The sequence below is a fragment of the Lepus europaeus genome, chromosome 3 (assembly GCF_033115175.1).
Source record: "Lepus europaeus isolate LE1 chromosome 3, mLepTim1.pri, whole genome shotgun sequence".
NCBI lineage: Eukaryota > Metazoa > Chordata > Mammalia > Lagomorpha > Leporidae > Lepus > Lepus europaeus.
In genome coordinates, this window is record NC_084829.1 from 87,458,770 (window position 1) to 87,602,948 (window position 144,179).

At 39.7% G+C, this 144,179-nt stretch overlaps 1 protein-coding gene across 2 annotated transcripts; it reads right to left on the reverse strand.

The window, feature by feature from the left end:
• Nucleotides 1–33,536: 33,536 nt before the first annotated feature.
• Nucleotides 33,537–111,707, reverse strand: MAP3K7 (mitogen-activated protein kinase kinase kinase 7). 2 transcript variants are annotated; one of them, XM_062186513.1, is made up of 17 exons: nt 111,277–111,707; nt 93,996–94,106; nt 90,447–90,512; nt 89,897–89,942; nt 87,884–88,022; nt 84,129–84,253; nt 81,133–81,261; nt 78,260–78,390; nt 76,084–76,165; nt 71,377–71,507; nt 69,609–69,738; nt 66,970–67,050; nt 59,391–59,455; nt 44,574–44,679; nt 39,983–40,044; nt 39,209–39,324; nt 33,537–37,260 (listed from the first exon to the last, which is right to left on the reverse strand). In XM_062186513.1, the coding sequence occupies exons 1-17, from the start codon at nt 111,394–111,396 to the stop codon at nt 37,080–37,082; spliced, it is 1,821 nt and encodes a 606-aa protein (XP_062042497.1). In that variant the 5' UTR covers nt 111,397–111,707; the 3' UTR covers nt 33,537–37,079. The 2 variants fall into 2 exon arrangements, with proteins under 2 accessions (XP_062042497.1, XP_062042498.1); XM_062186514.1 differs by lacking the exon at nt 66,970–67,050 and having other exon boundaries at nt 111,277–111,702.
• Between the last annotated feature and the right edge of the window lie 32,472 nt (nt 111,708–144,179).

The following is a 144,179-nucleotide window of genomic DNA, read 5'->3' on the forward strand; positions in this document are numbered from 1 at the left end:
GATAGGGCCAAGGGGTAGCAGCCTAGGACAGTGAAGGTGCATTTGAGTCACTAACTCTGGAGTGTAATTTAGGGAAATGGCTTAAGTTTTCTCTTACAAAAATGTGACTCAGCAATACCCACCGTCCACCACTCAGAAGATGATTGCAAGGCCGGAAGATGGAGCCACTACCTCTCCCCTTTGTAAAACCTGCTCGCCTAGGCCCTACGCTCTCCAGCTTCTAAAACACAGTGTTTCTAATTCTTGCTGTCATGAAAAACCAATCTGTTATTTAATTTCTGAATTTTTTTGAGATTTATTTATTTATTTATTTGAATAGCAGAGTTATGGAGAGAGGGAGAGAGATCTTCCATCTGCTGGTTGACCCCCTCAATGATCTCAATGGCCAGGGCTGGGCCAGGTTGGAGCCAGTAACCAGGAGCTTCCTTTGGGTCTTCCACGTGGGTACAGGGATCCAAGGACTTAGGCCATCTTCTGCTACTTTCCCAGGCGTGTTAGCAGGAAACTAGATCAGAAGTGGAGCAGCCAGGACACAAATCTGCCCAAATGGGATGCCAGCACCACAGGCAGGAACAATGCCAGCCCCTACTTTGAATTTCAGAGAAATACACCTTTATGTCTGGAGACTCCTTGGTATGGGATGTGGGCTTGTCCCACTGACTCAGCGGCCCCAGGAATATCAGACAGTGCTCACCCAGCCTTGTTCTCTTTGGGTGATTTTCCCTGGGCACAGCCAGAGTTTTCTGTCCTGGAATATACCTTGCTCTTGAGACACAAAATTTAGGAGTTATGGGCAAGTGTTGGTACAGTGGTAAAGCTGTCACTGGGGTACCTGCAGTGTCATCAGAGTGTGTGGTTCTAATGTGCCTTCGCTCCAGCTTCCTATCACGGGCACCCTGGGAGGCAGCCGTGATGGCTCAAGTAGTTAGGTTCCTGCCACCCATGTGGGAGGCCTGGATAGAGTCCAGGCTCTTGGCTTTGGCCTGGTCCAGCCCTGGCCGTGGCTGGCATTTAGGGAGTGAACCAGTGAATGGAAGATCTCTGTCTCTGTCATTCAAATGAAATGGGGGAAAATGTCATCTTAAGGATGGAACTGCACATTTTTTAAAAAGTGGGGGGTGGAAGGGAGGAAGAAAATATGTTCTTAGAACTGTATCTGCAGGGGCCGGCACTGAGGTGCAGTGGGTTAACGCCCTGACCTGAAGCCCCGGCATCCCATATGGGCGCCGGTTCGAGTCCCGGCTGCTCCTCTTCCGATCCAGCTCTCTGCTGTGGCCTGGGAAAGCAGTAGAAGATGGCTCAAGTTCTTGGGCCCCTGCACCTGTGTGGGAGACCTGGAGGACGCTCCTGGCTCCTGGCTTCAGATGGGAGCAGCTTCGGCCATTGCGGCCAACTGGGGAGTGAACCAGCAGATGGAAGACCTCTCTCTCTCTGCCTCTCCTCTCTCTGTGTAACTCTGACTTTCAAATAAATAAATTAATTATAAAAAAGAACTGTATCTGCAAATCACATGTAAGTTACTACAAATGAATTAAAAACTAAAATGAAAATTACAGAAAAAGAGAACATAAAAAAATTGAAGTGTACTGAAGTGGTAGGTTCAAAATCCTAATTCTTAATAATCTGTAAACACACTTTCATGGAGCTTTCAAACCTACGCAGTGTTATTCATACATGCTCACAAGGGAATAGCCATAAATCAAAGCCTGTTTCTAAACCTCCCAGTAGCTTTACTGCCTCTCAATGGTAACATGGGTCAGTGAGTTCTTATTCCTTGGATGAAACCCCTGAAGGTCAGGGCCAGGTCTGGTTTAGTGCTGTGCCTGTGTGTTGAACTAAAGGGATCTCTGTTGCAGAACAGTTTGCAAGTTCCTTTAGTTGGTCCAGTGCTGGGCAGCTCAAAGGGAAGGCTGTTCACCAGAAGACATGCTCCCATGTAACTTGTACCTTGCAGGTGGCAGAAGTTAGAGGACAGCACCCAACCTTCACTGACAGGCAGCAGGAGGAAAGCACAGGGCCACTGGGGGGCTTTGGAGCTAAGTAGCTGCTGACTTGGGGTGTTTTCGCAGCAGTGTGCAGTGGGAACTGGCCAGCTACGGCATGAAGCTGGCCTTCCTGGGCCCTCTCTCCTTTGGAAATAGGGAAGGGTTCCTTCTACACCATCATCCACCTTCACAGCATGGGCTTATTCTCAATGCAGTCTCCGGGAGCCTAAGGTTTTCCATGTGGTTGGACATGAGGATCATTGCCAGATCCCAGCTACGCCCGCATCTGCCCCACTAACCTGCTAACGGTTCCCTCCTTCAGTTTTTTATTTTATTTTTTTATTTTTGACAGGAGAATGGATAGTGAGAGAGAGAGAGAGACAGAGAGAAAGGTCTTCCTTTACCGTTGGTTCACCCTCCAGTGGCCGCCGCGGCCGGTGTGCTGCTGCCAGCGCCCTGCGCTGATCCGAATCCAGGAGCCAGGTGCTTATCCTGGTCTCCCATGGGGTGCAGGGCCCAAGGACTTGGGCCATCCTCCACTGCCTTCCCGGGCCATAGCAGAGAGCTGGCCTGGAAGAGGGGCAACCAGGACAGAATCTGGCGCCCCGACCGGGACTAGAACCCGGTGTGCCGGCGCCGCTAGGCAGAGGATTAGCCTATTGAGCCATGGCGCCGGCCGGTTTTTTATTTTACATTGAACAGTAGTAATGAGAGAGACCTAAGATGTCATTTACCAGCTCTGTCCAATATAATAGCTATTAGGCCCACATGGCTATTTACATTTAAACTGTTTTAAATGAAATAAAGCCTGTAAAACTTGGTTCCTCAGATGCCTTCGGCATATTTCAAGAGCTTAATAGCCACATGTGGCCGCTAGAGCATTTCCATCATCATAGAAATATCTGTCAGATGGTGCTAAGACCAAAGCACTCATTTTAAAAACAAGGACGAGATCAGCCAGGTCCTTGGCAGAACACTGGGTAAACCCAGCTGTCCATACTGGAAATCTGTCCTCTCTGCACTGCCTTGGAGGAAGGCACCATTGGAAACAGGGGCAGAGGTTTCTCAACAGCTTGTTAGTACAGGCATTAGTCAGCTTCTCATTTATCCTTACAAAATACCGGAGGCAGCTAACTTTAGAAATAGAAAAGTTGTGTTGAGTTCACAGCTTTGGGGTTCAAGTCCAACATCAGGCAGCCCATTGGTTTGGCCTCTGGTGAGAGTGGCAGATGGCAATGGCAGAGCCCATGCAGAGGAAGGGCCCAATGCCAGACCAGGAAGCAGAGCAGGTCAGTGGGCCCAAACTGGGCTTTCATAGCAATCCTCCAGTGTGAACCACCTCTCTGGGCATGCCCCAAACCCCCTAAGGACCTCCCGCTAGGCTCTACTGGAAGTTTCCATCACCTACCAATAGCACCAATCTGGGGACCAAATCTTCAACACATGAGTCTTTGGGGGACATTTAACATCCAAAGGGTAGCGGTGCATCATTACCAGTTATTAGCTAGGATCTTCTGATCCTCCCAGGAAGAGGCCAGGTCAAGAGGGAAGGGAGCCACCATGGTTCAGGATGCTTCATCCATGACAGTATTCCCAGGCCTGGGCCAGAGCTGATTTCTACTGTGCCACAGGAAATGAGAGAAGCCAGCAAGAGCAAACGTTTCTAGGAACGAAGCAAAGGGATTTTTAGGGAAGACTGGAGAATTCTAAGATCGTTGATGAAAACAGATTATCTCTCTGCCAGCTTTTCACTCTGCCTTGTCCTGACCTTCCAAATTTATACTCCATTTCCTGAGATACTCACCTGACACTGTTCTGGGTGTATTAACCTTTGCCCTAGTTCATATCCTATGAGTCTGGGTAATGACTTTCAACCCATTGTGAAAACAGAGACCAGGCATCGGTTAGAAGTTTTGTTTTGTTTTAGCAGCTGGGGAACTGTAGCAGAGTGTAGGATAGGACTGCAGAAGATGTTGGTCTCACCTCCAGTTGCCTTTCCCCCTTGGGCATCTCACTTACATCAGTCTCCTCATCTGTGAAATGGGACTACAATAAGAACTTATTGTCAGGACCATGGAAGGGATCGAGTGAGGTAATATTCGAGACAGTCATGTGTGAAGCAGAGAGCTCTGTACCCATGCTAGTTATAATCTTAATTATTGAGTGGTCACCTGGCACCTCTCCCATAGCAACTATGGTACTGAATACTGGGTAGCCACCATCACCTTAGGTTTACCAGATGTATGTGTTGTGCTTCTACCCCCACCCCCCGCCCTAAGATTTATTGTCAATGGATCCAATGGATCTGCATTTGAAGATGATGTAGTCAAAGCCTACGTAGTTTTGTGAGCCAGCAAAGACTAGTGTAATGTTTCAATTAGCTCCTTGAGGAGATACATGGTGCTTGAGATATGCCAAATAAGCAGCATGCAACCTCTGTAGGAGAAAAGAAGTCAGCCAGCTTTGCGTGAAGACACAGCTTCCTGCAGAGCCAGATGTAGTTCGCGTTTTCCTCTTGCTTGTTCCCAATAGCAGTGCTCAGGGGGGATAAACTTTACTTAACCTAATTAATTTTAATCACAGCTTTCAAATCTCATACTGTGAAAAGAATTACAAATTGGAATACATTAATAGCAGCCATAGTTTGTGCTGCAAGCTAATCATGAATTGTGCATTTACATTTTCTGCATGAGCTTGCAATTACCATTAAAATAAATTCCGTTATGTCCTTTTAAATTACCAAAATGTGAACAGCAGATTGAGCCAGGCCCATTTTTGTGCTAGATGACTAGAAGAGCGTCTAAATTTCCAAGAATTCGACGGCTTCCTCCATCGGAACTGCAGTGAGGAATGACTTCCAGTCGTCCGCTCCAGGCAGTTTCCACTTTTAACTAATCTTTTAACTGATTGTGCAAATGTCTCACCTGCTTTACCGAGTAGTCTTCTGAGTGTAATACGGAGAAGGAGTAATATACACATGGAATTATGTACGCAGTTATATGTGCACATACATACTTACATACGTATGATGGATAGGTGTAATTTTCTGTTAGGTTTCACGTGGACTTTTATTTTAAGGGTGCATATATGTAAGTGGCTGCCAGCTGGCTCCTCGAAGGATCTGAAGCACTTTAGAGGGAACACAGAGGGTATAATAATGAAATTTTAATAAAGAACTGGCTCCCAAATTAGAATAGAGTGGTATAACATCTACAGAGCGGTAGCAGGGCATGTGTGAGAGTGGGACTTGGTAGGTGGTTTTCACGTCCTTTCACACATACCATCTTGCTCTGTCCTTACAGCAACAGTCCTGAGGAAGGCAGAGGGTGAGACAGAGATATGATTGCACCCATTTTACTGGTGAGAAGGAGACTGAGAAAGTATTAGTGAGGAGCAGACCAGGTCTCTCCACTCCAATCTGAGGGTCTTTCTGTTGGGAGATTTCGACACTAGAGACAGTTCTGGAACTCTAAACTGAGAAGAGCAGCTGTAAGCAGTGACCCTGTGCAAGTAGCTTCCTGATGTCCAGACATTAGCAGTGCAAAATACTATGGGGTAAATGCTCCTGCACATTGCCTCAGGCTGCTCTGTTTGTCCACCTGGCTGACCTCAGTTAGACTCCCGTTTCCCAGGAATCTTTCCCATCACGTTATGCCTGAGACTGTTCCTAGTGTGTTGCCGACTGGTGTTCCAGCAATGCACAGACACAGCCCTGAATAGCAACAGTGTTGGGAGAAAAGTTCCTTATACCTCCGGCACTCATCCCAAGGCTCATGTCTGAGACCCCGTAACAGAAGACAGATTAACAAGAAAACAACATACAAGTTTGTTTAATATAAATTTTATGGAAGACTTCTCACATGAAGACTCCAAGAAGCAGGGAAGGGGCCAGTGTTGCTCAAGTGCCGGTTTGAGTCCTGGCTTCTCCACTTTTCAACCAGCTTCTTGCTAATGGCCTGGAAAAGCAGCAGAAGATGGCTCAAGTGCAGAGCCCCTGCCACTCACGTAGGACAAGGATGGAGTTCCAGCCTCCCGGCTTCAGCCTGGCCCAGCCCTGGCTGTTGTAGCCATTTGGGGAGTGAATCAGCAGATGAAAGATATTTTCTCTCTCTCTCTCTCTCTCTCTCTCTCTCTCTCTCTCTGCCTCTCTTCCTCTCTCTGTCATTTTGCCTTTTGAATACAAAAATAAATCTTTTTTTTAAAGTCTTGCTCCTTTATTTAAAAAAGAGAGGGAAATAAACAAGGACATCTATGTATTTTTAGGCTTAGTTGTATGAGGGTGAACAAGTGTGCAGAAGCGTGACAGAGTGGTCACCAACTAGGCCTGCCCAGATTCGTCTGATGTCTCTGTCCTCAGGTCCTTTCCTGTGGGAAGGGGAGGCCCCGTCTGGCAGGAGGGCCTGACAACCTTCTTTAGAGGAGGTCAGGAAATTCCTTTATGCCCTATTTCAGGTGCGAATGGTGGGAGAAGCTGAGACGGAGCTTCTGCTTCTGTTTCCTCCAGTGTCAAGGGGCCTTACTCTGGGGCAGTGTGCCCTGAATCCTGTCGACAGCAGCAGCAGCAGCAACAGCACTCGGAAACAGCAGCTGTCAACTGATTGTTTACTGTGTTCTAGACACTTTATCAGATGATAGCCCCTCCCCTTTAGCACTCCCTCTTCTTCCTCAATATTCCATTTCCACCTAAATTCCTATTCCAAATGGCCTTAAGATGCCCGCCAACAGTTTGCCAACCTCTGAAATGCCAACCACATGATGGCACCATGGGCCCTAACCAGATCCTTTTCTGGGTCAGGAAGGCTAGGCCATCATGCCCAGAAATTGTCTAGTTCTAGATATCCGGGTCTTCATCAGATACTAGCTTTTCTTGGCCAAGCACTTTTTAAAAAAAGATTTAGTTATTTATCTGAAAGTCAGAGAGACATACACACACACACACACACAGAGAGAGAGAGAGAGAGAGAGAGAGAGAGAGATCTTCCATCTGCTGGTTCACTCTCCAAGTGGCTACAAAGGCCAGAGCTGGTCCAGTCTGAAGCCAGCAGCCAGGAACTTCATCCAGGTCCCCTACATGGGCACAAGGGCCCAAGCACTTGGGCCATCTTCTGCTGCTTTCCCCAGGCCATTAGCAGGAAGCTGGATCAGAAGTAGAGCAGCCAGGACACCAACTGGTGCCCAAATGGGATGCCGGTATCACATGTAGTGGCTTAACCTGCTATGTCACAATGCCAGCCCCACTGGGCAACACTCATGGATGATCTCACTTGCTTTTGGATTCAGAGTTATAAAGAGTCCACCTTGGGGCACCTTAGCCATGCACGGGGCAGTATCTCATCTATCTTTATGGGGGACAGCAGGCAGTCAGGGGCACCTGAAAGACCTGGGCTTTCAGATCCTGAAGACCTGGGTGTGACCTATGGCTCCACGGTAATGGCAGCAAGGAGATCAGGTGATTAACTGAATTGCTCTGTGCTTCCACTTCCTCATCTGTGAGCAAGAATTTAAAATCTGTTTTGCAAGAGTTTTGTGTGAAAATGAAATGTGGCGTCTACATGAAGCACGAATGCAGTCCTTAGCGCACAGTCACTGTTCAGTGCCATGACTCAGAGGCTCTGCTTGGCTCCTTGCCCAAGCTCCTTGTCCTTCCTCCCATGTCCCTTAATGTCCTACTTAACTCCTGGCATAGGGTGTATCTGGGGCCATTTTCTGGGCATGCACCAGCCACATCCCATAATTTCTATTTCATTCCTTCCCACATTCACTTCCTTAGGAGCAAGCAGGATCTGGGCTCAGCCCTTTGGTGACCTCTACACTGTTGTGTACTGAATTGAAAGCAGTGATTTACCTATGGCTTCTCTCAAGACTAGGAGGGTGGGGTGTAAGTGGATCAGAACTCGGTACTCAAAGTGTGCAGCATTTGTGTCATCCTGGAGCTTGTTAGGGATGAAGAATGTTGGCCACCGAACCAGAATGTGCATCTTAATGTTAAATAGGAAGGGAGACATTAACCTATGTGTGTGAGAGGGGTCACAGAAAAAAACCTGTGACTTTTTGAGCTTAAATAAGGAAAGAAACATAGATGCTTTAAAAGTCCTCCTTGGAAACAGCCTGGCACTTGCACATCAGAAGTCCGGTCTGTCTGGTAGCCTTATAGATGGGTCCCAGCCCTCTCCTGAGAATATCCCAGGGGAATCTTCCAGCCAGGCTCAAAGGCAGCTGTTCAGCCCAATAACAAAGTGCTGATAAAGCCTGGAGAGGAATTTCATGACTTCCATGCCCAGAAAACCCTCTGCCCAGCAGTATCCCAATAGAGGATGGAAAGGAGAGGAGATGCCTGTACCCATCAAAACTCCAGTCCAAATGCAGACTTGCAGTCCAGTTCTTTGCTGAGCAGCCCACCTGGCCTGTCAGGTGTATTCTCACCACCAAGCATTGCTAGCTTGCTCACTGCCAGTATCTGTCTCATGTCTGACATTCTTTTCCTTCTGGTAGACAAGCACTCCTGTTCTAGCTGTCTCAGGTAACACTGACAACATCTACAGTGATTCTGACAGATGTGAAAGCTTAAGAAGCCCTGAATTTGGTTCAGAGGTCAAGGGGTTCCCAAACCACACCCTCCCCCAAGCCCAGGAGAACTGTAGACAGCTCTTGCTTTTTCCTCCTGGGGTGAGCATGAGTGTCTTCAAATCCACCAGCAGGATGTGTTCAAAGCACAGATTAAAGGCAAATGTGTTCTGCAGAAATCTTTTTTTTCCCCTTTCTAGATGATTAAAGTAAACCTTAAAATCCTAGGATTCACGTGAAATATAGGACATTGCCTCCTTGCTTTAGGTTAGCTTGCCTGTTCCCCTGCCATTCAGTGAAGGCCCCCAAACCACACCCACTCATGGTTGCAGATTTTTCTTTCTGCTGAATTTTTTAAGTGTTACAGCTCTTTTATGTTTCAGTTCTTTCTCTCTGCTGGTCTCTTTGTCTCCAGACCACGAAGATTTAGGCAGGCAACAAGGAAGTGTAAGCAAGACAAAGGAAATTTATCAAATGAGAGAGCTCCTGGCACCTGGGAGAAGTCCCGAATGGGGTCCCTGAAGAAGAGATCATGAATAGGGGTTTTTATGTTTTTAAATGGGAAACTTTCCCTGACTGGTGGCTATATATGTTAATAAGGTGGAAATCTTTCTCTCTGTCTCTCCCTCTCAGCCACTAAGGGAGCAGCTGCTAGAGTCACCTTTTTTGCATAAATGTGCTAAGGAGGTGAAACCTAAATGCTCCTGGAGAGCCACTCAGAGGTCAGAGCCAGTCCGAAGTCAAAGCCCGAGTATCTTATTTTGCATGAAGAAGTGGACAGAGTGCTCAAACAGGTCCACAGTGGTCAGGATCTTTGGATGGTGTGACCTTGTCTGCTGCTTTTGGTGATTGTGATATTCTTCTTTGGGCTCCATTGTCCCTTTCCACTTGCCTGTATTAAGAATCTGTCTGTAGGGGTCAGCACTGTGGTGCAGTAGGCTAATCCTCTGCCTGCAGCACTGGCATCCCGTATGAGCACCACTTCCAGTTCTGGCTGTTCCTCTTCCAATCCAGCTCTCTGCTATGGCTTGGGAAAGTAGTGAAAGATGGCCCAAGTGCTTGGGCTCCTGCGCCAGTGTGGGAGACCAGAAGAAGCTCGTGGCTTCTGGCTTTGGATTGTCCCAGCTCTGACTTTTGTGGCTATTTGGAGAGTGAACCAGTGGATGGAAGACCTTTCTTTCTGTCTCTCCCTCTCAGTGTCTGTAACTCTACTTCTCAAATAAATAAAATCTTTTTTAAAAAAGAATCTGTTTTGTATCTCTATCAATATTGTTTGTTATTATGGAAACATAATTTCACACACACACACAGGGGTGGTGTCATTTTCTACCATTGGACCTGAGCTCATGTTCCATCTTTCTGTCCCTCTTGACATTTTTGGCAAAATTTTAGTCATCGTTTAAGTTTCACTGAATGTGTCAGCTCATCCAGAGCCTTCATGTGCTCCCACAATGCCCTGTATAAAATGCCATGTGAGAGCCTTTCTGTTGTCCCCATATTGCATGACAATGCTCTGTTTATATCTTGATCACCTCCTGGAAACACTGAACCAGAGAAGATAACAACTTTGTTGTATTATTCATCTTTGTTTCTTTATCATCCAACACAATGTCAGGCACATTGTAGATGCCCTGAAAATGCTTATTTTATAAGTCAAGTGAAAAAAGCTTGATTTGTTGTGATGGCTTTTAATTTTGTCCTTTGAAGTTTAATCAGAATGGAATAAAATTACCGCAGACTCAAAGCATTTGGGAAATTTCTGTAAAACCTTGCAACCCAAGTGGAAAAAAACAGATCAAAGAGAAATTAGATGGCAATTTGTTTTTAAAAAAATTAGTGGCATTTTAATTAGAGAATATTCTTCTCATTGAAATGAGGAACTCCCAGGGAAACATTTGATACAGTAGAGTATCCCTTCTCACATTTTTTTCCTCCAGCTATTACAGAACCTGCTGAGCAGCCTTTGTGAAGGAAAGCTCCTAGGAAGCCTTGCAATAAAACCACTCAGCACTTACACAGCTCTCTGCTCTTATAACAATTAAGCCTTTCACCCCTCCTCACACTGCAGGGGGTAAAAGCCTGCACTATTGACTGGATTTGCTGGCTGAGGGAAGAGGCTCTGAGAATAAATGGCTTGTTCAATTCCTCTGAACTGGACTGGCACATGCAGAATCCAGTTTTGGATCCATCTGTCACGTCAAGCAGTCTGTTGCTACCTGGGAGTTTAATGCCCTTTGACAAACACTGAAGGCTGTTTGGAAAGGGTCATTGTTTTCCAGACTTTGGGTTGTCCCAGTTAAAATTTTCGAAACTAAATTTAGTGGTGGTGGCCGTGAGAACACACTGCCCCTGAAAAGCCTGCAAATCATGCAAGAGAAACACCTACTGAGACCTATCTGAGGAGTGTCTGGACAGGGCTCTTAATCCTATCTACCAGGTCGATTTGACTAGGGTGTTGTGCACACGGGATCAGTTTTCTTAGCCATCTGGAGCAACCTTGTGCAATGCTTTGTTTTTCATGTGTACTTTCCCTATTTTTCCCAGAAGTGTCCTTAAAATTAATCAGTAGCCTTTTCAGAAACAGTACTGAAACTGAACCCCTATAAAGTAAAAGCAGGACCCAGCCTCTGGTCTGTCCCTCTTAGCCTAAGGTGTCCTTGCCTGTTCTTTTTCAGAAGGAATTCACTGACTTGAGGGAGTGATTCAGCTGGCCTGGTTCTAATCACTGAACTCAAGGAGTCATTTGCTCCTCTGATAAGAATCTTGATGGCCAGTATTGTCCTGGGGTGGTTTAAGTAGGGGAATTCTAGGCCCAGGCGGAATGTAACTGCCACCTTCATGCTACTTGGCCACCATAAAGTCCCTAAAAAGCACGGCATCCCTGACCAATCAAAGGAAGGTCATGAGTTCCACTGACCAACCAGGAACTTGGGCACAAGCTGATCATGCACCCCTCAGCCCCAATTTCAATCTATATGAACCTTCACCCCCAACTCCTAGGGAAGCCCAGGAATAAGCAATAGCTGCCCAGCTCCTTGTTCTTGCTTTGCAATAAATGCCTACATTCTTCCCCCACCCCAATGTCAGTGATTTGTATTCTGTGCATTGCATGAGCAGATCCAGTTTGGGGGATTCTACACCAGTGCCTCCAACTAGTTTGGGGTGTTGTTCAGTAGCAGTACCCTGGCCTTGAAGATGTTTGCAACCAATCATGTTCTAAAAAACATAATCTCCAACCTGTGAGAAATTCACCCCTGCTTACTAAAGTCAGCATTTCAGGCTGAGCCAATGTATGTTCACTGAAAAATTACTGTCAGGGAATACATAAATTCTGTTTTTCAAAAAAAGTCCTTTAAGCAATATTCAGTTATTGGTTTGAAAGGTAGAGTGTCAGAGAGAGGGAAAGACACAGAGAAAAGATCTCCCATATGCTGGTTCACTCCCCAAAGAGCTGCAAAGGCTGGAACTGGGCCAGGCTGAAGCCAGGAACCTAGAACTCCATCCAGGTCTCCCATGTGGGTGGCAGGAGCCCAAGTACTTGTGCCATTAGCTGCTGCCTTCCCAGGCACATTAGCAGGGAGCAGGATCAGAAGAGGAATAGCCAGGCCTGAAACTGGCACTCACATCTGGGATACTGGCATTGCAGGAAGCTTAGCCCACTGTGCCACAATGCCAGCCCTGAAATTGTCTATTGTGCTAAAATATCCATAATGTTTAGTTCTTAAACTGTTTTTAAGTACTCAGATTTGTACTGTTGAGTACATCCATGTTATTGTGCAATGACCACCATTCATCTTCAGAACATGTTCAGTTTTCTCAAACTGCAATTCTATATCCATTAAACAGCAACTCTCCAATCTTCCATCCCCACCATCCCTGGTGACTACCATTTTGCTTTCTATTTCTATCGATTTAACTACTCTAAGGACCTCAAATAAACGGAATCATGCAGTACTTGTCCTCTTGTGATGGGCTTACTTCACTCAGTCAAATGCTGTATAGGTTCATTCTTAACTATAGGTATTCATTCTTAACATTGTATAGGTAACATTCTTAGTATGTGTCAGAATTTCCTTCTTTTTTTTTTAAGATTTATTTATTTATTTATTTATTTGACAGGCAGAGTGGACAGTGAGAGAGAGAGACAGAGAGAAAGGTCTTCCTTTTGCCGTTGGTTCACCCTCCAATGGCTGCCGCGGCTGGCACACCGTGCTGATCTGAAGGCAGGAGCCAGGTGCTTCTCCTGGTCTCCCATGGGGTGCAGGGCCCAAGGACTTGGGCCATCCTCCACTGCACTCCCAGGCCACAGCAGAGAGCTGGCCTGGAAGAGGGGCAACTGGGACAGAATCCGGCGCCCCGTCTGGGACTAGAACCCGGGGTGCCAGCGCTGCTAGGTGGAGGATTAGCCTGTTGAGCCACGGCGCCGGCCCCAAGATTTATTTATTTTTTGAAAGGCAGAGTCACAGAGAGGCAGAGGGAGGGAGGGAGGGAGGGAGAGAGAGAGAGGACTTCCATCCACTGGTTCACGTCACAAATGGCTGCAATGGCCAGAGCTGGGCTGATCTGAAGCCAGGAGCCTGGAGCTTCTTCTAGGTCTCCCATGAGGGTGCAGGGGCCCAAGGACTTGGGCCATTTTCTGCTACTTTCCCAGGCCATAGCAGAGAGCTGGACCTGAAATGGAGCAGCCAGGACTCAAACTGGTGCCCATATGGGATGCCAGCACTCAGGTGGCTTCACCCACTACATCACAGCACCAGCCCCAGAATTTCCTTCTTTTTTAAGGCTGGAGGATATTTCCCTGTATCTATGGACCACATTTTATTTGTCCATTAATCCATCAATGACACTTGGGTTGCTTGCACCTTTTTGCTGTTGTGAATAGTGCTGCTATTAACATGTGTGAATAGATGGATGTTTGAGTCTCTGTTTGCAATGCTTTTGAAAATATCCACAGGTAGAATTACTGGGTCATGTGATAATTCTGTTTTTAATATTTTGCAGAACCATCACACTGTTTCCCGTAGTGTCTATACCATATAACATTCCCACCAGTGGTGCACAAGGGTTCCAACTTCTCAACTTCTCCAATACTTTTCAGTTTCTGTGTCTTTCTTTTCTTCTCATAATAACTACCTTAATGGGTATAAAGAGGTATCGCATTGTGATTACTCATTTTGATTTGCATTTTCCTAAGATTGGTGATGTTGAGCCATGTTCATGTGTTTGCTGGCCACTTGCATATCTTCCTAGGAGAAATGAATATTCAAGTCCTTTCTCTTGTTTTTAAATCGGGATTTCCCCCCCCCCCTTGAATATATTCTAAATGTATATATAAACAAAGCAGAGGTACAGAAAATGCAGGCTGTTGCCCCCAGAGGGTGTGTGTGTGTGATGGAAGAATGGCAAAAATAATTCCTCTTTGCCTTAGATGTCTTGGTACTGGAGGGTCTCACAGGTCACCTACATGTCGTTAACAGAATAAAGAAAAAAAATTTAAATTATCACTAAGATATCATTTTTCTGGAGTATCTCAAAATATCTAACTTGCGGTTTTGGAACAGGACAGCCACGAGAATGAAACAGTCTCAAGCTAAACCTTCATGCAGTTCCACAGGTAAAATTTTAATAAGAAAACTTCCCTTCATTGTTCTAATTGCACGGACTTGGCCTGCCTTTTCCTACCTCCCCACTGCCCGCTTCTTGGAACGAGCTAAGAGTAAGAGAGGAACCTGTCTCTCTTCAAAGAGATTATTTGTTTCCATGGTAACTTGCCTTCATGTTCAGAGTTGGAAACTGGGAAATTCTATTAAGGGATGTTGCTTTTGAAATGGTGCCTCCTATCAGCTGTTTGCTTCACTCACCTTTGCCTCCCAGTAATCTTTAGAACTCGGTGGTTTTCTTTCTATCACATGTAGGGAGTAAAATAAAACAATACGAAGCTGATTGTAAGCGGTTGTATTGGGCCCATGGTGGACTCATTAGGGCTTGTGCTGCAGCTGTCATTGTGCGGCCTCGTGGGTGTCTGTGTGATTCGGGCAGCCCTGCTCTACCACTGCACTGGCTTCTCAGAGCTCGGTGTGCGAAGCTGGGGTTTTGGAGATGCTGGTCAGCTGGAGAAGACAGAAACCTGTTCCATTGTCAAAAATGACTTTGTTAGTGAATTCCAAGTCTTATCTACGAGATTCTGATTTGGGCGTGCAGAGCTGACTCTATACTTGCTGTGAAAGCAGCTGTAGTTCAATAGGTACAATTAGGTACAAACAACCAAATGAACTGAGACTGACAACGTTATTTTTCCAGCAGCATCTATGCTTATAAAGCTGTACTTACCACCTACTGAAATACAAGGCTTGGGTTTTCTTTTTTATGGACCATCATGATTGATATGCATGAAATCTATATTGTTTTGTAGTATCTCCAGATCCTCAGATAAATGGCCCTTAAGTCAGTTTATAAATAGAGAAAATACCTGGAAAGTGCCTTTATTATTTAGGAAATTCAGCTACTTTATTCCTTTTGGAGCAAGTTCATTGGATTGTGTTGAAAGAACAATATTTTACTGGTTTTACTTCTTAATTGCTAATAAATAGCTTACGTCCCACTTTTGAAAAGACTTCCTTAGGTAAAATATCAATACTTAAAATAATATTCAGATTCGGTGATAGAAAGTTTTGGAGGTGGGTGGTGGTGACAGTTGTACAGCTAAGTCAATGTACACACATTCCTGAATCATACACTTAAAACTGTGAAAACGGTAAAATTGTGTGACATGCATTTTACCATACTGCTTCCTGTTTTAAAATTAGACACCTCCAGCCACAATGCTGGCCCCAGTGTTGATTTTTTTTTTTAAGATTTATTTTATTTATTTGAAAGACAGAGTTTATTCCCCAGGTGGCCGTCAACAGCCCGGGACTAGAACCGGGATACAGGCACTTCAGGCCAGGGCTTTAACCAGCTGTGCCACAGTGCCTTGCAACCTCTCCCCACCCCCCTCAACCAGTGTTGATTCTTTATGTGGTTTTACAGCTCTTCCCTTTTTCTGAGGCTGCCCAGTCCGGACTTCCCAGGGTCAGATGTTGAAACAGGTGAGACTCGCTGAGGTCAGGCACCAGGTGCTGGACAAACGGATCCTCAGAGATCACTCCCTTATGCTCTATTGGAAGGACAGCAGCTCTACACCGATTTTGCTGAGCCCTCGTAGTCCAAGAATTGATTTCAAGTTCTTTGCTTTCTTCTTCTCTGTCCTCTCACTCCACTCCATGTCCTCGTACAGAAAAGGCCAAAGGATCTAATAAAAATGACGTGTGTCACCACAGGGCAGCAAGAATTGCTTTATATGGTAGTAGGGCGGAGTCCTAAAAGCTGAAGACCTGTCTGCCCAGCCTAAAATGGTACCAACGCAGTTGAGCAAGAGGGCAGAGACTGTGCATCTTGGGGCAGAAAGAACCGAAAGGGCCCCTGGGCAGCTGGTGCGGCATAAACACTTGCAGACAGGAAGGGGATTCAAACTGTTCATGGAAAAAGAAGCCAAAAGATAGGCTTGTTTTGGTGCAAAAAATTTTTGAAATCCACACATAGTTTTCTTCATAATACACATTTTCCATGAACATTTGTAAGACTTCCCTCATGCAATGAATCCAGAGATTTACTTCATTTTTATCCCTTCTGAAAAAGTTGCTGAATGAAATCAGTGGAATGAGAGAGTAAACCAAGAAAAAGAAAGACATGAAATTAGGAAATAAGGATCCATCCCAAACAAAGAGCAACGGGGGGGTCACAGGATGATGGCTCTGCCTGGCAGGAGAGCAGGAGTCCGCACCACAGCTGCAGACATTGCATGGGGCAGTGTGGAATGATGTCTCTGAGGGAGGGAGGAAGGCGCAGTGGGTCTGAGGGCTGTTGGTACGGCACCACTCATGACAATATAAAAAATGCTTAGGTGTGCATCTATTGATCTGTTGGATTTTAAAAGGTGATAATTCTATAAACAAATGAACAAAGGTACTAGGTGAAACCAATAATTTTAAGAGAAAGGCAATATAAAGTATTGGCCTAATGTGTTCAAGTTGTTATAATAAAATACCATCGACTATGTGCCTTATCAACAACTAACATTTGTCCTTATAGTTCTGGCAGATTTGGCCCCTGGCAAGGGCTTGCTTGCTGGTTCACAAGCTGAAGGGGCAAGGGAACGCTCCAGGGTGGCTTATTACAAAGCCACTGATCCCATCTATGAGGACCTAATCATCTAAATCACCTCCCAAAGACCCCACCTCTAAGACTATCACTATGGGAGTGAGGATTTCAATACACAGACATTCAGACTACAGCCATTATAGTAATACAGTATGTTACTTGGATCAGCAGTGATCACTACTTATATGGTCATAATGATGCAACATCAATTGATTTGATATAAAACTGTGATATAACTGTACTGGAATGAAATGGTAGAGGAAATGGGAGAGGTGTGTGTGTAAACAATCTAAATCCATCAGCACTATGATAGTCAAAATTTTAGTATGCAAAATTGATAATCAAGAAATAGCAGGATGGGGGTTAGCATTGTGGTACAGCTGGTTTAGCCGCCATTTGCAATCCCAGTATCCTAGAGTGCCCATTCGAGTCCTGGCTACTCTGCTTTAGATCCAGCTCCCTGCTAATACACCTTGGAAGCAGCAGATGATGGCATAAGTACTTGTGTTTCTGCCTCCTGGCTTCAGCCTGACCCAGACTTGGCTGTTGTAGCCATTTGGGGATTGAACCAATGGATGGAAGATCTCTTCCTCTCTCTCTGTCACTCTGCTTTTCAAACAAATGTCTTTAGAAAAATAAAAGAAGAAATAGTTCCATGCATATTATTTACACATCTAGGATAAACAGAAGAAATCATTAGGAGCTGGGCATAGCACAATAGCCACTCCTGTAGAAGGCAAACTTGATTCAAAAACTATGTGGATGAATTACTTAAAAAATTAAAATTCGTCTTTAAAACACCTGCATAAAGTCCAAGAAATTGTTGATTTACTTGCTGAAATGCTCTGCTTCTCAGCTCCAAGCCTTCCCCCAACCTGTGGCCAGCCCACCACGGATGTGCCATAGAATCATGACCCTTAATGAGCTGACCCAGCAGGCTCCATTGGAGAAGCATGTCAGCATTTCAGGGCTGGTTCTGCCCTCGTGTTAAACAGGGTGGTGTTTTTAATGAAGCTCAAGTTGGGAATGAGAGAGGGGAGGGTTTGAGAGAAGAGATGAAAACCCTGTTCCTTATTACAGCACACTTTGACATACATTATTGCTTACACGGCAATGATTAGCTCTACTCAGCTACCATGGGGGAAATTACCATATGTAAATACGAAATCTGGGATTACAAAAGGTCCTTACATGCTCAAAGTGATTAGTGTTCAATTTAATCTTCAGGGATTAGTATTTATGCCAAGATAACTGAAAGGATATTCTGTAACTGACTCATTTAGTCATAGTATACATTTATGGTTTTACACAAATAATCACTACAATTTATGGCGATTAGAGTATTAAGTTCGATTTCCACTTTGGTTTGGAAGCAGTAGTTTTTTGCAGCATCCCTCAGCTTTAATACACCAAGACTTACAAGAGGCCCTACTTGTACCTGGGACTGTTACCCTGCGCTTTTATCTGAGAGACCTCGTCCATTGCGGTGGCCTCACAAATGCATCCTTCATTCACTCTCCCTACAGTCCTAGGTACCTTCTATGGACAGCTTGACCTTTATGTTTGCCTACAAGCTCATTTGCCGATTCTAAATCCAGGTAACATTTCAAAAGGACTGTGAAGAATCCACGTTGACACTGTTGTAACTGTGAGAAGATTTAGACTCTTCTTGAAAAGAGGAATCAACAGATCCACATCAATTTCATCTCCCCCACTCTCAACATCCTGATATAGTCTTACTGTTATGGGACTATGCTTCCCAGTTTTTATTCCAAGGCCTTGCCTCCATATGAGATAAGAATTTAGAGTAAAGGCATAAAACAGCAAAAATGAGAGCAGGATTTATTTATTTATTTAGAGAGTATACATTGACACATGAGTGTGGGCAATCTGACGAGTAGAGATCCCTGCTGTGGGAGGGCCAGAGAGATGCTTGAGAGAACATGGGAGAAGGGGAGGGGGCCAAAAGCAAGGGCAAGAAGCCAGGAGGGCTGCTCCCACACGCGGCAGGGAGTGGTTCTTTTTTGAGTATACAAACGAGATGGAGTTTGGGAGGAGTTCAGGGTTTGTGAGGTTTTCTGCGAGTTTAGCTTGCACAGGGCCATTATGGTGCCTCTTCCTTCCCAGTCCCCGATGAGATACAGGGGCACCATGGGAAAGTGGGAGTGTTGGCTTGGCACAGAAGGGGGTGGAGTTCCAGGTTCCAGTACAAGGCTGCAGAGACATTAGTTGTGGGAAAATCTCCCAGTTCACGTATTCCCATTTAACTGCCTGCCTAGTTACCCCCTTGTCATTATCAACAATATTTGATAACTATGTGACAGGAAATGAATCAGTCTTAGTGGAGGAGGAGGAAGGTATGAACAGTACTGAGATTACTGGCATTCTGAATGGAATCCAGGCTGCTCCTTACCTCATGAGGAAAGGGACCTGGGCTTGTGATAGAGTGCAGCCAGGGCCAGAATCAATCTGCCCGCAAAATCTTTGCTACTCTCTCAGGCCGTTAGCTACATGACTATTTTCAGCCCCCAAAGCAAACATCACTTGGCAACAACAGCTCCTTCCCTGCATCCTGCTGCAAGTTATTGAAAGGAGTATATCCATTTGTTCTCAGGGTCACCTTGAAGAGGACGATATTGCTGAGATGAAATGTGACACGTTAAGGGATAATAAAAAACCCTGTTCCCAATATCCAGCAGAGTAAGAGAATTTAACAGATGTATTTATTTTCATTTATTTGAAAGGTAGAGACAGAGGGATCTTCCATCCATCCACCGGCTCATTCCCTAAATGCCTTCAATAGCCGGGGCTAGATCAGGTCAAAGCTAGGAGCCTAGAACTCAACCTTGGTCTCCCATGTGGGTAACAGGAAACCTTGTACTTGAACCACGACTGCTGCTTCTCTGGCACATATTACAGGAAGCTGGACTTGTTGGAACTCAAACCCAGGCTTTCTGACATGAGGTGTGGTGTCCTAATTGGCATCTTAATCACTGTGCCAAATGCCTGCCCAAGGACATCTTTTAAGTAACAAGTGTTTAATTCTCCCAAGTTCCACTTAGCTTTTTTAAAAACTATAAAACAAGACATTTTCCCCCAAAGAGCCAAAGCATTGTCTCAGAGTGGGAGCAAATTTGACTGCTTCCTTTTGATGCAGCTGCCTCTTAGTTACCGGCTGAACTGCCTGCTAAAACACAGCCTGCCTGTATACTTTGCCTTTCGGACCAACCACCCCTGCATTTGTCACTGTGACAGGTTGTTATTTACAGGGAGTGGCACCTTATTCACATCCTAAGTGAAGCTCTAAGGAGCGATTATTGCAACAAAACTTAAAAATAAATGTATATTTCCTGTATTTTGATTTATTAACCTACCCAAAGAGTGTGTGATTTCTGTTATTTTAAGACAAAGCCACTTAAGATAGCAGCAGGCAGTTTTAACTACCTTAGTTGGCATAGCTACTACTGGAAAACATAGTTTTATCTGATGCATTCTTCATGTGGAAAGAAGCTAATCTGGCTTTAAGACTGAGGTATCTCTCTGCAGTATTTTTTCTAGGCTTTTGTCATGTGCCCAGGTGGTCGGCGAATATCATGTTGGCAGGGCCTGAACGGGAGGCAGCTGGACACTGTCCAGTATCTACTTGAATGAATGAGTAAGCAGAATTAAGGCCCTTACACTGCCTGGGAAGGTCTGTGAACACAGTGACGTCATGCATGTCCCATTGATCCCCAATTTCCATGTCTGGTCACTTAAAGGTGTGTTTGTCCACGCAGGTTTTCTGTCTACATGTATGTTCTGTTGATGGCTCCATTCACAGCTCTTGAAACTGAGTTTCTCAGGGGTGAACAGATATTGCCATTCGTTCCTCTTACCGACTTGAATTGGTAACCATTAGTTTTCCTCAGAAGAGACAACAGAACTTCCTTGTGTGCCTTTCCTTGTGTTCTCTGCTCAAGAGGACTATGGCTTATGTATTCCTGCTGCTGGGCGTTACTGGAGAATTCTGAACAGCCATCAGCCACAGTTAGTCCTCCCTAGGTTGTTAAAGACAGATTCACTATGCTGGGTCCTCATGTCTTCTCTCCTTCCTTCACAACTCCTCAAATATTGGGTGCTTTGCCACACTATTTACAGACTGGTGATCACAGGAAGTAAATTAAAAAGGACATTATTGATGGTATAAGAGCAACTATCTTTATAAGGCGTACGTTAGGGTAAGTTACATTATGTTTATGTTAAATAATTCAGAAACATGCATGAAAAAAGTAATAATCTATGCACCGCTATCTACTCTTTCCAGGATAAACACTGTTAAGAGGATCCTTCCTCCCCCACTGTCCCCTGTATTCATTCATATATGTGTCCTATTACACAATTTTTTTTGTTTTGCTTCTTAATTTTTTGACCAACATAGTCTATTTGTTCTTCATTTTCATGAACAAGATCATAGACATCCACACAGATCAATAGATATAGACCTAACTAATTTCTTTACAAAATGCACAATTTACTGCAATTCATTCAATCTTTCCCTATGGATAAACTTTTTTTTTTTTTTATTAAAAAAAGGTTTTGGTCATACCACAATTTCAAGTAACTTTTATTTTCTTTGAAAGGGTGAACTTTTTTTTTTTTTTAAATGCATCTATTTATTTGAAAGGCAGAGTTACAGAGAGGCAGAGGCAGAGAGAGATCTTACATTTGTTGGTTAACTCCCCTAGTGACTGCAATGGCTGGAGCTGGGCTGATCCGAAGCTGGGAGCCAGGAGCTTCTTCCATGCCTCTCATGTGGGTGCAAAGGCCCAAGGATTTGGACCATCTTTTGCTGCTTTCCCAGGCACTTTAGCAGGGAGCTGGACTGGAAGTGGAGCCGTTGGGACTTGAACTGTCGCCCATATGGAATGCTAAGCCACAGTGTCGGCCCATCAAGTAAGTTCTTGCTATCTATGTCTTTATATATAGGCACTCTTAACTCTGTAGATTCTTCAAAGTGGTAATGCTGCGCTCAAGGGCATCATTTTTTATGTTTCACAGATGTTTATTTTATTCTATTTATTACTTTGACATAAATATTAACAAGATAAGTCCAAGATTTCCACACTTAAAATAAGAAAGCACTGCTGGGAAAAATCAGAAAAGACTTAAATAAGAAAATTCCCACATTCATGGATTGGAAAATTCAAATGCTATCAACTCCCTCCAACTTTGTCTATGAATTTAAGGCAATCCCAGTCAAAATGCCAAGAGTGGTTTTTTTTTTTTTTTTTCCAGAAATTAAGCTGATACTAAAGTTTATAAAGAAATTGCTAAAACAATGTTAAAAAGAACATTGGACAACTTACATTAATGATTTCAAGCCTTGCTATGAAGATACAACTAAGTATAGATCAATGGAAATGAACAGTGAATGTCCCAATAGACTCACAAATATACAGCCCATTGATTTCAACAAAAGTACGAAGGCAATTCAGTGGAGAAATGAAAGGTCTTGTGAATGAATAATGCTGCAACACAACTGCATAGCTGTATGGAAAAACAAACAAACAAAAGAACATTGATCCTGACCTTACATCAAACATCAAGTGGATCACAGACCTAATTGCAAAAACTGATCTAGGTAATTTCTAGAAAAAACAGTGGGAAACATTACTTTGTGGGTAAGCAAAGTTTTTGAAACAGAACTCAGAAAGCATGAAACACAAAACAAGAAAATTGATAAACTGGACTTCATCAAAATTAAATGCTTTTGTCTTTTGAAAAGCATTATGAAAAAAGCAATGCAAGTGAAAGACAGGAAGAAAATATTCACAGCACATATAATCAGACAAAGAACTGTATCAAGAATATACATAAGTCTTACTATCTGGTATTGTGAAGAAAACCCAATTAAACAAAGATTTTAAGACACTTCACAAAAGTAATTACAAAAAAGCCAATAAGGCCATGACAAAATACTCAGGAAAATGCAAATTAAAATCACAGTAAGATACTACATGTCTATTAGAATGGTTAAAATTAAAAATCTGACCATATCAAGTGTTGGCAAGGATGGGTACAAAAGGAACACTCATATACTGACAGTGAGAACAAAACATACTATTCAGAAAAGTTTGGCAACTTCTTGAAATGTTAAAACATATATCTATCATAGAACTCCGCTCTTCTATTCAACTATTCACCTGAAGTCTTTATAGACATAGCAGCTTTATTTGTAAGAGTCAAACCCAGGAAACAATGCAAAATACTCATCAATAGGTGAGTGGCTACAACCGATTGTTACAACTACACAATAGAATACTGTTCAAAAATAATATAAAGAACAGACTATTAAAACACGCAACATCTTGTGTGGATATCAAACCATGGTGAGTGAAATATAGCAAAAAGACTATATTCTTTAGGATTAAATTGTCAAAAACACAAAATAATTAGTTATAGAAAACAGGTCAGTGGTTGCCTAGGGATGAGGGTGGAGAGGGGGTGGATTACTAACTGGGCCAAGAAATTTTTTAGGGATTGGGGAACCTCGCCAAATTAGGTGTTTTTTTTTTACTGTGGTGGTGTTACGTGTTTACAACTTGTCAAAATTTACCAATCTGTATGCTTTAAATAGGTGCAGTCTGTGTGTAAATTTTACCTATTGTTGTAACATAAGTTTTTTTAAATGTTGAACATTTAAAATCATTTTGTCCAGTTCAAAACAAACCCATTGCTACTCTTTTGGCTATGCAGTGAAAATTACTCTAATAATCTAAATGTATATGTAATATACATACACAAAATTTTTGCTATTTTTTTTTGCAAATGCAAGAGGCGGCTTTATTTACATTTTGCGCAAAACGGACCCCTCCCTCCTGAGAGAGTGAGGTACTGGACAAGGGTTACAGGCAGTATTTAAAGGCAAAAAACCACAAAGTTATCTTAAGCAAGTGAATACAAAGGGGAAGGGGGTTTTTGTTTACAGTAATTTCACTTATCTTAGTATACAGCATTCCTGCTTATCTCAGTACACATCAGTTTTACTTATCTTAACCATTGCACAAGGGGGGTTTCCAAACTGCTATTCCCTGTTATCTGCTAAGTTGCAGTTTCCAGAAACTAACTGACCTTTCTTGAAACTTCCTAGTTTTTTAGCAGGTAAATTTTCAGAAGTCCTTCATTCCCCCCTTTTTGTTTTTGTACAAATTTTAATCCTAAAATTTACAGGCTAGATTCCGCAGTTTTTAGCGCTCTGAGCCTGAACGGTTGAAAGGCGTTCACGAACAAATCACATCAGCTTATTAAAAAGACAAGGACCACAGATAGTGTAACAAGCAAACCAGCAATGGGGCCTAGAAGTGGTAGCAAGTAAGGAAGCAGTCCATTGAATCCTGTCACACAGGGGGTTTTTAGCCATGGCATGGCAGCGACGCTCCATCCAGATCGTTGCAAACTATGCCGGACTTGTTAGCATAAAACAGCACTTTTCCTACAAAGCCAAACAAATACCTCCTTGGGAAGCCATTGTAACCATAAGCTGTACTTTGGAAATTTATATTCATTAAATAAAAGTTTAATTTAAAAAAAAGAATTAAAAAGGAGAGAATGATCCAATATGGGAAGCGGGATACACAGCAGACTCATAGAATGGCAGAAGTCCTAAACAGCACTCTGGCCTCAGAATCAGCCCTTAAGGCATTTGGATATGGCTGAAGAGCCCATAAGAGTATTATAGGCATGGAAAGCCAAGACACTCTGGAAAAAAAAAAAAAAACCTAAATGAAAGATCTTTGTGAGTGAGATCCCAGTGGAAAGAACGGGCCATCAAAGAAGGAGGCACCTTTCTCTGAAGGAGGAGAGAACTTCCACTTTGACTACGACCTTGTCTAAATAAGATCAGAGTTGGTAAACTCAAAAGGCTTCCATAGCTTTGGTAACTCATGACAAGAGCCTCGGGTGATTTCTGACTACATAAACAAGAGTGTCAAATTGTTAAGTCAACAAAAGGAGTCACTGAGCACTTAATCCCATGTAGGATCTCTGTCCTTAATGTGTTGTACAATGTGAATTAATGCTATAACTAGTACTCAAACAGTACTTTACACTTTGTGTTTCTGTGTGGGTGCAAACTGTTGAAATCTTTACTTAATATATACTAGATTGATCTTCTGTATATAAAGATAATTGAAAATGAATCGATATGAATTGAATGGGAGAGGGATGGGAGATGGGATGGTTGTGGGTGGGAGGGAAATTATGGGAGGAAAAGCCACTGTAATCCAAAAGCTGTACTTTGGAAATTTATATTTATTAAATAAAAGTTAAAAGATAAAATAAAATAAAAGAAGGTCATAAGTTTGAAAGAAAATATGAAGAAAAAAAGATACAAATAAATTCTTCATTATATCCTAAAAAAATTTTTTTTTGCTATTTTTTCACATTTTGGAAAATGTTAAATTCAGGTCTTGTTTTATATTAGCAAGACTCCATAATTTTCTTCAACACTTTCTATTTCTTGTTAAATGTTTTTCTTGGCAATTTATAATTTTGTTATTGCTAGTAATATTTTAAAAATGTTCATTGTGAGAGAAAAGCTACTGATTTTGATATGTGTTAGATAGCCACTTTATAAAATTTTCTCATTAATTCTAATAGTACTTAAAAGTCTTGTGGACTTTCTATATAATTTTACATCCTGAAAACAAAGAAATACTAATTTCTAACATTACACTGTATCAATTTTGGAAGTTTCTTATTTAGCTAAAACTTTAAAGTAATTTTGAATGGTACAAAGTACATATCTGCTTTTTATCAGATATTAATAAAGTCATATTTAATTAAAGACATTAGTCAATTATCCTAATGTTGACTTTGTTGAGTGGTCTTTTTAAAAACAGCATTTATTTTTACTTACATTCTTAATTAATTTGAACAGGGAGACATCTCCCATTTGTTGGTTCATTCCCCAGATTCCAAAAACAGCCAAGGGTGGGCCAGACTAAAGTCAGGAGCTCAGAACTCAATCTGGGTCTCCCAAGTGGTAGCAGGTACACAACCACTTGAGCCTGTTGCCTCCCAGGCTACGTATTAGCAAGATGTTGGAATCAATAGCAGAGCTGGCTAGGAACTGAACCAAGCCAATCCAATTTGGCATGTGGGTGTCCCAAGTGACATCTTAACTGCTATGTCTAAAGCCTGTCTCCTTGGAAGGTGGGCTATCAAGTTTGGGCAATTCCCTTTTAATCCTTCTATTTTTTTCATGAGTATTATCAAATATCTTTGGCTATCTATTGATATAACTGCATAGTACTTCTTTCAATTGTTGACATAATGAATTGCAGATAGATTTTTTTTTTAAATGTCTCATTCTATTATATACCCTTACTCCTTGGAGTGTCAATTTTAATATTTTGAAGGATTCAATGTGGGCAATTTTACACAATTATAGAACTCTATCATATCTTTCAATGGCTACGTAGTAATACATGGTGTAGCCCTACTATATTTACCTGATCAGTGACTATTTAGGTTGTCCTGTTTTTTTTTTTTTTTTTTTTTTTTTTTTGGCAGGCAGTTAGAGAGTGAGACAGAGAGAAAGGTCTTCTTTCTGTTGGTTCACCCCCTAAATGGCTGCTATGGCTGGCACGCTGCGCCGATCCAAAGCCAGGAGCCAGGTGCTTCCTCCTGGTCTCCCATGAGGGTGCAGGTTCCAAGCACTTGGGCCATCCTCCACTGCCTTCCCAGGCCACAGCAGAGAGCTGGACTTAAAGAAGAGCAATCAGGACAGAATCCGGTGCCCCAACTGGGACTAGAACTCGGGGTGCTGGTGCCACAGGCGGAGGATTAGCCTAGTGAGTTGCGGGTGCCGGCAGATTGTCCTGTTTTAACTCAACATTGTGATAAACACAGATGTAGTGTAGTGCACCTCTAAAATAATTTCCAATTTTACTTTTACTTTGTAAGCTTCTCCACAGGGAAGGGAGTGGTGGAAAAGACTAAGTTGGTATTTGTCAGGTTCCTAGTTATCTAAAAACATTGGTTTTCCATTATTTTTGAAAGCTCTTTCCATTTCCCCTAATTTCAGCTTTATCTCCATGGTCTTCTTTTGTGGATCTGATTTCACTTCTGTCTGATACATCCTCTCATAATGGATGGGCTGGGATGCAGAAAACATGGGTAATTCTCAATTTATTTGTGCAACAGAATCACTTGGGAGCTGGAAAACCAAATTGTGTCTCTGGGTCCTACCCTTGCATTCTTAAGTTCAATTTCCCTGGAATGTGTACTGTTTTCCTTTTTCCTTTGAAAGCCACTAGCAGAGCTCTCCTTTACCTCCTCATAATGCTGCAAACTTGCCACATCCACAGGAGCACATTTGGAATCCCCTCCCACAACACCCACCCCTTTCTGCAGGGATCCAGATTGGGGCCAGGGGTGGGAGGGACAGTTCCCATCCTTGTAGGCTCCAGCTTGCCCACGACAAAGTGCCCCAAATTCCTGGCCTACTGAAAAATGGTCAGAATGCTGTCTAACATTCCTCCTCGTCCCCAGTCCCCAGGTTTTTATTTTCACTGCACAATAAGGAAAGAGGTAAAGAATCACAATGCCAAGATCTGAAGACATCAATTGCTTCGTTTTCCTGTTTTCTCTCTGTTGGAATTGTTCAATTCAATGACATCAGTATTACCAGTATTCATTTCCATTAAAGACCAAGTAGACTTTTGTAAATGGGCTTAGGAACCTGGCACTCTGCCCCTCTTATTAAACAGACAAGAAAATACTTTCCAAGTTTCCAACTAATTAAAACAATGAGCTTTTGGTAAGTCCCAAAGACATAGACCTACTAATTTTTGTGAAAACCCCTCTGAACTAAGTTTTCAACTAAGGAGTTCCAACTTGAAACATATTCTGAGTTTCATTTTACTTTTCCCAATTGCATTACTTTCATAAATCAGAAAAGCATCAAATAAATGAGCTATCAAAGCATTACAAGGATATAGAAAAACAACAAACCAAATCCAAAATTAGTAGGAGGAAATAATTAAAATTAGAGAATAAACAAAGTTGAAACCAGAAAAACAAAAGATCAGTGAAATGAAGATATTTAAAAAAAACAAAAAACAAAACAAAACTGATAAACCATTGGCCCAAATAACCAAAAATAAGGGAGTGTGAGTGTGAGAAGACCCAAATTAATAAAATCAGAGACGAAAAAGGAAATGTAATAACAGACACCATAAAAATCGAAAGAATCATCAGGAATTACTACAAACAGCTACATGTCAACAAATTGGAATTTGAGAAGAAATGGACAGATCCCTGGACACATACAATCTACCCAAATTGAGCCATAAAGACAGAAAACATAAACAGACAAATAACCAAGATGGACACTGAATCAGAATAAAGACCATCCCAAAAAAGAAAAGCCTAGGACTGGATGGCTACAATGTTAAATTCTACCAGACATTTTTTTTTTTTTTTTAATATTTTATGTATTTGAGAGGCAGAGTTTCAGACAGTGAAACGGGTAGAAAGAGAAAGGTATCCATCCCCTGGTTCACTCTCAAACAGCCCCAAAAGCCAGAGCTAGATCAATTCGAAGCCAGGAGCCTCCTCCAGGTCTCCCATGCAGGTGCAGGGGCCCAAGCGCTTGGGCCATCTTCCACTGCTTTCCTAGGCCATAGCAGAGAGCTGGATCTGAAGGAGCAGCCGGTGGGATGCTGGCACTACAGGTAGAGGATTAAACTACTGTGCCACAGTGCAGCCCCCCTACCAGACTTTTAAAGAAAAGCTAATTCCAATTTTTCTCAAGCTATTCAAAACAAATGAAAGGGATGGAATCCTCCCAAACTCCTTCCATGAAGTCAGCATCACCTTAATTCCTAAACCACAAAATGACACAACAGAGAAAGAGAACTATAGACCAGTATCCCTGATGAATATAGATGCAAAATCCTCAACAAAATACAAGTGAATGGAATCCAACAACACATCAGAAAGATCATTCTACTGCACCAAGTGGAATTTATCCCTGGTATGCAGTGATGGTTCAACATCCACAAATAAATAAGTGTGACATATTACATCAACAAAATGAAGAATAAAAACCTTATGATTATCTCAATAGATGCAGAGAAATCACTTGATAAAATAAAACATCATTTCATCATGATGGAAACCTTAAGTAAATTGGGTATAGAAGGAACAATCCTCAACACAATCAAGGCAATTTATGACAAACTCACAGTCACTAACGCACTGTTGGTGGGAATGCAAACTGGTTAAGCCACTATGGAAGTCAGTCTGGAGATTCCTCAGAAACCTGAATATAACCCTACCATACAACCCAGCCATCCCACTCCTTGGAATTTACCCAAAGGAAATTAATTTGGCAAACAAAAAATCTGTCTGCACATTAATGTTTATTGCAGCTCAATTCACAATAGCTAAGACCTGGAACCAACCCAAATGCCCATCAACAGTAGACTGGATAAAGAAATTATGGGATATGTACTCTATAGAATACTATACAGCAGTCAAAAACAATGAAACCCGGTCATTTGCAACAAGATGGAGGAATCTGGAAAACATCATGCTGAGTGAATTAAGCCAGTCCCAAAGGGACAAATATGTTTTCCCTGATCGGTGACAACTAACTGAGCACCAAAGGGGAAACCTGTTGAAGTGAAATGGACACTATGAGAAACAGTGACTTGATCAGCTCCTGTCCTGACTGTTGATGTACAATGTAATACTTTATCCATTTCAGTATTTTTTTTTTTTGTTCTAGTACTATTGGTTGAACTCTGTAATTAACACACAATTATTCTTAGGAGTTTAAATTTTAACTGAAAAATGATCCCTGTTAAGAATTTGGAAAACATTATGCTGAGTGAAATAAGCCAGTCCCAATGGGACAAATATCATATGTTCTCCCTGATCGGTGACAACTAACTGAGCACCAAAAAGGAAACCTGTTAAAGTGAAATGAACACTATGAGAAACGGTGACCTGATCAGCCCTTACCCTGACTGTTGATGAACAACTTAATATGTTATCCCTCTTAGTATTTTTTTGTTTGTTCTTCTTAATACTTTTGGTTGAATACTGTAATCAATACACAGTTATTATTAAGTGTTGAAACTTAACTAAAAAGTGATCGCTGTTAAATATAAGAGTGGGAATGAGAGGGAAGAGATATGCAATTTGGAACATGCTCAAGCTGACTTGCCCCAAACGGTAGAGTTAGAAACATACCAGGGGATTCCAATTCAATCCCATCAAGGTGGCATGTACCAATGCCACCTCACTAGTCCAAGTGATCAATTTCTGTTCACAATTGATCATAATGATAAGACTAAGAGCCAAAGGGATCACATAAACAAGACTAGTGGCTGCAAATACTAACGGATAGAATAAAAAAGGGAGAGAACAATCCAACATGGCAAGCGAGATACACAGCAGACTCATAGAATGGCAGATGTCCTAAACAGCACTCTGGCCTCAGAAACAGCCCTTAAGGCATGTGGATCCAGCTGAAAAGCCCATGAGAGTATTTCAGGCATGGAAAGCCAAGACACTATGGAAAAAAAAAAAATGACCTAAATGAAAGATCTCCACGAGAGAGATCCCAGTAGAAAGAATAGGTCATCAAAGAAGGAGGCACCTTTCTCTGAAGGGAGGAGAGAACTTCCACTTTGACTACGACCTTGTCTAAATATGATCAGAGTCAGTGAACTCAAAAGGCTTCCATAGCCTTGGCAACTCGTGATAAGAGCCTAGGGGGGATTACTGATGCCATAAACAAGAGTGTCAGTTTGTTAAGTCAACAACAGGAGTCACTGAGCACTTAATCCCCATGTAGGATCTCTGTCCTTAATGTGCTGTACATTGTGATTTAATGCTATAACTAGTACTCAAACAGTATTTTTCACTTTGTGTTTCTATGTGGGTACAAACTGTTGAAATCTTTACTTAATATATACTAAACTGATCTTCTGTATATAAAGAGAATTGAAAATGAATCTTGATGTGAATGGAAGGGGAGAGGGAGCAGGAGAGGGGAGGGTTGCGGGTGGGAGGGAAGTTATGGGGGGAGGGAAGCCATTGTAGTTCATAAGCTGTATTTTGGAAATTTATATTCATTAAGTAAAAGCTAAAAAAAAATTTGGGAAAAGTTGGCAGCATTTCCACTAAGATCTGGAACTAAACAAGAATATGCCCTTAGTGGGAGAGGGGAGGGGTGTGGGTGGGAGGGAAGGCATGGGGGGGAAAAAGCCATTGTAATCCATAAACTGTACTTTGGAAATTTATATTTATTAAAAGTTAAAAAAAAAAAAAGAATATGCCTTTACCACTGTGATTCAACATATTCCTGGAAGTTTTAGCCAGAGCCATTAGGCAAGAAAAAGAAATCAAAGGGATGCAAACTGAGATGGAGGAAGTCAAACTATCCCTATTTTCAGATAACATGATTCTATATATAGGAGATGCAAAAGATTCCACTAAGAGACTACTGGAACTCAGAAGAGTTTGGTAAAGAGGCAGGATATAAAAAAAAAAAATACACAAAAATCAACAGCCTTTGTATACACAGACAATGCCACAGCTGAGAAAGAACTTGTAAGATCAATCCCATTCACAATAGCCACATACACACACACACACACACACAAAACAAATACCTTAGAATAAACTTAATCAGGATGTCAAAGATCTCTATGATTAAGATTATAAAACATTAAAGAAGGAAATAGAAAACACAAAAAAATGGAAAAATCTTTCATGTTCATGGATTGGAAGAATTAATATCAAAATGACCATATTTCCAAAAGTAATTTACAGATTCAGTGTGAAACCAATCAAAATACCAAAGATATTCTTCTCAGATATGTAAAAAAATGCTGAAATTCATATGGAAAAACAGGAGACCCCAAATAGCTAAAGCAATCTTATACAACAAAACAAAGCCAGAGGCATCATAATACCAGATTTCAAGACATACTACAGGGCAATTATAATCAGTCTGATACAGTTACAATTAATGGTACAAAAATAGATGAATAGACAATGGAACAGATTAGAAATGCCAGAAATCAACCCATGCACCTACAACCAATGTTTGACAAAGGGGTTAAAATCATTCCCAAGAGCAAGGACAGTCTCTTCAACAAATGGTGCTGAGAAAACTGGATCTCCATATGCAGAAGCATGAAGTAAGACCCCTACCTTACATCTTACACAAGAATCCACTCAAAATTGATTAAAGACCTAACCTAAATCTATGGTATGATACCATCAAATTATTAGAGAACATTGGGTAAACCCTGTAAGACACTGGCATAGGCAAAGAGTTCTTGGAAAAGACCCCGCAGGCATAGGCAATCAAAGTCAAAACTGACAAATGGGATTCCATCAAACTGAGAAGCTTCTGCATTGCAAAAGAAAACTCAGCAAAGTGAAGAGGCTACCAACAATGGGAGAAAATATTTGTACATTATGCAACTGGTAAAGAAATAATAACAGAAACTATAGAGATCAAGACACTCAACAACAAAGCAAACACCCAGTGAAGAAACGGGCAAAGGAATATAAACAGGCATTTTCCAAGAGGAAATCCAAATGGCCAATAGTCACATGAAAAAATGCAAGATCACTGGCTGTCAGGGAAATGCAAATCAAAACCACAATGAGGTTTCACCTCACTCCTGTTAGAATGGCTTTCATATGGAAATCACCAAAAACAAATGCTGGTGAAGATGTGGGAAAAAGGTACCCTAATCCACAGTTGGTGGGAATGTAAACCTGCACAGCCACTGTGGAAGACAGTATGGAGATACCTCTGAAATCTGAATATAGACCTACCATATGACCCAGCCATTCCACTCCTGGGAATTTACCCAAGGGAAATAAAATCAGCATAATAGTTACCTGTACCCCCATGTTTATTACAGCTCAATTCACTATAGCTAAGATACAGAATCAACCTAAATGCCCTCATCTGAAGACTGGAATAAGAAATTACGGGATATATACATCATGGAATACTACACAGCAACAAAAAATGAAATCTTGTCATTTTCAACAAAATGGATGAAACTGGAAAACATCATACTTAGTGAAATAAGCCAGCCTCAAAAGTGCAAATATCATATGTTCTCCCTTATTTGTGATAACTAACAGAGCATCTAAAAGGTAATCTATAGAAGTGAAATTAACACTTCAAGATGCAGTGATTTTGAACAGCCCTTGTCTTGACTGTTAAGGAACATTTTTTTTTTTCATACAATTTGTTGAACTCTTTACTTGTATAAAGTTAATTGAAAATGGATTTTAGTAAAAAATATGAATGGGAATAGGAGAGGGAGGATGAGGGGTAGGGGTAGGGGTGGGAGTGTGGGTGCAGTGGGAAGAATCAATATATTCCTGAAGTTATATTTATGAAAAGCATGAAGTTTGTATTCCTCTAAAAAAGTTTCTGGGGAAAAACATAAAAATAACTATAAAAAAATTAGGACCCATGACATTGAGAGGAATACTCATGTATTCCCAAACTTTGAAGTGGAGGAGAAGATGTGTTAACTGATCCATTATCCAGCCTCTGAAGTCAAGATTATGGTAGGTGAGTACTGAGTAGTGTTAAGAATCCTGACATTTTGCTTTATTAGTTTCTGTGTAAGGTAAAAATGCTGCTAGTGCAGAGCTCTTCAATTCTCACATGCTGACATAAATCACTCACCATTTTTTCATATCAATTTAGAATAACAATTTTATTAAAAACAAAAATAAATCTAAAAAGCTTCCTTCAGTTACACAGTATACACAAGAATTTCAGCATCGCATCCTTTTACATGAAATGTTCTGAATGATGGAAGTCGAAGTAGAATTTACTACTCCTTGAAGAGAGGAGGTGAGTGCTGACGGAAGGACACCAAAGTTTCACAGGCAAGACCTGTGGCCTTTGGCTACAGGCAGGGGCTGAAATTAGGAAACACGAAAGAAATCTGAAGAAAAACAGATATTCAATACTCTAAAATACTTCAGCAGAAAGAGCCAGTCACTTGTAAACAACTTTTTAAAGAGATCTCCTCAATATGCCCTGTTGCCATAAGGTAAATATTGTTAACTGACTTTTATTCAACTCAAAAAAGCCATTTTTATGGCTGAGGAGTGTTTCCCTTTAGATTAGACAAAAGCTTTGCTTTCTTAACCTGGAGGCAAGAATAAAATGTAATTAGGCCTTCTTCAGGAATTGTGAATTTCTCTCTCTCTCTTTTTTTTTTTTTGATTTACTTATTTATTTGAAAGTCAGAGTTACAAAGTAAGAGGGAGACAGCTATCTTCCATCTGCTGGTTTACTCACCAGATGGCCACAGTGGCTGGGTCAGGCAGAAGCCAGGGACTCTTCTGGTTGTCCCACATTGGTGCAGGGCCCAAGCACTTGGGCCATCTTCCGCTGCTTTCCCAGCACTTTAGCAGGGAATCTGATTGGAAGTAGAGCAGCTGGGACATGAAACGGCGCCCTTATGGGATGCTGATGTCGCTGGTGCTGGCTTTGCCTGATTCAGCATTAAGCCAGCACTTGTGAATTTCTTAGACTAGGACATTTTAGCCCCTTGCTTTTCTGTTTCTCTATTTTTACCCAAATAAGAGGGTTAGAATAAATCAGCAAAACAGAATTAACTGGCTGGTGCTGTGGCTCACTAGGCTAATCCACCGCCTGTGGCAAAGGCACCCCGGGTTCTAGTCCTGGTTAGGGCGCCGGATTCTGTCCCGGTTGCTCCTCTTCCAGGCCAGCTCTCTGCTGTGGCCCAGGAAGGCAGTGGAGGATGGCCCAAGTGCTTGGAACCTGCACCACATAGGAGACCAGGAGGAAGCACCTGGCTCCTGGCTTCGGATTGGCGCAGCACCGGCTGTAGCAGCCATCTGGGGGGTGAACCAGCAGAAGGAAGACCTTTCTCTCTGTTTTTCTCTCTCTCTCTCACTGTCTAACTCTGCCTGTCAAAAAAAAAAAAAAAAAAAAAAAAAAAACAAAAACAAAAAAAAACCAAACCAAACCAAACCAAACCAAACAAAAAAACAAAAAAAACCCAGAATTAATTGTTTGGCTCCTGGAAGGTTTGATGGGTGAAGATACCAAGGAAACTGTCTATGGATCCTAATTATCCTTGGTGTACATCTCCAGGTATAACGAGGACTTAAAAGTGTGAGATTGGCAACACAACTACTTAAAAAACAGAGTAAGGCTGAACTGCACTCAATGTCCAGGACATCTATGACACTGCAATGCAACTTACTATAAACAAACAAGCAGCTGTTCAACAGCTTTTTGCATTTGGTACCATAACTACAATCTACTCTCTTCCATTTACCTATTTGGATATTTTTATGATTACATGTAATATTAACAATACATTTTCCCTTTAAGTGTGTTATAATACAGCAGAGCATATGAGTGACTAAAAATAAAACCTGAAATCTCCAATGCTAAATGCTATGGCAATGTCAAGCCTTAGCATTCATGCCTGCACGTCTCATGCTCTGAGATAACTGGTGACTAGGTCCCTTTTGGTGGAGTTGACAGAGGTACACTCAAGCAGCAATGCTGGGTCATGCTTCTCAACAGGTCTGTTCTCCAGGTATTTTTTGTGTCAACTGTAGTTTACTATTGGTAATATGCTGACGTCAATAAGAGTTTCAGGAAGGTAATTCAATTATTTGGAAATGACAATTCCTTCCTTTTATGGAAATTAAGTGATAGAAAACATTTAGTTCCCAGAAGCTCTCTAATAATAGTCTCGGAATAAGCTAAAAATGACACAATTTAGTACAAACTGTCCTTTACTTTTATTGCTTGTATACATAAAGATTCATTATAAAACTCAGGGGGACGAGGAAGAAATAATGGAAGAAAAAGTTACCTGCTTTAGCATTTTTAAGAATAGTTTTGATAACTTCTTAGATCAACTTGCTTATCTGAAATAGAGCAAAATCTACAATACAATCATGATAGAATTCTAACAATTGGAGTAGTTATGTTTTTATTTTTTCTCTTCATATAACGTTAATGCTACAAAATGAGATTGATGATACTCTTATTTAAAAGACATTTTGTACAGTATCAAAATGTGACTTAATACCAACTGAAAAAATAGAGCTTGTGTGGTCTATTATTTTAATAATGTTTTATTATTACTTTTAAGTTTTGAAGGTTGGTAGCAAAGTTAATGTTAACAATATAAATATTCTCTTTATATGTGCTGAAATTTCTCTTAAAAGTGTTGATAGGCAGCAAGCATTCTAGAATGGGCTTGCAAGGAAAATCAATTATTCCAATATCTAGCATAAATAAGATACATGATGAATTTACATTTACTTCTTTAACTTCCTTGTTATTCCTCATTTTCCTGGTTTATTCTTCATTTGATGTAAAAAGTAATCTAAGCCCAAGGCTTTTAGCTGGAGCAATTATTTCCATTTTCCATAATTTCTTTTTAGTTTTTCAAATATATGATAAAATGATCCAATAATCATTGCAGGAAGGAATGATCATTTAAGCTGGATCATGTTTTTTTTTTGTCCTTTAATTTAAGAGATATTAATACTAGAGTCATAAAAGCTTTACAGTTTCAACACACACATATACACAATCACAGAATTAAAAATCTTTATGCCTAAAAAAAAGATCCATTTTGTTCAGCGTATCAAACAAATTTTAGTCTAATGAAATCTGGAAAAATTGCTTTCATTAAATTCAGCAGCCTCTACTTACCTTTAAATATTTTACAGATGGAGCTAAGTTCAGTACTGATCCAAGGATGATGGCATCAAAGCCATGTAACCCCAAATGATCTGTATTTCTGTAATGTACCACCAATTATTCTAGATTAATAATACCCTGTCTTTAACTTGGCATATACCATCTTTTGGAAAAATATTAGTTTTTTGAGATGAGATACAAGAACAAAATCATTCTTGAGGTTCCACCTCTAATATGCAGAAAGGACGATGTTTGCACATAGCAGCTAGTTTGACACCCATGTTCTGTTAGGCTAGCCTTCACACAATGAGCATGCATGTACAGCCACAGTTCACTGCAGCTGTTCTGAAGTTGAGAACTGCTGCTAATTCAAGTCACAGATGCCAACACATTATGCAACAAGACAGTGGAATTGTGTGTCCACCATGAGAAAAGGAAAATAAACGATGAAACAAATGCAGCAAATATAGGCAGCTGGCATTCAGAACATGCCAAAAAGCTAACACTCATGAACTGTCTTTATAAGGGTTTTTCTTTCCTTAAAAAAAAAGTCTTTGCATATTTGAAAATGTTACGGTCCCAGAGAATCATGAAGTGCCTTGTCGTTTTTGCTGCTGACTTCTGATGACCTCTAGCTGTTTTTTGCATTGCTGGTAGTAAGTAGAAAGGCTTTTGTTTTCATCTAAAAGCTTTTTATGTTCCTGTACCAGTCGAGATGTATTTTGCTGGTCCTTTTCATCCTGGTCCAATTCTGCAACTAGTTCCTGCCTAAAAAAAATAACCACATAATAAAATATTACAAATGATGGAAAAAGTCACTCCTTGCTAGCTGATGATAGAAGCTCAATTTGTGAGGACTTCTATTCTGAGTCTATCATTCTGTGTCTTAGGTATATTACTCCAATATAATTGCGGGCTGGAATGGAAGCCATCACCCACCCGTCTCGTGTAAACTATACAAACATCATGATCCTTTCAGTAAGTCACTGGGCTTAGACAATTACTGAAAAAGACAAAATGGTAAAATAAGAATTTTAAAAATTTCACTTAGTATCTTCTTTTTTGTAGAGAAAGGAAGGAAAAAAAAGTTAGGGAAGGTTGTTTATGGTTACAAGAAAATAAATAATATGAGATCTTCATCATTTACATTCTACTTTTGTACTCGAACACTCATACTCTGAAGTCACAATTCTATTTAACTACAGTGCTGAGGGGTAACCAATAGAACACTTACAAACTCATTAAAATAGATGCTATCCAACCTTCAGTTCTTTCTGATTTTAAAACAGTGAGAATATAAGATATCAGTTTAAACCATTTAAATTTGCCAATGTTTTCAGGGAAGACCCTCAGAATCTTTTACAGTCTGATAAACTTCTTAAAGTGAGGCTATTGGATAAAATGAGTAACTAATAAAAAGCCCTTGAACAAATAGCTTCCTAATATTTCTCATTTAAAATATTTGTTAACTTTAATTTTTTATATTTTAATATTTATTTTATCTAGTTATTTATTTTCATTTAATTAGAAAGGCAGAGAGAGAGACAGAGATCTTCCACGTGTTCTCCCCAAATGCCCTCAACTGCCAGGGCAGGGCCAGGTTGAAGCCAGAAACCTAGAACTCAACCAAGTTCTCCCATTTAGGTAGCAAGAATCCCAGTTGTTTCAGCCATCATCTGTTGCCTCCCTAAGCATGTTAGCAGGGCTGGAATTGGGAGCAAACCTGGGCATTCTGATATGGGATGCTGGCATCCTAAGGGTTTCTTAACCATTGCACCAAACACCTAAAGCAGGGATGGGAAACAACCAGCCCATGGCTGTATAAGGCCTAAGAAATCATTTGGTCTGGCCCTGCCAAGGCAACTGCAGGCAGGACTCAAAACTCCCTAAGTCTACAACAGGCTCATTTTCAAGTTGATAATTTTGTTTGGCCTGTAAATGATGTTCTAAATATCCAAATGGCCCTACCAGAAAAAAATACTTACCTTACTGACCTAAAGTATTTAATATTCAGACATACATATAGTTGCCATGATTTTTTCCTGCAGCAATTCATTTTAGTTACTACTTATAAACCAGATTAATAGGTATAAAGTTTCACGAAGAATATATTTAAGAAAAATTGAAGATTTTTTTTCTTAAGAACTGTACATACAGTAAGTAGTAGTGTGGAACCTGGAATAGATTTCTTAAAAATCAGAGGAAGACAGTTTCTGTAACACTCAGAAAAACATGTATAGATATAAAATTCACTAGAAAAACACTCATGGGTATGAAATATGCCCCTCTAATAAGCAATTTTACCCTCCTAAACATATTCTTTGAAAAAAAAATCCACATAAATGTTTCAAACTTGCAACTGAATGTTAGCAACTAAAATTATTTTACCTATGTCCAAGGAAACAATAAACTTTATAATAGTAAACTTATATAGTTTGACTTTAAAACTCTTTAGAATGTAAAATATATAGATACACACTACCAGTTTATTTTCCTTAGTACTAATATGATGCAGTCAAAGTCAAGTTTTACATGGAAAATAGTAAATGGCCCTTAAAACTTAAAATATGAACATAAATCTGCAAGTTGGAAATGTGCTGAATGACTGATGCTAATAAAAATGATAAAGTTTCATGTCTTGAAACAATATTGTATCTTAACACATTTTAAGCTCAGGATAATAAATCATCATTTCTATTCATAAAAGAGGACTTACTTTCTCTGTAATAACAACGCAATTTCTGTTTGAACTTTCATATATTCTTGTGCCATTTTACAATGCTGTTCAAACACTGCCATAGATTCTTTGGAGTTTGGGCATGGTGCTAGAGGCTGAAAATAAGACAGGAAAGTTAAAGCATAATTAAATCAAATCTCAGTATCTAGCTAAGACAGAAGTTAAGACAGAGAATGTGATATATTTTTATAGTATGAAAGCAGCAATCTTTTCAAGTGAGTGTTAAACCATGCTCTAGAAAGTCTCAGTGTCCTTTGGTCAGACTTAACTCAGAACTTAAATTTGCACTTGCTGTTTTAATACTTTTGCAGTTACACAAAAGCAGGTCTAGAATACACACATGCAGTCTCTAGTATGACGCTGCAGGTTGTCCAACTGTATTATACCAAAGACGTCCATGGCTCTCAGAATCATGAGGGTGCACTGAAGACTATAACTTCTGCTTTCAGTCACTATGAATATGAGAATGAATCCCAAAAGGTATCAAATAGGAATCAACTTACATGAATTTTAATGCATTAAAATTGAAGAGTGAAAATGCTATGCTTGGCAGTCTTCACCACAGAGGAGTATTTTAAGAGGACTGTCAGGGTGAGTCTGTCAATCTTAAATTTCATTAACTAAAATAATTATTTATTTGAACTTGATTTCAGGACATTTTATAGAAGGCCATATATAAAAGTAGAGATGAATGAATATAAAACGATGGATAGGAACACAACTGTCAGCTTGAAAGATAAAGTTCCCCTTTACCTGTAGTTGGTGATCCAGTGTAAGATAGGCCATAGGGATGGAGTTATCTGATCCATTGGTATCTGAAATTCAAGCATATATTTTATTTATTTCTGTCATACACAGTCATAAACAACAAGCAAGAAATCATTCATGACGTATTGGTTTTCTCTGCTAGAGTAAATGACATGGAAAAGTTACTGCTATTGGAAATCAAGAATCTAATTTTCAATTGTAAAGGTAGAAAGAGGACAATAATCAGATACTTAGAATGTAATTATATTCTCTTACCTGCAATGTAAGTTGGCTATACGTTGAACAGAATACAATATTAGACTGTAAGCACTTGTTTGATTAAAAACAGTGATATAGGCCCTTTCTATTCCAAATTCAGTCTCATTTGACCCTACCTAATAAAACCCTAATCTTTCTTTATCCTGCTAAATTTACTAAAAGGCTCTGTGAACTCTGTCAACAGGTATTCCTTAATAAAGAAGGGGAGAAAGCAAGATACACACTCTTTTCCAATTTATACAGATTCTAAAGTGAACTTCCATTTCCCCCATCAGTAAGACTCACTATAGAAAATGAGAGACACTGTGAGTATATTACACGTACGAACAAGTCGGAAACAAAAAGGTTTGAAACTGTGACCAACCCTCTCCCCACTTCCAAAAGTCATTTCAAACCATGCTCTCCTGTGCTTTTCACAAAAGTAAAATGGAATAAAAAAGTCCCCTGACTTAATAGGAAAAATTAACATCTCCACTTCTATTATTCTTTCTTAAATCACTGACACCTTATATCTCATTATATTAACACCTTGTTTCTGATGTGTATTTTATTCACATATATTTTAAAAAATGTTTATTTATTTTCATCTACTTGAAAGGTACCGCACAACAGACAGAAAGAAACAGGGATCTTTCATCCACTGTTCCACTCCTCAAATGGCTGCAACAGCCAGGGCTGGGACAGGCTGAAGCCAGGAACCCAGAACTCTATCCAGGTCTCCCATGTGATTGGCCAGAACCCAATTACTGTACCATCATCTGTTGCCTCCTAGGATGCATTAGCAGGAAGTTGGATCAGAAGTGGAGCAACCCGTACTTGAACTAGCACTCTGGTATGGGAATGTGGGTTTCCCAAGTGTTGCTTAACCTGCTATACCACAATAACTGTTCCTAGTATGTATTTTAGAATGAATACATACATGTTTCACAGTATATTATGAACGGGCAAAAAGTCCAGGAATGGGGCAGGTGTAGGGCACAGTGGTTACATGCTTCTTAGAATACACACATCCAATCATGGGGTGCCTGGTTTGAGTCTTGGCTACTCTGCTTCTGATCCAGCTTCTTGCTAATGTGTACCATATGAGGCAGTAGGTGATGCATCATGTACTAGGGTCAATGCCACCTACATGGGAGACTAGTACAGAGTTCTGGGCTGTTGACTTTGCCCTGGTCCAGCACTGGCTATGGAGGGCATTTGTGGAGTGAACCAATGATAGATGGACGATCTCTCTTGGTCTCTTTCTCTCTTTGCCTTGCAATTAAATGAAGAAACAAAACAAAAAACCCCAAAACCCCAAAGCTGAACTCTTATCAGCAAATACCTTCTTAAAAGAGGAAAAAACCCAAAAACTCCCCAAAATTGTGCTATTCAAATAATTAAAATCTTTACACAGAAGGATTTTAATTATTGAATTTCATGTTTTCTCTAAGTGGGGTTTCACTTCTCACTTTTACCTAAGTTGAAACCAAGCTTCCAATTAGTAAGAACAGTAGTTGGTCACAAAATGGCAAAGTTATTCCATGAAAGCTTTTAAAAATGTTTCAATTGGTAATCAAGCTCAACCTCTTTTTATTAAAAAAAAAAAAAAAAAAAGATTTATTTATTTGAAAGTCAGAATTACAGAGAAAGAAGGAGAGACAAGATCTTCCATTTGGCTAGTTTACTCCCCAGATGGCTATGATGGCCAGGGCTAGGCCAGGCTGAAGCCAAGAGCTTCATCTGGGTCTCGTGCATGAGTGGTAGATGCCCAAACACCTAGGCCATCCTCTGCTGCTTTTTCTAGACCGTCATTAGCAGGGAGCTGGACTGGAAGTGGGGGAGACAGGACACAAACTGGTGCCCATGTGAGACCGGTTATGCCACAACACCAGCCCCAAAACCAACCTCTTGTAAATGTCAAGACTCACATTGGTTTGGTTAAATTCGGCAAAATCTCTTTTCAGGTCCCTCCCAACATTACACCTGTTTCACCTTTTATTCCTTAAGTATACCTTCACTTTACATGAAATACTGCTTTCTCCTTTTTGCTTTATGACTTCACACTAACCCTCACCTTTTAATGAAAAAGTTACGGACTATGCCAGGTTTTATTTGATTTTTCTTTTTAACTATTAGAACCCTCAGCCTTTAGTACAAGTATAGTAGTTTATGATGCTTATTTTTAATGTGTCAGTGTAGTAATTCTATTCCTGAATGCAAGGGATGGGCCAGGTCACACAGGTGTATCTTTGCACAGTAGCAAGCACAGCAGGAACTGCGTCTCCTCTCCTGGGTCTAGGTACGGATGTCATTCTTTATATCCCATTATATTGTAAATAGAGACTGAGAAGCACTATCTGCTATGATTATTATCATTATGCTGTTTATCTGGAAATACACGGAAACTTTTGTTCTAAATTTAAAAAAAATCTAATTAATCAGGGTGTTTTAACTTATGCTTAGATTCTTAATTTTTTCCCAAGTCACAGAAATCTGTTCCCAGAACATATTCAGCTTGGTTATCAGTACTTCTTAGAAATCCTGTAAGGGGGCCAGCATGGTGGTACAGTGAATTCAGCTGCCACTTACAGTGCTGGCATCCTGTATTGGAGGGCTGATTTGAGTCCCAGCTGCTGTTATTCTGATTCAGCTTCCTGTGAATGCACCTGGGAAAGCCAGAAGCCAGGCGCTTCTTCCAGGTCTTCCAAGTGGGTGCAGAGGTCCAAATACTTGGGCCATTTTCTATTGCTTTCCCAGGCCATAGCAGAGAGCTGGATTGGAAGTGGAACAGCCAGAACTTGAACTGGCGCCCACATGGCATGCTGGTGCTGCAGGCAGCAGCTTTACCTGCTAAGCCACAGTGCTGGCCCCCAAACTGAGTTATTGTTAACTTAAACCAGAGTCTCAGTTTTAAAATGTATTTAAAATTACTTCAAGGCAAAGAAAAAATTAAGTTGATAATTCAATGTAGGCTCAAGTAAGATTTCTAGTTAAGTGAGAGATACTTAAAAGATTTTTGATTTTACCCCTGTGAACTGACAATCTGTCACACCGTTGACTGGTGTGTGTAGCTAAGTCTAGGCTGCAACGAGGAGCCTCTGTCAAGTTGAGCATAGACCTGGGCAAATGCTGCCGTAATGTCAGGGAGAGTATTCAGGAAACAAATCTCATGAGTGCTAATGATAAAGTCTGGTGAGAGTATTTTCCTATCTACAGACGGGAGGACCCCATCTGTGATGGACTTTGCACATATGCTGAGCACTGGTGAAGGTCTAAGACAATTTCAGGCTGTGATGTGCTGGGAGCAAAACCTAGAGGAGGTTTTGCCACTACTAAATTTAAACTTACTAAAACTAAAGAGTACAGCCCTGGCTAAACATAGCCCTATCTTACATGACACAGAGAAAAGTCACTCCGTTAATTTTTTTAAATTAAATTATAATTGACTAAACTGTGCCAAATAGCTATTAATACTTGAGTCATGTTTTAGTTTGTAAACACAGAAAGCTGACTTTTTAATTTCAATTTAATTGCCACTATTAATAACATAGTTGATGCAATATAAAAATCTCAAATGGTTTAATTTTTCAAAGTATAAGAGATCATCTTTCATTCTCTGACTTAATAATATATAAATAAAATTTTTATATAAATATATTGCTGAGTATTTATCAAAGCATTCTCTTAGTGTTAGGGAAATATTAATTGTACAATAGCACATTATTTTCTGCTTGCCTATAATGAAACTACTTTATCAATACCTTCAGAAGGTATATTTTAATACTCACACTGACCAGTTAGTTATTCATGTTGCGGAGTTTCAATAACTCTTAACAGGCTGTTAAAGATAAATGGATATTTATGTGACAGAAGTGATGTATCTGTATCAGCCAAAAATGATTCAGAAGGTCAGAAATTTTCCTCTGAGGTATAAATTGTATAGTTCTTTCAACCAACGACTGTGATGAAGATGATGATTTTTTTTACTATTCTGATTCTAGTTGTTTAAAAGATAGTGACTTTACTACTATCACCTTGTAGGATGCATCATAATAGGAATACCACAGACTGAAGTATCAAGAGTATAATTTACTACCTAACTGGGAAAACCCCAGAACATACTACCTCCAAAACACCTGTTTAGTACTGTGAGGAAAAAATGGAGAGTAAGGCCATCCTTCTGTCCCAGTACACAAAAAGACACTTGAAAATTTATTCCTAAATGATTGACTTTACTAATTATGAAAATGTAAACCACTGTATACTGCCTGCCTTTGTAAAGATTAGGGTAAGGACACAAGCAAAGGAACACAAAGATGAGCAATTGCCAGGGCACCTGTGGAATCATCAGGGGTCCATGGATGACTTCGAGCCGGCTTTTCTGAGGTTGGTCCTGAGGTAGTGATCATTCTGACACTGGGACTGGATGACCTACTGCTCACCTGGAAGAAGTGACAGGAGAAAGAAAATAGGATTTTGATTAAAAAATTGATAAAAGAACATTTCAATTAAAAAACAAAGGATAGACTTCCATTTCTATTCACAGAGGTCCTCAAGCACTCCTGCAAAAAAACCCTCAAAGAGTGATATTTATGTGTTACTGTTTATATGCACTCACACGATACCTCTTAAGAATTGATGAGGAAATAAGTGAAATATTCTTTTGAGACCAGAAACAAACCAAGACAAGATACCAGCAGGGACTTAAGCTGCTAGCCCTGGGTTTCAAGCGAATACCAATGGCCTAGAGCTTGTGTTTTGACTGCCTGTTCCAGTCAGAGGAACAGAAGATAAAATCTTTGTAGGATGGGAATAAGAACGGATAAGTTTGGCTATAAACCAAAACTCAGGAACAGTCATATTCATAGAAAAACGAACAAGGAAAATAAAAAAAGAGCTGCCCTATAAAAGCAGCAAGGAAATTTGTCAGTGTTGGTAGTGGCTCTGGGTATAGGGGGGAGAGAAATTTCCAGAATTGTTGGAAGACACAATAAATCCTAAGCATAAAACAATAAAACTCACAGTTTGAATTCAACATTGGGATATAGAAAATAGATGCAATATAGAAAAGGCAGTCAGGGAGAAGACAGGTTACCCAGAAAAAAATACCAGAAACAACAAGGGGAGCCAGAAAGAAGTAGAGAGTCTTCAAACTGAAAACAAATGCCAAGGTAGAATTGTTCAGCCAACAAAAATGTGAAGAATGAGGTCAAAATAACATTCTTGGATGAGCCAAAATGGAGTTAACTATCTAGACTCTTGTCATAGCAATTTCTAAAGTTATGCACTTTAGGAATAAGAAAAAACTTTTCTTGATTGAAAGATCAAGATATAGTAACAGATACTGGTAAACAAGGAGCTAAGTCTAAACACTGAAAATATTAAGAATGGAAATGGGTACTAAATTTGTAAAACTACCAAACAAGATGGTACTAAAATGGTACAAACAAGAAGAGTACTGATTTTCATATCCTTGTGTGGTTCAGGATGAGGTAAACATATTAATGCAGTTGGTATGACAGAAGTATTAACTACACTTAGTGACGTTTCACAAGTGTTAACAACAGTAGTAACATATAATCCCCAAGCCAGAAAGAAACATAGTGAAATGAGAAATAAATTTACTCAATTCAAAAATAAGGCAAGAAAGGAGAAAAAAAGAGAAACAAAGGAAACCAGACAGTAAGAGGATGCAAACTTAGTAACCATATGAATATAAATTGATTAAACTCTCCAATTAAGATACTAAAAAACAAATCAGACTACCAGGTTGAATTAAATGCCATTTATGAGAGAGATCTATGCAGATAGAGAAAAATAAAGAATAAAAAAGATAACCAGGTAAAAGTATCCAAAGTAGATAAGTATTTATATTAATACCAGATAGAATACATTTTAGGCTTCCCCCAAAATGATTGGAGGAAGAGATAAAATGGTAAGTGCCAATAAAGCCAAAACAAAACAAAACAACCACACATACAAAAATCAAAAAACAAGAGCTTAGCAAAGCTCTAAAGCAAAAGGGATACACACCTACTATCAGAGTGAGATATTTTAACAGTCTGTGATACATAAAAACAGATTACAAAAAAACATACAATACAGTGAAATCTGAACTCCATAAAAAGTAAGCTTGTGTTAAATAAATATGACCCCATGCCTGCTAAATGAAGAATGTACACTCTTTTTAAGCATTCATAGAACATTTCTGAAAACTGACCATATACAAAACTATGAAGCAATTCCCTGAAAGGTTAAAAAAAATTCTATATTATATAAATCATATGAAGCAAGGGATCCAACTAATATAGTTAGAAAAAGAACCAAGATACAAGCTTCCTCAAATGAAAAACAGTACCTAGTAAGTTAAAAATTTTTTTTAGGGGCTGGTGCTGTGGCGCAGCAGGTTAATGCCCTGGCCTGAAGTGCCTGCATCCCATATGAGTGCTGGTTCGAGACCCAGCTGCTCTACTTCCGATCCAGCTCTCTGCTATGGCCTGGGATTGCAGTAGAGGATGGCTCAAGTCCTTGGGCCCTTGCACCCACGTGGGAGACCTGGAAGAAGCTCCTGGCTTCGGATCGGCGCAGCTCCAGCCATTGCAGCCAATTGGGGAGTGAACCAGTGGATGGAAGAACTCTTTCTTTCTGCCTCTCCTCTCTCTGTAACTCTGACTTTCAAATAAATAAATCTTAAAAAAAATTTTAAGTTAAATGGACACATGCCAAACAATACATAAATAACCAAAACTTCCATACATTATAGGAAACATCAAACTCAGGGGGTTTCTTAGGCAAGTATCATCAAACATTCAAGAAAAAGTCTTTTCCAGTGTTAAAGAGGGGCTGTGTTGTGGCGCAACAGGTTAAGCTGGTAGCCCCAATAGCTGGCAGCCAAGTATCAGGTGCTGGTTCAAGTCCCAGCTATTCTGCTTCTGATCCAGCTCTCTGCTAATATGCCTGGGAAGGAAGCAGGGGATGGTACAAATACTTGAACTGTCTGCCACCTAAGTGGCAGATCCAGATAAGAGTTCTGGGTTCCTGGCTCCGCCTTGGCTTTTGAAGCCATTTGGGGAGTGAACTAGTGGATGGAACATCTCTTTCTCTCTGTATCTCCCTCTCTGTCACTCTGCCTTTCAAATAAGAAAAATAAATCTTTAAAAAAAGGGGGGAGAAGCCATTCTAGCAAATAGAAAAAATAATTCCTGGCTCATGTTACGAAGGCAGAAAACCCTGTTAATCACACAAGAACAGTATGAGAGAAAAATTATTAGCCACCTTCATGAAAATAGATGAAAAACTCAAAAGTCACACTGAATCTGAAATATAAAAGCAGGAAAAACCATTAAAAAATTGAGTTTATCTAACAAATGGAAAGGTCACAAACCTGACATCAGGAATTCTATTAAAGCAATTCATCACAATAGATGAGGGGAGAAAACCTCAATAGATGCATAAAAACATCTGAAACAAATTTAACACCCATTCATAAAAAATACACATAACAAAAATAAATTTCATTTAAAAGAAGGTAACTTCTGAGCCAGACAAAAGAACGCATTAGGGACCCTCACTAGGATTGTTAATAGTCCATTTCTTTTTTTTTTTTTTTTTTTTGACAGGCAGAGTGGATAGTGAGAGAGAGAGAGACAGAGAGAAAGGTCTTCCTTTGTGCCATTGGTTCACCCTCCAATGGCCGCTGTGGCCGGCGCATCATGCTGATCCGAAGCCAGGAGCCAGGTGCTTCTCCTGGTCTCCCATGTGGGTGCAGGGCCCAAGCACTTGGGCCATCCTCCACTGCCTTCCCGGGCCATAGCAGAGGGCTGGCCTGGAAGAGGGGCAACCGGGATAGAATCCGGCGCTCCAACCGGGACTAGAGCCCGGTGTGCCAGCGCCGCAAGGCAAAGGATTAGCCTGTTGAGCCACGGCGCCGGCCAGTAGTCCATTTCTTAAGTTGGGGTGGTAGTTTCGTATCAGATTTATTAACTTAGAAATTACATACACATTCTTGCTTATATATTAATATTCACAAATATTAAAAATTCTCAAAGGATATATAAAATGGATTACATAGGCTTAAAAAATATATTTATTTATTTGAAAGGCAGAGTGACAGAGAAGAGAGGGAGAAACATGGAGAGATCTTCCACCTGATGATGTTTCATTTCCCAAATGCTCACAATAACCAGGAATTGGCCAGGGGAAAGTCAGGAGCCAGGAACTCCATCTGGGTTTCCTACAGAGGAGCCAGGGACTCAAGTACTTGGGCCATCATCCGCTGCCTCCCAGAAGCATGGAGAAGTCAGCACTTGGCCCATGAACTGCAATACGGGACATACGTGTCCACAATGCCCATCTTGCATATGATTTTTTTAAAAAGCACTCTTTTTTCTTCAAGTGTTACTGAATATCAAATGGGCTCAAAAAAAAAAAATGGAAGCAAAATGTATATATTAAAAACTAAATTCACAAAGAATCTTATTACAGTTTCAATATGTAAGCACAGAAACTCTCAAATTCAAGACTATATCAAGTAAAATGAAAGGCAACAGAAGAGAGAAAGTAGTGTTGAGTAGAACCCAGTAGATGCTGAGTTCTAACTATGCTGTAACATCTGCCTTTGGTCACTTCAGCAATTCTAGTGTTCTCTATCTGGACATGGGTAGCAGTATGGGCAGGGCTCAGAGGATGATGACTTTTAGTGTCTTATACAGTGCTAAAATTTTGTGATCTTAAGCTTTGTAAACCCATGATAGTAAGTATTCTAAATACCCAAAGGGACCTCAATTACAATTTCAGAGGTAAAATCACAAAATAATTTCGAAGAAAAACATAAAATACTATTTTCATCTTGTGTTCCTACTGAAATGGCTTAAATTTGAGAAAGTTTTCCTATGCCATAAACAATTTTTAATTGTATCAGATCAGTGTTTGAAATCTGCTTCATTCATGCCACTTGGTCTATCACAATGCTCGTTCTGTTTTTCTTTCTTCCTTGCTAATACTTCCCCATCCTGAAAGGCCTGGCTTAGGTTTCTTTCAATATTATGTGGTCATTTATGCCCGTTCTTTGCAAAAGACCTGTGTTTGAGGACAAGGAATGACTGGCAGTATACCAAATGCAAAATGTTCATTTACTTATTATTGGGTCAGTTCTGAAATTTTCACTCTGGTATTCATGACCTTCCTTCTAGGTTTATCTTACCATCCATATTCTCTCCTATTTCATTTCCTTATGTCCTTTCTTTCCAAACTTACTCTTCCGCAACCCTCCCCTCTCCCGCTCCCTCTCGCCTTCCATTCACATCAAGATTCATTTTCAATTCTCTTTATATACAGAAGATCAGCCAAACTTATTCTTGATATTGAAGTATAGTAAGTGTATGTCCAGAGCATGTATGAAACAGACACATATAATATGGGTCAGCTCATACTTTGGAGACCTGGGCTTAAATTTCAGTTCTGTCATTCATGGCCCCGTGAACTTGTATAAGTAATTCATCCTCTTTAGCTTTAGGTTTCTCATTTATGACATGCGATTGAGAAGGAGTAGTAAAAAGCAAAAAGGCAGGCCTTGGAGACCAGTCACTCCAGTATGAGTTTCTACTCTGCCTTAAGTTGTGCAGCTCTAGTTATCCAACCTCTGAGACTCAAGAGTAAAATAAGGACAGTATTACCTACCTCATCAGCTTGTAAAAATGTAATGAAATGAAGTATAGTAAGTGTGTTAACCCAATAAAAATGCTCATTAAATGCTGGATAGTTAAGTGGTTGTAAATACAAGATGGGAATGCATGAGTAGGCTTGTAGTACCTATCAATTCCTTTCCTAGTTCAAAAGCATAGTTCTTTTATTAAAGTATGTTCAGTACACTAATCCTTATTACAAAGAGACTTTCCTTCTTTGAATTTTAGCTATGTTTATAGTTAGTTTTTACATAAACATAAATTTGAACCTGAAATGTTTTGTTATTTTCAGTTTTTAATTCCTCAAAAGTACTATAATCTCTTAAGAACAAAGACGGTGTGTACTGTATCCCCAAGACCTAGGACAAATGCTGAATATACAATAACCATATAATACATACTCACTGACTAAAATGACAACACAAACTGTTGGCACTGAAGAAGGTTAGTGTTTATGCTTATTTCCCACTAGTATGTAAGAAGAATAAGAAGACACATCAAAGAGAACCAGTATGGAAAAGTGTAACTCTTATAATACTGTTATCATTGGTAAGGTAGGTACGATATAAAATTATTCCTGAGTTCTTTAATCTTCGTTGATTAAAAGCATGTCTTGATGACTTGAGTACACTGATTTCTCATAGTCATAATTTCTACTGTAAATCAAGAGCACTTTTTCCTCAAAGTGATGGCAGACTGTGGGATTTCAAAGTCAATGTAATTTTATATTAATGATTTAACACCTTAAGAGGAAAAATATGAGTTTGTGACATGAAAGAATCAATATTATTAGAAATGAAAAGATTTAAGGTTTTCAAAATATAATGAGTTTAATATATTAAAAGAAGGTCCCTGAACACTTGCAATATTAAAATGAGTAAGCCTATTTGGACCTAATATGAATCATAGTACTCCTTAAGTTTAAATCATTCTCAAGAGAATTCTTGGCTATGTATTTATTCCTTTTCACTTTCTACTTTCCAAGAAACTCTTGGTACTCCATGTGCATGCTCATTCTACCTGTACTTTCCTACAGCTTTATGAAACTAAGAAATAAGGCAAATAGTTTTAGTTCAAGTTTCAAGACTGGTCTTTAAAACTTTGAGAAAAGATATGAGTTAAATTTACACCCATAAGTTAACTAAATAAGTCTTTATACATCAAGGAATGTGTATCTCAATGAATAATAAAATAGGCTGACATGTTTGCATGAAAAAACTAAAGAAATATTTTGAAATATCCTATAACTGTATTTTTCCATGTCTGAAAAACACAGAGCATAAATAAGGTAACATTTGACAATTTAAAAAAATTTAAAACAGTTTCCAGCTAAAATTACATTACTGCTTGTAACTAACTCTAGAAGAAATCTTGTTTTATGGTAGCAATTTTTTTTTTTAAATCACTGGTAGGATTATAATGGTCAAAAATGCTCTTCAACTATTAACTCCTTTAGGTTGCTCCTTCTTTTGAGACATTTACAATTACTTTATTCTACTCCCCAAATCCAAAGTTTAACACATTTAGGAAAATTTATCACAGAATTGGATAGAAAAGTGGTTATGAAAGTACAGAAATGCTACACAATAAATTAAGACAGCAAAAGAATATGAAACCACAGGGGCAAATTATCATCTGTAGACATGGACCAGAACTGGCCTTTGCCCAGAACTTTATCCTGCTATTTATAAAAAGGAATTGGGAGTTATTTTACAGACAAAAATAAAGCTTAGCTTTTTATGTCTCACCTGAAACACTGGGAAAATATTTTCTTAAGTCAAGAACTAATGCCCAGTGCTACTATTTAGACTGACATTTAAAAGCTATTTTAAACCCTCAGAAATCTTAGTTGCTACAATTATACATGAATAAGACAGAGGCTAAATGCTGATTTATATGATATTCCAGCTGAATTAATTTTAAATTAAATTCAGGTTCAACTATAGTTCTGGAAATTCTAGAATTGCACTTATCTTATATGGTCTTTAAATTATCCAGTAAAAAGGTATACTGTGAGCCAATAATTATGCAGAACTATTACGTTCTGACAGAAAAATTTATAGTAAAGGAGGTTCAGATTGAGCAGCATTACGAATCATAGCCCTTAGATAAATAAAAAGAGGTAGCTGTTTGACCTAGTGGTTAAGATGCTGGTTAAGACAACTGTGTCACATATTGGAGTGTCTGGGTTCAATCTTAGCTCCAGCACCAGAGTTCAGCTTCCTGCCAATGTAAACTCTGGAGTCAGCCGATGATCGCTCAAGTAGGTGAGTCCCCGCCACCTATGTAGGAGACCTGGATTGAGTTCCTCGCTCCTGACTTTTACTCAGTCCAGTCCTGGCTGTTGTGGGCATTTGGAAAGTGCAATTGCAAATGGAGCTCTGTTTGTCTGTCTCTCAGTTTCTCGAATAAATTTAAATTAACAACAACAACAACAAAATAACAATTTATAGTAATACATCTCTTAATATGTGAGATAAAAGATTTTTAAGGCAAATACTTTTCGGAACCTGGTCACAAGTTTTTCTGACTGTGTGTGTACAAAGGACAGAATGCCAGTGGATTTTACTGTTTTCCCAAGTGCTATTAGTTCATTTCTCACTATTGTGAGAGCCAGGAAATGGTTCCAAGAGCCCTGGGAGGCACATTATGGAGAGACAGGCACACACATAGATTAGGATCTTGTGTGCAACTGGCACTCTCATACATGATAAGAACCCCAAGGCCTGGTATTTACCATTTCCCAATAAGGCTGGTGAAGCTCAGGGAAATAAGGAATTTGCCCAAAGTCACATATTTGACGAATAAAGGTAGATCCTAACGTTCTCCTAAAACTGAAATGTGGCATGTGTCCAGCCCAATGCACAACTGCATCATCACCTGCGGCTGTGGTTTCTACTAACTGCAGATCTCCAAGAGAAATCCTCAGTGCAAGTTTATATCGGATACAATTCTAAAAGCGGGGAGGGGGTTCATGCAGGCACACCTGAGAGTACAATTTAGGATAACACGGAAAGGCTCACTCTGATATACAAAAAATAAATTTGTGTAGTTATCTCTAGAAATCTGTTATCATAATAAACATCATTATTAATTATAGGTTAGCTTTGCTGAATGATGAACTCATGACCACTGAAAATATTTATGTGAGAAGCAGAGTGAGAGAGGGAGAGAGACACAGAAAGAGATCTTCCATTTGCTGGTTCACTCCCCAAATGGCTGCAATAGGCACCTGGAACACCACCCTGGTCTCTCAAGCAGGTGGCAGGGGTCCAAACACTTGGGTCATCTTCCACTGTTTCCCCAGGTGTGTAAAAGGGAACTGTTGACTGGAAGTAGAGCAGCCCAGACTTGAACAAGAGCTCATATGGAATGCTTGTGTCGCAGGTGGTGGCTTAACAGGCTGCCCTGTAACACCAGCCCCCAGGGAAAAATATTTAAATAATAAATGATGATATACGTAGGCTATCACAAGTCAAAATACTTAAACTTTGCTAGGATTATTTCAGCATACATTACATCCAGTTTTATTTGCAAAATAGGATTGTTATGGAGAATTTAGTTTAGCAATCTGCAAACAAAGAAATACAAAGCAGCCCCTTTAAGGGGTTAAAATTTAAGTAATGGGGGCAGGGATTTGGTCTAGTGGTTAGGATGCTGGTGAAGGCACCAGTGTCCCTTACTGGTGTACCTGGGGTTGATACCTGGCCCCAGCTTCTGAGGCCAGCTTCCTGTTAATGCAGACCCTGGGAGGTAGTGGTAATGCTTTAAGTGACTGGGTTTCTAACACCTACCGGGGAGGCCAGGCCTGAGTCCCAACTACAGCCAGGATACAGGGCGTGAACTAGCAGATGGAAGCTCTGTTTCTTTCTCTGACTCTCAAACAAATAAATGAGATTTAGAGAATGAATATTAAGGGCCTGCCTAGCAAAAAGTTAGTGTACAACAAATGGTAGCTATTAGGATGTAATTGTGCAATTGCTGGGGAAAAAAAAAAAAACAAATAAATGTAATAATCTGCTCAAATTAGCCCTTTGGGGAACTGGCTTCATTGGTATTATGAGTGGCTCATAGCCAAAGACCACTAGGGATATACAGGATATACCTGCAGTGGAGCTGGGTATTACTTGGTGCAGCAAAGAAGAATGCTTCCCTAGGGGACCGTGCAGTGTCCCAGCTGTGTCCTGGTGCTGTGGTGTGGAAGGTTAAGCCTCCTTTTGCAGTGTTGGCATCCCTCATGGGTGCCAGTTCGAGTCCTGGCTGCTCCGCTTCTGATCCAGCTCCCTGCCAATGTGCCTGGGAAGGCAGTGGAGGATTGCCCAAGTGTTTGGGCGCCTGCACCCATGTGGGAGACCCAGAGGAAGCTCCTGGCTCTGGGCTTCAGCCTGGCCCAGTCCTGGTCATTGTAGCCATCTGGGGACTGAACCAGTAGATGGAAGATATCTCTCTTTTTTTTCCCTCTCTATCTCTACCTTTCAAATAAATAAATGAATCATTAAAAAAAAAAAAAAACTACTATAGAATTTAGGTTTGAGTTGAGTGATTTGGGGAAAGCCCTAATAAAGGAGGGGTTTATCTAGGCTATTCTAGACTGGCTGCTTTGGACAGCAGTGGCAATTCTATTGGAGGACAGCAGACCAGAATGAGGGTAAAGCTTACAATTGGTTAAGGAGTGGTCACTCATTTTAGCTGGGAGAGGGCAATGGTTGGCGTTTTAAAGGAGGCATAGTGACCATGTTTTCCTCTGTGTTTAGACAACATTATAAAATGGTCTTGTTCTGTTTCATTTTAATGTGATCTTAAAAAAAAAATCTTGTCTAATATAGGTGTCCTGGGAGACTTTATGTCCAACAGGACAATAACATAGCCTAGCTATGACAGGCCAGAGTCTGACAATACTGAGGCTTCAGTGCCAGTTCAGTTTGTGGATGTCAGATGTTGCTTTTTTCCTTCTTAAAAGCCTCTAGGGGGCCGGTGCTGTGGCTCACTAGGTTAATCCTCCGCCTGTGGCACCGGTATCCCATATGGGCACCGGGTTCTAGTCCCGGTTGCTCCTCTTTCAGTCCAGCTCTCTGCTGTGGCCCAGGAGGGCAGTGGAGGATGGCCCAAGTGCTTGGGCACCTGCACCCACATGGGGGACCAGGAAGAAGCACCTGGCTCCTGGCTTTGGAGTGGCGTAGCTCTGGCTGTAGTGGCCATTTTGGGGGTGAACCAATGGAAGGAAGACCTTTCTCTCTCTCTCTCTCTCACTGTCTAACTCTTATCTGTCAAATAATAATAATAAAAAAAGCCTCTAGGACATTAAGTCCATTTTAAGTGCTTAATAAATTTCCTGAATTAATAAAAAGCCATGTTCAGAACTGAGTTACACGACATTGAGGATACATTTGTTCACATGTATTCTCCCATCATTACTTTTAATTATGAAGCTTGCTTTACTCACTCTTCCTCTCAATGGAAATGGCAGTATAAAAACAACTGATTTTAGTTTATAGATAGAAAGTATAAGAGATTTTATATCTCAAATCATGAAACATACTCTGGTTAGTTGAGACATAAAGTTAAGCTCTCTCTCTGCCGGTGAGAGCTAGGAGAGCTCTTTCTCTGTCAGCAAAGTCAAAGTTGATGGCCTCTATGCTGCTGTGTGTCTTTGGCCTGTCTGCATCTCTTCGGCTGACTGAGCAGAAATCAGCTTGTACGAGAAATCAGCTGTCTGCAACCTGGAAAGAGGGTCTTCAGCAGAACCTGACTGTGCTGGTGTCCTGATCTCAGACTTCCAGCCTCCAGAACTGAGCTGGGAACTTGATCCAGGTCTCCCACGCAGGTGGCAGGAATCTAATTACTTAAGCTACCACTGCCCCCTCCCAGGGCCTGCATTAGCAAGAAGCTGGAATCAAGACCCAGGACTGGAATCAAACCCAGGTGATGCCTTCTGCAAGGAGGCCCTCAAGAGAGGTGTTGATGAGGAGGTCTTCAGTTGCAGTGTGAGTGCTGTCCTGCCAGTTGGATTAGCTTTACTCTTTTTTTTCTTCCCAAGATTTATTTATTTATTTGAGAGGTAGAGTTACAGAGAGAGAGAGGAGAGAGAGAGAGAGAGAGAGAAGGAAGGAGAGAGGTCTTCCAACCACTGGTTCACTCCTCAAATGACCACAAGGGCCAGAGCTGGGCTAATCTGAAGCCAGGAGCCAGGAGCTTCTTCCAGGTTACCCACATGGGTGCAGGGGCCCAAACACTTGCACCATCTTCTACTGCTTTCCCAGGTCAAAGCAGAGAGCTGCATTGGAAGAGGAACAGCCAGGACACAAAAGGCGCCCCATATGGGATGCAGGTGCAGCAGGTGGAGGCTTAGCCCGCTACGCCCCAGCACCAGCCCCAAGGATTAGCTTTATCCTCGAGGAAACCCTAAAGAACACATGGGCCAGGAGTATCATTCCTTTGAGAATAATTATGAAGAGTCCTGGGAAATCAGCGTGCTGCTTTAAAAGATCATCAGAAGCTTTTATCCCAGTTTTGGGCCCTTCAGGAAGTTGGTGGAAAGCATGAATAATCAGCATACTATCATTCTGATTAGGCCATCCTTCCAATACAGGAAGGCTGTATCACTTCAAAGTCCTGAGTCTTGTCATCCTGCCTACAGGTTTTCCTAAGATTAGTAGATCCATGTTGGGGATAGTCAAGAGTCACTCCTAATTTGGCTTTCCTTGGCAACATTCCAGGGTATCTCACTTCCCTCATCCATATTGTTTTTTGGGAGGCAAAGAGAGAGAGAGAGAGACAGAGAGAGAGAGAGGTTAGAGACAGAAAGGGAGAGAGATCTCCCATCCACTGATTCACTCCTCAAATGGCTGCAATCGCTAGGGCTGGACTGGGCTGAAGCTACAAAGTGGAACTCCATCTGGGTCTCTTACATGAGTGGCAAGGGCTGAAGTGCTCGGGACATGTTTGGGTGCTTTCCCAAGTACATTGGCAGGGAGCTGGATTGGAAGCAGGGAAGCCAGGTTACATGTGGGATGCTGGTATTGAAGGTGGCACCTTAACTCTGCTCCACAATGCCAGCCCCTTCCCCATTCATTTGTCACCTCCACCTTAAGCTACCAACCCTACACTCTCACAGTTCCTTTCTTTATTCATATAGAATTCATTAGAAATTGTGTAAGACTACTGATTTTGTAACCATGACATATAATGATTGTGGTTCTAGCAACAATTAAATTTGTTTCCCAATAAATCTAAAAACAATTTTTTAAAGTGTCATTTAATATAAACATTTCAAAGGGCAATGTTTTCACAGTACACTTGGATTATTTTTTGCCATTCTCATCCCCAACTGGACATTAGGTATTTTAAGGTTATAATGCCTTAATAAGTGGATCAATTTTATAGACGGGCTGGGGCTGGCACTATGGCACAGTGGGTTAAGCTGCAGTAAGCAATGTTGGCATCCCATCTGAGTGACAGTTCAAGTTCTGGCTGCTCCACTTCCCCATCTAGCTCCTTGCTACTATGGCTGGGAAAGCACTGGAGGATGGCCCAAGTGGTTAGGCCCCTGCACCCATGTGGGAGACTGGACTGGAGTTCCAACCTGGCTAAGCTCCAGCTGGTGTGGCCATTTGGGAAGTGATTCAGCAGATAGAAAATCTCTGTCTCTGTTAACTCTGCCTTTCAAATTAAAAAAAAAAAAAAAAAAAAAGGAAAATTGGCTCTTCAATGGTTACATTTCAACTGTTTTAGAACACGTCTTACTGTCATATCAAGCTCTCTGTCACCCCAACCTTTTGCAGTAGTCTAGGAAAAATCATACTAACAACGTCCCATAACCACAGCCTATCTCAGGTCCTGTGTTTAACTATTTGAAAGTATTGGCAATGAAAGGAATAATAATCCTAATTCCAAGTTAAACAGAACATGTGAGGAAATAAGAAAGGCTTGATAGGGGAAGATCAGTCCTGAATTATAGCAATGCCTTTCTAGAGTCTAGAGAACAGTGCTCGTACTGGCAGCTGCACCTGACATGTCTTAAGGGGAGCTTCTCATTCCTAGTCAGAGGGAGAACACTTGGCTAGAGGTTCTCATAGCTGGAATATCAATGGCAATAGTAAACAGAGTTTAGAGGGCTGAGCTCATTAAGCTTCTAAGGAATCAAAGCAAATACCAGATGTCAAACAGTTACTAAATGGGTTTACTAAAACCTTTAAGTATTTGAGGGAGAGAAAATAGGAAACTGGAGGCAAATGTTCTGGGGCTTCACAAAAACTGCTATTAAACAAGGGAAATCAAAATTTAGATTCATTAATATCACAAAATACAGAACAAATTACTATACATATTTTATGTATGTGTGTATAGCTAGGAGTTATGAAACAGAAATATTTCCAGATACACATAAAGATGAAAGATATTTGTCACTTTTATCAAGTGATTGTTGCTAGTTAAGTTGGTGGCTATAAAGCACTTTCAAATTTTTATTAATAACTACAAGGAATCCTCAAAACTTACTCTATAAAGTGAAATGAAACACCTTTCTAGGATGAAAAGTACTAACATAGATGATGATAAATTAAATAACTTATATAATGTTAAAAGTTAACATGAATATGGACATGATACAATTTTATTATTTCAAAAGCATGCTGTACTGATAAAATTTATTTCAACACAACTGAAAATAAAATGACAACACTATACCTAATAATGAGTCCTAATTCATTTTACAGAATATGATCTAAGTTATCTAAATTGCATATTAATCTCAGAACAAACACAACACAATGACTGGACTACTTTTAAATAACTGGTTGGTTAAAACTATGTATTAGTCAGTAATGGCTTACAGAATAATATGCTCTGTATCATCTATAAAAAAAACAGTAATAAAGAGACCAGGGAGTTTAGAAGAGCATTAGAAATATCAAGAATAAAAACCTTAGCAACTGAGGTAAAAGCCATTCTAGCGTTTATTTACCTACCTAGTAAGAATTTCCTAAAGGATACTTCACAAAAATGTAAATCTAGCATGTATGCTCAAATTAAAAGATGAAAGAAGATCTATAGGTATGCCAACTCTGTATGTGACAGAGGGGTGGGGAAGTATTTATTTACCCCACTAGTAAAAAGCAAACAATAATATTGATTCCCTTTAGAGGATAATGATAATGACAAATTGTTTAATTACAAAGTAGAATATTTCCTTATTAAGATACACATAGAAACCATATAACATATATACAGCACTGCTAAACAATTTCTTTCCCATGCAATTTAAATTGCCTTCAGAAATTAGCCTTCTAATTAAATTAATAATAACATTTATGCTATTTTTCCCTAAGTATTTAAGTTTTGTGCCAATGAATTTCTGTATCAAAACTTTAGGTCAAATTATAAAACTGATTTTGCAGAACACATTAAAGCAAATTCTCAATTTCTGTTTATCATAATTCTTCAAAGACAGGAAACTGAATGTTAGGTCTTACCTGACCAGGTTCTGTTCCAGTAACAGTCAAGTCTTGAATGGATCTACGTCTTGGCTGTCCGTTGCCTTTTGAGAAATAAAAAAAGCAAAACACTGAAATCTATTGAAACAGATAGTAAAGGTTTGGTAATTGCTACAGAAGGAAGTTGGAAATTGTTGCTCCTTGGTTCTATACAAAATGTTTGTGAGAAACAGAACAAGTAAGATTGTTGAGAGAGAGACAGAGAGAGAAAGGAAGGAAGTAAGGAAAGGAAGAGAAACAGCTGCAATGTTTTAACTCAAAAGTTGCTGGTCTACGATGGAGTGTGTCCTAATACAATAACCACTCCTACCACATGAATAGCTGCTGAACTCGCTTCTACCATCTTCTGTCATGTGTTTAAATAGATGAATGCTTGGGGGCTGGGGCTGATGACGGCATCTATTTCAGGAGCCTTACGTTAGTTTTTACAGCAAGACAGCTAGCAGGTTGTAAGACACAACTGACTTCAGCCGGCAGCAGCACCTTTTTCAAGACATAAAAGGATGCTTAGGCTTAAACTCATTACACCAAGTCACACTTACTTAACCCCAATAGCCTTTACAGAACCTACTAATTTATCATTTGTGAATAGCAACTCCTTAATTTCCTCCTGGAAAGACTCTCATTCTCTCAATTATAAACTGTTGAAATGGGTTATTGTGTTAGCCCTGCTTTAGGGACTTTTATGCTAATAATAACTCAATAAAAAGTCATTTATGAAAGAATGCTACAAATGTAAGTCTTCAATAAAATGGAATGAATTAAGCAGCAGCTTCATTCAGCACATTTATTTGGGAGTAGGGTTGTTTATATAGTGTCTTCTAAGATGAGAGATCAGCTGTCTAAAGGAAACGCCAAAATACTCCGAGTAACAGCTGATACAATACTCAAAATTCTTTTAGCTTACTGTTAGCTATATTATGTAATTTCTCAACTAGTTGGCAGCATTGAGAACATGCACTAGGCCCAATTAGCTGACAGAATAATTCTTAAAATTTTAGATTTCCATAATCCTCAACATGTGTGTGCTCACACACACACATATATAATCTTATTTTAAACCAATCAGCAATGTAATTTAGTATGATAATCTATGTGATTCCAATATTATTCTGCAATTAACTAAAAGGGCTTAATAGAATAATAATTTTTAATGCATAGTAAGTGTAGTAAACAAAAAAATTTATAATCACCCACTTAAGTCTAGGTTATCATCCCTTTTTTCCATTATAGGCTATCTTTTAGATTATTTGCATAATCTGAATTCACCTTTTTAAAATTTTATTTATTTGACAGGTAGAGTTATAGACAGTGAGAGAGAGAGAGACAGAGAGAAAGGTCTTCCTTCCATTGGTTCATTCTCCAAATGGCCGCTATGGATGGTGCTGCGTCAATCTGAAGCCAGGAGCCAGGTGCTTCCTCCTGGTCTCCCATGCGGGTGCAGGCACCCAACACTTGGGCCATCCTCCACTGCCCTCCTGGGCTACAGTAGAGACTTGGACTGGAAGAGGAGCAGCCGGGACTAGAACCCGGTGCCCATATGGGATGTCGGCGGTGCAGGTGGAGGATTAACCTAGTGAGCCACAGCGCCGGCCCCCCTGAATTCACATTTTCTACAAATTTCATTTTATTCCAAAAACTTAAAAGACTAAGTAACATTAAAAGAACAAACTGCACACTTACTGAATCAAACACACCAGAATGCTTTTGTGAATACTTTTTAACTATCGTTTCCTAAGGACAAAAAAGACCCCCCAATCACCATGACTAATGAGTAATTTTAGGGACATTTCATTCAACACACTCATTCTAAAATTAGCAGAGATGAGATGGGCTTGTAAAAGTGTCTGGAATTCTCTTTTCAGATTAGCAACATCTGTGAACCTGAGGAACCACCCTGCACAAGTGTCTATAAACCATTACATCATCATTGCAATAACAACAAAAATGAACTCAAGACGAGGTAGAGGGTAGGAGAAAAGGGAAGTAAAAACTTTTAAGGAAACAGGGTGAAGAAGAGCTGACAGCAAATGCCACAAAATGAGACATCTCCAAGCATGAGTCAAAGCAAGCAATATTAGGCAATGCATTTTAATTGGCACAACCATGGCAGAAACCATCTGGCAGACAGTTCAGACAAGGCCAAAAAAAGACTGCAATCAACGAATACTTGTTGCTCCAATATTAAGTTTAGAATCATGATTTAGAAAGATGAATGTAAAAAAATCAATCTCCTATTACTGCAAATGAAAATGACTGGGTGTGTTCTCGGTAAATTTGGATTGTGAATTTTGCACAACTGAATTCTAATTTAGAATCTTATTTTACATTTTTTATGGTCTTTTGGAATGTGCATACCTATATTACACATGGCAAACAAAAAAAGTAGAAACAAGAGCAACAGGATGTAAACAAGTAACTGATGAAGAAATCTGAAACCTGCTTATGATGCCCTGAATATTTCTCTAATAAATTCTGGAACTTTCGTGACTTGTGATAGAAAACAAATGACATGTTTTAGAATGATTTTTCTAAGTGAAAGCAATAAAAGGAATTAATCAGAGGACCAGCCTAATCTACATCTCCTACACTTATTGAAGATAAAAAAATAGAAAGAGGGTTAAGAATAGCAGCATATAAGTCATTATGGTTCTTTTTACAGTAATTTATTCTGTCTCAAAGACAGAATAAATCTCTTCAAAAAAGTTGCTCTTTTACATACAACTGATTTTCTGAGCTAGTATTTAAAAGTTATCACAGAATTCAGAAATTGCTGGCTCAGGTCCCACAGTTATTTTTTTTTTTTCTATTGGTTTAAATAAGTTCATAGCTTTTTTATCCCCAAATTTCTGAACACTCTCTTCATTTAAAAATCAAAACTGTATTTTTGTCCTATCTCAACCAAAATGCTGACAATTCTGAGATTCTTAAATTTTGAATGTTGAAATTGTGGGACACTGTTCTCTTATGTAAAATATGATTTAAAATGTGTATAGCACTATACACTGTGGCATTAAATTACTGCTGCATGGTAAAATTAATTTGTAATTTAAAAATATGTGCTCTTACTTAAGCTGCCACAAATTTCATACTCCTTCACTAATGTAAACAAATTCTGGCTTTTTCTTTAGAAAGGCCATACAAGTGGGATTTTTGTTCCCCCATCAAAGGAAAGCAAGTATTACTTTTCTTTCCAATAAGCCATCTTTATTAGGTTAGAGCTTGACTTCTTATTTTACAAAGTATGCTTGGTAGATAACAATATAGTAGACAGCCTCTTAAATGTTCATTTGTAAAGTTAATTTCTCTATTTAATTAACTATCAATATAGAATTTTATTGAAACTGAAGGGTTTATACATGACAGAAACAGGCAAAAAATATCTTATTATAGCTTCCTTTGGGCCTCAACATCCCTAGTGTAAGGTTTATAATTGTCTGCAACATTATCTGTGCAAGGTAGGAACTTAACATAATACAAAAAAGCATTTTCATGTGATGCTTATCTACAGAATGGATGAGAAAAGTTTCAAGTGCTTAAAATGCAATCAAGGGGCAGATGCTTGGCTTAATGGTTAACAAGCCAGTCCTAAAGCAAAATGACTAGGCTCTGGTTCCCAATTCCAGCTTCCTGCTAATGCAGACCCTGACAGGTAGAGTCCACGTGGGAGACTTGGATTGCATTCTTGGCTCCCAGCTTTGGCCTAGCCTGGCCCAGTGTTGGCTATTGTGGGCATCTAGGAGTGAAACAGCAAATAGGAACTCTCCCTCTATTTGTTTGTGTACATGTCTCTGTCTCCGCCTATCAGACCAGGAGTGGGAGGGGGGAAACAATTCAGCAGCATAATGTAGTCTGAACAAAGAAATTCAGAATTATCAACTGTAATACAGTAACATTAATAAAAATATAGTCTACATTTTCCAACTTAGCTAATTAGCAAGATGTAATTAGAAAACGTACTACTGGAAATCACATTTTGGGAATTCATATCATTTTATAATAGCAATCTCACTGGTACACATGAAGTACAGAAAATTTTATATTAGAGTGGGAGGAAGCAGAGAAGATGAATGTTTCAATTAAACCTTTCACAGGTGTTTCACATATATATATGTGTATATATATATGCACAAGTACTTTTTTTCCAGTGGATTTCAAACTGCATTATAATCAGAGCTGATTTCCCTTAAGTGCTCTAACTATTCACATAAGGACCACGGGGCACCACTGCTGATCTTCCTTGATTACTGATCCTAGAAACAAAACAAAATTTGCTTTGTTAACTACTCTCTGCTTTTGATTGAAAAAGTCTGCTCCTCTTTTTTTGTAACTTTTAAGCAATTTACCTGTTCATTTTTAACATCTGGATTTTTAAAAGAATGCAAAATTCAGGTGTTCTTCTAGTACCAGATGTACTGCCATTATTAGAGTGTATTGTAGACTTTCACAATCATAATCCCCATTTCATTTGGGTATTTGAGGTGAAGGTACAAGAAGAAACAGATTTGTGGAAGCTTGGAGAATAACAAAAACAAAATATGGGGGAAAATAAAGAAAGGAAAATAAAGATCTGTGTTTTTACTGCTCTTATTAAATACTGGAAGAAAAACTACTAGAAAAACTTAAAGCAATCCAATAATCTGTCATTCAGTCCCTTTTCTTCAAATGACAAGACAACAAATTATAATTCACTGGCTGAAAAGGAGAAAGGATTATGTTTTTTTTAAAAGGATTTTTATTTATTTATTTATTTGAAGTCATAGTTACAGGAAGAGAGGAAGAGATGGGGTGAGGAGGAGAGAGAGGGAGGGAAAAGACAAAGTTATCTTCATCTGCTGGTTCACTCGTTAGAAGGCCACAAGGGCTAGGTCTGAGCTAAGCTGAAGCTGGGAGGCAGAGGCTTCATTGGCTCTCCCACATAGATGGTAGGGGACCAAACACTTGGACCATCCTCCCCTGCTTTTTCCAGGCCATCAGCAGGAAGCTGCATGGGAAGTGGAGCAGCTCATCATGAATTGGGATGCCAGCATCGCAGGTGGTGGCTTAATTGGCTATGCCATGATGCTGGCCCCAGGATTATGCTTTTACATTCAAGTATTAACAGAAAACACTTAAAAAACTAGATTTTCTTTTTCTAAAGCCTATTCCAATGTATCAGCTAAATATGTTGGTAAAACGCCCTTATTGTGTGTCTTGCTTTGGAATAATGGACCAGGATAATCTCTAGCTCACTCTTAATGAGCAGGTAGGACAGCAGAAGTAGGGAAATATTAGGAGACAGTAGAAGAAGGGAAAGTTACCATATCAAAGTTGGCTGACACTTATTCAGAGACAGAAATAATGTGGACAAGGTTTAAGAAGTTGTGCAATCTGCTCCATAGGAGCACTGAGGCATTAGAAGTCAATTTCTACACGTCCAGGGAGACAATTACATTGACAAATACTGCTGTGAGTCAGACAGTGGCTGGAGCTGGGTATGAGCCCAGGTACTCTGATGTAGGACGTGGGTGTCATACCAGCTGACATCTTAATTGCTTGGCTACACACTCTCCCCTTAATATCTTTATTAGAACAGCATTAAGGTTTCCTATATCCATAAGAAACCAATGTCATGATCTCCCCAAGTGAACAACTCAGATAAAGGAAGAATTACTCTATCTGGCAAATTTATTATCTTCTCTAACTTAAACAAAAGAGCAGAAAATAGATGTGATTTGGAGTCAGAAGATCTGGGCTGAGGTCCTGGATATGTGACTCTGGGAAAACCACTCGTAGCATTAGAGTTAAGTTCTTCATCTGTAAAGTGACCATAACTTGTTCTGATAACCTTCTGATAACAAGGCTGTCATAAAGATCAATTAAGATGAGGGACCTTTGCGTCAGTGGTGCTGACATTTTTAGTTGGATATTTTTTTGTTGTGGGAGACAGTCTGTTACACTACAGGCTATTTAGTAGCATCCTTGGCCTCTGCCCTCTATATACCAGTAGCACTTGCCAGCTATAAATTATTCTTTCCTTTCTTCTCCTTTTTCTATTATCTTGTAAGAGGGGTATTTAAAAAGTTCATGGGAAATCAAATTAAAAGTCTATGTTGCTGCCAAAAAACAAATGAAATTCATTTAATACTATATTCACTGGCTATATTGCCACATACATATTTATTCCTAATGCTTACTTATAAGATCTGGATTAAGACTGTGCCCATTCATCTAAATTTTCCTGATTCCTTGAAATATTTAAGGTAATCTCAGCTCATCATTAAGTTTATACACTACCACTTCTTTAGAGTGTTAGCTCCTTAGTAAGTTTCTCCCCAGAGAGAAAATGATGGCAAGTATTTGCAGCCCAGATTTATAAGTAAAAATTACTCCATGAGAAATGTGTCAGTTCTATTATTTGAACAGCAATAGATAAAATGCCCTAGGAATTGCACAACTTATATATTTTTTTTGTATCCTGGGACTTAGCCATAGGAGATGTCCAATAATGATTTGTTTATTTATATAATAAACATATTTATTAAATGCTAAAATGTGAATCATTGCACTAACTATTGTTGATACAATAAAAACTAATCAACAAAGACACAGTCTCCACCAATACAGAGTTTTCAGTTTAGTAGGGGACAAATAACTATTAGCAGTTCAACACAATTACAGGCAAAATTCAGAGTGCTGAAGAATTCATCCAAATCACATGCATGAATGTGTGTGGAAAATACTATGTATTTCCTTATCAAAAATTTGGGGACAGAGGTAGAAAGAAATCTATACCAGAGGGATATATAAATTATTTTGATAACAGATTAATCAATATTGAAGCTCAAATATGGCATTCAGATTTCTAATAAAAATGGTATTTTATATTCATCTATGATATAAAAGTAGTTTATCAATGTAAGACACTGAGTACCATGTATGAGTCAGATATAAAAACATTTAATTTGTGAGATTTTCCTAGTAATATACAGAATCAGAATTAACCATATATGTTACACTATTCTTTGGCAAGATACCCTGCAAAACAGCACACTTCATCTACATTTACTTTGTATTCTGTTCTCTAGGTTGAGATAAAACTGTACAGAGCAACTCTTTCAACTTCATATTCACTTGCCACCAACAGAAAGAGGCTAGGATACAAAGTCTAGAGGAAGCCCCAAAAGTAATAAGTTAGGAAAGAAGGAACCAAGAACCAACAAAAAATTTTTACCAGTTGTTTCCTCTTTCTGCTGGGTGCAGAGGAGTTTGGGTTTAGCTCATGTCCTCACTTAGGATATGAGAGGAAGATGTAAGAATTCTGAGTTGATGGTCTCTCCTTTGTGAGAAGGTTTACTTTCCTTTCTATTTTATCCTCATTATTGTAGACGTGAAGTTATTTTTTCAAGCCTGCTTCAGTATAAGTGTACATAGTTTTCAATCTGTCTCCTTAATTACTGTCATGCAAGGTATCCGTTTTCATGTCTTACAAAAATTGGAGCAAGAAGCATTTTAAAAGTACCAGGGATCATTATTCTGGCTCCACAGTTATTAGACCAACTCAGGTGGCCTATGATACCTGATATGACGATCTCAGGGACATCCAGAATGTTGCCAAATGAAGCAGTTTTACGGTGGCCTCGTTTAGGCTTGGAATATGCTGCAAAACACATATATACAGTATACATGCAAACAAACAAAAATAGTAACACAGAACACGATGACCTACAAAAACAGAATACTTTTCATATAGTTATGTTAATAACATCTCATGCAGAATGGCATGCAGAACTAGCTACTTTTCATCCATGCTTAGAAACAGCACAATTAAAGAGCAAACAACTACTGATATGAGATGTTTCACACATTGGGGTTTTAATCAGCAGGAAAAATAGACAAACAAAGCTGCACAGTAATGAGGAAGCTGAATTTCAAATGTGCTTACAGAAACAATCTACCTAAGTGAAACTGCTGATACGTGATGAGAGTTGGGAAGAGAGAGGAGTTAAAAAGGAGCAAGCTGCCATTTGTTTTAATCGCACAAGCACAGTATATATGTTCAAGAAAGGTGTTTCCTGAAGGATTCTATAAAGTAAAATTCAGCGATTAATGATAATTATTGAATCAAAATAGAAAATGTATATGTTTTCCTATATATAAAATCTCATACATATTTCCAGTAAACTGAATATTTACTGTATTCTTCAAAGTTTAGGATAGTAGAAGGAACTTGAAAGGTTGGAGAGTATGAATCTTTCAAAGTAAGACAATTCACTGAAAAATTTAAATTGTGTAAAATCTAGAGGATGCACAACAGGATCTGTTCTATACTTAGGAAAAAAAGGATAGGATAATTTTAATGTCTTTGGTTATCCTTAAGTTGGTATCATTTCTGTAAAGAATAATTATAAATGAGTACTTGACTAGAAAAATGGTAGCAAAGATATAAAACATTATCATAACAATGCTGTTTTAGGATAGCAACCAGTGTTTGGCAAGTCTATCTTGAAAGACATCCCTGAAGTGACAAAGGTTCCCCAGGATGTGTAAATGTGTCCCTGCAAGTGCAGTTCATTGTACTCTACACCCACACTTGCAGATGACTCCTGGAGGTCAGGAGGCCTCCCAGCAGCTGGTGACCTCTACTCAACTTGATTGCTTCTGAAGACCCATCTGTTCTGTTTTTCCTTCTGAGTAACAGAACTCTGACTTATTTAGGAAAGCAGTGTTCCTAGATAAAAGACCATGTAGCCCTCTTTCCCTTGGAGCTGTGGGCAGCTACCTGACCACATTACTCTGGCCAATGACATTTATGTGGAAGTTGTCTAGAGAGACTTCTGTGTAAGCTCCTTCAAATACCATGGATATCCTTTATCCTTCCCTCATTTATTCCTTCTTGCTGCCTGGAAAGTGGAAGCGATGAATGGAAGTATAAGAGCCATTTTAGACTATGAGATAACCCTGAGGATGGAAGCTACACAACAAGGATTGTTGCATGGACAGAGAGAGAGGACACCATCACAGAGATGACACCAGTTTCCTGATGATCACACAGCCTACTTCAGATTTGTTTATGCATGAAAAATAAAGCTTATATATCATAGACATGTTTTACCTAACAAATTCTCGTGCTGATAAAATCAGTAATCAAGATTAGTTGAAGATAAGTATAGTATGATTGATGGTTCATCTGGACTACATCTCAAGAGAGTTCTACACACAGTAAGAATATTCTATTTAGGAAAAAAACCCACAAATAAATAGAAAAAAGCAAGGCCCAAAAACATAAAACTGGGTTAGGTAAGTTAAAAAATACAAATGGATTCCATGCAAATACACATGGAAATACACATTTACACACAAACATAGTTAAAAGACTAGAGGTAAATAAACAAAAATGTTAAGTTTATATCTGCATATGAAAATTATATAACAAGATTCTTTCTCATTTGTTTACATTTCCACATTTCCCAAAACAGATGTGTTTACTTTATTATCAGCTCCCTTCCAGCCTGTGGACAATCAATTCAACTACAATAATAATAAACCAACATTACCAAAATGAAATCTGGTTAGAAAAAAAGGTGGTCAGTCCAACAAAAAATGTAATTGTTTTTGAGCCAACTAGTTCTTCTATGATTAATAATTTTTAGAACTGAAAAAAATAAAATTTAAAGGCTAGGTTTTTCAATATTCTATAAAATAATCATTATCTTTCATTTACAATTAAAGAAATTAAGTACAACCTTCTAGTGGCTATTTCCACCACTGAAGAAAAGAGGAGTAGACAGTAAGGCCAAATCACATTTGGGTCTGGAAGATACTAACTTCAAAACAAAATATTTGCTGTTATTTGACTTAAGTTCTAAAATCTAGTAGAACATTCAAAATCCTCCCAAACATTCTGGGTTTGGCATAATTTCAATTTCTCACTTAGATTTTCAGCTCATGTTTGAGCACAGTCAACTGTGTTTGATGAGATCTGTAATTAGGAAGGTATATTTTATAACTCAAATAATCTTACAAATCATACTTTTCTTCTATGGAATTTGAGATGATGCATGAACTATTTCTAGAAGCTCAGAAAATCTATTATAAATCTATTTTCTTTTCAAAAAATATAATACAAAAATGCTGAGGTTCCTAATGAAACCACTGGAGCTACTGCACCAAAAAGCATTACATTTTGGCTCCTCTTCAACTTGCAGTTCTTTTTACCTGTGGTCGCAGCAATCCTAGCTTCTATTTCGGACATGTCAGCACTCATCCTTTTGCCCTCAGAGGTTGGGGGCAAGCTTTCCACACTGCTTCCACGGGAGGCTCCCAAGCTCAAACGTCCGGATTCACTCTGTTAAAATTATAAGTCAATCTGAATTACTGAGGTTTGTTACATTTAGAAATCCCGGGGCCCTAGAAGGAAGAAGATGCAAGAGGAATTCCTATAGATCTTGTCCTGCTCTTAAAGAACAGGGAAGTTTGCAGGGGAAAGGAGAGCAAGCTGTACACATTGCCTTTTGAAAGCACAGGCAATACAGATTGGAGGTTAAATGCCCCAGTTAGTACTTAATCTAAATGCTCCAAGTAAGATGAATAAAATCACTCCTTAAAATCTTTTTAAACCAAAACTGGCAAAAATGTAATAAATCTGAACAGCTCAAAATCATAGATTTAGGACAACTCCTTTAACTGGATAGTGCTGCCAGACTACACCATTTTACATATTTTTAAAGTTTTTTTTTTTTTTGACAGACAGAGTGGACAGTGAGAGAGAGACAGGGAGAAAGGTCTTCCTTTTGCCGTTGGTTCACCCTCCAATGGCCGCTGTGGCCGGCACGCTGAGGCCAGCGCACTGCGCTGATCTGATGGCAGGAGCCAGGTGCTTCTCCTGGTCTCCCATGGGGTGCAGGGCCCAAGCACTTGGGCCATCCTCCACTGCACTCCCTGGCCACAGCAGAGAGCTGGCCTGGAAGAGGGGCAACCGGGACAGAATCCGGTGCCCCGACTGGGACTAGAACCCGGTGTGCCGGCGCCGCAAGGCGGAGGATTAGCCTATTGAGCCACAGCGCCGGCCAGGTCTTCTTTTTCTCGTTGGTTCACATCACAAAGGCTGCTACGGCCGGCGAGCTGCGGCCGGCGCACCGCACTGATCTGAAGCCAGGAGCCAGGTGTTCCTCCTGGTCTCCCATGCAGGTGCAGGGCCCAAGGACTTGGGCCATCCTCCTCTGCATTCCCAGGCCACAGCAGAGAGCTGACTGGAAGAGGAGCAACCCGGACAGAATCCGGCACCCCCACGGGGACTAGAACCTGGTGTGCCGGTGCCACAGGCAGAGGATTAGCCTAGTGAGCCGCAGTGCTGGCCGCCATTTTACATTTTTAAGTGTCAACTATTAAAGTGAGGGATCATTAAAGGGAGGGAGTTACAAAGTTAGCAAAGACAACAACTGTTATTTGAAAGAAAAACACTTTGGTAACAGAAGGAGAAATCTCATTGTGTCTTTATTCTTTTTCTTTTTTTTTTTAAATTTTTTGACAGGCAGAGTGGACAGTGAGAGAGAGAGACAGAGAGAAAGGTCTTCCTTTGCCGTTGGTTCATCCTCCAATGGCCGCCGCGGTAGGCGCGCTGCGGCTGGCACACAGCGCTGATCCGAAGCCAGGAGCCAGGTGCTTATCCTGATCTCCCATGGGTGCAAGGCCCAAGCACTTGGGCCATCCTCCACTGCACTCCCGGGCCATAGCAGAGAGCTGGCCTGGAAGAGGGGCAACTGGGATAGAATCCGGTTCCCCAACTGGGACTAGAACCCGGTGTGCCGGCGCCGCAAGGCGGAGGATTAGCTTATTGAGCCACGGCGCCAGCCATGTATCTTTATTCTTAAACTCATCTGTTCCAGGAAGATTTGGGATTTATATAATAGAAGATGACAAATCATTAACTTCAATTAAAATAATGTTAATAAGGTCATCATGCAACTTTCTTAACATAACAAACCTGTTGTTTGGCTTGATTTTTCAACAATTTAGATTCTAGGCGTTTAATAGTATCATTTGTGGCAGGAACTTGTTCCACGTTAGTGTCACTTTTATTACTGGTATTTGTAGAAGCGATATCCATGAATGAACCTAAGAAAGCAGAACATTTATCAGTACAGGTTGAGAATAATACAAACACTTCAGTAAACAGCATGTAAGTTAAATTCTTTTCTAAACTAGCAAGACATGAATAGAAATAAAGACATTTTAAGTTAATAAAGATACCTAAAACAAACTTGTTTTTTAATAAGCTTTACTTACTTATTTGAAAGCCAGAGACAGAGAGGTAGAGAGTGAAGAGACAGAATCTTCCATCTGCTATTTTATTTCCCAAATGCTTGCAGAAGCCAGGGCTGGGCCTGACCAAAGCCAAGAGCTGGGAACTCCATCCAGGTCCCCCACATGTGTGGCAAGGGACCCAAGTTTTTTGGCCACTACCTGCTATTTCCCAGGTGCATTAAGGAAGCTAGACTGGACGGGGAGTCAGGACTTGATCCCAGGCACTATAGTATCAGATGTGAATATCCCAAATGGCAGCTTGCCCTGCTGGGCTGCAACATCTACTCCCAAATGAACCCATTTCAAGCAGAACTTAAGGACAGCTGAATAAAGGAAACTAAATGCCTAAATTATCTAATTAGAATATCTAGAATAACTTAAAGTTTTTAACCTGATCTAGTATAAGAACTGAAGGCTTTTAATTGAGATGGGGAAGCAAAAAGGAGTAGTAATTTGAAGAAAGTAATAAAAAATTCACTATGGAAAATGTTAAGTTTGAGTTCCTGTTTGGTATTAAGCAAGTAGTTCCATGTATGAGTATGGAGTTCCAGTAGGAGAAGGAGAAAAACATCAGTAAATAGACAGTAGATGATGCCATTAAAGCCATGATACTGGGTGGAGTTAGCAAGGAAACATGCATGGATAAGCCCTGCACACTCTGACATTTATAGACTGAAGACATGAAGAATAATCAGCTAATAAGGAAACTGGGAACAAATGGCCAGAGATACAAGACAAAAACCAGGCTAGTGAGATTCTGGAAACCAGTGGAAGAACATGCTACAGGAAAGCCAGAGTAATAAATGGTGTCAAATGCTAGAATCAAATACGATGAGAACTGAAAAATCACTTACTAGAATCTAACTCTGTGTTACCATAATACAGAGATAATTGCTGACCATGACAAGAATAATTCCACGGTAGTAGCAGAATAAATGTTCAAATCAAGTGGGTACACTATAGAACGGGAAGAGATATTTTTTTCAGAGAATGCAGAGACAGCCTAGGTTTGCTCTGGGAATGATTCCAGTAGAAAACCGAAAACTGATGACAGGAGAGAGGAGATTGTTTGGGATGGGCAGATGGGATATGATACACAACCAAAAAGATTCACCTTTGGCTAGAAGCTTGGAGAGTGAAACCATAGTAATGAAAGAACCTACAGTAGGTGAGTGTAAGTGCAGACAGGTAGGCAGATGTAGTAAAGAATCATGTGGAAACTGTCCTTTGATTACTCCAATGTTCTCAGAAAAATAGCAAACAATGTCTATGTCATCTTAGAGTGAGCACTGGTAGGAGGTGCCTGAAATTTGAGGAGAGGGGCTAAAGTATAAGATTAAGTCACTGACCAGTGCTGTGGCATAGCAGGTCAAGCCACGCCTGCAGTGGCAGCATCTAATCTGGGAGCCGGCTCAAGTCCTGGTGGCTCCACTTCTGATACAGCTCTCTGCTAATGTGCCTAAGAAAGCAGTGGAAGATGGCCCAAGTACTTAGGCCCCTGTATCAATGTGGGAAACCCGGGAGAAGCTCCTGGCTCCTGACTGGGTCAGCCCTTGCATTTCTCTCTCTCTCCGCTTCTCTGTAACTCTTTCAAATAAATAATTTTTTTTTTTAAATTAAGTCATCTAGGAGAGAGGTGATGAACTAAAAATAAAAGTGTCCAGTGGCAATGAATACACAATTGAAGAGAGTGAGCACATGCTGTCTCCAGCCATATTCAACTGCACTGGCACAGGCAAGGAGCAAACTAAGTGCCAGATTTAATCAGATTTGGGGTTAAGCCAGGAAACTCTGAGAGGGACTAGGAAAATAAGATTATTCCCCAAAGATTCAAATAGTTGACTGTAATTAAGCAGAAGGAGGGACAGAGAAGGACCTAAAAGACTGAAGGTCGGCCGGCGCCGTGGCTTCACAGGCTAATCCTCCGCCTTGCGGCGCCAGCACACCGGGTTCTAGTCCCGGTTGGGGCGCCGGATTCTAACCCAGTTGCCCCTCTTCCAGGCCAGCTCTCTGCTATGGCCTGGGAAGGCAGTGGAGGATGGCCCAACTCCTTGGGCCCTGCACCCGCATGGGAAACCAGGAGAAGCACCTGGCTCCTGGCTTTGGATCAGCGCGATGAGCCGTCCGCAGCGGCCATTGGAGGGTGAACCAACGGCAAAAAGGAAGACCTTTCTCTCTGTCTCTCTCTCTCTCACTGTCCACTCTGCCTGTCAAAAAAAAAAAAAAAAAAAAAAAAGAAGGTCATCGAGAAGATGGAAGGACTGAAGCTCACTTTGGAAATAATGACAGTTTGGAGGTAGTGGGACTAGCAAATGATGGGATTCGAAAGGAGTTTCAGAGCATCTCAAAAGATTTTCACTAAAACTGGAATTTAAGAATAGCTAGGCAGGGCAGGGATCCAGTGCGGTGGGTTAAGTTGCTGCCTGCAGAGCTGGCGCCAGTTCAAGTCTCAGATGCTCCACTTCCAATCCATGCTAGGAAGGCAATGGAAAATGGCCCAAGTACTTGGGCCACTGACACACACGTGGGAGACATGGATGAAGCTCCTGGTTCCTGGCTTTAGCTTGATCCAGTCCTAGCCACTGTGGCCATTTGGGGAGAGAACCAGCAGATGGAAGATTTCTCTGCTTCTCCCTCTTTGTTAATAACTCTGCCTTTCAAATAAATATTTTAAAAAAAAAGCTAAGCAATAGCTAGTTTAAAATAAATAAAACTACTCTTTTTTCCCCCAAAGAAACCTTTTATTTAATGAGAATAAATTTTGTAAGCACAATTTCAGTAACGTAGTGATTCTTCCCACCATACCTGCCCTCTCACCCCTACTCCCAACCCTCCTCCTCCTCCTTCTCCCATTCCCAGTCCCATTCTCCATTAAGATTCACTTTCAACTAACTTTATACACAGAAGACCAACTCTATACTAAGTAAAGATTTCAACAATTTGCACACACACACACATACACACAAAATGTTTGAGAACAAATTTTACAGTTAATTCTCATAATAGAACTCATTAAGGGCAGAGATCCTGCATGGGAAGTAAGTGCACAGTGTCTCCTGTTGTTAATTTAATAATTAACATTCTTATGTATGACATCAGTGATCACCCAAGGCTCTTGACATGAGCTGCCAAGGCTATGGAAGCCTTTTGTGACCACAAACTCTGTCAAATCAGTATTTAGACAAGGCCATAAGCAAAGTGGGAATTCTCTCCTCCCTTCAGAGAAAAGTGGATGGCCACTTTTTTCCACTGGGGTCTCACTGGGGTCTCACTCACAGAGATCCTTCATGTTGGACATTTTTTGCCACAGTGTCTTGGCTTTCCATGCCTAAAATGCTCTCATGGGCTTTTCAGCCAGACCAGAATGCCTTAAGGGCTGATTCTGAGGTCAGAGTGTTATTTAGAGCGATTGTTATTTTATGAGTCTGCTGTGTGGACTGCTTCCCATGTTGGAACATTCTCTCTATTTTAATTCAATCTATTATTATTACCAGATACTTGATCTTATTTATATGATTCCTTTAACAGTTAATCCTACCTATATGATCACTTTAAAAATATGATCACTTTAACACTTAAGATGGCATTTTTTCCACCCAGCTTAATGGGATTTGGGGTCCCATGGCATGTAAAAACTATTCTTGAAAAGGGAGAAACATACCAGTAAAAATATGTCAGAAAAGTAAAATTTTAAATGAAAGGCAAAAACATATGAGAAGTTTTCAAAAAATTTATGGGAAAAATACATATCATGAAAAAAGCATGCATAGATTTCACACTGGTTTGCACCAAAATAATATTTTAATTCTATTCCCCATGAGCTTTCAGAAGTACTCTCACATGTATATACAAACACCACACCTTTTAGTTATAATAACAAAATGGATAAATGCCATATATTTTGAGAGTACAATTTTGAGTATTATTTCTAATTTTTTGGATGACCAAAAGCTACATATCTGACTACTTTTTCAGAAAGCAGAACTTTTAACTAAAGCTAAGCTTCTTAAACAAGAGTCAAAAAGTAGTGATGTTCATGAAGAAATACATTAAACACATTTATAATAATTTTTAATACTATTTAGCAGTATCAGGTAGAAACTATCTTTTCAAATTAAGAATGACATACACAGTAATACAATATCCAACCTTATTTTATATAACTATACAAGAATTCCAAGCCTTGGAAGCAGGTCTAAAATAAACTCTTTAATCTGGGCACCTTCATGAAAAATGATGCACCTGGAAACTCAAATTGCAGTCAATCATATGAAATGAAGGAATTAAAATGCAAATGGGAACATCATTCACTGCTTCTTGATTATAATTTCATTGGAATAGAGACCAAAAAAAGTCGGGTTATTAGTCTTCCTATCTATCCATTTACCTGTACTGGTGGCAGAATTACTCTGTCCTTCATCTGAATACTGACAAGGATACTGCAATGGCTCATCTGCTCCTGGGAAGTACTATATATAAAAAAGTAAAGGACAATTTAAAATTTCTTTACTACAGACCAATTCCTGTTAAAATTACCTGAAGAGTACACCTGAATTACTTCCCTATAATTGGACTTGACTATACCAATTATCTTCCCTAAAACAAATACTAAATTTGTAGAGGCCTAAGTTTTTTATTGTGGTAGATGATGGTGACATACTCTCTTTTGAGTTTCAATTATGATGAATGCTATGCACCTGCCTAAGCGTCTTATTTACATGGAGTTTAGACAGTCTTGAAGGAAACACCAAATATTTCTCTAGAGCAGGGGTGGGAAATCTTTTCTCTGCCAAGGGCCATTTGGATATTTATAACATCATTCACAGGCCATACAACTTAACAATTAGCCTGCTATAGATTTACTGAATTTTGAGATCTGCCTGTGGTTGCCTTGGCAGAGTTACCAAATTATTTTGTGGGCCTTAGATGGTGCACAGCAGGCACGTTCCCCACCCCTGCAGAGGAATATATGAAACAGAACACTATCATGGCTATAATGATCTGAAATACATCTATGTTCTCATGGCAATGATGTAAACTTTTAAACTGCTGCAATGATTATCCGCCTGACAAAGGAGACTGGTATACCACAGCCTAATAGTTAATACTGAATATTCTAAATATTATAAGTATTGAGAGAATAGATATTGGATGTCCTTCTCTGAGTTCGAGACATAACATTGAAAGTATCTGCTAGACAAAAAAGCTTAAGGCACTCTTCTGAAATTAGACAAAGCACATATATACAAAGTTAAAATCTGAACAATTTCTATATCTGAAAATTCTGTTATTTTAATCAGAGACTAAGTTGTTTCCTTATACACAAAATCTTTATTTAGCACCTTGGATTCTATATATAGCTGGTATCCTAGTATGATGGCAAAATTTAACCAAATTAGTTCAAGCTGCTTTTCCTACATTATTTTCAATAGAATGAACAAATGAAATCTTTGGGCCGGTGCCACGGCTCACTAGGCTAATCCTCCGCCTGCGGTGCCGGCACTCTGGGTTCTAGTCCTGGTCAGAGCGCCAGATTGTGTCCCGGTTGCTCCTCTTCCAGGCCAGCTCTCTACTGTGGCCCAGGAAGGCAGTGGAGGATGGCCCAAGTCCTTGGGACCTGCACCCGCATGGGAGACCAGGAGGAAGCACCTGGCTCCTGGCTTCGGATTGGATCGGTGCAGCGCGCCGGCCGTAGTGGCCATTTGGGCGGTGAACCAAAGGAAAAGGAAGACCTTTCTCTCTCTCTCTCACTGTCTAACTCTGCCTGTCAAAAAAAAAAGAGATCTTTGGCTGTTAAGGAAATCACTTGGTCTATATTTAAGGAAATTTCAAGGTTGTTCTACTGATCAAATTGCTCTGAATTTCAGGTACTTTCATTTTAAAGTAACATTTTAAAGCAAACATTCTATTTGGTTGTTTTCTTAGTCTACCAAAATCCAGAAATCTAAACTATTTCAAATAATTCTAATGTATTTGATTTATAGACTAAGAAAATTAAAATATTCCATAAATCCTAGAAGAAAGGTTAACTTAAAAAATTTTTTTAGCTATAAAAACCTTTTCAGGTTTTCATATACAACAAAAATACAAATAGTAAAACAATCACTCAAATGTATTTGGGCATGCAACCTCTCCCTCCACTGTCCTGTATAACTAAATAAATGACTGACTGATACTGAATGTCTGATGATATATACCAGAAAATTTTAAATTTCCTCCATTTGGTATGAAAGTCATAATATACCCAAGTCCTGCAAAGGCTTAACAGATCATCTAATTCAGCTTCTCTCACATTACAGATGAGACAACAGAAACACATGTCCACTAATGTAAGCAGTACGAAAAAGTATAACCAGAAACCTAGCCTAAACATCTTCCCATTACAAGAAACTAGACTACTCCCCCTTCATACTCCAAATGGGTCTTTAGATTATATGAGTAATGAAAACCCAAAAATAGAAAGAAGAAAATGGTTACAATGTCTGCTTTACTCTAAACCCTACTCAAACTCAGTATACATTAAGTTTCCCTAAATTCAAAGCCCCTCAAAAGAAGGATTATACCCGCATCAAGTGAGTCATTATTTTCACAATTTCCTCCATGGAAGGGCGCTGAGAAGGGTCTTTAGACCAACAACGAGTCATCAGGCTCTCAATGGGCTTAGGTAAATTTTTGATCAGTGGTGGTCGAGTACCTATAATTAAAAATGAGAGAAGGAGGGAAAGCAATGTATTTACCCAAAGAATGGAACAAGTTCTTTATTTGTATTCCCAAAGCAGTGTTTATTTTGTAGATTTTGTAATTTAAAATCTATATTTTGGAGTAAGAAAAGGACTTATTTTTGTTCTATAAGTTAACATTTATTCTATGTATATTTTCCTAAAGGGAAAACATTTTTAAAAAAGTTTAATTAAAACTTGTACATCAGGGCCAGTGCTGTGGCTCAGCAGGTTAAGCCTCCACCTGTAGCACCGGCATCCAGTATGGGTGTTGGTTCTAGTCCTGGCTGCTCCTCTTCCAAAACAGCTCTCTGCTGTGGTCTGGGAAAGCAGTAGAAGATGGCCAAGTGCTTGGGCCCCTGAACCCATGTGGGAGACCGGGAAGAAGCTCCTGGCTCCAGATGGGTGCAGTTCTGGCCATTGCAGCCAATTGGGGAGAGAACCAGCGGATGGAAGACCTTGCTCTCTGTCTCTCTCTTTCTCACTGTCTATAACTCTCTCAAATAAATAAATAAAATCTTAAAAAAAAAAAAAACTTGTACAATATATGACAACAGTAAGATTGAGAATTAACAATATTTGTTATGCTCTTTTAACAAAAAAATGGCTTAATGTGTGCTTATTTATTTTTTAAAGATTTATTTATTTGAAAGGCAGAGTCACAGAAGGAGGGAGGGAGAGAGAGAGAAGAGACAGAGAGGGCGGGTTCTTCCATCTACTGGTTCACTCCTCAAATGGCTACAATGGCTGGGATGGGGCCAGGCTAAAGCCAGGAGTCAGGAACCTTTTCCAGGTCTCCCAAATGGGTGCAGGGGTCCAAGGACTTGGGCCATCTTCCACTGCTTTCCCAGTTGCATTAGCAGGCAGCTGGGTTGGAGGCAGCTGGGAGTTGAATTGGTGCCAATATGGGATGCTGGCACTGCAGACAGCAGCTTAATCTGCTATACTATAGCACCAGCCCCATCTATGTTTTATTATGAAAGGTTAAAAAGGAGCCAGTATTGTGATGCAGCAGGTTAAGCCACTGCTTTTGATGCCAGCATCTCATATCAGAGTGCTGGTTCAAGTCCCACCTACTCCATCCACATCCAATCTAGCTTCCTGTTAATGTGTCTGGGAGGGCAGGGGAAGCCCAGGGACTTGGGCCCTGCCACACTTGTGGGAGATCTGGATGGAGTTCCTGGTTCCTGGCTTCAGCCTGGCCTAGTCCCAGCTATTGCAGCTATGTGGGGAGTGAACCAGTACATGGAAGATCTCAATCTCTCTCCCTTTCTGTCATTCTTTGAAATAAACAAATCGATAAATCTTTAAAAGAAAATTAAAATGGTGGTTTGAAGAAACATTGCCTAAATTTCAAAAATTTCCAAATGTGTTTGAAAACTCATCTTTTATATCAAAAAGTTGGTCAACTATAGTAGTATACTTGCTGACTTCCAAAAGTCTCTTTTGAGACCTTATGGTTGCTGTGAATCAATCATTTCAAGGCTCAAAATTCCAACTTTTTGTTCTACACCTGTGTAAAATTATTAGTAAGGTCCCACTTAACATAGGCCTCAAATACCAGGTTTTGGTAATTTTACCAAGTAACAAGTTAGTTCTTTTACTCCTTATTTCATTGCCATTCAATCATTCACTGCCAGCTGACAGAAAGAGAGAACAAACTGTCTTGGTCAATGATCTAGCATTCCTTACAATGACCCTGACAGCAGTAACACTGCAAGTGGTATAGAAAACTGATAAAAACAGCTAAAACTGTTCTGATGATCTTCTATGAATGACCTGAATAGTTAGGCAAACATTTGTGTTTATTACTTACGGAATAGTAAATATAAATGTCACAAATCAAAATGATTACATTCAAATGAAAGAAATGAAGAACAAGGCTAACGCTTACTAAGGTTAAGTAATTGTCCTTCATGAAGAGTTTATTTTCCCAAAGCAAATGTGGAATAACTATTAATGAAGAGGATCATGCTAACATCATATGGGGTTAGAAATAAATATCTAAGTGCTTAGAAATATCATTACTAGAGATATAAAGGAATAAGGATATTGAGTCCTTCAATCAGTATGTCTGAAAAATACAGCAACTGAGTCAGAAAGATCTGGATTTGCATTCCATCTCTGCCACTTACTAATCCTGAGACCGTGGCGAGTTATTTGTGTCTCTTTTTCCTGTAAAATGAGACAACCGAATTTACCTCCGCAGGCTGTGTGAGACTGTAGAGAGAGGGTATGTAAAGCACTCTGTTTTGCTTTCATGAGCTTAACCAACGACTCTTATCATTATTTGTTGCTTTTTCTCCTTACTGAGACTCTTGCTTCCTCAGGAGAAAAAGGCTGTAACTTTCCAATTATCTGAACCACATGAGATTCTATTTACGTATTTAATTTTTCAGAGAGCCTACTATGATGCTTCTCTATGCCAGAGAGAGACAGAGATTTGGCACTGGTTGTGTTCTGATGGCCTTTCACTAATCTGCACAACTAGCAAATTCTCAGCCCTGTATGGAGGCCAGGGAAATCCCCAAATTTGCCCTACTGGACACAGGGGCTGGGGATTGATAATAGAAATATAGTTTGGTAACAAAGAATTTTACTTTTTAAGGTTAGGGATAATTTTTTTCCTTATTTTGGGAGAGGGGATGGAGATAAGACAGAAACAATCTTTCAAATACAAAATACAAAGTACATTAAAAAAATTTCTTTTTACGAACCATTATGAACAGCCCACATGATTCGGAAAGCCGGCCCACCAATTTCATCAAAAGGTTTCCGACGTGTTATCACTTCCCAAAGGATAATGCCCCAGCTGAAGACGTCACATTTTTCACTGTAATTGCTACCTAGAAAAAGAAGGCAATATAATCTCAAGACTCTCTTCCACATGATATACAGAAACAACTGCGTTCATAAATCTTCAGGAATCTTGGATGTGAGGAGGCTGTCACAGGTAGAAATGACTTTCTAAAGCACCTTAAGTCTTTTCAACGAATACTTTTTTTTGCATTTATCATCTACCTTTTATCACAAGGTATAGGTCATATCTTTCATATATTCAGAGTGACACTTTTTTAATCTTAAATTTTTTCCACACTCTCTGCTATCAAAGCAGAAGAAATCTATAACTTAGTGGCTTTTCCCCTTAAAAATAGAATTCTGAATGAAATAAAATTCTGTATGAAAATTATGGCTAACAAATTTATGGTAAACAGATTATACAGCAACATTCAAAGGATTACTAAATCCCTAGGTGAATCAGCTTAATAAACAGTTCAAAAAACAAACAAAAAGCGACAACCATAAAATAAACCAAAAAAACCTCCCAACCCCCGTAAGAATAAGCAATTATTATAGTAACAACCTTGCTTGCTCAACAGCATACTGTAATGCAGGAATACAACAAGATTAATCTACCATGGACAAGTGCTTCCAGATAACATCTTTCAAAAATGAAATTTACATAGTATAATAGTCTCAGTTTTGTTGCTCTAGATAATCAATGGTGCTATGGTTTGAATATTTATTCCCTTGACCTCAGGAGTTTAGTCTCCAAAGCCTAAAGTTACTAAGAAGATGGAAACTATATCCAATCGTGGTGTTCAAAGGTAGAGCCTCAGTGAAGTGATTACATTAGATGAGGTCTTAGGGTTGAGCCCTCATCACTGAATGTGGCAGCTTTGTACGAGACACATAAACACATCCATAAACATATGTGCTTCATATCTCTTGTCACCTGATGTCCTGGGCCATGTCATGATTCTGCCAGCAGAAATGCCATCATTAGATGGCAAAACAAAGCCTCAGGTATTTTACTATAGTGTCAAAAATTGAATAATATAAAAAGTAATTTTTATTCTTTTGAATAAACCAATCTTTCTGTTTCCCTTACTACAGTAATATTGTGCCATTTTCACTTACAGGAAAGTATATTAAATAAGTAAATACATTTTAAAAAAGTCAAATGCATTTTATATACAAGAGGCATTACTTAATTTTGTGTAATTTAGCACTTGTTTGTCCACTAACTTTTTAACTGAATTTTAGGGAAAAATAGCTTCATTACACTGACTTGTTACCCAACGTTCTCTCTGAGATGGCCAAAACCAAAGAAACATAATACTTTAAATTCATCAAAACTAAAAGAAATACGTGATAATCAGAATCTGATTACTGAACAAATCTGCACCTTATGGCCATTCATAGTTCCTAACATACAAGTCCTGTACTTCCAGTTTAATTTCTCATATTTAAAAGATAATCTGATGTTTTTATACAGAAACAATATATGTTCATGAACTATTCTTTTAGAACCCGAGTTTTATGGATGTATAAAGGAAAGCAAACCTAAGTTTAATATAAGCTTGCCCTTTATTTGCAATTTTTAGTATCATATTTCTGCCCAGTTACTAGCACATTTTAAAGTCACCACATTTAAACTTTAGGGCTGTTAATTTTTTTTTTTTTTGACAGGCAGAGTGGACAGAAAGAGACAGAGAGAAAGGTCCTTCTCCTGCCGTTGGTTCACCCCCCAATGGCCGCCGCAGTAGGCGTGCTGCGGCCGGCGCACCGCGCTGATCTGATGGCAGGAGCCAGGCGCCTATCCTGGTCTCCCATGGGGTGCAGGCCCAAGCTCTTGGGCCATCCTCCACTGCACTCCCTGGCCACAGCAGAGAGCCGGCCTGGAAGAGGGGCAACCGGGACAGGATCGGTGCCCTGACTGGGACTAGAACCCGGTGTGCCGGCGCCGCAAGGCGGAGGATTAGCCTAGTGAGCCGCGGCGCCGGCCAGGGCTGTTAATTTTTAATTGCTAGGAAACCAAAGCTGGTTTTTGTTATTCTTGGTATTCATGTTCTAGAGTCTCTGTAAACACTGAATCAACAAACACAGCTCCTAGGGAAAATAGAGGGTTAGCCCTGGGTACCTGATCATGAAAGATTTTTTTTTTTTTTTTGACAGGCAGAGTGGACAGTGAGAGAGAGAGACAGAGAGGAAGGTCTTCCTTTACCATTGGTTCACTCCCCAATTGCTGCTGTGGCCAGTGCGCTGCGGCCGGCGCATGTGCTGATCCGAAGCCAGGAGCCAGGTGCTTCTCCTGGTCTCCCATGTGGGTGCAGGGGCCCAAGGACCTGGGCCATCCTCCACTGCCTTCCCGGGCCACAGCAGAGAGCTGGACTGGAAGAGGAGTGACCGGGACAGAATCTGGCGCACTGACCGGGACTAGAACCCGGTGTGCCGGCGCTGCAGGCGGAGTATTAGCCTATTGAGTCGCGGTGCCGGCCCATGAAAGATTTTGTCAACTGATCAACACATAACCTTGTTTGCGTTTCTGTTTAAAAATACCTTATTTAATATATATTAATACATTAGCATTAAATGATAACTAATGATCAACAGCACTGTAAATCATGCCTAAATGAGATAATCTAACACTTGCATTTGCAAACATTATCTTACATAAGTGATTTCTTGTACTTAGGCAGTACACTTGGGGACCATTTTAACAGAAAAAAAAATCACAACAAAAATAGTCTCAATAGACTGTCAAAGGTCACCTGTTTACTAAATGAGAATGAAACAAGAAAGTACAGCATTGCCTTGCTCAACTTAAGTTTAGAAATGTCAGGAGACTCAAAATTTGCACTGTTCTACAATGCACATGGTATCACAATGGAGTGAGGCAGTAAATCTTATCATGCTTTTGCCATCATACCTTCAAAAACTTCAGGTGCCATCCATGCAGCACTCCCCTTGTTATTGGTCATGTGTGTCTGAATGTCACAGGCTGTACCAAAATCACAGATTTTTAGAACAGTCCCCCCTGCAACCAGCAGCAAACTGTTAAAAAAAAAAAAAAATCAAAAGTTACAAGGTCAATATTTGTTTTCACAAAAAAGAAGAGACACTATGGAGAAAGAAAAGGGCTAAACAACATAGATGTTATTTAATTTCTGTGAAATGTGCCTTGGTCACTTTAACAGCCTTTAGAACTGTTAGCCATAATTTTGAATACCACAAAAAATTAACTGACCATAATCTAGAGTTCTCTTAGGGAGACTGGTAGGCTCACATTTTGATGTCTCCATCTCTAACTTCATAGTCTTTCCTGACCATATTTCTCTGTAGCAAAAATAAAACATGAGGTTTAAAAAAATCTTCCAGCAGGTCAACATTAGTGTCTTGAAATGGGAATTTAACCATAAACATGTATCATATAGTTTCAAAAATAACATGAAATATTTATTTTTATTGTTTTAAAAAGATTTATTTATTTATTTGAAAGGCAGAGTTATAGAAAGGGAGAGGCAGAGGAAGAGAGAGAGAAGTCTTCCACTCACTGGTTCACTTCCCAAATAGCCACAATGGCCAGGGCTGGGCCAGACCAAAGCCAGGAGACAGGAGCTTCATCTGGGTCTCCCATCCTCGGCTGCTTTCCCAGGCTCATTAGTAGGGAGCTGGATGGGAGTGCAGCAGGTGGGACTAGTGCGCATATGGGATGCCAGCACTGCAGGTGGTGACTTAACCCACTACAGCCACACGGTCCCCATATTATTTAATAAACGAAAATGAACCAATGTAGAAGGAACAACATAGTCCTTGCATTGTTTCTCTTACTTTTGAAGATACTTCTAAAAATGGTTCACTGCCAGAGCTACTTTTGGGTTTAGAATGTGTGGGTGGAGGATAAATCTACTACGGTTAAAATAACCTAATGAAAGATTTCTATAAAATTTTCTGAACTTAAGGTTTCCTAGGAGCTCTATTACCCAAGAACAACTGTCAAGTAGGATGCTCTTACATAGAGGGTTTTGTTTTTGATGACAAAAATAAAGACAGGTAGGGGCAAGAGTTTGGCCTAGGGATTAGCAAGCCAGCTAAAATGCCAATATTCCACATTGGAGTGCCTGGGTTCAAATTTCCAGCTCTGGCTCCCAATTGTAATTACAATTAATTGTAAATTTCATAAACTTTTTGCATATGATTTTGTCCTTAAATTCTAGCTGGAGCGATTATTTAGAAAATCAGTTCCTGGCCGGCGCCGTGGCTCACTAGGCTAATCCTCCACCTGTGGCGCTGGCACCCCGGGGTTCTAGTCCCGGCTCGGGCACCGGATTCTGTCCCGGTTGCTCCTCTTCCAGGCCAGCTCTCTGCTGTGGCCTGGGAGGGCAGTGGAGGATGGCCCTTTTAGTGACAATGAGTTAAATTAGATAAACCATTATTCACATTGCAACAATAGTATCATGATCATCAAGTGAGTTGCTAAATGTAATTTACCTCTACATGTACTTCAACAAAAACAATTTTCCTGTTTATCACTATTTTTGTTCAAACTCTTACAATTCTATTCTTTACCCAAGGCAAGTATAAACACTCTGTAACTGGTTTCTTTGTTTCAACCTGGTACAATTGAGATATCACAATGACTTTTCTGAATGACTTCTACACTGTTAGTATTCTCTTACTCTTAAGACTTTAATAATTCACCATCTGTGAACATATGGCTCATCGAAATCTGAACATAAATTACCTTTGTAGGTTTACTTTCACACAGTTCAGACAAACATTTTATTATCTTATGTACAAGTAAGTAAATTTGCAAAAGAGAAATAAAATAGGGAACACAAGCTGAATATATATAAAACAACTCATCAAATCATTCGGTGCCTTTTTATATGCTATTGTGAGGAACCCTTCCTGGTCACTGACTCTTTTTGCTTTTTAATGACAGTAAGATATAGCAGATAAGGGTATTTATTCAATTGTCCATGAAAGCATAGCCATTTCAAATACTGTTCCTTAGCACCTTCCGAAAAGTCAATTCTAATTCTAAAGAACTTGTTAATTGGGTGCACCAAAGATTATATGCAATACTACAGGAAGAATTTAACCAAGGAAATGCCCAGGAGGAATGAAATGACCTAGACCAGCTCTCTTATAAATATGTTAATAGTATTTACTAGCAAAAGGAGAATTCCTATCTACAAATGATTTTAGTAGGTTACATCTGGTCTATGTAGATTAACTAAATAAACCTAAAATTTATGGGGTATGGTTGGATGGAGACTAGAGGTAGTTGTTTAAGCTATGTAATAATATAAATCATATTGGAAAACAGAAATGACTTTCTTACTTCCCTTTTAAAGATTATTTCTCTATTGTTCAGTAACTAGCTACTCATTGCAAAGTAAAACACATCTTACAGTAGAAGAAAGGGACACCTTCAGATGTTGCATCTGATGGCACCAGGCTCCTCCAGGAAAAAAGTGCTTTAATTGTGTCTGATGCTTACTTGTACCCTTTGCATCATCAGTCAATTTGTTGCTAGACAGGAGCTGATTTTCTTAAGTTTGCTTTAAGAATTCAGCTCCATAATTCAGAGGGAAAGGAGGACTGAATATCCACTGGCAAGGAAAAAAGCTAAGTGTCTCTTCCTCACTAGCCAGGGCAGGTAGTTTAACAAAGCCCCAAAATACATACATACATACATACATACATACATACAAATGTCATGACTCTAGAGCTCAAATGTGATTTTACCAGAAATCTGTGGAGATAGAAATCAGCTTTGGCCTGGTAGTTTAAAAAAGGCACACTAGTAAGAATGTAGAACCTATGTAGATTCTACCAGTGTCCCCAGCAGGAACACTTTAATGATTCGGACCTGTACCAAGAGAATAAAATAATTTAAGACAACAGTTGTGATTATATCATAGGGAAAACCTCTTACTTGGAAACTGATGGGCTGAGATGGAGGTGAGAAGATAGGTGGGGATGTTTTTGGGTTTTTTACAGGTGGATGAAGAAGAAAGAAAAATAGAAAAAAAGGGGATAATACATTTCACATACATGTTTTAACTCAATATCTATGCAGAAAAACAAAACCACTATGGTTTTAGGGTTTTTTTTTTTTTTTTTGGTTTGTTTATAAAATTATTTCAGGTTTCAGGATTCTCAATATGGAGAAATTCAGAATATTTTCAATTTCTTCTCAGATGGCGGAAATGACATGACATTTTTCTTTCCTATGAAAGAGCAAGTAATAACCACTCCATACATCTTGGTAGAATGTCTACTATATGTGGATGCTGTGCCAGGGATACAGCAGGGAACAAATCAGACCTGTCTTCACTCTCAAGGAACTAACCACTAGGACAAAACTATATACTACAGGCACAAAATGAGATTTATAGACCAACAGCTTCTAGAAGTATGCTACTCTAAAAAATAAAAATTCTTACGAAAGATGACATTCTAAAATGCAAGCTTCGATAAACGACTAAATGATGAAAATGAGTCAAAAATAAACATTCTTGAGTAAGCCAAAAGAGAAGAGAGAAATTCAAGTGCAATGCAACAATTAGCTTACAGTAGGGAATGGGTGTGGGTGGCAATCAGGGTGGTGGTGGGGAGCGGGGGAGATAAGGAAAAGGAGGAAGAGAAGGAGGCTGTCACATTACCACAACTTACTTTGGTGGTTTCAGGTCCCTGTGAATTAGAGCTTTGGGTTGCATGCTGTGAAGGTAAGCCACTCCTTGGGAACACTGTAAACACCAACTCATTGCGTGGGCAGCAGTATAATAAGGCAATGGTTCAGCACCATGCAGCACTACAAAAGAAAGGTACAAACTAAAAAGAACTTTATTGCATATAACAAAAGATACAATATTAATGCAAGCACTATCAGAACAAATGGATAGTTTTCTACATATGCTCCTTTTAGTTCTGCAAATTGTTTTCTAAATAAAAAATTATCTAATAATTTCAAGTGGATAACTGCCAGTTAAGCACCTAATATTCAGTAGTACCCATAGTAAATGCTATTCATATTCATGCAAAATTAATATACATTTTCATATCTTTTCAAATTGACAAAGTCTTTCAGATAGTAATACAAATTATAAGCAGTCTTAGTCATACTACTGTAAGAGAGGTATAGAGGAAAATGTACAGGAAGCCAAGAGCTTCTCTGGGTCTCCCACGTGGGTGCAGGGGCCCAAGGACTTGGGCCATTCTCTACTGCTTTCCCAGGCCATAGCAGAGGGCTGGATCAGAATAGGAGCAGCTGGGTCTCAAACTGGCGCCCATATGGGATGCTGGTGCTTCAGGCCAGGGCGTTAATCCGCTGGGCCACAGCACCAGCCTCTGTACTTTCTATAATAGCTAAAACCACAATGTACTTGAACTAAATGAAACACCGAAGTACAAGATACATTTTTTCAAAGATATATTTATTTATTTGAAAGCCAGAGTTAGAGACAGAGAGTTACAGAGCGAGATCTTAAATCTGCTCAGATGGCTACAATGGCCAGAGTTGGGCCAGTCTGAAGATAAGAGTCAGGATCTTCCTTTGGGTCTCTCACGTGGGTGGCTGGGACCAAGGACTTGGACTATCTTCTCCTGCTTTCCCAGGCACATTAGCAGGGAGCTGGATTGGAAGTGGAACACCTGGGACTTGAATCAGGGCCCATATGGGATGCTAGGATCAAAGGTGGTAGCTTTATCTGCTACACCACAATGCTGGCCCCTGACTAGATATCATTAACAAAGATGAACACATGAGCAATAAAGATATAGTAAATTTTATATAAAATGTAATTTTAAAATCTGTGGGGCCAGTGCTGTGGCCCAGTAGGTTAATCCTCCACTTGCACCTTTGTGCATCCCATATGGGCGCGGATTCTAGTCCCGGCGCTCCTCTTCCGATCCAGCTCTCTGCTATGGCCAAGGAAAACATTGGAAGATGGCCCAGATGCTTAGGCCCCTGCACCTGTGTTGGAGACCTGGAAAAAACTCCTGGCTCCTGGCTTCAGATCAGCTCAGCTTTGGCCGTTGTGGCCATTTGGGGAGTGAACCAGAGGATGGAAGACCTTACTCTCTGCCACTCTCTCTCACTGTCTGTAACTCTCTCTCTCAAATAAATAAAATCTTAAAAAAAAAAAAAATTCTGTAAAAATTTATATAACTGATACTACCAGAGATACTACATTCCATATACAGGTGGTATTTTGGGGGATAAAATAGCTCTTTTCTTCAAAGATAACTACATGATACAGTTTTCTTTCATTGTTACAGTTACAATGTTCTATGAAATGAGTTTTCACCACTTCATTTTTTGAAAAGAAAGTAAAATAAAGCAGAGTGAAACGGAAGTAAGGTTAAGATTTCTAAAATGAGGACTCAAAGCTAAGAGAGGGCAAGAAAAAAAATTAGGAGTCTGAATATACTTTAAAATTGATTTAAAACACTTTACTACTGAAATGCTTTTTAACATAATGAAAAACCCCCAAAGCAACAAAAAAAATAGACTTCTAAACATCACATACTAATGTTATAGCATCTTTCTCATCAATTTTTAATCTAAAAATTAACTCTCTTTGGAACTCTGATGGTAAACTGTGAACATTAAATTGTCTATAGTTTACATTCAAAGCTTTCAAACTTGTGGATCTACTAAATACAAACAGGTTTGATGAGACTCACCATTATATAAAGAGCCCCCTTCAGCATATTCCATCACAAGACATACCTAAAGGAAAGAAAAACCAGAAGAATTAACTGGAGCTAGCATATTAGGCTCTTGGGAAAGAATTTAATTCAACCTCTTGATTTTGTAAACATATTAAAAGTCATTCTTTCAAACTGTACTATGTGAAGAGGACCATGGGAAAAAAGGTATCTAAGACCTAAGAATATTACTCCTAGGAGAGCCCAATAAGACAGGATATATATATATATATATATACATACATACATACATACATAATCACAAGATCTTTTGGGGATTTTCTTCAGAGCTAAGAAGCAGATGCTGTCATAGGCTACCAGAAGCTTCATAAGGGGTTATTGGATAAGACCAATAACTCCTCCATTATACTGTTTTGCTAGAAGACTAGAAACAAATGCATAAAGTACAACAGCTTTTTCAGAAATGCATCCAAAAGAGCAGTTCCAAATAACTTCATATACACTTACACACATTTGCTACACTATTTCTTACAGACAGATGACAACGACAAAGTGACAAACTTACTGGATTTAAGCAGGCTCCATATAGCTTTACAATATTGGGATGGTTCACCCGAGACAACTGCCGAAGCTGTAACAAATTAGAGTTTCTTTCAAAAAAGTGGTGATTTCTGAAGTACTGACTTTATAGCACCATTAAAATCTTACAGTACTCTAAAACATTTGTCTAAGTCATTCAACAGTCACTATTTACTATGTGGCAAGCACTGTGGCTGCAGCACTCCCCAGAATGGCATAAAATCCTTGTCCTCCGACAGTTTGGTTATGGGGATAGATATATAAAAAAATAATTACAGCAACCTGCAAAGTACTATAATAGGATTTACAAACAAGGCATGATGAGTACACAGAAGAAATGAACTCTGCCAAGAAATGTGAGGACATAATCCCAGAGACAGCACTGAGCTGAGTTATCCAAGCAGAAGCAGCCAGGTTATTGTTACTAACATCTTCTTCACAGCTATGAATGTGTAGTCTACCTATTCTCCACGTGGGGCCTGGTGAGCACTTCTTGGAGACTGTATAATTAACACAACTCTCCAAGGGTGGGTATTTTCATTTCCTTTTAAAAGATAAGGCCTTAAAGTTAAGGCCAAGAGAGGGTTAAATGATCTGCTAAAAAATGTTCCTGCCAGGAAATGATAAAATGAGGGTCTGAACTTGAAGTCTGACTTAAAAGGTGCACTGTTTGTATATACTGGCCTCTATTCCATTTCCCATCTCTTGAATCAATTCCCTTTTCTCCATGTCTACTGTTACTGCCTTGGCTAACTCCAACCTGAAACACTGCAGTGATTACTATAACCATATTGGTTTCCACACTTTTCAGTGAGGGGTTTGGCTGTACTCATTTCCCTTGTTCTAGATCTCAAGTTAATTTCTTATCTCTACTCTCCCCACCCCCAAAATGCTTCTTGTCCTTTCTTCCTTCTGTTTTCTGCCTTTCTCCCACTCTTCTTCCTTTCCTTATTACCTACATTATGCTGCTGGTTCATACTAAGTCTTCTAAGTCTCTAAATTTTCAAAATTTGTATTATTTATTTGAGAGACAGAGAAAACAACAGAGAAAGAGTAAGCTTCCATTTACTGGTTCACCCTGAAAATGCCTGCAATAGCTGGGGCTGAAGCTGGGTACACAGTCCACATCTTCTGTGTGGGTGGAAGGAAACCAACTACTTAAGCTACTACTGCTGTCTCCTAGGGTCTGCACTGCAGGAAGATAGATTCAGGGGCCAGAGCTGGAAATCAAATCCAGGTACTCTGATGTGAGACATAGGCCCCTTAACCCCTAGGTCAAAAAACACCTGATCCCTAAACCTTTTTACTATAAAATACTAGAAAGCTTTATCCCTCCATAGCCAACAATCATAGATTTTGGAGTCCTAAGAGAAAACTTAGTATCACTTATTATATAATATATGTAAAGCATCTCATCTTAAGATTCGACATTATTATATAATACACTTATTACACCTCATCTTGAGATTCAGATAGCAAACTAGTAAAATGTTTATTCTATTCCTTCCCTAAATCCCAGTAAGACAGTAAAGGATTTTTTTTTTCCCCAAGGCATAAACTAAGAAGAAGAAAGTATGAAATGAGAAAACAGTAAGCACTGCTGGAAGCTGAAAACAGATGACTAGCATATAACTGACAGAGCAGACCAGTAAGAGCTGAAATGTAAATAGGCAATGAGAAAAACTGACAAGTAACCAGTTATTTTACAAAGCCCCCAAAAGGTTGGGAAGTAGTTATATAAGTGAGCCAATGAAAAGGAGGAGGAGGGAGGGCTGGTTAAGTCGGACTCAAAGATCTCTTCCCTGACTTCAAAGCTCAATGATGATCTCATCATTGCAGCACAAAACTAGAAGCTGATTTTTAAAGAGAACGCATAATGAACAACATCTGGAACAGAGGACACCAAATGCCAGCAAGGGGCTAAACTCAATGTAGTTGTTTTTGGAAAACAGAAAATTAGATTGGGGGAGGTATAGAGGATTGAATTTGTTTTACTAAGAATTCTTAGAGGGGCCGGCATTGTGGTCTAATGGGTTATGCCGCCACCTGAGACACCGACATCCCCTGTGAGTCCCGGCTGCTCCACTTCCGATGCAGCTCCCTGCAAATATGCCTGGGAAAGCAGTAGAAGATGGCCCAAGTCCTTGAGCCCCTGTACTTCTGTTGGAAACCTGGATGAAACTTCTGGCTCCTGGCTTCAGCCTGGCCCAGACCTGGCTGTTGGAGCCATTTGGGGAGTGATCCAGCAGATGGAAGATCTCTCTTTCTCTCTCTGTAACTCTGCCTTTCAAATAAATTAAATCTTAAAAAAAAAAAAAAAAAAAGAGAATTCATAGAGAACTATTTGACTCAAAATTACTTGCATATATAATCTGAATTATAACTTTTTTCTCAAGTGATTATGATCTTTTTGGCTCTTGATTCCTAGCATTTTATACATATGCTATTTTTACCAGCTTTGTAAAACTGCCAATGTGGCAGTATGTGATCAATGAGCTTATCTAAACACTAAGCAAAAATAATGCATAAGGCAAGGTTAAGGCTAGACTCCTAGAGCATACTATTAGATAACATCTTTCTTCATGACAACATCAAACCATCCATCAGCATTTCTCAACTCATTCAGCCAACTATAAATCACTTAATCACATCACAATTAAGTTCTCATTTTTCCACATTACACATCAAAAATACCACAAAACATTTTTAAATTATGATTAAATAAAAACAGAAATAAATCCAAGTTTACAAGGTAAAAAGCATCTATCTATTGGCCAGCAAGGCTAAAAACTGTAAAACTACTGATCCAATCAAAATCCGTGATTAACTACAAAATAATACAAAGTTAATAAAGTAAGGAATATATCTGATCATAATCTCATAATTATTGAATTTTCCTTCATCATCCAACCTATGAGAATTGTAAATTTTATGCTAATGAGAAAAATCAAATTTTAAATTATTTTTCCTTAAAATAGTCTCATTTGAATTTCCAAAAACAGTGTGTTAAAACAGGAATGCAAGGATAGGTATTTGGTACAATGGTTCAAATGCTGCTTGGACTGCCCGTATCCCCTGTCAGGGTGCTTGGGTTCAAGTTCCCACTCCTTCCAGACTCCAGCTTCCTGTTATCTGTACCCTAGAAGGCAGCAGGTGAAGCTCAAATAATTGAGTCATCTCTCATCCATGTGGGAGTCCTGGATTGAGTTATCAGTTCCTAGGCATAAAATTTCCCTTCCTAATTTTATATAATAGAATACCACTTCTTTTCTATCCTACAATACTATGCCTTGAAACAGGTCCAAATTCCTGGATGAGATTGTATTCATTTATGTAGTTAAGTCTCTTCCACTTTCAATTTAATCAGAATTGGAATGTTAATGAAACACTGTTCCTATGGTACTACATTTGGTTAAAATTGCAGATGTTCATGTATATAAAAAATGACAACTGAAAAATAATCTCTTTCATAATATTAAATTCACAGAGTATCTCAGGTGAAGAACTACACAACAGAAATGACATTCCAACTTACCTCCACAATAAATGCTTTCCTCTCAGATTCACTTTCTATTTGTTTAATAGCAACATCTTTTGCTCTCCATTTAGCTTTGCAAACCACTCCAAAGGCTCCTCTTCCAACAACCTGAGTTAAAAAGAAACCCATGCAAATCAGAAGCAAACAGATCCAGCCTAACATAACAGTGATGTCAATCTTTAAGTCTTACTAAACAAAATTTTAGAAATCATGAATATCTAGATTTTTCACTATGTAGTATGAATTTTCATTAAAGTGAGGGGATAATGAAATGCATACCGTCTTTAGCTTTGAAAGGTTGTGATCTAGATACACCCTTCTTTTCAAGTAAAACCAAAAACAGTAAGTGATGGATTAGGTGTGTGGCACAGCAGGTTATAAAGTAGCTTTGGGATGCCTGCATCCCCAACTGGGGTGCCTGGGATTGAGTCCTGCTTCTGTTTCTGACCCAGCCTCTTGCTAATGTATCCTGTGAGGCAGCATAAGATGGTTTGAGTCCCTGCCATCCATGTGAAAGGCTTACACTGACTCCTACCCTGGCTGTTCAGGGTATCTGGGAAGTGAACCAGTTGATGGAAAATCTCTCTTTCTCTGTGTTGCTCTGCCTTTCAAAAAAAAAAAAAAACCTGCAAACTTAAAAAGTAGGAATATACAGTAAATATAATAAATGCTTTAACCTATCCTCTTTTTTTAAAATTTTTTTTTTGACAGGCAGTTAGTGAGAGAAAGAGAGACAGAAAGAAAGGTCTTCCTTTTCTGTTGGTTCACCCCCCAAGTGGCCACCACGGCCAGTGCATTGTGGCTGGCGCGCTGCGCCGATCCAAAGCCAGGAGCCAGGTCTCCCACGCGGGTGCAGGGCCCACAGATCTGGGCCATCCTCCACTGCTGGAAGAGGAGCAACTAGGACAGAATCCAGCACCCTAACCGGGACTACAACCTGTGGTGCCGGCGCTGCAGGTGGAGGATTAGCCTAGTGAGCCACGGCACCAGCCTAACCTATCCTCTTTAAGAATAGGGGAAGAGGATGGGAGAGATAAAAACATAAATAAAAGCTTAGCCTTGGTAAAGATTATAGACAAAGTATGATATTATCAATACAATGGAATATTACTTGGCAAGAAAAAGATACATGACACATACTACAACACAAATGAACCTCAAAAATAATACATCAAAGACACTAGAGACCATATATTGTATGATTTCATTTATATGAAATGTCTACATATGACAAATCTACATAGAGAAAAAGTAGATCAGTGGTTGCCTAGTGCTTTGGATGAAGACTGAAATTAACCATAAATGGGCAGCAGGTATCCTGCCAAAGCGATGAAAATGTTTAAAAACTCATTTATAACCACAGTTGACAACTTGGTAAATTTGTAAAACAAATAAACAAAAAAAAAAACCCCTGAATTTCATATGTCAAATAGGTGATTTTTGATATGTACACTGTATCTCATTAGTCATTCTTGAATGTTATAGAAGATCAGCATGAATATTACTGATGAAGGTAACGAATGTGTATCACGTAGATTCATGCTGTCATGCTACTCTACTCTTATAAATGTTTGCAGTTTTCTATAATATAAAAACAACAGTACAACATAAAATAAAAATGAGCTTTTGATATCTGTTGCAACAAAGTCATTAGATTTTATCATTGTGGGGGACACTAGGTAAGTGCTGTCTACTCCAATCTTGTGTTTTGCCAAGTATGTAAAAACTGTGCCAAGGCCTTTTCCTTAGGTGAAAAAAATCTATCCTTCTTTATCACATTTATATGTTTTTCTACACAGTAGGCCCTGAGCTAAGTGCTTTACATACATTAGCTCATGTTCACAGTCCTACAATACAGTTATTAATGCTATCCTCATTTTACACATGAAGCACTGAGCTTTAAAGAAGTAAGCTAACCTATCCAAGGTTACCTAGTTAGCAAGTGGTTGAGTTTGTTTTGATGCCAGGCAGTCTCAGTCTAGGCTGTCAGTGATCCTAACATGTAAAACATGTAAGACTGTTCATGAACCAGAAAACAGCAATTATGTTTTCCCTTGGGAGAAACTTCACTTGACATAAAACCTAGATGTACAAATCTATAGCAAAAGAAACCTCTTCTATAACAAAGGGGATTATATGCCTAAGTGAGCAAATGATTTATTATCTACATCAGAACACATTGAAGAGTATAAAGGGGGCACTAATATCAACACCTGGATAGAAGTTATAAACTGGGACGTATAGCCACTGTAATCATTGATCAACTTTCACTTCATAAATCACATAAAGGAATGAACACTCCTCATACTGCTCAACACATAAAGTCACCACATGGTCCACACTGATTGAATGTTTAACACGTGCAGGTACTTTTCCATGTACTTTTCATGCATCAACACATCCAATATTCTTCCATTTTAAAGTAAATGGAGTCACATGGTAATAACCTGTCCTAAATCACACAGTTTGAAAGCGTTCTGAGAAGCTAGAATTTGAAATCTAGAGCATGTAAGGACCAACACTCTCTATATTAAGCTTCTGTCACTGGTTAGGAAAACTGGGCTGCCTCTAGGCAAAACTGCAAAGTAGGCCAACAACTCTGATAGCTAGTGATGACATGATGCTGACTCTGCATTTTCAACTTAAAACCATTGAAACAGGATGTAGGCATATGAGGACATGATAAATTTTCTCCCTTTTGCCTCCCAAATTTTCCAGAACATTCTGAATCATGCTTTGGTGACTTTCCTTTTTAACCTTCCCAGCCCTAGGCATTCCAGTTCCGTCTGCTATTGGAATCAACATCAGTCATTTGCACTTGCCATACAGTTACTTTGCCATAAGACAATATTGGCTATCTGGCACCATTAATAATGGAAAGAGTACATCCAGCTCTGGAACCCAATAGACTACCCAGAAGGCAGAGTTTTGTCTTTCTATAAACTGTTAATGGTGGACAAGTTATCTGTGAGTTTTTGTTTCCATGATAGTAAAACAGAGATGCTTATACATTTCTGAGTGGGTATCTTTAGGTTAAAACTAGGCATTTCTGAAATACTAGAAATTATGATTAAGTGTTTAAAGTATGGTGTGATTCAATAGAAAAGGCTATTATATTTATTTCTCTCACAATAAACTAAGATGAATAGTAAACAAATATTAAAGGAATTTCAACTTTATGGCAACATTAGACTAAGAAGATACACAGGGGAACAATCTACCTATTGATTCTATGAGCCCTATTAACTATTAACTAAAGTAAAATAATTTAGTATATTCACCCATGTATTCTTTGATGAATTTTCTAATATATCAAAGCAATGGGTGCTTAGTAGGATTAGCCTTGTTTTATTTTTCTGTTCTGAGGAATGAATGTTGAATGTCTATGTAGGGTTTCTAAACATGCCTATTTGTGGATCATGCACTTGTCACAAAAACTATGTTGATATGTATGACTATTTGTGACCCACAGTGCCACCTAGTGATGAGATGAAGGCTGACTCTGAGCTTTCAACTTAAAAGCAAGGGAACAAAACATGGGCAAAGGAGAGCATGAAAACCTTCTCTTATTTGCTTGAGAAAAAAAATTTTCCAGGATATTATACTGGTACATTCATGTGAGATGAGAGGCCATGGCCTCAAGAATTATACACTTTCATTAAGGTTATATGAAACTTCACATGCAACATGAAACAATGGTATCTAAATGGTAAGAAAAGTTAACATATCCAAAGTTGTATGCATAAACTGAAATACATTATAGAAACAATAAATGTGAATTAAAAGGAGTGCAGATGTAAGTTCAGAGTCAATGCTTAAAAATTAAATTTTTGCGGCCGGCGCCATGGCTCAATAGGCTAATCCTCCGCCTTGCGGCGCTGGCACACTGGGTTCTAGTCCTGGTTGGGGCACCGATCCTGTCCCGGTTGCCCCTCTTCCAGGCCAGCTCTCTGCTGTGGCCAGAGTGCAGTGGAGGATGGCCCACGTCCTTGGGCCCTGCACCCCATGGGAGACCAGGAGAAGCACCTGGCTCCTGCCATCGGATCAGCACGGTGCGCCAGCCGCAGCGCGCCTACCGCGGCGGCCATTGGAGGGTGAACCAACGGCAAAAGGAAGACCTTTCTCTCTGTCTCTCTCTCACTGTCCACTCTGCCTGTCAAAAAAAAAAAATTAAATTTTTGCATATCAAAATATGACTTCTCATTTTTCCACACTGCATGAATGCAGAGATATCAGGAGTGAGAATTTACCCCTGTCTTTATAGGGTGAAAGTAAGATAGTGAGGGGCCAGCACTGTGGTGCAGCAGGCTGGAGCCCAGCCCATAATGCCAGCATCCCACGTGGGTACCGATTGAGTCCCTGCTGCTCCACTTCCTATCTAGCTCCCTGTTGGTGCACTTGGGAGAGCAGTGGAGGATGGCCCAGCTCCTTGGGTCCCTGTGCCCACATGGGAGATCCGGAGGAGGCTCCTGACTCCTGGCTTTGGATTGGTTCAGCTCTGGCCATTGTGGCTATTTGGGGAGGAGGCCAGCGGATGGAAGACCTCTTTGTCTGTCTCTGCCTCTCTCTCTAACTCTTATCTTTCAAATAAATAAAATAAATCATTAAAAGAAAAAAAGTAAGGTAGAGAAGAAATGTTAAGATTAAACAATAGTACTTGGAATTATTTAAGCACCAGCTGAAGAGAACCAAATGTCAGTTCATGTAGAAGCTGGGAACACCACCACCCCTGCCCCTTACAGACTACCATTCTGGAATAGCGAAGGGATTCAAGGGCAGAAAGAACTTATTCTCTCCATTTCACATTCAGAGCCTCAAGAGTGGGCAGCCTTACAGAAGGTGCTCTGAAAACATGGGAATCCACAAAGCGGTAAGGATGGCAGCAAAGGAGAGACAGAAGGCAGCTCCCTTAGCCCAGGCAGAACATAGAAAAAATATAGAAAAAACCCTGTCAAAAGAAAAGCAAAGGAACTGAACATTAAAGTCTTCTGACTACAGAAAGGAGGATGCTAGGCAGTGCTGGCATCTGTAACAGAGGCTGTGGGTTGGTAGACAGCTCAAACACAGGGGGGTAAATGCAGAATACAGCTAAGTGTCAAAGAACCAATGAAAGCCAAGAGGAAGGCCTAATCAGCATGCAGGCAGAAATGGGTAAGGTCTTCTGCTTTCAAGGGGTGAAAATGAGACTTTCTGACAACAGAATGACAGACTTCATTTGTTTACTCTTCAAACCAATATTTCTTGAATACCTACTACTATACACAGTTACCATTTAGGATACCAGACATACATAAATAAATAAGACAAATGCCTTGATTTACATGGGATACACTTAAAAGAATAATTAACAGAAAGATGAATAAGAAGTGTCAGATAATTAGAGACATGTAAAGAACAAAACAATCTGATATTATGATAAAGAGACTGGTAGCAACTCCTGGTTGGATATCAAGGGAAGACCATTTGTGGGGACTGCTAACTTATTATGTGGATGACATGAGGAACCAATCAAAGAGCAGGAAAAAGAAACAACCAATGTTAAGGCCAAAAAAGAGAAGGAAACCTTGTTCTCCTACTCAACAAGCTCTGAATCCTATCTGTGGGCTTGGTGCTCTTCTAGACACTGATACAAAAATGAAAAAAACAAACCAAAATCTTTGCTATCACTGTTTATGTTCACATGCAGAGAGAAAAATGAAGAGTCAACAAGATATTTAAGCAAAATTTATGTATTTTAGGAAATGATAAATGTGCTAAGAAAATTCTAGCTCTAGGTAAGGAATGGACTGCAGAGAAGCTAAGACATAGAGAAGGACACACACACATCAGTTAGGAGGCTGTCACAGCAGCCCGCCAAAGAGTTATCAGTTGCACAAGGCTGATGGCAGTGCAGAAAACTGGGCAGATCTGGGATATGTTTTAGATGTAGAATTAATAGGGTTTGTTGATTGTCAGCAAATAGGCAGAAGAGGTAGAGAGGAAAGGAGATGAATCAAGGATAAGATTGAGATTGGGCAAGTGATTACCGCAGGACAAGAATGATGCAAGCAGAACTGTTTTCCATAACGAAGTTCCATTTTAGTAATATGAAACTTAAGATGCCTATCTAAGCATAGCTATTAAGTAGAAGGTGGAAACATGAGTGAGGGGGATTTGGAAATACACAGTTAGGAAACATCTGCATAGAGTTGGCATTTCTACTCAATCAACTAGATGAGATCATAAAAAGAGAAAATGTAGACATCAGGATCCCAGAAGTCAGCTGTGAAGCATTTGAATATTTAGAATACAACACAGGAGAAAGAGTCAGCAAAGAATATGAAGGAACGCTTAGCAGGGTAGCAGGCAAGCCAACGTAGAAGCCCAGAAATTGAGAGAAAGTGTTTTAGAAAAAAAAGAAGATAGAACCCTGGAACTAGCAAGCCAGTGGCTCTCAAGGTGTGGGCTCTGGTTCACAAACATCAGTATCACCTGGAAATATGTGAGAAATGTAAAATTCTCAGGCACCAACCCAAAACTACTGGGTCCAAGAGCAGGGCCCAGTGTTTCAACAAGCCCTCTAGCTGATTCTGATGTTTGAAAACCATTGCATTAGGCCAATATATTAACATCATGATAATAAGATAGTGGAAGCCATCACACAGATCAGAGAACTCTCCTCTGCTGTTGACATTATTTATAGCAGCTTCTCCAGAATACCCAGACACCATGTTGGCCAGGAACAAGGGAAAATGAAAATCCTCATGAGGGGAGATTGAACTTAGAAATAACTGAATACATTTTGAATTTTCTGAGTAAAAGCAACCCTAAAGAGATAAGTTTTACGATGAAACTGAGTTGTTCTTGATGTGGTAGGACTAAATGCTGTTCTCTGAATTAAGAGGGAAACCCCGTATATAGACTGCAATTGGTTACAGAAAATGCAAACTTTTCTGAATAACTTTCCAAAAGCAAATAGGAAACATGGAATTACATGCTTTTAAAAAAAAAGTGGGGAGGCGGGGACGGTGCTGTGGCGCAGCAGGTTAATACTGTGGCCTGAGGTGCCTGCAACCCATATGGGCACAGGTTTGAGACCTGGCGGCTCCACTTCCCGTCCCACTCTCTGCTGTGGCCTTGGAGAGCAGTAGAAGATGGCCCAAATCCTTGGGCCCCTGCACCCGTGTGGGAGACCCGGAAGGGGCTCTTGGCTTCAGATCAGCTCAACTCTGGCCATTGTGGCCGGTTGTGGAGTGAATCAGCGGATGGAAGATCTCTCTCTCTCTCTGCCTCTCCTATCTCTGTGTAGCTCTTTCAAATAAATAAATCTTTTTTTTTTTTTTAAAAAAAATGCATACCAAGATAAGCTGCCTCCACAATGCCGGCATCCCAAATGGGCAGCTCCACTTCTGATCCAGCTCCCAGCTAAAATGCCTGAGAAGTCAACTGAGAGGGTGGTCCAAGTACTTAGGCCCCTGCATGCATGTGGGTGACCTGAATGAAGTTCCTGGCCTAGCTCTGGGTGCTATGGCCATTTGGGGAATGAACTAGTGGGTGGGAGATATAACTCTGCCTTTCAAATAAATAAACAAATCTTTTGCTTGTTTTTAAGATAGAATTAGGGCCAGCACCACGGCTCACTTGGCTAATCCTCCGCCTGTGGTGTTGGCACCCCGGGTTCTAGTCCCGGTTGCTCCTCTTCCAGTCCAGCCCTCTGCTGTGGCCCAGGAAGGCAGTGGAGGATGGCCCAAGTGCTTGGGTCCCTGCACCCACATGGGAGACCAGGAGGAAGCACCTGGCTCCTGGCTTCAGATTGGATTGGTGCAGTGCACCGGCTGTAGCGGCCATTTGGGGGGTGAAGCAACAGAAAAAGGAAGACCTTTCTCTCTGTTTCTCTCTCTCTCACTGTCTAACTCTGCCTGTCAAAAAAAAATAAATAAATAAAAAGATATAATTAGGGGCCAGCAATGTGGCCTAGAAGGTTAAGCCTCTGCCAGAGGTGCTGGCATCCTATATGGGTGCCGGTTGGAGTCCCAGCTGCTCCACTTCTGATCCAGCTCCCTGCTAATGCACTTGGGAGAGCAATGGAGGATGGCCCAACTACCTAGGCCCCTGTACCTACATGGGAGACCTGGAGGAAGCTCCTGGACCTGGCTTTGGCCTGGTCCAGCCCAGCTGTTATGGTCAATTGGGGAGTGAACCAGTGGAAGGAAGATCTCTGGACCCCACTGTTGTAACCTTTTTCTCTCCGGCTTTCAAATAAATAAAAACTTACACTTCCCCTAACTTTTTGAAGCTCCCCTGGATACATAACTTTTAATTCCAGTTTTCCATTAACTTTTTGAAGTCCCCTTGTATTTTGCCTTCTCTTCTCCCAATCTGATACTAGCTCTCTAAAGGAGTAGCCTGATGGGAATTAGGGGTGGAAGAAGGCACTATACAGAAAGAAAAAAGCTTGCTTGAGCATTCCAATATATTCCTCAGGTATTTCTTCAAGAAACATTTTAAAGTGTAATTTTATTATCTGTGTAACAATAATGGAACCATATATTGTTTAAGAGTATACTACAACTTACAAAGCACTCTTCACAGGTGATGAGGGTTGAATGTCATCATAAGCCTGTGGACATACAGGATTTTTTTACTCCCAAGTTAAAGAGAAAACCTGGACTCCAAAACCTGAAGTTGTCTACTGAAGATCATGTAACTAGTAAATCATACCCAACTTTTGTATATGTCCTATGGTGCCAACAAAATAAGAGGACCAACAGGCACACAGCACAGTGCCTTGTAGAGAGGAAAGATTAGAAAATGCTACACAGAGGTAGTAAGTATGATATAGCAAGCAATTTTTCAAGAATTTTGGGTAAAATACTTAAATGCAATAACTAAAACCATGAAAAGTCAAGAAAATTGTTACAATGTATTGTTATAATCAGGGGTAGGAAAGACCTTTCTAAGTCTGATACCAAAGAAAGAAAATTAAGAAAAAAAAAGTTTAGATGAAGTTATAAGTGGTCAATCAACATAGAAAAAGATGTTGAACTGCCAATAATCAAAGAAACAGCAATTAAAATAACTATTCAATTTTCTAATGGGATTAATAAAAATGCTAAATCTCAGTATCACTTGGCAATATGTATCAAGATACATCTTATACATGTTCATTCATTTTTAACTCAACAATACTACTTCTGCAATTTGTTCTAACCAAATATCAGAAGGTATGGAAGACCATTCAGGTAGTTCATAGTAACAACAACAAACATCAACAGAGGACTGATTAAGAAATAGTTCCATCTTAGCTTCTTTCAGTGACTCTTTTTTCCTCTGTCCAAATCTTAGTAGACATTGATATTTTCTACTGTTGTCCTTGGTCCATTTTCCTCTAACTTCATGGCTTCATACTTTTGAATCTTTCTCCCAAGTTTTTTCAGCAAAATCAACTATAAACTGCCTTTGGAAAATGGTGTTTATATAGGCACCTCAAGTCCAACATGTGAAATACTGACTCCATTATCTTTCTCTTACTTTCAACATATTGCAATTTACTTGACCTTTGTTAAGTATATTATTCCATTTTAATTATGTCAATCTTCACATTTTGGAAAGGTTCTATTTAGAAAGTTTATTAAAATTTGAGCCATGATATAATGACAGTATGGGGCCATAACTTAAATTGTTCTATCCCACTGTTTTTCAGCATCTAGTTTTGAATGTTTTCCAATGTACATTATATATATATATATATATATACACACACACACATATATATGTATATGTATATATATATATATATATATATATGTCTAAAATTATTCACGTGAGTATACAAATCCAAATGTTTAATTTTACTACTGGGAGATAGATGATCACAAAAATGTAGAGATCACTGCCTTCCCAAGACTGCCTGGTCATGGACACCTACTACTGCCTGCTCTCCAGCTTTCTCGGTGACAGTGGAACATGGCAGTCTGCTAATGGGGAAAATAGTACACAAGTATGGAGTTTTTACAATGCCACATATTCCTTTAGGAAACTGTTTCAAACAAATAACTCTGTAACAAAGTTACTTATTATCTTAATGAAAAAAATAAAATGATGGAGAAGATTAGATACAGAGTAACTAGCACATCTAATCTGTGAAGGCCAAGTCTAAAAACAGGTAAGGGGATTATGTACATTATTAGATAAGGAATAAGTCAATGCACAAACTCCAAAAACCAACCTATGTTTTTCTTTTTCTTTTTTTAAATTTTCTCTTATTTATTTGAGAGGCAGACAGACAGACCTGCTGGTTCACTCCCTAAACTCCACTAACAGCTGGGGAGATAGGTCAGGCAGGAGCCAGGAGCCAGGAACCCCCAGTCCAGGTCATCCATGTGGCTGGCAAGGATGTAACTATTCCAGACAGCATCTGCTGCCTCCTAGGATGTGCATTAGCAGGAAGCTGGGAACAGAAGCAGAGCTGGGACTCGGACTTGAACTTAAGCACTCTGAGATGTGTTCATTCCAACTGGCATCTTAACTGCTAGCCAAAAGTCTGTCCTCTCTATGTTTTTCTTGACATATGGCAGACTGACAGAAGAGTTGCATAGGTGGCCATTCTTGAGGCACATTGGCAATTGTGGTAAATAAATAATTTAAAAAAATCTAAAATTAAAGTTAGAAAATACTGAAATTTTACTTTTCAGATTGTATTCATATCTGAATAATATAGATTGACATTATCATTAATTATGATTTTGGGTGATTGTTTTCCCCAAAGATCAATTTTCAACAAAAACATGAGAACACATATCCAAGTTACAAGTATCTTTCACATCATGCATGTTCACTTGAAAAAGTCAACTTAGAAGTAAATATATCAGATATTCTTTACAATCCTTCATCTATAAAAACGGAAGAACACGGGAATACATAGAGGACTTTTTTAAAGATTTACTTATTTATTTGAAAGTCAGAGATACATAGAAAGAGGCAGAAGGAGAGGCAGAGAGAGAGAGAGAGAGAGCGAGCGAGCTATTCTACCTACTGGTTCATTCCAAAATGGCTGCACGGCCAGGGCTGGGCAAGGCTGAGGTCAGGAGACAGGAGCTTCATCTGGGACTCATATGTAGGTAACAGGGGCCCATGGACTTGGGTCATTTTCTGCTGCATTCCCAGGCACATTAGTAGGGAGCTGGATGGGAACTGGAACAGCCGGAACTTGAAGCGGCACCCATAGGGATGCAGGTGATGGCTTTACCTGTTATGCTACAGCATCGGTCCAAGGACTTTGGTTTTAAAGGGAAATCAATTTAGAAACACTGCCCTCTAAATTTATGAATGTTTTCTAAATTAAATGTTTTAGATTAATTCTCTTAGGATATGCATTGTCCCCCAATTGTTTAGTTCTCTTGGTTTTAAGTCTACAATTTTAGTTTCTTACAATAAAGCAGATTTCAATTTAATCTCTTAATAAAAGAAAAAGTGCTGGAATATGAGACACAGCATTTGAATATTTCCATGAAATTACTATTGAAAATTACAAAAGCCAAAATCAGAACTTAATTGTGTCTTTTAAAGGAAGGAATTCCTTTAAAAACTAAACAAACACCATAACTAAACTCAATGGAAAATGATGTATGCCTTAGTATTCTTAATTTGCTGTGAAATAATTCATCTTAATTGTCTCTGATTCATGTTATTTTTAGTTTAGTGACTACAGCTGTCAGTTTGGTTTGGCCTTGTTTGACAGACTATTTGAATGGATCCCTGGTTGTGCTGCCATCTCTCTGGCTAGAAATCTGGAACATGATAGAACAAGCACAGATTTTATATTTATTGGTTAGGACTTGGGACCTCCAACTATTTCAGAACTTTAATATCTATTAATAAACTGTGGCAGAGTGGAACTGCCATCTGCTGACAAGACAGATTTGAACACACAAAAGGAAGGCTTTGATTATCCAAACTTTCTCCTGAATTTTTCATGCTGTCTTTTTAAAGTCTGTCATAAAACTTCTGATCTATTTAATAGGACTTTCTTTCAAATCATATTCTCAGCTTTCCTGCTAAGTGACATGTGTACCATGTAACTACTATAATAACTGTCTTACATTTCTACTAAAATCAATGGTCACTGGGTGAGTTTATTATTCTGGACATCCATAATTAAACAGTGACTAACAAATCTAGACTGCAGCTTATTCAGGCCCTGTAAGTCATGTTTTTCTCTAATATTAGTTGCACATATATTTCTAGCTTATGCCAACAAAATACACTAGACTTTTGTAAGTTCTTTCTATATTTCCCCTTCCTAAGATATTTTAGCTTTTAAAATGAAACATGACAAAACCTTTGCATGGCTTTTTAATGATGCTTAGAATATACATAAATGTTGCAATGATTATATGTGCCCAATATTGTAGCCCTGCTCACATGCTATAGTTGCACTCAACATCATGGGGCTCCCTTTTAAAAGGCAGCCATTGTAAACAGGGTCTTTTTTAACATTTCAGTAAAAGTTCACATGCTTATTCACAGCACTTGGCCTTTTACCCTTGATAAACACAAGTATTTGCCAAGCGCAATGGGATCAACGTTAGAATAGGAATCAGATCTAATGTAAATGCTGTCTTAGCTAAACATACAACTTATTTATTTATTTATTTTTTGACAGTGAGAGAGAAAGGTCTTCCTTCCATTGGTTCACCCCCCAAATGGCCGCTGTGGTTGGCAAGCTGTGCTGATCTGAAGCCAGGAGCCAGGTGCTTCCTCCTGGTCACCCATGTGGGTGCAGGGACCCAAGCACTTGGGCCATCCTCCACTGCCTTCCCAGGCCACAGCAGAGAGCTGGACTGGAAGAGGAGTAACTGGGACAGAATCTGGTACCCCAACCAGGACTAGAACCCAGGGTACCGGCACTGCAGGCGGAGGATTAACCTAGTGAGCTGCGGCACTGGCCCACACAACTTATTTTAACCCTTATTTTATCACATGTAATATAAGAGAGCCAGAAAAAATTTGATTCACGTGAGCATGTTATGATAACTCCATTTACTCAGTCAACAAGATTTATGGATTCTTCTATGTGCTATGCATTGGGTTGCAAATGTGAATAAGGCACTTCACACTTTGCTGGGGGGTGGGGTCACAATTTCAGTTACTGTTTAATGCCTTGAAGGGCAGTACTTGCAGAAATGACGAAAGCTTAGGTTACTCAGGGAAAGCTTCTGTATGGATGTGACACTTGAGGTGGGACTTCAATGTTGAGAAAGACTCAGCCATGCCAAGTTCTAGGGCAAGAGTTCTCCAGGCAGAGGAATAAATGTAAAGACAATTCATATCAGCAACTTTCTCAACCACTGACTTTATTTGAAACTTAGTTTAAAATAGTCCCCACTCAATGGAGCCTCTTGGGATTAATTCTATTTTCAAATTACAGTTTAAGGTCTCAATTTACACTATATACTATATCCACAGGTTTAAGTATGTAGTTCTGAAAGTATAATTAACTGTGGTGTTTATTCTAGTCTCACAGTAAGTCAGATATTTTTATAGAGAGAATCCTAGGACTCTTCATCTTCCACAGTACTTCAACAGTATGGCGTACGGAGAATGTTCATTAAATGTTCAGGACCAACTACTAGAAAGAAAATCAGTATTTTGGTTCCTCATCCCCAGAATAAGGTTTATTACAGAGTCCGCGGAAGAACTAAAGGGACACTGTAAATCCCGTGGAAAGAGCAAATGACTGATAAGCAAGAAATCTCATATTCAATTCCTAGCTCTATCATTTACTTAGGCATGTGGCTTCTGGAAAATCATATTCTACGACCACTTATTAATAACTGGAAAATGCAGATATCATTTATCCTACCTACCCAGGATTGGCTGGCTATCAATTAAATTCCATGAGAGATTAGGATTGTTGTGCTTAAAGGAATTCCAAGCTTGCTGTGGAAACAGAACATAAATACAGGAAACAATGAATGTGTTTTCATTTTAGAATTAGAAGAGACCTTAAATGATTTTGTTCAATTCCTCATTTTACAAGAAAACTTTGAGGCCCCAAAACCAGACGACATGCTCAAGGTTAGAATTATAGCAGCACATCACCTAAATTGCCCAGCATACTTTTCATGACTGCACATAGTGTTTACCACTCTTGCAGTCTCATGCCAATGTACACACTTCACAATTTAACATACTCTGCACCAGCATCCAGAATGAAGAAAACTAAACGATACTCTAAAAAGTGTACCTGGGTAGATCCCTGAGGTTGAGATCTTATACATTTAGTATCAGAACTGAATTTAAAAAGTGCCAAACGGGGGTGGATGTTTGGCTCAGTGGATTAAGTTCCCACCTGAGATGCCTGCATCCCATATCAGAGCGCTGGTTCATCCTGGCTGCTCTGCTTCAGATATGTGTACCCTGGGAGGCAGCAGGAGGTAGGCCAAGAACTTGAATTCCTGCCACTCATATGGTAGACCAGAATTGAGGTCCAGGCTCCTGGCGTTAGCCTGGCCCAGCCCTTGTGGTTGCATACCGCTGGCGAGTGAACCAGCAGATGGAATACCTTTCACTGTCTGTCTTTCGATTTTTCAATGAAAATGAAAATAAATATATTTTTAAAGAGTACCAAATGAATATTACTGAGTCACACTATTAAGAACCCAAAGATTAAAAGCAGCTGATGTTTTAGACATTATATCTACTAAATAACTGCCTATTTGGCCTCCGGTTGGGATTTCTTTTTAAAACAGTTTCTGCAGGCCGGCATTGTGGTGCAGAAGGTTAATCTGCTGCCTGTCACCCCAGTATCCCTTGCTGAAGTACAGGGTCAAGCCTCAGTTGCTTCACTCTCCATTAAGCTCCTTGCTCATGTGCCTGGAAAAGCAGCAGAAGATGGCTCAAGTGCTTGAGCCCACCCATGTGGGCTCTCCATTTGGGAGACCTAGAGGGCCATTTGGGGAGTGAACCAGAAGATGGATGATCTTTCTAACACCGCCTTTCAAATAAATAAATAAACAAACCTAAAAGGAAAAAAAAAAAAAAAAAAGATACTTTCTAGTTATATTGCTATAATATATTGATTTAATTATACTTGCTATTTGACTATATACAAATATAGCATATGGTCTTAATTTAAAAGACAATGTACTTCTATCATATAAAACATTGAAAGCAATATAAAATAGCTTTTGTTTCTGGTCATCCTTCTCTGTTCACTTTTTATGATTTAATCTAGAAGACTGAGAAATAGTTGCTGAGTGCTCTGGATTATATAGTATGCAAAGGAAGAGTATGATGGAAATTATGCAGTGGTTTTTCAAAATCAGAAAGGTGTAAATTCAGGATTTAAAGGGAAAACAAATCAGATATATAAAAATGAAGAACAAAACAACAACCCCTAAATGCCTAATATCAGAAAGAAATTTTCATCTAAAAACAAAAATCTACTCCTTAGGAATATCCTCCCCTCAAAGTTGAAACACATCTGAAAGAAGGGTCTTGGAAACATAAAAAGCTAACCAGAAGTGAAAAGGCTTTGAGGGAAGAGTATCAAAATGGCAAATGTCTCCTTAGTAACTTGCATTCTTCCATGAAGCAAGAATCCAAAAAGCTTTAGAAAGCAGTTTGTAAAAACTTAGGTTGTGAGAGTCAAGTAATTTTGTGAGGTAGACCATGGAGTACAAGTTATTATTATATAATAATTTCTTGTCTACCAGCATAGCAGTTCACCACAGAGTAGACGTAAATGCTTATTTAAAAACTGTAATTCTTGTAGACTGACTCATTCCATTTTTATTCTTAAAAAAGAATGTTAGCCATGAAAGCTGGATCAACTATCCACTTCTGAAAAAGGAATTTATCATAGCCTCAATAGGAAAAGAAAAAAAAATTTTTCCTCTTCAAAACACAGGTCTTCTTTTAGTTAGCTATGCGACCTTAAAGCAGGTCATTGTTCCTGTCTGGAATTAAGTTTCCTAACAATATGTGTCAGGCGTTATTGGGTGTTTTGCATATATTGTTTAATAGGATCTGTTATATGGATAAAATAAAATAGAATATTATTATCTCTATTTTACACTTACGGAATTGAAAGCTCAAAGGAGTTAGGAAACTTGCTCCCAAATTACACAGTTAGAATGTGGTATATTGGATATACTGAACCTTTCTAAAACTATAAAGAAAGGAAGAAAGGAAGATAGAAAGAAAAAGAAAAAAGCATTGAATGTTCATTAGCTCACTAGTTTTAACTGGCTGTCATGTAAATGCAATTTTAGATTTTTAAAATAGAGACAGCTCTTTGAGAGTCTATTATGTTTCACCAGGACTTAACAAGGTTCTTAATGGTACAGGTAGAGCAAAGTGCTAAATAAATTTTATATCGAAAAATAAATGGCAACTGTTTGACTGATACTATCCCCAACTAAAATTTTAACAAGCTCAAAAGTGTGTCTTTAAAATGCATATTCAGTTTTTACTTTTCTAAATTTTATGGTCCTTAGAACCAATCTACCCCTTTACGAATTAGAAAAGGAGCGATGTATGAAAAGCACAAATGCTTTGATCTGTAATGAATTACTGCAGAACACAGAATGAGTTCCAGAGAGAGAAATTCGGCGACATTCTGGTTGTCACCAGAAATGATAAATACGATGGATAACTGGATAGGAAAGCAGCAATATTTTGGTTATCAGCAAAATCAACAGTTATCTTTTCAGAATATGCTACTTGAAACTTCTTTTCAATGTAGACCAGTCGGCGTTAGTACGGGTGAAATTCATTTAAAACAGCAAGACATTGAATACTGCGAGTGCTGCTCTATGGTATCGGAAAAAACAGAGTCATTCGGTACTAAGGGAGAGCATTTTATTAGAATTGATGACCTAGTGACTTGGCAAGCATTTACCGAGCATCCCTTACGCCCCAGGCACAGAGCTGGAAACCGAACATAATACCATCGTTGGCCCTCTGCGTCTAGCGAACTCCAAAACCGCCAGTCTTCACGGAATTTACTTACAGGTATGAGAACTGGCGGGTCACCCTACCGCACAGTTCATTCTGTTTGAGGTGACCCAAATCCAGTCACCAGACTACCTGATCCACACTCCTGAAGAGTATCGGGGTAAAGAAAAAAAAAAAAAAAAAGACAGCTAGCCGGAGCAGTGGAGCCTCCTCCACATCCCGTCTCTGAAGGGCTGGGGGCACTCCTGGGTGGACCCCGCCGGGCCCCTTCGGAGCCAGGACCAGGCAGAGGCAGGGACCGCCCAGGACTAAAGTCTCCGTGCTGGGGCTGGCTCACCTCTTCCACCTCGATTTCCTTGTAGTCGATCTCCTCAAAGTTAAGGACCTGGGTAGGGGCTTCGATCATCTCACTGGTCGAAGACGAAGAGGAGGAGGAGGCGGCAGAGGCTGTAGACATGATCCCGCGCGGCGCCCGGGGGGCCCGAGGACAGTGCCACCCGGACAATCCAGGTGCGGCTCGCGCCCACCCTCCTCCGGACCGACCTTCAGCTTGGAGCCGCGCAGCCCTGCCACCCAGCGATCCGTGGCCCGGGTGGGGGCTGCTGCCACAGCCGTGTCCCGGCTCCGGCGCCGCTGCACTTTCCGCTGCCGGGCCCGCCCACTGCACTTCCGGTTCCGGTCTGAAATCGGAAACAGGGGAGCCGCGAGCCCGAAGGAGGGAAGAGGAGGGCTTTGTGACTTGGAAAGAGAAAGGAAGGACAGACTAGGGGTGGGGTGGAGGAGGGTAAGAGGCTCGCTTGAACATGTAGAACAAGTTTCGCGAGATCTTTGTTAAATGGCCTCACTAACAGGATGATACCGCGATATCTGACGGACTGACGTAATTAAAGTGCGCGAGCGGAAGTGGCGTGGAATATGACAGAAAAATCGGCGTGGTTGGTCGTCTAAGAACCAGCGGGAAAGATAAAAAGCTGCGGTTTGATGTCTGCTTGGTGAACTATGTCGTTCCTCCCTTTCTTCTTCTCTGAGCGGCCTCCATCGGACAGGGTTGAGCTGTGTTTTTGTGATGAAGCTTACTTTTCATGTTGAGTCCTAAACTGAGTTATTTCTTTTTTATTTTTTGACAGGCAGAGTGGACAGTGAGAGACAGAGAGAAAGGTCTTCCTTTTTACCGTTGGTTCACCCTCCAATGGCCGCCGCGGTAGGCGCGCTGCTGCCGGTGCACCGTGCTGTTCCGATGGCAGGAGCCAGGTGCTTCTCCTGGTCTCCCATGGGGTGCAGGGCCCAAGGACTTGGGCCATCCTCCACTGCACTCCCGGGCCACTGCAGAGAGCTGGCCTGGAAGAGGAGTAACCGGGACAGAATCCGGCGTCCTGACCGGGACTAGAACCTGGTGTGCCGGCGCCGCAAGGCGGAGGATTAGCCTGTTGAGCCACGGCGCCAACCTAAAACGAGCTATTTCTTTCAGAAACCCTGTAAAATGTGCTTTCCTCAGTGTTGTGTTGGGAAGACAGCAGATGTCTCCTGAGTTCTGGGCCGACTGGACATTTCTGTTTAGCTATAACGTGAACACCGAAACTTTAGAATGCCAAAAGCAAGTTCAAAGATTGTCACCACAAATCTGTTCCTTTGTGTGCCGTTCCTATCTCAGTGAAGGATCCCGTCACCTACCAATTGTCAATGTGAAAAATGAGAACATGTGGAATGCTGTGCAGAGCACTAGTAACCAAACAGGAGCAGATTAGATCAGTAGAGATCATCAACTGTTGTTTCCCTTGCATTTCCATACCAGGAGCCAACTCTTGTGCTATGACTGAGTGGGTCCATATATCGGATTTCTCTTAATGCTGTTGTACCCAGATCGTTAGATCCCCACAGAGACCCCTAGAGAGTTGATCACACTGAGCTGCAAAAAGCAAGGTTTATTCGGGAGTACAAGCCGTGACAGGGACCCCATCCAACCAACCAGCGCAGCAGAGGAAGGAGTGAGGCCTCGGTCTTTGGGAGAGTTTTTAAAGGAAAAGAAAGGGTTACGTCAGCAGGAAAAAAAGAGTTACATTAACGGGGGCTTACAGCACTGAGCTTTGGGTACAGGGAGTTACTTTGTTTAGCAATCTGTACTGTGCTGTCCTTGGTCTATCGAGCTAGCTGTCCCTGGTAAGCTTTGATATCTCCAGAATGCCTGAATGCCTGCTTTTACAAGGACTCCGGTCTGCTATGGGAAACGGAGGCTGCTTTTTTTATTGTTTTAAAATGGAGTCACTTTGGCTCTTCAATGCTTTAGTCTTAGTGTAATGGATTCTGCCAGATGGGGACTCAGGAATTGTTTGTAATTTATTCTGGACAAATGAATAGCTTTTCTCAGTCCTCCCTTTCCTTAGAATGTAAGATCAGTTTCCTATACCTTCAGTTTAGGACCAGAATCCTGATAAAACAATAGTCACTATGGCTGTGGTGCAATTCTCCTTGATTGTTCTCCATCTTTTTGTTACTGAAAATGTTAAATATACAGAAAAGTTGAAAATTTTATAGTGAACACCTGCACGACCAAGAGTCTACCTTTTACATTTTATTATACTTGCTCCATCATTTATCTTTCACCTTATTCATCCATACATCTCTTTTTTGTTGTTGTTGAGTGCTTTTCAAAGTGAATTGTTTGGGGGCTGGCATTGGTGTAGTGGGTAAAGTTGCCACCTGTACTGACGGCATCCCGTATGGACACCGGTTAAAGTTCCAGCTGCTCTACTTCCTATCCGGCTTTCTGCTGTGGCCTGGAAGGGTGGTAGAAGATGGCCCACGTCCCTGGGCCTCTGCACTGGTGTGGGAGATCAAGAAGAAGCTTCTGGCTCTTGGCTATAGATCGGCTCAGCACCATCCGTTGCAGCCATCTGGGGAGTGAAACAGCAGATGGAAAATTTTCTCCCTCTCTCTCTGCCTCTGCCTCTTTATAACTCTGCCTTTCAAATAAATAAATAAATCTTTAAAAAAAAAAGTGAGTTGTTTGCATAATTTTGAACATTCCCTTTTCGAATACTTCTGTTTCTTTCATTCACAGCTTTGGACTTCTGACTTTAAAGATTTATTTTACTTATTTGAAAGGCAGACTCAGAGAGAGGAAGAGAGAGAAAGAGAGAGAGAGGGAAATCTTCCATCCACTGGTTCATTCCCCAAATGGCTGCAATGGCTACGGCTGGGCCAGTCCAGGTCTTCCATGTGGGTGACAGGGGCTTAAGTACTTGGGCCATCTTCCCCTATTTTCCCAGGTGCATTAGCAGGGAACTGAATCAGAAGTGGAGCAACTGGGACTCAAACTGGTGCCCATATGTGATGCCAGCATTGCAGGTGGCTTAACCCACTGCAGTACAATGCTGGCCCCAAACTTCTGATACTGATGTGTGTCTAAAATAAATCCACATCTGACTTGCTTGTCTGGCACCTTTCCCCTAATTAATGAGAAGTCTCAGCAGGCTGCAGATTCAGGTTCTAATCCACATCTTCCATTATATGATTTGGTTGTGCAAAATGTGTCCCATTTTTCAGTAACTTGCTTCACGTACTTTTGTCACTGCACACAAAGAATTCCAGATAACAAGGTTTGAATCTAGAGAAGTGATAGAGGGGAGCTCTTTTGATTCACTTTAAACCTATCTTGACTCACCTCAATTTTGACTTTGAATTCTTTTTATCTTTCATGTATGAAGCATGCAAACTGGATCTCATGGTTTCATGTCAACATCAGTCATGTCAACATTTTGTCTGCAGAATTCCCAGAGATACATAGCAAGCTCTACAGATGGCCTAATTTTTTTTTTTTTTTTTTGGACAGGCAGAGTGGACAGTGAGAGAGAGAGAGACAGAGAGAAAGGTCTTCCTTTTCCATTGGTTCACCCCTCAATGGCTGCTGTGACTGGCGTGCTGCGGCCGGCGTACCACACTGATCTGAAGCCAGGAGCCAGGTGCTTCTCCTGGTCTCCCATGGGGTGCAAGGTCCAAGGACTTGGGCCATCCTCCACTGCACTCCCAGGCCACAGCAGAGAGCTGGACTAGAAGAGGAGCAACCAGGACAGAATCCGGTGCCCCGACCAGGACTAGAACCTGGAGTACCAGCACCACAGGCAGAGGATTAGCCTATTGAGCTGCAGCACCGGCTAACAGATGGTCTTCTTGAAGTCTCAGTTTGAATACTCTTTACCACCCACCCGCATGTTAGCATCTTTTTTTTTTTTTTTTGACAGGCAGAGTGGACAGTGAGAGAGAGACAGGGAGAAAGGTCTTTCTTTACCGTTGGTTCACCCTCCAATGGCCACTGCAGCCGGTGCACCGTGCTGATCCGAAGCTAGGATCCAGGTGCTTCTCCTGGTCTCCCACGCAGGTGCAGGGCCCAAGGACTTGGGCCATCATCCACTGCACTCCTGGGCCACAGCAGAGAGCTGGCCTGGAAGAGGAGCAACCAGGACAGAATCCGGCGCCATGACCAGGACTAGATCCCAGTGTGCCAGCGTTGCAAGGTGGAGGATTAGCCTATTGAGCCGTGGCGCCGGTCTCATGTTAGCATCTTAATAACTACTCTCTAATTTCCAATTCTGTCTTCAATTTTAGCCCTTATGTACTCTCAGAGATGAAGGGACAAGGGTTTCAGAATCTGTTTCCTACCACCCCTTTCTCATTTCTAAATGATATTTTCATCTTTCTTGCCTCATTTTGGTTATAGGGATACCTGGCATCTGTTTTCAAGGAAGCTTAGCAGAAACTGAAAGTAGCTCCACTTTAACATTCTGTTGTATTGGTATCATATATCAGATAATGAGTTTGGTTTTTTGTCAGTTAATATGAGTTGTAAGTAACAGGAGACCCAAAACAGGATGGCCTAAACAAGTAAGGGGGTTTATTGGTGTGGTTAAGTCGAAAGGAAGGGACTAAGTCTGACCTCAGGTTTCATTTACTTGATAGACTTACGGGTAGCAATAACTGTGTGTTTTTTATCATTGTCTTCCTGAGGAGTCTTTTCAGAAGTCTTCATGCTCCTCCTCAAAGTTTTTTTTTTTTTTTAAGAACTTTCATTATTTGAAAGGCAGAATTACAGAGAGAGAGGGAAACATGCATATCTGAAGGCAGGAGCCAGGAACATCATCCGAATCTCCCAAGTGGGTGGCAGGGACTCAAGCCCTGAACCCTCATCTACTGCTTCTTGGGCACCTTAACAGGGAGCTAGATTGGAAGCCAAGTAGCCACGAGTTGAACAGCCACTGTTATAGGATGTGGGCACCTACTGTGCCAGATCACCTGCCCCTCTCTAAAGTTTTACTACCAAAATCATCATTTGCCGAGAATCCAAGATGGCGGAATAGGAAGGGAGCACATTGATATTCTTCCGCAAGACACAGGTTAATATAAGTGGAGATACTGCAGGGTCAAGGAAGAGTAGGGGAAGAAACAGCAGAGGAAACTCTTCCGGAACTAGTGATTCACAGTGGACCTGCGTGGAGAGCGTGGGAGCCCAAGTTCGGGACACCAGCAGCAGACTCAACGCACCAGCGCTGGAACGCGAGGTGAGCCGAACCTCCATAGCCCGAGATACCAGCGGGCAAGCGGAAAGAGGAGGCTAAAGGGAACGAGGCTTGAAACTCCGTGGGGAAAAGTTCACCAGGCTAACTAGAAGAGAGAGAGGGGAAAAAAAAAAGTGACCGAAACGGACACGAGTTTCTCTCTCTCCGCTCACCCCTCAAGGGCGAGCAAGACAAAGAGCAGGCGCCATTTTGGACATACGTCATAAGCAGGGCGACCTCAGGTCTGCACCGGCCCTGAGCCTAGCAGAAAAACCTGACTCTGGGGGGAGGGGTGAAATAACTGGAGATTAGCATCTAACTTGGCAACCCAGTGGGAGACTGCAGGAGAATTGGAGCCCACACCGAGGGCAGCAGAGATTCCCTGTGTGGTCCTTGGGAAAGAGCTTCCGATCTCTGGCTCCTGTGGGTATATCATTTGCCTGCTAACTACCTCCAATTACATTCAGCTGTGCGGAATCACTTCCCTTTCGGAATCAACAAAAGAAAGAGACATTTACCACACCTAACCTGGGAGTGTCATCTTGACACACCCTCAACCCTGAGGAACCAAACACAGCTCTCAGTCCACACCCATCTCAAGCCTCTAAGGCTCCACTGAAAGCAGACAGTCCACTTAATCTAGAGTCATAGTATAACAAGAAAAAAAAAAAACACCACAGTGAAGAAACCAAATATCTCCAACATGCCAAACAACAAACGCAAAAACCGAGGTAGAAGAACAAGGAAGACACTATGACGCCCCCAAATGAAAAAGACACCCCAACTCAAGATTATGAAGATGATGAGATCGAAGAAATGCAAGAAGCGGATCTCAAAAAATTGATAAGAACATTAAGAAGTTCTCAAAAACAAATTCTTGAACTACAGAAATCCTTAAAGGACAAGATAGAAAATCTCTCTCGTGAAAGTGAAATATTAAGGAGGAATCAAAATGAAATGAAACAACTAGTGGAACAAGAAATGGTGATTGTGACGAGAAATCATAATGAAATGAAGAATTCAATAGATCAAATGACAAACACATTAGAGAGCCTTAAAAACAGAATGGGCGAAGCAGAAGAGAGAATATCAGACTTAGAAGACAGAGAACAGGAAAGGAAACAGGCAAACCAAAGAAAAGAAGAAGAAATTAGAAATCTAAAAATTATTGTCGGGAATCTACAGGATACTATTAAAAAATCTAACATTCGGGTTCTAGGAGTTCCTGAAGGCATGGAGAGGGAGAAAGGATTAGAAGGCATTTTCAGTGAGATACTAGCAGAAAATTTCCCAGGTTTGGAGAAGGACAGAGGCATCTTAGTACAGGAAGCTTATAGAACCCCTAATAAACATGACCAAAAGAGATCCTCACCACGACACGTCATAATCAAACTCATCACCGTGAAACATAAAGAAAAGATTCTAAAATGTGCAAGAGAGAATCGTCAGATTACTCTCAGAGGATCTCCAATTAGACTCACAGCAGACTTCTCATCAGAAACCCTACAAGCTAGAAGGGAATGGCGAGACATAGCCCAGGTACTAAGAGAGAAAAACTGCCAGCCCAGAATATTATATCCTGCAAAGCTCTCATTTGTGAATGAAGGTGAAATTCAGACTTTTCATAGCAAACAGAAACTGAAAGAATTTGTTGCCACTCATCCTGCCCTGCAAAAGATGCTTAAAGATGTGTTACACACAGAAACACAGAAACATGGTCACCAATATGAAAGAAGGTAAAGGAAGGAAACCTCACAGCAAAAGATCACAGGAAGCTCAATTTCTCTTTGACATAGAATTAAACTCTGATGCACTGTTAGAGCAATGTGTTAAAGTAATCTATTATGTTCTCTTGATGTCTGTTAAATTCTAATTGTTCAAAAACAGCTGAATTTTTATTAAGAGCTATGGGTTATTTAACTATGTGCTTATTTTCAAAGACTTGAATAACCACCTTGTAACAATGATCAAATTTGGTCTATGTTATGTCATGATTTTAAGGAATCTTAGTTCAACCAGATATTTTGGATTTTGATATTGGTCTATTATGCTATGTTATATGTGCGTACATATTGTATGTCCACATGGGGAAATTTTATTAAGAGTTCTATTTTAAATGGCTTTTAGATAAGATTGTCCATAAATTTAAGCTGCTAAAATCAATCAAAGATACATTTTAATTTGTGTGACCTGAATCTGTGTATCATATGTTTTAAACTTGTTGGTAGAAAGAAACTAAAAACATTTTAGATGGTTGTGCTTAAGTTTACTGGCTAAACAAACTACACCATCTTAGATATTTAAGAGGTGTTTTCAAATACATAATTCTTAAAATTTATAGAAGGCATTGGACCTTCTGGTAAATGTTTTATTAAGTTCTTATCTAAGGGTTGAAACGGTTTGCTAAGTATTCATGTAATATTGCTATTGTCAGCAAGTGATCTAGGACTTGCTCCCTCATTTCTCTATTCTAAGGCCAACTTGTTCTTTCATTTCTCTATTCTCTTCAAGGTAGGGAACTAATTCTATTATGAAGGAATCTGTAGGACGCACAATTTAATCTTTAGACCTTATAAGAGATGGCTAACATTTTTCTGTAATAGCATAGCCAAAATAAGAGCTTAAATAATAATCTCATAGCTAGATTCACATCGCCATCAGCGAAGTATACAGTAAGTAGAAAAAAAAAACCTCCCTTTCAGACCAAAGGGAAAGAAAGTTTTAAAGTGAGAATATAATTTTCCTCATGGGCATTGTCTACCTTAGAAAAACTACTACAGAACATGCCTGTGACTATAGACTTGTAGTTCAGGCCACCGAAGATTAGAGATGGGACTTCGGCACTCCCTTGACTTGCATCCTCTGGTCTGCTTTAACACAAACCAGGAGGAAAAGAAAGCTAGGCATCAGAAGCAATGGGTGGCAGGCCTATTAATGACTGATCTGTACAGTGATCTGCCCTCAAGGAGACCCAACAGGCCAGTCCACTGCAGTGGCTTTCAATGTGGTAAGCCTGGGCTTCAGCAGAAGTCAGCTTGTGAAGAGCCCTGGCAGCTCTGCCAAGAGTTGGGTCACTGGAAATGGACCTGCCCTGGAGTCGAAGGATGCCCAGGTCAGAGCCACAGATCTTATTGGCTCCAAGCTGAAAAGCCCTTCACTCAGCCCAACTTCCAAAGTGACCACGGCAGCTGAGGGGATGGTCAAGTAGGGTCAGCAACATTGCAGGCAGAACTGTAAATTTCTTGTTAGAGATGCCACCTGCCTTTACCTGGCCAGCTCTCCTCCCAGGCCAGCCAAGTAATGAAAGTCAACAGAGTGCCTTCCCCTAGAAGGTTCACACCTCCCTTAGGATATACCCCATGTGAAGAGATAGATAGGTCTGGGCCTCTTCACTTACAAGGCCTAAAGCCCACCAGATTATTATCAAGCCCCTTCTATCAGGGTCTATTTGCCTCTCAATCAGAAAATTTAATTGTAGCTTAGACAGCACCTTTCTTAGCTCCTCTAATAATGACTCTGTCCTTTGTTCTAGACCCTGTCTAGTGCACTTGGGCCTCATTCCTTTGTAATCATAACCTCTACTCTACCACCAATGGCTCTACTCCCAACCTGTGCGTACTGATGGTCCTCTTCCCCACTTAATGCTGTATAATTGTTCAAACCTGGTAAATGCCAGTCTTAGGATCACTGGTTACTATCCTCACCCTGTCTTTTATGACCTTGTCTAAATATGATCAGAGTCGGTGAACTTGGAAGGCTTCCATAGCCTTGGCAACTAATGATGAAAGCCTAGGGTGGTTACTGGTGCCATAAACTAGAGTGTCAATTTGTTGGGTCAACAACAGGAGCCACTGTGCGCTTGCTCCTGATGTGGGATCTCTGTCCTTAATGTACTGTGCATTTTGATTTAATGCTATAACTAGTACTCAAACAGTATGTTTCACTTTGTGTTTCTATGTGGGTGCAAACTGTTGAAATCTTTACTTAATGTATACTAAATTGATCTTCTGTATATAAAGAGAATTGAAAATGAATCTTAATGTGAATGGAAGGGGAGAGGGAGCGGGAGAGGGGAGGGTTGCGGGTGGGAGGGAAATTATGGGAAGGGGAAGCCATTGTAATCCATAAGCTGTATACTGGAAATTTATATTCATTAAATAAAAGTTAAAAAAAAAAAGAAAAAAAAATAAAAAAATAAAATAAAATCAAAAAAATAAAATAAAAAAATAAAGTTTTACTACCATAAAATATACTTTATATATGTTTGTGTACTATATATATATATATATATATATATATATATATATATATATGTTTTACACATAAAAAAGGTAAGACTTTTTTCTTTTGCCAACTTTCACCTACTTTGGAGGTGATATTCTCCTGATTAGGAATGCATGCACTAGAAGTTTCATTTTTCACATGACATACACTGTCCAGTACAACAGATAGCATCTCTTTGGTAGCTATTTCAGAACAGTGGAGAACTTTGTTTTTCAAAGAAACTTGGCAGGGCTGGCACCGGGACTCACTTAGCTAATCCTCCGCCTGTGGCGCCAGCATCCCATATAGGCGCTGGGTTCTAGTCCTGGTTGCTCCTCCTCCAGTCCAGCTCTCTGCTGTGGCCCAGGAGGGCAGTGGAGGATGGCCCAAGTGCTTGGGCCCTGCACCCGTGTGGGAGACCAGGAAGAAGCACCTGGCTCCTGGCTTTGGATGACGCAGTGCCGGCCGTAGAGGCCATCTAGGGGGGTGAACCAATGGGAGGAAGACCTTTCTCTCTGTCTCTCTGTCTCACTATCTGTCAAAAAACAAAAAAACAAAACAAAACAAAAAAAACAAAAAAAAACTTGGCAACTGTACTGTTCAGGGAGGAATGGGGATTGGCGCTTAATTAAGTATTGGCTTTGAGGAGGAGGAGATTCTAACCCGAAGAAAAAATGGGGCACTCAAGAACAGTAAAGCAAGGAATGACTACTGGGTATACAACCAGCAAATGTTCATAATTAATGTTTGTTAAGGTTGAGCTCTGTGATGGTTAAATTTGTGTGAACTTGATTGACTTTAAGGATGCCTCAATGGCTGCTAAAACAGTATGGTTAGGAATGTCCATGAGGATGTCTCTGAAAGAGAGTAGTATTTGAATCAGTGCACTGAGCAAAGAAGATTTGCCCTCAACATTGTTGGTGGGTGCCATCCAATCCATCGAGGGTCTGAATAGAATAGATGGAGGAGGGGTGAATTCACTTTTTCCCTTAAGTTAGGTCATCCATTTTCTCCTGCCTGCAGGTTTTGGAGCTCCTACTTCTTAGACCTTTGCACTTCAAGACTCAGACCAGCACCCACCTCCCCAGTGCTCCTGGTTCTCATGCCTTTGGATTTAGATTTAATTACACCATTGGCTTATGTGAACCAGTTGTCATATTAAATCTCTTCATCTATATCCTTTGGTTTTCTTTCTCTGGAAAATATTAATACAAATTCTATTCCTATAAAGCCATTTCTTTGCTGCTTGCCCTAGAACCAAACCACCCCAACACCATCAGATATTTTTTTTCCAGGAAGTTCAAAAACAATTTCCTGCTGTTTTATATTGAAAACTAGAGTATGCAGAAGATAATCAACCCCTTGGCATTTCAGGGGCACTGCTAGAGAGCAGGTCTCCAGATTCATGCATTTTCTGGATTTGTTTCATGTTTTCTACTCCTCCCTTTTTTGTACCAGGTCTTTGACACCCTAGGAGAAGCTAAACTGGAATCTAGCCAACCCATGGAACTCCTGAAGGATTTGATTTCTAGGTACTCCGGTAGGGCCTGTTAGAATGGATATACAAGAGTGGAGTAGAGACTTCTGACAAGTGTAGCTCCAGACATTCTGACATCACATTTAGCTGACCTTTATGTTTGTTGTTAATGTGCTTTGCTCTTCCCCCCAACACCCAACCAAACTAGCTGTAAGTGACTGCTTTGATGACACCCATGTGTTCTTCAGATAAAATCTCCATCACTGTTTTGCAAATACTTGACATGAGAAAGTTCAACTAGCCTTAGAATCCATTTGTATTATAACAAGAAATTAGAACATTAAAAATGACAAAGAGGAAGAGCCATTAGATTCTCTAAATATAGTTCCAATTATTAAAAATTTTAGAATGGCTGGAAAAGTATTTAAATTCCTTTTTTATTTACCTGTGTGAACAAAGTTTCCCTTTGTTGGTAACTGTCAAGAATTTGAAACACCAGCAGTTAAGGTGCTCGTTGAGGGGCTGAGGCAGTGGGTAAAGCTGCCACTGGCAATGCCAGTACCATACAGGTGCTGATTCATGTCCCAGCTGCTCCATTCCAGTCCAGATCTTTTCTCATGGCCTGGGAAAAGCAATGGAAGACATCCCCATGTGTTTGGCACCTTACACCCATGTGGGAGGCTGGATGAAGCTTCTTGCTCCTGGCTTTGGCCTGGCCCAGCCCTGGCCATTGCCACCATGTGGGGAATGAACCAGCAGATGGAAGATTTTCTCTTTCTTTTTCTCTCTCTCTTTCACCCTCTATCTCAGTAACTCCAACTTTCAAAGTAAACAAATAAATAAATCTTTTAAAAATGCTGGTTGTGACACCCATATCCCCTTTTGAAGTGCCTCATTTGAGTCCCAGCTCGGCTCATGATTCCAGCTTCCTGCCAGTGCAAACCCTGGGAAACAGAAAGTGATGGCTTGAGTGGTTGGGTCCTTGCTGCCCATGTGGTAAACCTGGGTGGCCTGACCCAGCATCACCTGTTGTGGGCATTTGGGGAGTGAGCCAATGGGTTGGAGCTCTGTCTGTTTGCCTTTCTCTCTCTCTCTCTCTCTTTCCTTTCTCTCTCTCTCTCTGCCTCTTGTAAATAAATACATATTGAAAAAGAATTTGAAGAGAGCATCCTTTAAAAGTCTTAATTAGGAATTGATGGACATCTCAAGTATAAAATATTTTATTAAAAATTGTATTTTGAAGGAAAGCTTATAAAATTTTTGAAATATATCTTAGGTGCTTTTTGCAAATTCAGTATTTAACATTGTCTCTAATAACTGGATATATTTTACTTTAAAAATTATATAGTATTAAAAAACCAACAATTCCCTAAAATGAAGGAACCTTCTAGTTCCTGCGAGGGTATTTTTCAATAGTATAATTTTCTATATGTGTCATGGCCTGAGAAATCTGGGGAGTCCTTGAATTAAGAGGCAGTTGCAATAGTTGAGGCAAGAAGTAATAGTGATTTGAAGAACATAAAAGTGGCCATAGCGGCTATAGATAAATGAGTAGATTTGGGAAATATTGAGGAGAAATAATTTGGTGGGAGTTAGTGATCATCACAGGATGTGGGAAAGGAGGTATAAGGAAAGGGCAATGTGTAGGACAGTTCCCAGATTTTTCACTTGTGCAACACAGGGTAGGAGAGGTGCCTTTGCAGAAAGCAAAAAGACTTGGACAAAGTTGAAGAAGAAGAAACTGCATCAATTTTAGACAGGTTAAGCTAGAGGTTCCTGAGAAACTTCCAAGTTTTATGTAGTTAGTTAGATAGATAAACATTGTCCTATTGATGATAATTAAAGTCATGAAGATATGATCATTGAAGGGAAATGTATAAAATGAAAAAGAATAGGACTTAGTATACAGCTTAAGGAATAAAATGGTTAAGGGGGCCGGCGCCATGGCTCAACAGGCTAATCCTCTGCCTTGCGGCGCCGGCACACCGGGTTCTAGTCCCGGTCGGGGCACCGATCCTGTCCCGGTTGCCCCTCTTCCAGGCCAGCTCTCTGCTATGGCCAGGGAGTGCAGTGGAGGATGGCCCAAGTGCTTGGGCTCTGCACCCCATGGGAGACCAGGATAAGCACCTGGCTCCTGCCATCAGAACAGCGCGGTGCGCCGGCCGCAGCGCGCTACCGCGACGGCCATTGGAGGGTGAACCAATGGCAAAAGGAAGACCTTTCTCTCTGTCTCTCTCTCACTGTCCACTCTGCCTGTCAAAAATTTAAAAAAAAAATGGTTAAGGGGTGGGTGGAAGTGGAGAAACTGCCCAAGAAATTTGTGGAAAACCAAAAATTGGGGCCAGCGCCCTGGCGCACTAGGTTAATCCTCCGCCTGTTGCGCCAGTGTCCTATATAGGCACTGGTTCTGGTCCCAGTTGCTCCTCTTCTGGTCTGGCTCTCTGCTGTGGCCTGGGGGGGCAGTGGAGGATGGCCCAGGTGCTTGGGCCCCTGCACCCACGTGGGAGACCAGGGTGGGCACACCTGGCTCCTGGCTTCGGATCTGCGTATCTCCATCTGTTGCGGCCATTTGGGGAGTAAACCAACGGAGGGAAGACCTTTCTCTCTTGTCTCTCTCTCTCACTTTCTGTAATTCTACCTGTCAAATACATAAATAAAAATCTAAAAAAACAAGAACAAAAATTATGATGTGGAAACCAAGATAAGAAGAGTATTTAAGTGCTCAGTTTGTACTTGCAAAAGTTACATGTGAGAAAATGTAATGCTGTCTATTGGATCCGAGAATTAGAGGTCATTCTTAACCTTGAATAGGGTAATTTCCATGATGGGAAGGGATGTTGGACAAGGTAGTTTGAGAAGTCAAGGAGAGATTAGAGGAATGATGACAGTAAAATGGACAACTTTCTAAGAAATTTGATTCTTCAGGGAGGCAAGATACACAACAGTGTGAATGAAACTCACATCAGAACAAGGAAATTTCGGGCTCTGGAAAGAGTGTAGGTTGAAATGATGGGTCATGGGTGCTAACCAGAAGGGACAATGATGAGGTAATGGGAGGATATGATGAATTAGATGAAGTCGGAAGGGCCAATGGGTGGAGATTTGCCAGATGGTTGAAGAACAGGTGTGATGAAAGTTTCCTGGGCAAACTGGATGGGTCTGGGGTTGTGATTAGGGAATGAGATGTTTGAATATCTGATTTCAAATGTGGTACAGTGTCAGCGGAGGGCAAGATTTGATCTATAACTTGGAGAAAATGGGGAGTAGATCCTTGGCACTGCATAGCCAAGGTATCAGTGGGTCGTTCTGCTTTCTGCTGTTGGACATTGAGGTTGTTTCTAACATTTATGTCCCATTAAATATGTATTTCTGAAATGACCATCCTTGCATTTAAATACATGTTCTTAGAGTGTTTCATGCTAAAGTTATTCCATTTGGGTATCCTATTTTCCTTTCTCTGAAAGGGATTCTAGTTTGCTTATGCTTTAAAGACAGGTGGTGGTGTGAGCATTTGGTAAAGCAGTTAAGATGCCCCTTGGGATACCTACATTCCATATTGGAACACCTGGGTTTGAATCTCAGCTCTGTTCTTGATTTCAGCTTCTTGCCAATGCACATCCCAGGAGGCAGCAGATGATGGCTCCAATATCTGGGTCCCTGTGCAGACCCAGATTGAGTTCTTGGCATCTGAGTGCAGCCCGGCCCAGTTCTGATTGTTGCAAGTATTTGAAGAGTGAACCAGCAAATGAGAGTTCTTTGTCTTTCTATCTTTCAAATGAAAAATATGAGGGTGGCAAACCAATCTGAAGCCAGGAGCCAGGAGCTTCTTCCGGGTCTTCCCACGTGGGTTTAGGGGCCCAAGGACTTGGGCCATCTTCCACTGCTATCCCAGGCCATAGCAGAGAGCTAGATTGGAAGAGGAGCTGCCGGGACTTGAGCTGGCGCCCATACGGGATGCCAGCGCTTCAGGCCAGGGTGTTGACCCACTGTGCCATAGTGCCGGCCCCCTCTAATCGTGATATCACTAATTTTTAGGGTAGTTAAGATTTCTGTGCTTTATTTTCAAAACAAAGATTTTAGAATTATGATAGAGTTGGTGTCTAGATTCTGCCACACATCTTGAATAAATTATTTGAACATTCAGCTTTAGTTTATGTAAAACTTATATCAAAGGTTTTGGGGGGTAAATTGAAAGTGACTGGTCAAGGAAATTAATTCACCATTAATGAGTGTTAGTTTTCCTTCTTTCTTTCCTTGAGGGGTGATGATGGGGAAAGCAGTTATCCATCACAGACATGAGTAAACTCTTTTGTCCCAGAATCACTTATTTGTTGATATGCATAAACTTGGAAAGAAAAGAGAGGCCGGCTTGGGTACTTTTGTGGCAGAAGAAAAAACATGCTTGGATTTCTGCCACCAGCACCAGTGAGCCTCTTTCAAATGTCCTCCTCTAGTTTTCCTCAGCATGTTCCTCATGGGATGGGAGCATGAGGAAATCATGTTCCCCATACCCAGTACTCAACGCAAACAGCCCAAAGCTTTGTGTGCAGTTTCTCTGGGCCTGTCCTTTGGCAGTCTATCTCTTTCTGCATATGAGAATGTGTTAGGGTGGTCTTTTCAGGGTGCTCATATGTGGGAGTTTAAGGCACCATGCAGCATGACGTGAGCCCTGAGTAGGAGCCCAGGGGAATAAATTGGGAGTTGGAGGCTAGTTTTGCTAATTCCACCACATTCTGATAAAGAGAATATTGCATTTACCAGTTTGTTATCTTGATTTTTAACTTGTAGGTATTTTGATATTCAGTATGTCAGCTTCCATTTTTACTGTAGCCCTGGACCCCACAAATGTTTGATGAGGGTCTTTTTTTTAAGATTTGTTTGTCTGAAAGGCAGAGTTTTAGGGAAAGAGGGAGAGGGGGAGAGAGAGAAAGATCTTCCATCTGCTGGTTCACTCCCCAAATGGCTGCAGTGCACCTCCATCCGGATCATCTCGTCCAAGAACACAAGTATTTGCACCATCTTCTCTGCTTTCCCAGGCACATTAACAAGGAGCAGGATCGAAAGCGGAAGAGCTAGGACTTGAACCTGCTCTCATATGGGATGCCAGTGTCGCAGGTAGTGGCCTATCTGCACCACAACCCTGGCCCCAAGGGTCTGTTTTTGTATGTGTTTGTTCCTGTGTAGTAGAGGTTTACAGGTAAGGTGTCCCCAGCTTGGATTTGCCATTTCTCAAATTTCCCATAGATGTCCCTGTTTCATCCTTTAGGTCTTGGCATCTGCTATCTCAGAGATAGTGATATTATTCTTTTTTTTTAGCCTCCCATCTTTTCACTTTCCACCCTTACTCTATTTTATTTCTAATTCTTTACCTAACTGACATCATTTGATTTCATCACTGTCTCTTGTTTATTTTTTCTCCTGCTACCCTCTCCTCAACTCTGCCAACTGGATATTAGCTCCCCTGAGCAGGGACTGTAAATGTCTTGTTCACTATTGTCTTCTTAAAACTTTTAACAGTGCCTAAAATGTAATAGACACTTAACAATGTTTTAGAAAGTAAACAAACATCTCCATTTCTAAGTAAATGTTATTTAATTTAAGGTACAAGGATTGAGTTAACTAAATATTATAATATCATTGAAAAAAGATTTAATAAATAGCTAAATTGATTACTAATTAAACTACCAACTATTGTAATAAAGATATTTTAAGTATTTGAGGATTTTGAAAATACTTTTTCCTCTGGTCAATTTAAATCCCTCTCTAATATATTTTTTTAAGATTTTAAAATTTATTTTCCTTGAAAGAGTTACACAGAGAGAGAAGGAGAGGCAGAGAGAGAGATCTTCCATTTGATGGTTCACTCCTCAGATGGCCACAACAGCCCAAGCTGCGCTGATCTGAAGCCAGGAGCCAGGAGCTTCTTCTGGGTCTCCCACGTGGGTTTAGGGGCCCAAGGACTTGGGCCATCTTCCACTGCTATCCCAGGCCACAACAGAGAGCTGGATTGGAAGAGGAGCAGCCGGGACTCCAGCTGGCACCCATACGGGATGCCAGCACTTCAGGCTAGGGCGTTAACCCACTATGCCACAGCACCGGCCCCTTCTAATCGTAATATTACTAATTTTTAGGGTACTTTTTCTTCTTAGATTTTCTAAGAGTAAACTAGCTCTTCTTCTCCCCAAATACTCCCTACTACAGTCCCCTTGAGCGGTTTGCTTGTTGAAATTTAATAATATGATATTATGTGGCCCTAATGATTATTTTCAGAAATAACTGCTTTTTAACTAAAATATGTGAAATCAGAGAGAATAGTCAGATTTTTATTTTATGAGTTACTGAGGCAAGCTTAAACATTATGATGCACCTCAGCATCAGTTTTTAAAAGTAGAAACATAATCAGATAAGAACATGCTTTGGAAATAGGAAATAATCATCATGGAAATAGTACTCTTCACTACACTGTACATTCATTAAATGTTTTATTTTGCACACTAATATGGGAAATCATTGTTCTTGGATGATCTTTCTCAGAAGAAATTCCAGAAGCTATTTGACTTCATTTACTGGAATAAATAAGGGTGTTTCATTTCACATAGCCTCAGGGAATCACAAATTAAAACTTTCCACTAAAATGGATGCCATCTACTATTCATTATTTCAACAAACAAACCACTTCACTCTGCTGAAGTTGCAATCAGGGTAAGGGATATTGTAGTGCTCGAAACCTGTAAGGCTGAGAGAACCTATTTTACATTCTTGTTCAGCTTCACATCTTCCTCTGAGTTTCCCAGCACCCCACCGAGCTACTCTCAGTGGCTAAAAGCTCCATTAAGTAAATAGAGGCTCCCTATTTAGAAGCCATCTCTGGGAATTCAAAGTGCTTTGAGAGGGAAATTGGAACTATAAAGATTAAGGTATTAATGAAAACTTCTGTTAAATTTCTGTTAGGATGCTAATTAATCTTCTAAAAATTGTTAATCAATTCAATTATGTAACACACTTTAATTTTAACACTTGGTACAGGAAAACTAACAGAGTTTTAAAATTATGCCCAGAGGCATTCAGAAAGTTAAGGGAAAATGTCCCAAAATGGTTCCTTAGTTTCATCTTCATCATTCACCTATTCTATCACATTTGGTAAATTTGGAAAATAATGTTCAGATGTTTGAGGACATATTAAAAGTAGTAGAAAAAAACTCAGGAAGTAGAAATATAACTTCCTTAATGGAATCTCCTACCTGAAATGCAGAAGACAGTCTCAGTATGAATGATTAAACCCATGGTGGTAGCTTTAGCTTGAATTGTTAAAGGAAAAAATGATCTGATAAAAATTTTAATATTTGAAGCCTGACTAACTGTGCTAACTGTAAGTATTGGGCTAACTGAGCCTGTGCCTATATTCTTACCAATATTAAAACATTTTTTGAGTTGTTAATAGGTGTTTGAATCATATAAATTTTGTTAATTATTAAAATGTCAATCCATCTCCCAATCTTTTAATGGAAATGAAATGGCATGTAAAAATGTGTAGTATAGGCCGGTGCCGTGGCTCACTAGGCTAATCCTCCGCCTTGCGGCGCCGGCACACCGGGTTCTAGTCCCGGTCGGGGCACCAATCCTGTCCTGGTTGCCCCTCTTCCAGGCCAGCTCTCTGCTGTGGCCAGGGAGTGCAGTGGAGGATAGCCCAAGTGCTTGGGCCCTGCACCCCATGGGAGACCAGGATAAGCACCTGGCTACTCCCATCGGATCAGCGCAGTGCGCCGGCCGCAGCGCGCTACCGCGGCGGCCATTGGAGGGTGAACCAACGGCAAAAAGGAAGACCTTTCTCTCTGTCTCTCTCTCTCTCATTATCCACTCTGCCTGTCCAAAAAAAAAATCTGTAGTATAATATCTAGAAAATATGTGATATTTGAAAATGTTACTCTGAATGAAATGCTATATAGAGAAACAGAAAAAGTATTGATACAACCACAAAAGTTAGCCAACTCTGTATATGGCAGCCAGTGAACATTATTGTTGCATCTGTTTTGATAAGTCTCTCACTCTCATGTGACTAGTTTTTATTTTGTAGCTCAGAGTTGAGAACCCTTGATGTCACATACAGGTAGCAGCATTTGTGTTAATAAATAATTTGGATAATTCATTCTGAAGAACCAAAAATTATTGATTAAATTTAAATCTTGGGTCCATTTTTCTTATTTTAAGATTTATTCATTTATTTATTTGAAAGGCAAAGTGACAGACAGATGGGGAGAAAAAGGAAAACTTCTATCATATGGTTCACACTCTGAATGACTACAACCAACAGGGCTTTGGCCAGGCTGAAACTAGGAGCCAGGAATTTCACCCTGCTCTCCCACATGTGTAGCAGGGACTCAAGTACTTAAGTCATCACCAGCTGCCTTCCCAGGCACAGTAGCAGGGAGCTGGATCAAGAGCAGAGGAGCTGGAACTCAGATGTGAAATGAAGGTATCTCAAGCAATGGCTTAATCCATTGTACCACAATGCTGGTCCTTTGGGCCCATTTTTCTATTGCTGAAAAGGAGAAGGTTGGCATGGGCATTTAGCCTAGTGGTTAAGGTGTCATTGTTCCACATTAGAGAGCACTTATTTGACTCTCCAGGAAGTGAGAGGCAGTGGAGATGGCTTAAGTACTTGGGTTCTTGCCACCCACATGGGAGACCTGGATTAAATTTCCACCTTCAAATTTTGGTGTGGCCCAGCCCTGACTATTGAGGACATTTGGGGAAGGAACCAGTAGATGGAAAATCTGTGTCTCAAATAAATAAATACATTTAAAATATTTTTAAAAATGAAAGAAGAAAGTTGATGTTACTGATTCTGTTTTGATTTGTGATACATTTCTTTTGATTAAAGTTGAAAATTGTTTCTAGCAAGGTCCATGGGACTGTTACTCCTGAGTGAAGATGCCCTGATCTTGACCATAAGTTCAGTAACTCAGTTTTATCAGTTCATTCAAGGGATGATTAAGCTTTTTATTCCTGCTTGCCAAGATCACTAATGACTGTATGAACTAAGTCAAGAGCTAATAGCACTTGCTAGGCCTGAGTGAGGACATGGAGGAGGGGAGACTCATTAGTCTGGGGGACAATACTATAGCATAGATGAACAAAAAGAAGCTTGAAAGGAATGATATACACAAAGATACTGCTACAGTAGCAGGCCAGCCCATTAGTGTCCTATACAATTGTTTTATCCACTCAGGCTGATCACTGAAAAAGACAAACTAGCTTTTTAATTGTGGGAAGAAATTTTATTTTAATGTTCTCTGGAGGTTCTTTGTAAAGTTACCAAAGTCGACTTACCTAAAAGCTTAGAGCTAGATTTCTAGATGTAGGCTTCTACTGACCTATCAGGAAAACAAATTGCTTTTGGGCATACTGGAGTCCCTTAAGGCAAATGATTAATTATAATCTTCCTTGTTTATAGAATTTTTTTTTTAATAGGGATCTTTCCTAGGAAAAATATGGGAATTTTCTGTTCACTTATTTGATGACAAAATTATACTTTAGGACTGTGTCACTGTTTTCTTAAAAGTATTCCCTTTCTTTCCTTATCTGATCATTGACTATTGACATAAGACCAATCATGCTTAAAACTTGGAGGGGATGGGTTGGCAGAGTAGAGAGAATCTTCGGTTTCAGGCATAAGAAATTAAAGTTGAAATTTAAGCAGAGTAAAACATTTTAAGAGTGAAAGGTCAATTAATCTCTAGGAATGAATCCTCAGAGTTATTTAGGAATGTAATCCATACGGTAATGAGTGCATCAAGTGTGATGTTACACTGCATAGCCTTAAGTAGAAATAAGTAATTTTGAGAAGATGAAAAATAGTGAATATTATCATTCAGTTTATATTAGAGTTTTAAATTTCTAAATTCCTTGAAATTTTCTAAGAAATATTCTTGGTTTCCCTGATAAATGATAGTTATTTAAGGTTAGTATGCCATTATTTTGATCCAAACCAGATGAAATTCACAGCCCAAAGGGAAATTTCATTCTGAGTTCAAATTAAGCAACTCTTGATCAATCTGAATAAGAGCAAGTTCAATATCTCTTCATACATTGACAATTCAAAAGTTTATTAATCACTATAAGCTATCTTCATTAAAAGAAACAATAGCATGTGCTAATTGACATATGGTGCTTATTAAACCAACAAAAACAGAGTTTTCTTTGGTTTTAATTTCACATAATATTGTTTAACTTAACTCTCCAGTTCAGAATTGATTTCTGCTTTTTTTTTTTTATAAAGAACTCATTACTAACTTTAATAAGCCTGGGATTGATCCCCTTTGGAAAACAAAAGGATGTATTATATCCTGGTCTCTAGTTTAATTTACAAAGAAATAGATATTATCAGAATGGCTAATTCACCTTTAATTTAAGCACATTGAACTGGCACTAAAAACAATTTCTGAAAGCAACAAAATTTAGCTACAGGAATATAATAAAATATGAAATTTGCATTAAGAATTTAGCCTTGAAATGCCATTGGATCTTGAGAAAGAATGGGAGACATTCAGGATATGTAGAGAACAAGAAGTGAGATGACTATGCTTATACTCAAGATGCTAAAATAATTAGATTTTTAATTAGCTATGTAATTTTATCTATGGGAAATTATTAAAGTTTAATATATTATTTTTATTCTTGGTTCTTTATGGCTTAAAGCAGTTTCTGACTATTTCCTTCAGAAGAAAAAGTCTTACATCAAAGATATCCTTTTTAGCTAAGTTGTCAAAAGTGAACTTTAAAAAATAAAGTTCAGAACTCAGTGTAAATGGGTGTGGGCTATTATGCCTGAGTTCTGGTGTATTTGTATCTAGAACTCAGTCCTACATTATACATTTGTTCCTTTATCAAGTACTGAGTGTAGACAGTATTGGCCATTATACTGTACTACCCTTAAAGAATGTTTACCTTGGAGCTAAAAAGAACTTAAAGTTACATTGTATTTTAATATGCTCTTAGTCTAAGGTCTCTTTCTCTTATATAATGATTTCCATTATTTGTTCAGTGTAACAGACAGAAAATTCTGAGTGCCCTACTCATGTGCATTCAGATTCTCTTATTGTTTCCGTACATGTCAGCTTGACTTCCCAGGGCCAGCAACTACAACTTTGTTGAAGGGGCTACCATCCACTCTACCCACATAGATGGAGAGACTGGAAGTGCATGGGAATTAATGTCTCCAGGTGATGGATCTTAACCCAATGACTTATGGGGCCCAGGGCTCTTTACCCTTTTTGCTGGAATAATTACAGAGTTCCCCCGTGGCATCTACTGGGGGAGATGACTTAATAATGTACCCTATATTGCCTGCCTTTCCTTTTCTGGACCACTTTCTGTTTCCTCTGTAATGCTCACCATTCCCAATTAACTATATGCTCTAAATTCTTGTGTCAGGTTGGTTTCTAGGAGAAACCTGAGTAAGAACTTGGTATTGTCCAAGCAATACAGGTAAGATCTTAGTTGTGACAGTGCAAGTGGAGCAAATACAGAGCGTGGGTAGGTGTTTTATTTCCTTTTCAGGATTGAAAACTTGTATATCTTGAGTGTCAGAATTTTACTGGGTGTATTTGCAGACTTATGGTCACATATATGCTGGTATTTAAAACTTCACATTCACTTAAATTTTGTATTGGATTAATTGGTTTCACTTTGAGGTCACCAAATCATTAACTTTAAATAAGAGAAATAACTGGGTTGAGTGATTATGTATTTCATTTTCTAATAGAACAAAATGTATTGAACATCTGCTATGTGTCAGGTATTATATCAGACTTTAGAGATACAGCAATGACTAAGATTCATGATTGCTTAGTCTTAACTCTGTCTTCATGGGAGTTTAGAGTAGCTTGTGTGTGTGTGTGTGTGTTTCCAGCTATATTTACATGTTGTTCTTTCAAATGTATACTATTCTTGCAAATCTTAATAGTTCTTGCAAATATTAATAGTTGTTAAAAAGGAGCTATTGGTTTTACACTTTGTTTGATTCCTCCTCCTAGTATTTGCTTTTCAGCACTTAGAGAGATAATACATTTCCTCTGCTTTGTTTTTCTATATTGATTGCAGCTTACTGATTTTGTGTATGTGGGACGTTTGCTTATATAGTTTTTGTTTTTCTTTTTTTCTTTTCATCTTCAGTCATTCTTTCCTTTCAATAATGATTTTTTAAAAATTTTATTTATTTATTTTTATTTTTTTGACAGGCAGAGTGGACAGTAGAGGGAGACAGAGAGAAAGGTCTTCCTTTTTGCCATTGGTTCACCCTCCAATGGCCGCCGCGGTAGACGCACTGCGGCTGGCGCATCGCGCTGTTCTGATGGCAGGAGCCAGGTGCTTCTCCTGGTCTCCCATGGGGTGCAGGGCCCAAGAATTTGGGCCATCCTCCACTGCACTCCCTGGCCACAGCAGAGAGCTGGCCTGGAAGAGGGGCAACCGGGACAGGATCGGTGCCCCGATCAATAATGATTTTTCATTAGTGTAGAATTTAATTTGTTTCAAATTCTATTTTGTACTCCACTAATGTCTTACTGAGATTAGCAATTCTAAAAGTTTTCACTTTTAGTTCAGTTATATTAACACTTAAAAATTTTTTAAGCTTTTGATTAAATATGAAAATACTCAAAATTGAATATATTTTTGATTAAATAAAAAAGTTGTAGGAAACACAAATATTTCTTAATACCATGCAGAATACTGTATACAAACTTGAACCAAGTACTATATTTACATATAGTAACATATTATATTTACATATAATAACAATTTTTCAACTTAATTTTTAAAATATTAAATTAATACTTTATTAAAATGTATGAAATTCTTTCTAATGGTTACTATCTTCCTGCCATTTGTTAACATAAACATTTATGAATTAGATGCTATGGTTTTCTCATGATCACTGTTTTTCTGTGCTTTTGTTGTTTGGAGAAGTTGTCTAAAAATTGCACCCAGCCAAAACTTGAGGAAACATTTCAGAAAGCTTATGGAATAAGAGTTGATTATTTGAAGGTTTGGGTTCATATAATATGTGCATTCCTTCAAAAAATTGTTTGTTACTCATTATCTGCCTTTAATATTCTTTGCATATAGAAACAATGCTTAACACTTCGTAGTTAACTTTCCTTTTCACATTCATATCTTGGCTTTCTATTGATTTTTTTTAACCAGTGTGTAGTATTCCATGGTGTATATATCACATAATTTGTTTATCCAGTCTTCAGTTAATGGCCTTTAGGTTGATTCTATATCTTAGCTATTGTGAATTGAACTGCAATAAACATGGAGGTAGAGATCACTCTTTCATATGCTGATTTCATTTCCTTTGGATCAATTCCCAGGAGTAGGATGGCTGGGTCATAAGGTAGGTCTACATTCAGCATTATGAGATATCTCCATACCATCTTCCACAGTGGCAGTACCAGTTTACATTCTCTTCAACAGTGGACCACCAACCCCACATCCTCACTATCATTTGTTGTCTGTTGATTTCTGTATGAAGGCCATTCTAACTTGGGTGAGCTGACACTTCATTGTGGTTTTGATTTGCATGATTTCCCTGATGTCTAGCAATCTTGAGCATTTTTTTTTTCATACATCTATTGGCCATTTGAATTTCCTCTCGAGAAATGTCTGTTCAGGACTTTTGCACATTTCTTAACTAGATTGTTGTTTTATATTTTTTGAGTTTCTTGAGCTCTTTATATATTCTGGAAATTAATCCTTTATCCGTTGCATAGTTTGCAAATACTTTTTCCCATTCAGTCAGTTGCCTCTTCACTTTTCTGAGTGTTTCCTTTGAAATGCAGAAGTTTCTCAGTTTGATGTAATCCCATTTGTTAATTTTGGCTTTGCTTGCCTGTGCATCTGGGGTCTTTTCCAAGAAGGCTTTCCTTATGCCAATATCTCGTAGGGTTTCTCCAGTGTTCTCTAGTAATTTGATAGTGTTGTGTCATAGATTTGGGCCTCTGATGCATTTTGAGTGAGTTTTTGTGTAAGGTGTAAGGTAGGGGTTTTGTTTCATACTTCTGCATGCAGAGATCTAGTTTTCCCAGCACCATTTGTTGACGAGACTGTCTTGGCTCCAGGGATTGATTTTTGCTCCTTTGTCAAAGATAAGTTGGTTGTAGATGTGTGGGTTGATTTCCGGAGTTTCTGTTCTGTTCCGTTGGTCTACACACTTACTTTTGTGTCAGTCCCAGGCTGTTTTGATTTTAAATGCCCTGTAGTATGTCTTGAGGTCTGATAGTGTGATGCTTACAGCTTTATTTTTGTTGTTTAAGCTTGCTCTAGCTAATAGGGGTCACGAGTTTCCATACAAATTTTAGTATTTTTTTCTAGATCTGAGAAGAATGTTGTTGGTATTTTGATTGGATTGCATGGAATCTATAAATTGCTTTTGGTAGTTTGGACATTTTGATGATGTTGGGTTTTCCAATCCATGAGGATGGAAGATTTTTCCACGTTTTTATGTCTTCTTCTATTTCTTTAATGTTTTGTAATTTTCATTGTAGAGATTTTTGACATCCTTGGTTAAATTTATTCCAAACTATTTAAATTTTTTTGTAGCTATTGTGAACAGGATTGATCTTAGAAGTTCTTTCTCAACTATTGTATTATCTGTGTATACAATTGATTTTTGTGTGTTGATTTTATATCCCGCTACTTTACCAAACTCTTTTATCAGTTCCAATAGTCTCTTTGTGGTCTTTTAGGTCTCCTATAAATAGAATCATGTCATCAGCAAATAGGGATGACCTTCAGTTCTTTAGGGATGGACTAAATGGCTGGAATCATCACTTACAAAAGTGTCTTGGACTTGATCGAGTTTATGTTGAGAACCAGTTTTTATTTTTTATTTTTATCTTTTAATTCTGTTTTACTTGAGATGTTTGAAAGTATCTCATTCCTACAATATTAATCAATTGTTCTACCTCCATAATATTTTTGTGATCAAAACATTAAATAAACATACTTCTATTTTTCAGAAGATGTATTTATTTGGAGGTCAGGCTAAGCTGCCACCCATGACACTGGCCTCACATATGGGTGCTGGTTTGAGTCCCAGCTGCTCCACTTCCAATCTAGCTCCCTGTTAATGTGCCTGGGAAAGAATCAGAAGATGGTCCAAGTCTTTGGACACTTGCCACCCAAATGGAAGAACCTGATGGAGTTCTGAGTTCTTGGCTTTGGCCTGGCTCAGCCCCAGCTGTTGTATCCATTTAGGGAGTGAACCAGTGGATGGACTAATTCTCTTTCTCTCTCTGTCTCTCCTTCTCTCTCTATAACTTTGTCTTTCAAATAAACAAATAATTTAAAAAAAAGTTTCTATTTGAAAAGGAGAGCAAGAGAGAGAGAGAGAGAGAGAGAGAGAAAAGAGAAGACAGATCTTCTATCTACTTGTTCACTCCTCAAATGTCTACAACAGCAAGGCCTGGGTCAGGCCAAATCAAGGAGCCAGGAATTCCATCTTGGTCTCCTACATGGGAGGCAGAGACCCAATTACTTGGGTCCTCTTCTTTTGCCTTCTTTGTGCATTATCATGTAGCTGGATTGGAAGTGGAGTACCTAGGACATGAACTGACACTCTGATATAGGCTGCCAGCATCATAAGCTTGGGTGGCTTAACTCACTGAGCCATAATGTTAATGCTTTTTGGCTCATGTTCTATGTGTGGGAGAAGCAATGTTTTCTTTGCTGTGGAGCAATTAGAAGTGCTCTGTGGTGTTGAATACATAGTTAGATGCTTTAAATTCTGAGTATTACCTAAATCTACAATCATAATGAAGACCTACTGTCCTTAGAGATATGCTGTTTGTTCAACAAATATCTACTGAGCTTTTGTTAATATGGGGGACAGAGTTGTATGCAATGTAGATAATAATCCCTGAACTCCTGTAGCTGACGTTCTTTTATTGTTCCAAGAGGCTTGGTTACCAGAAATTGTACCATTTTCGGGGCAAGTGTTGCTTAGAAAGACTTCATTCCTTGGCCTACTCCTTCAATGATTTTCCATTATAGTTAGGTAAAATCGAAAGGCTTAACCTGCTTTCCAGTCTTACACAATGAGATCTGGCCCAAATTTGACCAGAACTCTATCCAAGGATTTGTACCCCCTGGTTTACACCAGCTTGTATCAGTCACAGTAGCTTTATTCTCTTTATATTGTCACCAGACTGTCTCAGAAGCTTTCACATCTTGTCCCCTTGACTATCAAGATCTGTCTTGACTATCTTAAAACTCCTGTTCCTTTGCACTACATTTCACATGGTCACAGCTTAAATAGCACTCCTGCAGAGAGACCTTACCTACCCACCTCCTTTAAAGTGGGTATCCTTGATATATTCTCCAAGAACCTTGCTTTTCTATAGTATTTGTAATAAATATAATAAACAAATAAATAATATAATATCAATTTGGTATTTTAGAGTTTATTTATTACCTCTCCCACCACTATAAGCCCAGTGAGATCAGAGACTATATCTGTTTCTTTCATCAGTCTCTGGCATAGTGCCTGGCATATTGTTGACTCTTAAATATATTTTTTGAATAACTTTGTGGCTTGACCTTAGACTCTTTAGCAGCAACCTCAGCTCTCTCACTCCCTTTTTCCATCTCATGCCTTCCAAGTCAAGGACCCTTTCTAGTCCTTTCTTTAGCTGCCTATCCTAAGGGTTATGCCAGTATAGCTGTCATCATCTATTTATGTGACAGGCTGGGCCTCAAGCCCCAAAGTGGAAGAGTGACTGCAGAGACCTGATGAGATAACAGGAACCAAAACAGAAACTCCACCCTTACAACCAGAGCTTCCCAGAGCTGGCATTGAAAGGCAGCAGGATCATCTCAGAATCCTATTGGTTCTCACTGAGGCACTGAATGCCAAACCTGACTGTGGCCCGAAGAGGCTCTGGCAGCAACATGAAGACCAATGATGGGACTGAGAAGATGGGCAAGTGTCCGCCTGTAAGCTTATTTGAAGTGTGATATGTGTGCGATAGTTATATATTGATAGATAGTTAGATATAGTTAGATAGTTACATATTGATAACTTACATTCTGTCTAACAGGCAGAATGGCTAGAATACCAGGAAAATACTGATCTCCAGGTGGGAGAACCAGTATAACCCACCATTGAGGGGAAGGGGGAAGAAGGCTTGGATAGGGTCAGGGGCAGAGGAAATGGAATGAGCTGACATGTTGATCTTGCCTATTCCTATTCCAGTTCTTTGTTGCCTTTATATGGGATATAAACAAGTCCTATCTTAGCCCACTCTGGTCCCTTTTGGACTTCAAATCTTGTGAGATTCAAGGAATTAATTTTTCTTCTCAAATTTTATTATGGAAGTTTTTAAAGATACAGCAACTATTTTACTGTGCACACTCAAATGTCTACCACCTAGGCTTTATCCCCAACCTTTCACTGTGCTTGTTTCATCACATCTGTATCCAGCTATTTGGCTCTTTAACTACTCATTACTACATCATAATTTTTAGTGTATTTAATGATGAAAGTAAATTGCAGACATTGGTACATTTTTCATCTGCCTCTTATCTTTAACAAGAAATCAACATTTTTTGCAGTTTTTATTCTGAGGTAAATTTTACATGTAATAAATGCACAAATCTCCAGTATGCATTCATTGAATGTCAACAAATGAACACACCAGTGTAATTCAGACCCTCACAGGATGTAAAACATTATCTAGAAACCTAGTAAGTTCCCTCATGCCTGCTCGGAGTCAGTTGCTACCCCAGCCTCTAGAGGTCAGGGCTGGTCTGTTCTGCTTTTCCGTCATAATTTCAAGATGTTGATTTTTTTTTTTTAATGGTTAATGTTGTTAATGTGCCCTCAAATAATCTTTCTTCAGTAGTTCTCACTGCTTTTCATGATTCAGATAGAGATAACTCTGCTTCCAAAATGCAAACTGAACCAAAACTTGAAAGAACAAAGCCAATGTCAACTTCATAATAACTGTCTCCAGTAGAAGGCCTGGTGTTATGTTATCCAACTCACATTTCCTCAGGGTGTACTAGATACTGAATAAAAATATGGCCCTAGAGTCGGAGCATCACCCTAACAGAAACAAAATAGTATTTCTCTGGTTCTCACCTTCTCCACACTGCACTGAGCCCAGGGTCGTTCTGGTTACTTGAATGCTTACCAGCACTTTCAGGCAGTTTCCGTGCGTGTTTCCCATGAGCTTGCTATTACAGCGACAGTCGTCCCTATGTACTGACATTAGCTCATTACCCTTTACTGGATCAAACTGGAATTCTGAAAGCCTTTGTTGATTTGAAGATGAGTTATTTCTTGAGAGCATCCTTGGTCTCTTTTACGAATAGAACTTTGATGACCAAATCTCATGTGTCCCCTAGATCCGCTCAGACATGTCTGAATTTCCTGTGAGTTCACAACTGGACTTAGGCTTGGTATCTGTTACAGCTATTGCAACTGACATCCTTGAAAACTAAACCATAGATAAATGTCACACCTTTTTTCTAGCCCTACTCCTCCCATATGATAGAACACACATTATATTTTATGTTAGCTTTTGTATATACTTTTTCATATATTAAAGTGCAGACTTTAACATATTAAACATTGACACACCTAAAGTACTTTTTGTAAACTGAATTTAGACTTCTCATCAACTATGATTTGAGAGAGCTGGGTTGGTGTTAACTGCTGGTCAAAATGTAGCTTCACATAGTTTCTTGTTTTTATCCAAGCAGCAGTACTTATTTATTTGCTTGAATATAATATTTGAACCTTATTTGAAAAATTAATTCACAGTGAAAAAATGAAAAGGTGGTAAGATACAAAGCCTAATTATATTGATGATATCTTAATAATAAATTTAGACAAAGACTAACAGAAACTGAAAGCAGACATTTGTCAATCTCAATCAAAAAATTTTTTTTAATTTATCTATTTATTTGCAAGTCAGAGCTACACAGAGAGAGAAGAAGCAGAGAGAAGCAGAGAGAGAGAGAGAGAAGAGAGAAGAGAGAGAGGTCTTCCATCCGCTAGTTCACTCCCCAGTTGGCTGCAATGGCCAGAGCTGCACCAATCTGAAGCCAGGAGCCAGGAGATTCTTCTGGGTCTCCCACATGGGTGCAGGGGCCCAAGGACTTGGGCCTTCTTCCACCGCTTTCCCAGGCCACAGCAGAGAGCCGGATCGGAAGTGGAGCAGCCAGGCCTGAAACCGGTGCCTATATGGGATGCTGGTGGCCTAGGCCAGGGCGTTCACTCACTGTGCCACAGCGCCGGCCCCAATCAAAATTTTGTTAGATATAAGCCACTTGTCCCCATATTGATGTATGTTTTTTTCTTAGAAAAAACAAAGAGCATGTGTGTAATGCTTTAGAAATATATCATTTCATTTGCAACAAAATGGAGGAATCTGGAAAACATCATGCTGAGTGAAATAAGCCAGTCCCAAAGGGACAAATATCGTATGTTCTCCCTGATCTGTGACAACTAACCCAACACCTAAGAGGAAACCTGTAGAAGTGAAACTGACACTATGAGAAGCAATGACTTGATCAGCCCTTTTCCTGACTGTTGAGGAACAGCCTACTATTTTATTCCTTTTAGTATTTTCTTTTTCTACTTAATACCATTGGTTGAACTCTTTACTTAACACAGAATTATTCTCTGGTGTTTAAATCCAATTGAAAATTGATCCCTGTTAAAAATAAGAGTGGGAATAAGAGAGGGAGGAGATGTACAGTTTGGCATATGCTCACTCAGACTTACCCCTAATGGTAGAGTTAGAAACGTGCCATGGGATTCCAAATCAATCACAATAAGGTGGCATGTCCCAATGCTATCTTACTAGTCAAAGTGATCAGTTTAAGTTCATAATTGATCATAAAGATAGGATTAAATGTCAAAGGGATCACATAAATAAGACCAAGTGTCTGCTAATAATAATAGAATTAAAAAGGAGAGAACAATGCAACATGGGAAGCAGGCCACACAGCAGACTCATAGGATGACAAATGCCCTAAACAGCACTCTGGCTTCAGAATCAGCCCTTAAGGCATTCGAATCTGGCTAAAAAGCCCATGAGAACATTTCAGGCATGGAAAGCCAAGACACTGTGGCCAAAAAGACCTATCTGGAAGATCTCTGTGAGTGAGATTCTGGTGGAAAGAGGGGGCCATCAAAGAAGGAGGTACCTTTCTCTGAAGGGAGGAGAGAACTTCCACTTTGATTATGGCCTTGTCTAAATAAGGTCGGAGTTTGTGGACTCAAGAGGTTTCCATAGCCTTGGCAGCTCATGACAAGAGCCTCGGGTGATCACTGACATCATAAATAAAAGTGTCAGTTGTTAAATCAACAACAGGAGTCACTGTGTACCTGCTCCCCGTGTAGGACCTCTGTCCTTAATGCGTTGTACTATGAGAATTAACGATAAAACTGGTCTTCAAACAGTACTTTATACTTCGTGTGTCTGTGTGGGTACAAACTTGAAATCTTTACTTAGTATAGAGTTGATCTTCTGTATATAAAGATAATTAAAAATGAATCTTAATGAAGAATGGGATGGGAGAGGGAGTAGGAGGTGGGATGGTTTGGGAGTGGGAGGGTGGGTTGGGGGGAAGAACTGGTATAATCCAAAAGTTTCACTTATGAAATTTATATTTTTTAAATAAAAGTTTTCTATAAAAAAGTATACCATTAATGATTGGCTCTAAAAGAAAATATAGTGGAAGATGTAGCATTTTTAGCTTATTGAAAAGAAAAATCATTGTTAAGTAATTTGTTACAATTGGATTATCCTACTACTACTTATCACAATTTATAACATCAGTACTGTGATTATTTATCTAGTATAGATTTCTCTCACCACACTATAATCTTCTTGAGTTTTACAAACTATTTTTCTATAAGAAATTAGCAAAATGATTAGCACTTATTTTTTTAAATTTTTGTTCATTCATTTTCATTTTATTTGAAAGACAGGTTGGGGATAAAGGGGGAGGAGAGAGCAAGAGAGAGCGCATGCACTTTCATGTGTTGATTTATTCCTCAAATGCCTGCAACATTTAGGACTGGGCCAGGCAGCAGCCAGCAGCAGGGAACTCTTTCCAAGTCTCCCAGGTATCTGCGTGGCAGGGATCCAATCACTTGAGCCATTATCTGCTGCTTCCTGGGGTATGCATTAGAAGGAAGCTGTTTCAGAAGCAGCATAGCTTCCCATCCAACTAGACACTCTGATATGAAATGTGGGCATCCCAAGCGCCATCTTAACCACTGCTCCAAATGTCTGCCCCATGACTTGTATTTACATGGGTTCAATGAATTAATGAACTTGTGTAAACATTCCCATAGAAAAGCTACCTTGGTGTTGGTTTGAAAAAGATGCATTTTAAATACTTTGAAGATCCAAATAGCTCTCCAAAAAAGCATAAATGCCATTCTTGAAGTATTGGAAATATGTGAGAGGTATAGATTTATTTGTTTTCTTGTGAAGAAATTTTCAACTATATTAAAAAAAAAAAAAAACACTTGTTGTATTTAAAATGTTTCCACAGGAAAAAATGGCTTCTTCAAGAAAAGTGTATTGATGGGAAGTTTTGTTCTAAGATTTTGAAATTGTTGCTTCTTGTAAGTGATGGTATGGTCACTCTGAGAAAATAACATACAGAACTGAAATTTTTATGGGTGCATAGATCTTGGCCAGGTGAGAAGTGGGGAAAATGTATTTCAGACAAGGGAAAGAGCAAGTGCAAATCCATGATATAAAACCAAACAGTCAAATATCCGCCAACACTGATGAGGTCAAATAAGTTATTTAATCCATACCTTGAGTATTATGGAGTCATTGTAAAGAATGCGGTGCTCAGTAGTTCCTGAGCCAGGAAGATATTCTTAGGTTACTACGAAGGAGACAAACCCACACTCTGCAG

What these genes read in the sequence shown, in the direction of transcription:
- MAP3K7 (XM_062186513.1), bottom strand. Translation starts at nt 111,396, where the DNA reads ATGTCTACAGCCTCTGCCGCCTCCTCCTCCTCTTCGTCTTCGACCAGT. An exon ending in ATGGAGCCTGCTTAAATCCA is followed by an intron (nt 89,943 to 90,446) that starts GTAAGTTTGTCA and finishes TCTTTCCTTTAG; the next exon opens with GTATGTCTTGTGATGGAATA. An exon ending in TAGGATTGCTGCGACCACAG is followed by an intron (nt 67,051 to 69,608) that starts GTAAAAAGAACT and finishes TGTGTTTTGCAG; the next exon opens with CATATTCCAAGCCTAAACGA.